Source organism: Stegodyphus dumicola, chromosome 8 (assembly GCF_044657685.1).
Source record: "Stegodyphus dumicola isolate Sdum_Otavi_A_Nest chromosome 8, ASM4465768v1".
NCBI lineage: Eukaryota > Metazoa > Arthropoda > Arachnida > Araneae > Eresidae > Stegodyphus > Stegodyphus dumicola.
Genome location: NC_140775.1, coordinates 161074013 through 161195908, shown reverse-complemented (window position 1 = coordinate 161195908; position 121896 = coordinate 161074013). Strand labels below are relative to the sequence as shown.

Here is a 121896-nt window from a genome sequence, read left to right as displayed (position 1 = left end):
TTCAGCCTCTTACTTAGTTAGGTTCTTACTTACCTCTTACTTAGTGCTTAGGAGACTTGTCTCAGTTTTCTGTGGAACTCGTTCAAAATTAATTTCCTATCCCTAATCAAATCAGGCATTTTTTTGCAATTGCTTCACAGATTTCGCAACCATTCACAATAATATGCTTAATGAACAGTTTTCCTACATGAAAATCTACCTTTCGCAATAATTCCTTGGTAATCCCAGGCACAGATCATAATTTATTTCACCAATGGTTGTGTATGCTGAAATATTTGGAATCGTGGGAAGAATCACTGGTTTGACAACAATTTAAATTTTAGTCAAAATGTTTAATTCCCATTTTATCAAATATTGTTATTCCAGCTAGAGATCTTTCACCTTAATAATCAAATCTTCATATCAATAACATTGCATCAAGCAATGTACATCAATCAATAGAACACAGACATCTCTCTTCTCCAAAGTTTCCTGTCAAAGTCGGCATATTCATATTGGTAAAATTTCTTTAGCTTGTAATATTTTTTCGTATTTTTCGATTTCTTGTTTGATGACCGTCTTTCTTTCTACCTAGCACTAGGTTAACATCGCAGTCGTGATTATGTCGCCGGTTACTATCGCAGTAGGTCAGAGGCATTTTGCTGCCCGGCATATCTAAAATTTCTCATCCCTTAGGACTGCCGCTCTGCAGCTGCACTGGCTCTGATGCCACCATTACACTTCTTTTAATCTGTTGATACATTTTTGTATTTTTAATTTTCGATCATCATGTACGTCTGACACGTCCTTCGTAAAAGCTTAGTAGACAAACGAAAAGTTGAACAATAATCCACTGCTGATGACTACAAATTTCAAGTAATAATGTGAATTTTTTTCCTGTAAACGTTCATTTTTAGTCTTTTAGAGAAATTAGAACTATTTGGAAGCAGAAGATATTAAAAATGTGCAATGCCCTCGAAGCTGGACCTTTCGAAAACGCGCCGAGTGTGCTACCGTTATACCAAGGAGGGAGAAAATACTTATATACTCCCCCTTTTAAAAAGCAACTAAAGATTAGGTGACCCAATCACCAAATCCTGGTGGTGAAGAATCATCATCCACCATCTTTTTAGTTCGGATCCTACTGTAGATACATTAGGATGTTTGATGCAGGAGGTGTGAAAAATGACCTCTCGAAAACGCGCTGAATGTGCTAACCATTACACCACGAAGGCATGCAGAAAGCAGGAAAAAATACCTCCTGGTTTCTGCATGCCTTCGTGGTCTTGCATAGTCTGATCTTTTATTTTCTAAAGTATCTTCTGCCTACTGACTCCATTTCAAACTCATTTTGAGATTTATTCTCTGTACACAGGTTAGGTCACCCAATGGAGAGTTGTACTATGTAACCGATGTGACAGAGAATAATTTATTTTAAAATTTCTCCTGAGTTATTTTATTTAAAAATTCAAGAGATTATAAGTCATTTGACCGCCTTTATGAGCCCAACAGTTAAAATACGGTTGACCTGTACACCTCTTTAGAGAGCAAGAGCTAGGAACTATTGTGCAGATGTCTCCCGTGTTCCAAAAGGCCTCTATCGAACATCTGTGCATGTCCATTGAAGTATGAAGGGTTATGCGTTCATGTACATCTGCATTTGTGAAATAAATTCATTAGTGACAGGTATGTTTTCATTCTGTAACATTAGATTTGATTTGCCATGTATTTGAAAAACAGCTCAAAATTAAACAGCTAAGTTGAAGAGTTTAGCTGGTAGGCAGATGGAATATATGCTCGATGTAGCATTTATATAGCCCAGCATGAACTACTAGATTTATCAACAACAGGTTATATATGTCCAGAATTATCATAATGATTCAAGAGATGGTGTCGAGAATTTTCAGTACTGCACACGAACTTCGCTATCTATGTCCAAAATTATTGGGATAATTCGAGAATTTTCAATGATGCTCAGTGTACTGATTACAAACAAAATTCTTGCAAATTTCATCGGATGCCAAGCTGAAGTACTGTATCAGTCAGGGTCGTCATGAGAGATACTGATTATTCAACCACCGAAATTTTTTTTGGGTGAATTCTTCGGTACTGGGCATCAGTAAAAGTAGTTATTCCAAAGTTTGGGGGAAAATTGTTTAACTATTTCTTAGGTTAAGATTCAAAGATTTGAATGATCTCAATATGTTTTTCTTAGGTTAATTGTTGGGGAAACAAAATTGCTTTTTAAGCAAATGCCTAAACAAGTTAACTCGTTTCTCGAGTAGCAGTTTCTGTAGGGCATATTGAAGTGTACCATTTAATTTAACCCTTCTTAAAGACAGAGTTAAAAAAAACCACTCAATTTTCTTTTAAATAATGATTTGTAATTTACTCAGATAATATTTTTTATGTAATTGTAGACCAATGAATATGCTTCCGATTCATACTTGTACTGAAATAAAACAGCAATAATTATAAACGGAGAGGTATAAAGGGAATCAGAAAATATTTGGTTTCTTTACTTGAAGAAAAAACGCTCAATATAAAAGTTACAAAGTTTCATTTCCTAGGGGACTTAACATGATAAACACAAAATAGTAGATATAAGATGGATTTATTCATATTTTTATGTAGTAGGTTTCTTTACTTGAAGAAAAATTACTCAGTATAAAAGTTACAAAGTTTCATTTCCTAGGGGACTTAACATGATAAACACAAAATAGTAGATATAAGATGGATTTATTCATATTTATATGTAATTGTGTTAATCAAATATTCATTAATTTAGTTCAGAAGTTTCTTTATATTCAAAAGCTGTCTATTATTTTTAAAATGATATAAATTTGGACTTGCGGTTCTTGAACGTTCATAAAATCTATCATGCGGCTCCCATTGTCTTGATGTTTGGCCATCCCTGGCATATAATGTAGTAGTAAGTATGTGCAACAGTTAGCTAATGTCCACCACACCACTGGCGAATCACTAAATACTGGTAGTTTGACTGGTTTCAAATCCTGATGAATGGGCTGGCTGCAAGGTAGTTTTCATGGATTTCTTCATGTATAGCATGAATACAAGCCAATTTCTTTTAAAAAGAACTTCATGAAGACAAACCCCTTTCCTTGGTAGATACCCTTGTATGCATTGGGGGGGGGAAACAATTACGAGTATTATGTATCTTTAGCAGTGTTATACTTTTAAACCATAAACTCCCTCTGTATCCCTGGTGAATTCTGAAGTCTTAAATGCATTTCTAATCAGTGAAATTTTATTCAGTGCGATACTTATTTTTAATATGACAGAAATTGAATGCAATCAATCATGATAAGTTAACCTAGACTCAAATTTCAGAGTTATTCATGATATAGTGTTTTCTTTTCATGCATTACTGTGTTTATAATTATAATTATGTCTATTGGTAGAGTCAAAAGTCGTTAATTCGGACACCCATAATCCGGACCTCAAAGCTAAAACTTTGCATGCGCATAAGACCTTTACGGCTGCGAATGTGCGTTTACATAATGCATGTGCATAATACATTTATGCATGTGCATTTAATGTATAATGGACGGTATAGGCTAAGCTAAAATTATCTAATTCAGTTAATGTTGCAGATTGCGCTGTTTCTTAATCTTCGAATTGGATCTGGCTTATTATTTTTTGCAGACTGTTAGAGCAATTTTATAAAAGTAAGCTTGAACTTTCGATTATGTCAAATAGAATTTCCGATATATATTTACTAATATGTAAAGGATCTACAAAGCAAAAGTATGTTTCGAAGTCCATCAAACAAAAAGTGGAATTGCTGCAAAAAATGGATAAAGGCATATCCTTCGTTTCTCTAACCATTCCGAAATCTGTTTATCAATTTCACTCTGCTCTGCACGGGGGGGGGGGGGGACGCCGCGGAGCGCAATTAATTGGAAGTTGATCTGTCAGAACTATCCTTATCTTCAGAGCAGATGTTTTTATTTTATTTGGCTTATAATTCCTTACTAAATGTAGTATTTCATCTCGATGTACTCCGTCTTTGATATGATTTAAATCAAATTCCTCGTCATTATAATTCGCTTCCGATAGTGAAGAAAGTGACACAGAGGTTATTGAAAACAAAAAAATTTTGATTGACAAATTAGTCGGTATTCTCGGCACAGCAATTATAGGACTTGAACAACGGAACTTTGTAACTGAAGAAGAAATTATATCTGTTTATAGAATTAAAGAGAAAGTATTATCACATAAACCGAAGCAAATTAAACAACTTACATTGAAAGAAATGTTTAATAAAGTAAACAAATAAATATTAAGCTTTTTTTTTTTTTGTAAATTTTGATACCCTTTAGATCATAATTGTTCTTTATTTCATAAATTACGGTTTCATATTTTTAATTTTGTAATTTCTGCATGCCATCTTACCAGATTTAAACTGATGATCTATAATCCGGAATCGCCAAAGTCCGAGTCCGGATTAACAACTTTTGACTGTATAATATTGTATTCCTTGTAGTATATGACATATTTAGGGCTTTTTACTTCTATATAATCTCAGATGCAAATTTTTAAATGATATGCACAACACTAGCATTTGTAGCCCATGCAAGTTTTTAAAATGATTCAATAACTGTTTGTCATCTCAAGCCCTGGCCATGATTTCGATGAAGATAAAATCATCCATAGAAAGGCACCAAACCTTCTTGGTTCATATTAAGTAGACATGGCTGGGAGTTTCTTCAGTGGGGAAAACGATATTACTTGATAAGTAATGTCATATAATACTATTTATTCAACAGGTTTGACAGTTCACAACGGTATTCAAAATATTGTTCTGTTCATTGCCATGTAATTCAAAATTCCCGTTTCTTATCTATATCACAGAAAGGAAACTTTAAATAATATGAAACACCAAAAAAATTCGAAATGACTCATTGATCAACTTGGTTTGGAAAAATTTTTCAGAGCTGAGGGAAAGGGCGTTTTTTCAGTGTTTTGTGTGTTATCTTTAATTATTAAATATCGTGTTCTTCACAGTTGCACTTTAGCCACATAAAATTCAATTCAACAGCAATATCGCAAAATAATTTTAAAATAAGCATATCTTTAGAATTTCAAATACACAGCCTCGCGTGCTGGAGATAAAAATGTTTTTTTTCCACATACAGTGTTGCCATTGATAGCTTTGAAATCATTGAGTTTGTTAATAAAAAATTCCTTAAGTGTTACAAAATATGAAACCGATAAAAAATCAAATTCCAAATTAGGGCTTCCAGATGCCCATATTCGGTGGAGGATTACGTTATTCAAAATTTGATGGCTTCAGGTACTGCTATTTTATCACAATGGAGGGGAAAAAAAAAAAAAAAAAAACACTTCTAAATTTTTTTAAATATAATACAGGGCTCTAATATTTGGTGGCAACAGTTTGAAAAGTGAATCAATGGAAAATGCCAAAACGAAACTAATAGCCCTTCTGGGCCCTTTGAGCTAATAACACATAACTGATAGTCAAGCAAAATAGTCAAAATGATAGTCAAACAAATAACAGTCCTACAAATAGCAAGTAAAAGATACGAAAGTGAAAGGCAGGTTTATTGTATAAATACAGAATAGTTGAATAAGAGGATTAGATTATTTTAATGGTGCATTTAGCATGCAAAAAATAAATTATTTTAGTCTGTGAGCTCTATAGTAGTTAAAGCTAAAACTGCAGACAAATTAAATAACTTCTGCAAATCCTCTTACATCAGTGGAACACTAATATGGGAGACAGAGTACAGAAAGTTAGAACAATTATTTGCTTGCTTTTCTTCTCTATTACATTATTGTCTATCTGAAGATGCAACCTGAATATTCAATAAAATTATTTTAAGGCACAAATATGCAAAATATTGCAATGGTTGTGATAAATCTCTGAAATAATTTTGTTATTAATTTTTTTTTTTTTGCAAAATATCTCTTATAAATGTAAGCAAAATAATTACATGAATACCTAGATTGCTGATGCATTATATGTAATGTAATATGATAAATAATTAACTGAAATGGATAAAAATTATATTTTCAATAACTTGTGCAATTTTGTGTTTTAAGAAGTAATTAAAATATTTAAAATTAGTCAGTTGCTTTTTGTGCTTTTGTTTCATATTTTCAGAAATAAATGCAAAGACTTGCACTGATGTGCAATACTGGAAACCAAAAATGTTTAAAAATTTTTTTTGCGACATGAATTTTACAGGAACAGTGAATATTTCATAGACTACTTTTAAAAATAAGATTCCTAAAAATAATGGAACTATACTTTTTTTGCAGAAATATTCTTTGTAGCTTTAAAAAAAAATCACCATCTTCAAATCATGCATATAGAGATTTTAGCCTCTAAATTAAAGAGAAATATAATCATGATTAAAATATAATTATTATAACTAAATTAAGGAATTTCTTTTTTTTCATTAATGTATATATTTTAGTTCAAAGATAAAAAAATATATCATAACAATCAATTACAGTATTATTAGAAAAATTATCGTAAAATTATTATATAATATTTATCACATTTTTTTCCCCCCAATGGCAGATTGTGAACAGTTACAGTGTAACCCAGCCCATTAATCTATACAAGGCCAGATGTGGTGGTCTCTTTATTATGGAGGCATCTAATAGATGGGCCACCATCGCCTCCTATGAAGGGACGGACAGTTACAACCATGCCTTCTCTGGGATTTGAACCCAGGCCCTTCGGTAGCGCAGTTAGCTTCCCTAACCACTATACCGACTGGGCGACTTATCACTTTAAAATTATGTAATGTAAAATACAAACTAAGAAAATGAATCTCTAATAAATTGATAACTTAATTAGCAATAGCTCTTTTAATTTCTGCTTTATGTGTTTATATGTCCCCTCCTAGCATCTGCAATGCATCAAAATTTCTCTTAACTGCACTCCTAGATCATTTCATAAGTGACTTAATAATGCTGATGACATAACTAATTCAGAATTTAAGCCAAAATTTTCTCTTGGGTGTGCTTCCATATTGTATAATTGTGCATTTTTCTTTCTACCTCTTCTGCCAATATGATGCTGGCATGCTGCTTTTCTTCATATCGCAAAAGAATAAAAAATATGTATGTTCTTGAATAGGCACGATCAGAATGCCGAATGAATTGTGGCCATAAATGTCAATTGAAATTAAGATGAATATTTAATCTTCCTTGACTGCCAAACTTGCTATTAAATTATGGATTAAACATTCTATGTTCCTATGCCATCAATATTGCCAAGTTTGCTTTATTTCATACATATACACACACCTTAATATAGCAAAATTAAACTTTGGAAACACTCATATTTTTACCAATATATAAATGTAGAAATTAAACATAATGTAATCAAATAGTTAATTATTTTTGCATCCTTAAATCTGTGCTCTTTGAATGCAGTGAAAATTAACATGGAAAAACTTCCTACTACAGGATTCATGCCCATCCACCCTATTTCATCAATGAATTGGTACAAATGGCGCATGCATGTTTGTGCTCGTGGTCGTGGCATTTTGCAGTTAAACTATATTAATGTTTACTTATATTCTTAAATTTACTAGTCATTTTTAGAGGTGGTTGGAATTAAACCTTTCTATTTTGCATCATTACACTTCGATTACAGAAAAGCTACGGCACAGAATTAAAAAAAAAAATAAATAAAATAAAAATAAAAATAAATAAAAATAACACATGTACAGTCAAATAAGAGCTTTATTTGGCAGTGAAAGGGGAAAAGCTATAAATTTTTAAAATTTGAGCAGCATTTTTAAACTTCAAAAGAGAATGGTAATTCTCAAAATGACTAAACAAATAATTTTCTAGTTAATTTCTCCAGTTAGCTTGGAGGTAGATACAATAATTTGAAACTTTTATTACATAAAATATATAATATTGCCACTTGCACCCCATAATTTTATAAATGTATACATATAGTGATAAATAAAAGAAATAAATTAAATACTGTTCAGCACACACATGCACAAATAACAATTATAAATAAATATCTGCACAAATTAGTGCTATAAAACACACAATGGAAAACATTTCATCAATTATAGATGGAATGTGTGTTATAAATCATTAAAATAAATCTATGAACTTTGTTGCAAGAACATGTACTAAAAACAGCTGCCTTAAAAACATTCTACAAGTGTTGATAGTCTCGCCAAAGGTGATGACTGGAATACAATGACAGAAGCATGACAGAATAAAAAAAGTAAGGCATGTTCTTTGGCTGATGACAAATATGATAGTTAATAAAATAAACTTCAATACTATAAAAATTAAAGAATGGCATTTTTCTCCACAAACTTAAAAGGAAACACATATCCAATTATACATTTATAGATAACATCAGTCAAACGATGCTACATACATTTCATCTGACACTTGAAGGCACCAAATATCTCACCGGACAATTCGACACAGCTTTTTTATAGAGCCATGGGCTAGCTCTGTTCACACAAGCACTTTTCCATAACTTAACGCAATTGCATCACCATTTGATAATTGGAAATGAATCTTAACTGAAGAGATATTGGTTATGTTTGACTTTTCACTAAACAAATATCACAAATAAAAATGGCTCGAGGCAACTATGAAATATTGGAAATGTATTGTGTATGCTCAAAATCAAGAGCTTTTAAATATTGGCAGTTAACACGTGCATGTTACATGCACTTTTAAATTCCATTCAATTCATGGCAATTGACTAATAGATGTAGCTGTGCTCTCCGACGGATTCAAAACTGTCAGATGGGTCAAATCTGAATGCAATGTAGTAAAGCTATCATCTGGTGGAGGACAAACTTTCTTCTGCAGACTCTGGACATAATTCTGAAATTAAATTATTTTACTTAATATTTAAACTTGCTACAAAACATTTAATGCTAATAATTATATTTATCATTATGCATATCAAACTCAATATTATTTTCACTATGAATGGCATCTTTATTTCATGACTGATAATACAAATGGTCAATCACAAATAGCATTTATAATGAAACTTAAATATCTAAAAACATACAGACTATTAATTTCAATAACAAATGATATTTTGGGTTGCATGATTAGAGCACAACTAGCTTCTTCAACCAAATTTTAATAACATTCAGACATTTAATTTTAGCTGAATTGTATCTCTCAGCTTTGAGAGATGCAGTGATTGCTTTTTGTTGTAGTACCTTCAATATATTTGTTTTGAAATACAGTGCAAAGTCTGTAATCGGGACGTCCATTATCCAGAATGATCTATAATCCGGACCTCAAAGCCACAAACCTTTTTCTTTTGTATGCATGCGCGTAATGCGTTTACGTATGCGCATTTAGCATAAGAAACGAAGCAAATTAAACAAGTAAATATTAAGCTTTTTTTTTTTTTTAAATAAATTTTGATACCTTTTAGATCATAATTGCTCTTTATTTCATAAATTACAGTTTCATATTTTTTATTGTATAATTTCTGCATGCCATCTTACCAGATTTAAATTGATGATCTTTAATCCGGAAAAACCCTTAATCTGGAATCGCCGAAGTCCTGACGAGTCCGGATTACAGACTTTGTACTGTACTAACTATTATTATATATTAGGGAGGAAGAGATGAAAAGATATAATTCTAGAGCATAAAAGCTAAGAAGTATAAGATAAAATAACAAGACTGCACTTAATTTCAACTTTCAATGCAGGGGTGGCAGTCAAATAATAGTTTAAAGCTCCTTTCAGGAATCTGGGTAAAAGGATACAAGTATTGTTAAATATTCCCAAAATAAAAAAGAAACAGCAATTAAACTCAGTTTCCAATAAATAAGTCTTATTTTTCATCTAATATTTAATATGAAGTGAGGCATGTAGGATCATTGCCTTTACATATCTATTAAAGTTCAAAAGAACAGGACATTTTTTCTAAAGATTTATTTTGAATTCTCGCAAAATATAAATTAGCTATATTTTTCCTATCACGAGCTTACGAAATTAGTTTCATTATACTTTTTTTGTTTCAAAAATATAAATTTAAATAATAATACAATTTTAGATAATCTGCACGAATTGCAAACATTATAATTGCACATAGCATTTTATAATATCTATTGAGAAACACACAAGCTGAATTAATAATAATATTTAGAGCTATATTTTTATATGTCAATATATATATATATGTATATAAGTCAGAAATCAAGGATTCCCAAATTTTAGGGGAAGGCAAGCATTTGAGATAGAGAGGGTGTTATTTATCACTTATGAGGTAACTGCTCAAAACTAAAATTTTAGTAACTAAAAATCAGAAAAACATACTAGTTTTCTGAGTTATTCTGAATATTAAATATTTACTAATTCATATGATTTTATTTTTTCTAAAAGATAATAATAAGCAAAGATGAGATAATGCCATAGCAAAAAAATTTAGTTTAAATATTTAAAAAATAATAATTACTCATAAATTGAAAAACTAATCTGCCTCCCCAAAGAACTGGCTGCTGAGAAAGGCTCAAGCTACTTTATATTTTTAACCGCATGGGGTAACAAATACTATATATGTTCATGTATTAACCAAGGATTTTTCTACTATTAACCCAGCGGAAGTCGCACCATGAAAAGTTACTAGAGTGGGCGTATGGGGTATCACATACCCCAGTATTTAAAATATGATAAAAATAGTCTTATTTTGTTTTAAAGCTATTTTTCTTGTTCTCGTGTATTATAAATACGTGAATAATAATTGGATTTCAAAAAGTTAATTTCCAAAATAATCTTAGAGTTAAAATTAAGATAAATGAAAATAATAAAAAAATAAACATCATGCCTATAAGTTTCATTGCATCTCTAATACACAATGCTTATTTTATTTCTTTACACTTTGAATGAAATACTTTGTGTTCTTGGCACAGAACGTTTTCACATTTTATTTTAAACATTGCATTCACGTTCTTCTGTCCTTGGTGCAAGGGCAATTTATCACTTTCATACTTAGTTGTTTCAAATTTCGTGTATTCGTTTTAATTCTTCATCGAAACTTTTGCTTTTGTTTTGCATGCAGTACGTCAGTTTCTTGGTAAAGTGTTAATCTCTGATCCTTGTTCAATACTTTTTTCATTAATTGTAATGCTAAGTCCTTCAAAAACAGACTTCTGTTTCGGGTTGGTGGATTAGCAGTGGAATGTAATATAATTCAAGCATTTATTGCAGCAATATTCAGTGCAGGAAAGAAAATTACCATTGGCCACCTCCTTGTTATATTGGCAATTGAATAATTGGCTGACATTTCATTCCACATATCCACTGCTCCTTTAGTCATATTATAAAAACATATAATTCCTGATGTTTTATTTTCTCCAATAGTACCATCTATAGTACGATCGTTATATAATATTGAAAGCATAAGAACAATTTTTCCTTTTTTAGGAACATTAGGAATTAATGTTTTATCTTTTGCGAAACCAAAAACAGTGTCAAAAATATTCCTAGTTTCATCTTCAGTTTCCAAAATGCAATCTTCATCACTTTTAAATATTTCTAGTAAATCTCACAGGCGTTGCATCTTCAACTCATAGGGAGTCATTCTTTTTACCATAATGCAGTTAGAAATTTTTAAGAATTTAATGTCAAGTACTTTAAAATCACTTACGAGTAGAAATATTTACTGTTACACTCTAGAAATAAATTTCTGAACTAAATATTCAGTCAGAAAAACACTTACGTGGACAGGCGCGTGGGTGTGTCATACCCCAGTTCCAACAAAATACTGATAAATCTTTTTCTGAAACACACAGGCAAAGAAAAAGCAGTTCTGAAAGTCAACCACAACTAGAAACTCAGCTACTGAATGCAGCACAGAATTTTAGTTTTACAAGTTAGGTATATTCCACTTTTATGTAGGGGTGGGATATGATACACACCACGTGCTTTCCCGCGGGTTAAAGATTGGGGATTTATTTAAATAAAAGTTGAAAATGATTTCCAAATAATTCAAACACAAAAATGATATTACAGATTAAGTTAAATGAAGAAATATTATTTTCATTTTATTTGATGCTAATACACATTAATCAAATTTCTTAATATTGGTACTGACACAAAATTTTCTAGCAATTTTTTAAGTCCCTTTGCTAGAGGCAGGTGCAAAAGAATGTTACTGTTTTCTATTTCATCATTAACATCTTTGTTATATAAAATAAATGTTAAAATTTATTAAAAAAAGATATTGTTAAAATTTTGTACATAGATAGACGATTTTAGCACAATTTTATGTGAAACTGTTGTATCTTTCCGTGTAATACAACATAAAAAAATCGAGAAAGAGAAGCTATACGGGAAAGTAAGAATACAGGGGCAAGTCTGTTTAACATTTAATAAATGGGTATCTCGATAATTTGGCGATATATCGGCAAGCCGGCCACGGTTTCGGCAACTAATTTTTGTCCAGTCCTAGTCTCACCGTAACAGGTACTGTAATTGAAAAATGTAATTGATCACTATATTAGCTGCAACCGTAGTTCGACCCTCGTATTGCCTTCCAGTAATTTCAAGAAGCAGAAAGCACTAGAAATTTCTCGGCCATCATTTGTTCTCAGTTGTTAGCTAAGCATGAGTTCTGAGTACTATCTCCAGTTTAGCTTTGCTCTTTGCTGCGCTTTGCATTGCATTGTGCTTAATGTTCATAGTAGTTTGAAGTGTAACTACTGACTGTACTCTGTGATATTGGTAAGTTGTACGAGTATTTTTGTGAAAATCTCCAGATCTCTGAAGTGTTTCTTTTGATATATGTTTGGAATGCAAGCAACTTTAATAAAATGTGGCTACTAGATAAACAATAAAGTTCTAGTAAATTTACTACATTGGGTGCATACTTTCTTAATTTAATAGGAAGTAAGTATATAGGTGTTATATCAATCATAGAAATTTTGAAGAATGGAAATTTGTGGAACAACACTTTGAGCAATCAAGAAAGGAATATAAGAAAAGTATTAGAATAATATTTATAACGATATCTTACCTGGGAAATAACATCACCATGTGCTGTGCGAACCTGATATAAGTAGCGATATTTCTTTTGACGTTGTTCGGCTCGAGATTCTTCTTGTCTAATTCTTTGTAAATTAAGCTGCCTTGTTCTTCGTCTGGGAGGAGCAACTATGGTGATAAAAACCTTTTTTAACTCAGAAATTAAAAAAGTACATTGATTTGATAATAATATCTTTATAGATATGTAACAAAATTATTCTGTATATCTAAAAATAGATATACTATAAAACACTCCTGGAAGGAATTCAGAAAGACCTCCTTTGTGAAAAAATTAATAAACTTTAAATATCACTCTCTTAAAGTGAATTTGTACCAATATACTTGAATTAGAAAAATGCTTTTTAATTGCTATTACTTTTCCAAATTTATTAATGTTCAAAATGTTGTCCTTATTTGATAATGTTAGATTGAAAATACTCAGTAAAGTGAATTTTCAGTCATTTTGGTTCTTAATTTACTATTTCATGTACAAGTCTTGGAGATTATATGAAAGTTTAAATCAATTAATTTTTGCTGTTAACTTCAACCTCCTTCCCCCCAAATTTTTTTTTCACAGAAACTTCATTGCTTCAAATTCCAATACCATAGTTGCCAATCTTAAAATACAACAAAGGGACCTTAAAAGTTTTTGCACTGAGTGGCAATGTCATTTCAAAAGAACTTAAACCGCTGACTTGAAATGAATTCAGTTTGAAGTCATCTGAATACAGTTATATCAGTATCATTATAAATAGTTTGATAACCAGAACTGTGAATGATTCAGATTATCAAACTATTTATAATGTGATTCTGATATAAAATATATTAATATTTAATCAGATATTCAAAACGCTGGCTCTCGGTTGATTTCATCTTGCAATATTTTTATATACAGAGAAAATCTTGAGTAGGAAAGAAATGCTTTTAAATAATAATATTAATAATTAATGAACATAACTCAGTAGTAGTAAGGATAACTTAGGAATGTAATATTTATTAATGTAAAATAACACTATACACAAATTACGATTAAACAGTTGAAGCTTTATTCAAAGTTCCATAAATGTGTACAGCACATTTAAATAATTCAGATTAAAAAAAAAATTAACAAGAAAAATAATGCTGAAAATCACGAGCACTGGGAGAATGGAATTTTCACAAATTAACTTTAATTTCAACAAAATCTATTTATTGCTGAAAAACACTTCCCTTAATAAAAAATAAAATTTAAAAATTGAAAGATTTGGTGATCTACCAGGTAATGAGACAAAAATGTGGAAGTCTTGGTAAAAATGGAGAGTTCTCAGCTATGAAATGCTCTCATGGATATGATTGCAACATCTATTTTTAGCCTTCCTATTGAAGAAGAAAACTTTCAAAAATGTAGAATCTTGCAGCACAAATTTTTTTAAAAACGTTACACTTTGGAGTAAAATAAAATTTTATACTTTTAACAAGTGAGTTAAATAAAAGCATTCATAAACTGAAATTTAGATATTTGGATGTGGAACTTTGTAAATATTAGTATTTAAATTAGTATAAAAATTTAAATTTTACCTTTAAAACTATATAGTTTCCTTAGAGTCATTAAAAAATTATATAAAAAATGTTACATTACGAAAAGGGCAAAATACCTTTTTCAGAGAGAAATGAGGAAAACTAAATAAACCAATTTTTAGAATTACTGAACTTTTATGTCCGAACATAGATACAATTTGGAAATTAAAATAAAATTTAGAATAAAAAGCTGTAATCAAAATTTTTAATTTATTTAAACTACAGAGCAAACTTTATAATTCATGAACTACAATTTTTGTTTACATTTTACTTCTTTTTACAGTTCTAAAAACTAAAAATTTATGAAGTATACTTATAATTATTGTCTTTTGGCTTTTTAATGATATTATTTTTAAATGTGGTTGCAACAAAAGGTTTCTGCCAAAAAAATTTCTTAATAAAGTCAGAACACCCCCACCCCAAAGCAGTACCTTTAGTCCAGGTACTAATCACCACCTAAATGTATGATTTTCTGCCAATGTTTTGGTAGTTTTTTAAAGCCTTCAGCCCAGAAAATTAGTGGCTGCGAGTTCAAAAACAGACAACCTCATTTCAGACAGCCTGTGCAGAATGGAAGATAGTATCAGCAAGATGTAGCTGCAGGTATAAAAAAAGATAGAAATCCGAAGGAGCTATGTCGGGGCTATGTGGTGGGTGTGGCAAAAGATTCCATTTAAGTCTGTACAGAATTCAGCCAGTGAATGCAAACGCATGTGGTCTTGGCATTATCTTGATGGAACATTACCGTTCTGCACCGGAACTCAGTTCAATGTTTTTCCTTGATAGCAGAGTTAACATGGTCTAGCATCTCACTAAACACCTTACTATCGAGGGTTTTGCCTCTTTCCAGACACTCTTTGTGGATAATACCACAGCAATTCCACCAGATACAAAACATGATTTTTCCGTTAGTGAAACTGCGTTTTGCGATGCTCATTGGGTGCAGACCAATCCCCTATTCAGCCTATGTTGTTGAAGTAAATCTACTTTTCATCAGAAAGGAGGATGCGGTCCAGAATTGGATTCTTGCATTGATATTCGAGCAGATTAGTGCAGGCCCGTACACGTCTGTTCTTCTCTGCATGAGTCAGCTAATGCGTCACCTAGTGATTGAATTTGTATGTCAAGTTTATGCAATGCATAGTGTGACTAATGGACATGGAACTAATGTCTAACTCCTTAGCAAGCTCTTGAGTGGTTGCATACTGATCGTCTTCCCCAAGTTCCTGTAAGTGGGCCTTATCAACATCAGTAGGCTCAGAGCTTTGTTTCTTGAATACAATAGTCCTTGTTTTTGAACTTTTGGTATCAAGCCTTCACAGTGTCATATAATACAGCATTAGTACCTGATATGTACTTTTTGGAATAGAACAAGAAGTAAATGATGTTTCTATTCTGATAGAGTGATAGTTTTGTTTCAGACACCTTGTACTTAATAATAATGACAATTTTTTACAAATTTCACAACATAGTGCTCTAAAGCAGGTATTTTTCTTTCAGATGCCAAAAAGCATTTGAAAAAATATTATTAAACATGTCAACATGAACTGTTTGCACAGACAATATTTGCGGTGGCGGGAAACGTTCGTTAAAACCCAATATTTATTTTGTATATTAACTATATAAACTCATTTCAAATAGAAAAAAAAAAAAAAAAAAAAAATGTTTTTCTTTATTTTGCCATAAATTTTGGATAAAAACAGTATAAATAAATTCTCATTTTATCTGATGGAGAATGAGCTAAAAAATTTGTTGGTTTAGCTCATATTTTTTATCCTGTTCCAATGCTTGGTGCAATATTTTGCTTTTATTTGTAATTTGTGACTTAACATTTAGTATTAAATTTTCAGCATTTGAATTTTTATAGCAATCTAGCAAATTCTATGCACGAGTGCAATTTGTAGCAAATAGTGTAGAAATTACTAAGTTTTCAGTAAACGATTCTGAAACAAGAAAAAGATAAATAAAAACCGCCGAAGCCAAACTTGTCTTTAAACAAACAAAAAACTACTTACGCTGTTGGTGATGAATTCCAATGCCAGTAATGCGCCACTGAGTAAGAGTCCCTACAAGAATCATGAATGGCCAAACTCCAAGAATCAGCCAAGAGAACCAGCAAACTGGTAAAGATATGGAAAGTCTTATTCTATCCCACACCCAATGAATCATTATGTATTTCTCTATAAAATAATCTGCACAAATTGCAATTATGGCACCACCATAAATACTAGTTCCTAATATAGTTAAACCTGCAAATAAAGAAGCAAACAAATTTAACAAAATTAATAAAGAAAGACTTAAAATAAATTTAATACAGAAATTTTTGACGTTTTATGCTTCAGAAGATTTCAATTCTGAAAAATATCAAAAATGCATGCAATTTAATTTTAAATTGGTTTTATACTGATCTTGGAAAAAAAAAAAAAAAGTAGGCTTTATTTCAATGCCGCTTGACACAATGTTAAAAGGTTCCAGTTTTAGGATATATGGCACTATCCATATTATAACAGAATTATAATAACATATTTTTATTAATGTAAAGTGCCTTTAAAATTACAATTTTAATTAAAAAAAATTTTTTTTAACATATAGGAATGCACACAAAGCATACCATACCCAAGGTTAGGCTCGTTGTCATATATTTCAAACCCATTCTCTGCAAATAGATGCAACTGATATTCTTTGTGTGTAAAACTGCCAAAGCAAATGGTAGAATACACCTCAAAAAATTACATCCCAGAATACAAAATAACTCTCCCTGAAAATTCAACGTTCATTCTCTTCCAGCCAAGTATAGCATATAAGAACAGTGATGCAATGTTTGTTTATTTCTTATTTATGCTCCCTTTTACAATTAGATGTCACTTCATTTCTGTTCCAGTCCATTCCTATTGGTGTTAAAGGGCAAAATATAATACTTACATTATGTATAATTTTGGTTATATTCTGTTGAACTATTCTTATAAAGGATGCAAAAGTCAAAATTAGATTTTATTGGCAATTGTTGAAGCTGTGTATGTGTAACTTTTGCAGGAATTTTATAATGTATATTTTTACTACACCAAATTTTATTCCACTTAAATAATTAAAAAATATTATAAGGAATTAAAAATGCTTTACCTTTTTGCCAGAATAATGTAAGGACAGCACCAGCAAGACCACATCCCATGAGTATGGCAACAATCAACCAGATGTTATTTGGTGTATACCAAAGATGAGAAATTAAGATGACAGCAACACCCAGGAATAATCCTGTATGAAAGCCAGTCATGAAGAGACCAACATATTGCACAAGCATTGTAATGAGGCCAAACAGTAAACCAGCACCCAAAGCTACACCAGCATTACCAGCAGCAGACAACAGATCTTCTTGCTGACAAATCAAATAGACAAGAACTGTGCCAAATGTGAAACCAGTGAGGAACATCACAGCTTTGAAACAACGATAGCCTAAAAAAGAGTAAAGTTGCTATATAATAAATATTTTTATCTAATAAGGTAGTATAGAATATTTTACTAACAGGCAAAATTAATAAATTAATTATTACACAATGCAGCTTTTGTATGAAGATAAAATTATTGTTTAATGTATCCGACACATTTCTGAATGTCACCATGTGGCTTGTTGTTGAATCTTCCAGATAAAGGAAGTGAAATGCTGTAGAATATGACACTGCGCATATACTGAGTATGCAAAAACAGTGATATGTACACAGGAATACTGAAGGAATTTTTCAGCTTCTCATATGACTTGAGTTTTGACTAAATTATTTCAACCAAAATGGGTGAAGTTATGAGGCATGACACACACACACACAAAAAGACTTTCAATAAATCAGTGTGCTTACAGAATTGGTTCTTTGTAATGTTATCACCTTCAAAGCAGTCTCCTTCAGCATTCACCCACTTCTGCAGTCAGTGTTGCCACGGCTGGTAATAGTTTTGGAATGAGGTTTCTGGAAGGCCCTTCAGGAGATTCTCCATTTTCGCTTGAACATCTTTAATTAAGGTAAAACGGGATCCCTTTATGCAAAATTTAACTTAAAACAGTCTGACCATTGGAAACCCACCTATTCAATAGAACTCCCTTAATATTGAAGAAGACAATCAACATTGCCTCAATTTTTGATTTTGACATGTGCTTTTTTTTTTTTTTTTTTGAATTGGGGATTCAGGACACTTCCACTGCATTGACTGGTCCCATGGTTCAACACAAGTTAACAACTGATTCCAACAAATTAAACTTGTTTCTGATGTCTTCTAGCACATCCACACATGTCTCAATGGCATTGTTTTTGGTTATTGGACAAAACTTTTAAAACAACATTTGCACGAATCTTCCACATGTATAATTCCTCAGTTAAAATGCATTGGACAGCTTGCTTTCCTATTCAAGTTAACCAACTCTGCTACTGTACAAACACTTAATCTTTGGTCACACCAGATAACCTCACAAACTTTGGTAATGCTTTGGTCCATAATCGCTGATCTTAGGTGTCCAGAATGTTCATCATTTTCTGCACTGTCCCTTCCCTCCAAAAACCATTTATACCATTCAAATTCACATGCTTGAGACAAATTTTCAACTCCATAAGCCTCGGCTAACATTTGAAATGCTTCTGTGGTTTATTTCTTAAGTTTAACATGAAATTTGATGTTCATTGACTCTTCAGTTTTTTTTATTAGATAGTTTTCCAGCAGAATGCAGTTCCACATGTTTACTTACTGATGCAATACTCCCAACTGTCATGATCCGAGTTGAAACTAACAGCACAGATAGAGGAGGGGTGTACATCACATAACAGTTGCTGCCAACTTCAACCCTTTTCAAGTTACGCACTTAGTCTCTCTCTCTCTTTTTTTTTTTTTTTCATTTTTTTTTGTGGTCTTTGTTTCACCTTGTATCGCATTTCTGATACTTTCAAGCACCTCTGTTTTTTCTCTAAAGCTGCCTTTTGTTTGGATTTGATAATCTAGTGAAGAAAAAGACCTAGAAAAATCCTTAGATAGTTAAAAAGAAGAACGTACAATAAAATTTTCCAAATGTTGGATGAAGTGAAATGAAGGTTCATGACTCAAACTGCTTACATCTAAGATTTCTGTAACCTCTAAATACACTGGTTATCATAAATTAAGGAAAAATCACAAAAATCACGATTACTCAAAATGTTACATGTAGAATTTTATGAAACTTACCCACAATATACAACACATAGTAAGGTATCAAATAACATAAATTACCAGACAATAATGGTAGTATAGAAATTAGCACATGTATAAAATGAACAACTCGAAGGTGTCAATTTACTATAAGAAAAGTACCTTCAATAGGGAATATGGTCGCCTCTAGAAGCAATACAGCACATACAGTGATGCTTGATGCTTTCAATTATGTGGTATATCAGTTCCATAGGAAGCGAGAGCCATTGCTCTTGCAAAGCTGTTGCAAGCCCGGTAAGGGTCTGAGAGGCAGCTAGACGTCTCTCTAAATCATCTCAAACATGCTCGATAGGATTCAAGTCCGGGGATCGAGCTGGCCAATCCATGCGCATAATTGTTTACTGTTGAAGATAATCATTTACGAGGCAGATAGCCCCCGAGGCTTTGCCGTAATTAAATTACCTAACCTAAAAAAAAAAAATTACATACCATTTACGATGCGAGCCCTGTGTGGTCTTGCGTTGTCGATCTGTAACAGGAAAGCATCACCTATTGCTGCGGCATATGGGCGCACATAAGCATCAAGGATGTCATCTCTATAAACACGAGCATTCATGGTTTCCCTTTATCTGTTTGACTTTATCTTGCCTCTAGTCTTCCAGTGGCTTTTTATTGTAGTTATGCAGGCAAATGATGCCTGGAGATCATTTTTATGAATTGGCTGTCTCAGATTTCTGATGTCACTATCACAGTGAAATATATGGGCTTGCTCTCAAACAGGGACTTTTATGCTCCTCGCAGATGATGTATTCCGAGTGTAGCGCAACTAATTTGCATATTGGAGTTTTACTCAACTACTCTTACTTGGCAACATATTCAAGTTTTACATGGTTTGACGTATTTTTGAGGGAGTTATCGCTATTTTTGTGATTTTTCCTTAATTTATTATAACCGGTGTATATGGAAAGATACATTACTATGGGTTTGAGAGAAACACTTAGCCATTTCAAGTACTCATTAATATACAGTTCAATCTTAGATTAATAAACAGCATTTCCATAATGAATTCAATTACTGACAGTGAAATGCCCAGTAGAATCATAACAGTAGAAAAACATGGAGGTCTGTGCGTCCACCCAAAGAGATGCCACTCCAAACACAGATACTGCCCCTTCCGTATGCATCTCTTTCACGGATGTTTGACAGATGATAACGGGTTCCAGGTTCTCTTCATATCAAATAATGCCTACTATCGCATTCTAGACTAAACCTGGACTCATCCGTCAAGAGAATAACCCTCCACTGCTTAGGCGTCCAGTGGACCTGTTGTCGTGACCACTGAAAACGGTCCCTCCTATGGCGTGATTTGAGCGGCATGCAAATGGTTGTTTGCCTCGCATACAGACCACCTTTATGAAGCCTTCTACACACAATTGACGTTGACACCAACCTTCCGGTGTCTGCAGCAGGGGAGGATCTAAGAAGAGTCGAAGTAGCGATTCTATTCCTGAGTGTACATAATGTCAAATATTGGTCATCGGCGCTCGTCATAGCAGTTGGCCGTCTTTGGCTGAACCTTCTAGGTGCCGAATCTGTGATTTGAAATTGCCTCCAAAGTCTATGAATCACAGAAGGACTCACATTTAGCCATCTGGCCACTTCTGTTTGACTTTATCTTGCCTCTAGTCTTCCAGTGGCTTTTTATTGTAGTTATGCAGGCAAATGATGCCTGGAGATCATTGTTATGAATTGGCTGTCTCAGATTTCTGATGTCACTATCACAGTGAAATATATGGGCTTGCTCTCAAACAGGGACTTTTATGCTCCTCGCAGATGATGTATTCCGAGTGTAGCGCAACTAATTTGCATATTGGAGTTTTACTCAACTACTCTTACTTGGCAACATATTCAAGTTTTACATGGTTTGACGTATTTTTGAGGGAGTTATCGCTATTTTTGTGATTTTTCCTTAATTTATTATAACTGTGTATATGGAAAGATACATTACTATGGGTTTGAGAGAAACACTTAGCCATTTCAAGTACTCATTAATATACAGTTCAATCTTAGATTAATAAACAGCATTTCCATAATGAATTCAATTACTGACAGTGAAATGCCCAGTAGAATCATAACATTTTGAGAAGGAATATAACTAATGACACAACAGAACAACTTATCTAAAGAAATGATTTAAAGTTATGATATTATATAATTAAAAAAATTCTTTAAGAGTATTTACACCCACAAAGCACAAAATTTTCTTATTTTAAAGTATATAATAATTTAGGCCTATAATGAAATTTTGATACTTTTATATAAAAGTATAATACTTTTTCAGCAAACACAAAATAAATCAATCACAGAATAAAATTAAACTATTACATAATTTGGATTTTTATGTAGTTTCATTGCCAATTATTTTATTAACCCAGACAGCTATTACGTCTCAAAACATCATTTTGTGGCATTTCAATTTTTCCTACGAAATATTATGGCCCTGTATTATATTTAAAGAAATTAAATAATGAAGAATCTGTATGAATAGATGTACAGTGGAACCTCAAGATACGAGCACCTCTATATTTGAGAAATTCGAGATACGAGAAAAGCATGAGTGGAAAATTCGTCTCTAAATATGAGCATAGACTCGAATAATGAACCAGGCTGTTGGTATGCATGGTGCTATTTCCCGATATGGCTCAACTCGGGGAATCCCCTAATCAGATCACTTGATGTTTTTTGATCTACGCGTTTGTGTACTTGTAAGTTAATTGTTTTTTACATTTAACATGAAAATAATTATTTCACGATGCCTATCAAGAAGATTTGCCTCAGATAGAGCTGCAAATAAAAAGAAGGAACCATGGGCATTGAAATTAAGTAAGAAGTCATAGATTTAAATAAGCGTAGTGTAAGAGTGACGGAATTAGCGAAGACTTGCCATTCGACATTGATGATCTGCACTATTCTGAAGAAGAAGGAAGAAATTAAGAAACTTGATGTAAGCAAGGAGTTACCGTTACTGCCAAGCACCACTCAAACTCCTAGAAGATGCTGAGTTGGTGTGGATTAACGAGAAGTAATTGAAAGGCGATTCGGTGTTGGAAGCTATCATAAAGGTAAACTACGGTTTATATTATTTAACTGTTTATTTATTAGAAAATTGATTTTTATGTTGATATTTTTGGGGGTGCAGAACAGATTAACTGGATTCCCATTATTTTCAAAGGGGAAGTTTGTTTCTAGATACGAGAATTTCGCTATATAGAAGCTCAATACTGGAACAAATTAAACTCGTATCTAGAGGTTCCACTGCATATTTCTTGAATTTTGAATAACGCAGTTCTCCGCTTGAATACGTGCACCTGGCAGCCCAAATTTTAAATTTTGAATTTGTTTTATTATCTATTTCCCATTTAGCAAAACTTAAAAAAATTTGAGTAATAAACTCAACAATTTAAAGTGAGCAATGGCAACACTGCATGAAAAAAAATTTAATCTCCAGCACATGAGGCTGTCTATCAGACATTCTAAAGATATGCTATTTTTATATATTTTGTGATATTTCTGTGGAATTGAATTTTATGTGGTTTAAGTGCAAAGAACTTGATATTTAATAAATAAAAGTAACACACAAAATGATAAAAAAAGTCCCTTTAGTCATAATATATAATTTAAAAGTTTTTAGATTTTTAAAAAATTTTTTATATAGTCATCTTGTTAACTTCTTATATGGTTCTTGCATTTCTTATTACAGAAATGAAGCCCTGACTATAAACTATCAAAGCTTTAAAAGGTATTCTGACCATGATGTCAAAATATATAACAGTTCACATCCACCCAATGACTTGAAATACAACGAAATGTGAAAAATATAATACTCAGTATTTTTATATTATCTGCCAAGGCATCATCCACCGAAGGCCATTTGAATAGCTTCAGTCATTTTTTTTAGACTTTACACCAGTTTACTTTTTGCAAAGAAAGTTTGCTTTTCTCTTGAATTTTTCTAAAAGGCTTAAAATTTGTGACCTGGTTTGGTAATACAGTCAAATACAGAAAATCCGCCGACCTGAAATTTGCCAACTCCTGAAATCCACGTTTCCTCTCAGAATATAAGCATTCAGTTTATAGGTTCCGGAAACCGCAACATTGAGTACGAAATATGGAAGAAAAAAATACTTGCCGAATAATAATGTCATAATTACCGAATAATAATGAGTCAAAACGGAAATACCAAATCATTGGCATAAAAATGTTTAAAAAAATAAGATTAGTTTTCCCCCCTCTAATCTGCATCAAGGTAAAAAAAGCAGACGATTCACTCAACTCTTTGTTCAAGTTCACAAATCGTTTATTTTCTGAGCTTTTTTATTTCATTTCACGAGATTGTTTAGTGCTGCCTTTTTTTTTTTATCCGGATATTTTGTGGATAAATTAAGAATATTTATTTTAAATTTCAGCCCTTTTTAATACAATGACAGATAAGAAATGCATTCATAATTTTACTGCTTGCGACGTTGAAAAACGTAAACACGTTGCATTGACTGTAACACAAAAAGTGCAAATTCTGCAAAAGATGGAAGCAGGTGCTACTCCTTGATTTATAGCAAAATGGTATGGAATTGTTGCGACACAATTGTGTATGATATGGAAAAATAAAGAAAAGCTGTTGAAATTTTACAGCAACAGTGATTCTAACACCGGAAATCTTTGCATGAGGCGAAATCGGCAAACCTCGACGCTGTGTACATATAATACAGTGAATAATATAATCAATTTATATATGTAATAATAATTTTATGCATATAATAAATTATTGCAATAATCTATATAATAATTTAATTCAATGTATCTAATACGTCTTATTCATTTTGCACTTTTAGTCCGAATATTATGCTTTATCTTTTCTGTTTTAAAATACGCACGACCTCTGGTTCCAAGCTTTACAGATTTCTGGAATTCTACTGTACTCAGAACATTGAAAGCTTCTAAGTGTTAAGCCCAATGGCATAATAGAAAACATCACAACTGTGCAACACCACTTAAATCACTTACCCACTAATTTATATAACATCAAATACACTACATCTAAAATTTGTATTTGATAACCATTTACCAAAATATAAAGCAACTTGTTCCTCAAACACTTGCTGGAATGAAAGACACATTTTTGATGGGATCTCTGCTAACTTTTATGGTCAATGGATAGCTGTTACTTGAGATTTATTCCTATTGTAATTAAAATCAGTAACAAATATTTACAAGCAAACACACTCAGTCAATTAGTATTGGATTTTATGCCACACAAAGAAGTTTATATTTGTTCTTGTGTTATGCAGAAGGAAATATGCTTAATCTTTATTGCATAATATTCTTCATAGAATACAAACAATAACAAAGCGCTTAAATCAATGAGATCTTGTAACATTTAGGATTTAACCTGAATAAGGGATATTTCAATTTGTAAAATAAGGACAATCCTTCAACACCAGCTTTTAAAATAAAATCTTGTGCACATTGCCTGAGCAATTAAATTTAGAATTCTCTGCAGATATAAGCCATAAAAAATGTTGATCATATAAATAATTTCTACAATCCCTCCCCATATTGCTGTTCATAAATATTAATATAAAACATATTTAAATTTTATACTTACCATACAATGTATACACAACACCAAATGATAAATACATGCCACAAATAACTGCTGTGCTAATGTCAAAATTATAATCATAGTAGAGACATCGATCAACATCTGTGGAGACTGAACTATTTTCGTAGAAGTACTCATCATCAGGATGCGGTCTGTATTCATCCCAAGTAGACATTCTGAATTTAAATCTACCAAATACTATAAAATCAGAAATGAAGCATTAAAAAGTGAAATAACTTTTAAAGCATCTTAAGACTTTCCCAGAACAATAAAAATTACTCCTATCCAATTCTAATACAAACTTATTTTATAAAAATAATGTATATATCTAAAATATAAAACTTGAAACAAAATTATTAAACTTAATTAGAACCAAAGCATACAAAGTTATTTTATAAAAAATAATATATACATGTAAAATTGAAACAAAATTATTTAACTTAATTAGAATCAGCTGGCAACAAATCTTTAAATTTACAATTTTTAATTAAATAGTTCCCCACTTCAAGGATACTCTTTGCACCATTTTGTGTCACTCTGCAGCATCTCTGTTATGTCACTCTTTTCCCTGTTTCCTGCAATTTCTCTGCACGGCAAAATATTTTGCTGCTATTGCTGCTCAGGTTTCAAACAGAGACTTTCTGAGCTTATAAATATGACTATGGTTAGTACGCATCACTTTTTTGTCTTCTTGCACTGCCTAGGAAAGTCATGTCTCTTTGTCAAGTTCCTTTTTCTATTATCTAAAATGTCAACTACATATATAGAAAATTGTAAGGCATGTTTAGCATTCCTAATGCTGTACGAGTTTAAGTAAAAATATGCCTTTGAAGAAATCTTTCTGTTAAAAATAAAAATTAAGTTTTAACAATCAAGCCAGTTGTGATTTTCCCTCAACTCTTATCTCTGCAATAGTTTTTCTTGACCATGTTGAAAAAGTAAATTGGTTTCATCTTCTTTAGTTAGCTCTCTGCTAAATTCTATCAATGTACGACTGCAAAACTCTAAAAATTTTGCATATACGGCATCCAGAAAGTAAGTTTCCCTATTTAAAAAAACAAAAAAAGAACTCGCACTTTCAGGAACATATTTATTGGCAACAAGTACAGCAATGTTTCAGCAATCTTTCATCATAGCCACCACCAGAATTGAAACACTTGTCATATCATGGGATCAACTTTTGTATCCCTCTGTAATACTTATTAATAATACTGTCTTTTGTATCGTAATTTATAAAATAAAGAACAATTATGATCTAAAGGATAACAAAATTTATAAAAAAAAGCTTAATCTTTATTTATTTACTTTATTACACATTTCTTTCAAGGTAAGTTGTTTAAGTTGCTTTTTTGTGCTAATATTTTCTCTTTAATTCTGTAGATAGACATAATTTCTTATTCAGTTACAAAGTTCATTGTTCAAGTCCTAATTGATGCATCGAGAATTCCAACTAAGTTGTCAATCGAAATTTTTTCGTTTTCAATAACTTCTCTATCACTTTCTTCACTATCGGTAGTGGTATTTTCTGGATCTAGAACCATACTACAGATTTCGCCATCCGTTAATTTATTGATAATTGGGGCATTGTCATTGCTATGAAAAAATTCTCTTAGATCATCTTCATTTATTACTGTTTCTCCATTTTTTAAATCACTTAATTAGAAAATTTAATCTTTTGTTTGTGATATCCGAAGACCTTCACATTCACAGCTATCATCTTCATCATCCTCACCATGAAATATGCTAGATGGTCATAAATTATGTCAAGCAATTTTTAAAGTATTTGGAGGCCCATCCTCCTGCAATCTTGCAATGCATCACGAAGCAGATTTTACGCTAGAATATTAAAAAATTTCTTGAATAGAATTGCCATTATTCAAGAAATTTAACATAGATTTTAAAAATTCTACTTCATATTTGCATTTTCAGCACTATTCTGATATCTATAGGCTGAATGATAGACATACAGTTTGGAGAAAAGAATAATATGGATACATTACCTTTTATTAAAATTTAATTGAAGTGTGAGCCAAACAGTTATTATACATTCAGGGTAATTTTTGCATCATCAGGTAAACCAAGCAAGGCCTACGTGTAAACCAACCAAATTCTGCCGAGCCTCAGGTATGAAACGATATTCAAACCAACCATTCATTAATGACTAACTGTTGATTTAATGAGTTCAATAAAAAGGCTATATTAACCTTTCTAAAGGCAAGTTTACACCTCTCCAAGTGACCTGCAGCGAGCCTCTTACTACGACTTCTTTGACAATGTAAATGCTCACTTTGTCCAAATAGAAACATACGGAAGATGAGTCAGCAATTCCGTTTATACTTCGAACCAGTTGAAATTCCATCCAGGCAGTAACTCCGAGCAGTATTCATGCTCTCTTTTTCCACCATGTCGAAAATGCCAAGATGAAGCGATAATTTAACTATGGTATTTTTTAATGGATATGCATCTTGTGAAGTATTATGGGATATTTCACTGCCTAAATATTATGACCATTGTTTACTAATACCTAAATATTACATAGATATTGTAAGATCTACTTGCTTATCTTCTAAGTGACAACTGTATGTGTAGTAAGTATGTAGAGGAACATAATTTAATGTTTTTATATAATTACTAAGATTTTCTATTTGGCTACATGATGTAATGTTTTTGCATAGTTATTAACCACTTACCAGTTTTGCCCGAACGCCGCTCGGGTGCAGCGAAAGGGGACTTTTCTGATTTGCCCGAGCGGTGCTCGGGCAGCATGTTTTTTTACGCCGATCCACTGATTTGCCCGGCTTTTTCTCATTTTTTTAGTTTCCATTGCTTCTAATAGATGGCTCTAGTTGTCCAGTAAAGACTGGCTTTCAAAATAAGTGTAAACCGGTTTCATCTGGTTTTACTGCTTTACGCGGGAAAAAGTGCAAATTTAGTTTACTGTATCACGCGTTGCGAATACTTTCTTTCCTCATTTTGTGTTACAATGAGTGATAGTGAGCGGCTTATTACAGAATATAATTCTGATATTGGATCAGACAGTGAATCGGAAATTTCGCTAAATGATTCAGGCAGTTGTGAAAGTTCGTTATCGGACTTCTCTAGTGACGAAGAAACGGAAAGTTCGGATAAACTAACTCAGGTTCGGAACTTTTGCGAAATTGATATCAATAATCCTCCTCCACCACCGCCAAGATTTCCTTTCACAGCGAATCCTGCTATCCATTTGGATATTGATGTAAATGACGGAACTTTACAGTTTCTTGATATTTTCTTCGATGATAACCTACTTGAAGTGATAGTTTCGGAAACCAACAAATATGCAGATCGAAGTATTCGAAACTGTAATCTTCGAAGAAATAGTAGAGCAAAAAAGTGGGAACCAACATCAAAAAACGAAATTCAAGTGTTTTTTGCATTGAATATTTTACAAGGGATTGTAAAAAAACCTGCTATTGAACTATATTGGAGTAAGCGACATTCAACTTCAACGCCATTTTTCTCAAAAATTATGTCTTACCGTCGTTTTCACCTAATTCATCGATATTTACATTTTTCCGATGATGCGAAATTTGATGCTAAAACACATGAGTGTCCGAAATTACAAAAACTGTGGCCTGTAATAAAACACTTGAATGCACGTTATCAAGAAATCATGACACCTGAAAGAGATGTAACAATAGATGAGAGCTTGATGCTCTTCAAAGGACGACTGCACTGGAAGCAATATATACCACTAAAGAGATCACGATTCGGTATAAAAAGTTTTATGTTATGCGAGTCAAAGTCTGGTTATGCATATCAGCTTATTATATACACTGGAAAAGACACACTTTTCGATAATAATTACCAATATTTGTGCAAGTCATCTCAAGTTGTGATGACACTTATGCAGCCACTATTGAATAAAGGATATTGCCTAACGACAGATAATTATTACACATCTCCAGAACTGGCAGATATCCTTCTTAGCAAACAAACAGATATGTATGGAACACTCAAACTCAACAGGAAAGACGTTCCAAAGGAACTGCAATCAAAAAAACTAAAAAAAGGTGAAGTCCGTGCTTTCCAAAGAGGAAAAGTGTGTATCATCAAATGGATGGATAAGAAGGTTGTAAGTCTTTTATCTACAATACATAATCCCGAAATGATCGAAGTGCCATCTCACAATGATGAGGTCAGAAAAAAACCACAAGTAGTAATGGAATATAACAATACAATGGGAGGTGTAGACAGACTAGATCAACATCTTACCAATTATCCCATCATAAAGAAGAGAGGAAAAAAATAACTACAAAAAAATATTCTTCCACCTTTTTGATATATCACTGTGGAATGCTTTTGTTTTGTACCAGAAGCACGGCGGAAAATACTCCCATTTGAATTTTAGACTAGATTTAGTTGATCGCTTGATTGAAAGGCATGGAACAGTAAATGAAAGAATAGGACGACCAGGAATTTTGCCCAATCCTTTACGATTGACGGAAAGACACTTTTTAGAAGTGATTCCTGCCACCGAAAAGAAATTGAGACCGACGAGGCAATGCTTTGTGTGTTGCTCAAAACGGAACGAGAGTGGAAAACGGATCAGAAGAGAAACAAGATATTTTTGTCCTGATTGTGATGTTGGACTTTGTTTATCTCCATGCTTTAAAATTTACCATACAAAAGCTGACTTTTGAAATAAAATGTAAGTATTAAAATATTGCATGCTCTTTCTCTCGCTTCCATTCCTGTAAAATGTTCTTTACAGTTCAGTTAGTTGTTCTTAAAAAACCCACTTTAAGTAAAAATGCCATTTTGGTACTTTTCTGTTTTGCCGGCGCAAGCGATAAAGTCATCAATAATGGTACAACCGATGCCAAACGGAATGTTCTCGCTGGTAACCTTTTACGCCTCATTTTCAAAACAAGTCGCAGCTTTTTCTTATCAGATTGATTGTTTCTTTCAATACTGGCATATCATTACATAGAATTTTTATCAGATAGTTCAGTTTTATGTCTAAGGCAATTTTCGGCAATTAAGTCAATTAGGATGCAATCACAGCGTTTACCCGAAGCCGAAAATATAGAAAAGTTAATGTCAAGGGTTAAATTCATCAATTCTAATGAGAATGCATTAGCGAAGTAAAGCACTGCAGTTTTACATAATTTCTGAGTAAGTTATTCGTACGAAATTGAAATATTTCTTGCATTTAGACTTGTGTTCCAAATTAAGATTTAACATGAAATTAATGTAGATAATTACTGAGAGCATTAGATTTTTGTAGAGTAGTTTACGTGACATGAGATCGCTTGGGGTCACGTGATATGAACCGGCGAATCAGGATGTTGAACCATGAAAGCATAGTAAATTCTTAAATTAATGTCTTTTTACAAATTTGTTGTCTTTATTTATTGGCTTTTTATAAAATTTTAAGCGATATTAAAATGTTCATGCCTTCTTTTTTAAAAAGAATTCTTAGAACTAACATATTTTTAAATATTTTTTATGTGTATACTTTTTGTTGTCGCCAATAAAGTCTGCTTGGCGAGATTTGCGCCGGCGAAACGGAAAAGTACCGCCATTTTTTCGCTTAATTAAAAATTTAAAATAAATTAATAAATGCAATACTTGTAACAATTTTGACTGTGGATTTGAGTTTATACAATCGATTTTAATACAAAATTGTTTATAAAAAATGTGCAACGAAACTGTTAAGTGGTTAAGATTCGCTGTGTGGCAGCAACAAGTTGAGTTAAAAAAAGTTGTTATTTGGAGTGTTCCATGATAAGCGTTACGTAAGCCTTATCTCTTAAAAAGCTTGTTATATCATTTTTATGTTAAAAAAAAAAAAAAAAAGTAATATGTTGCAAACAAGTATGGAAGTTATATAAAAATAAATATGCTGTTTTTTTAAGACCAAAATAAGCATTTATTTAAATTATGAAGTGCTCTGGCTGTTTAGTTTCGATTTCGTTTTTCCAACAATACCCACAAGTACACAGAAGAATGGTTAAACGTACCATTTATTAAACTCTTTAAAATTCACAATGCATTGACTTGATGCTAACACATTATGCCTCACTTGGGCAGTAACTCAAATAACAAGAATTAAACTAAAATTCAAAGACATTAAACAAGTAGTAGAAATTACTCTACAGGGCTCAGAAACTCCTGTTACTTAAAACCACGTTGAAATTTAGTGGCAGCAAAGTAATAGTTGTTATGCCACGTAACTGCAGAAAGAGAGGTGACGACGATTGCCTAAACTCTCTCTCTTCCCTTCTAGAACTCAGTATTTAAACTTTTTCTCCTCAAGGTAGAATTTCATTACTTCATGCGCACTACCAAATTTAAATATTCTGGAATTGACAATTAAGGGAATGAAGGCTTATAGGAAAGAACATAAATTGGTACTTTTCCATTTCGCCGGCGCAAATCTCGCCAAGCAGACTTTATTGGCGACGACATACAGTATGCACATAAAAAATTTTAACAAATGTTAGTTCTAAGAATTTTTATTTTGAAGGCATAAACATTTTAATATCGCTTATAAATTTTGTAAAAAGCAAATAAATGAAGACAATAAATTTGTAAAAAGACATTAATTTAAGAATTTACTATGCTATCATGGTTCAACATCCTGATTCGCCGGTTCATATCATGTGGCCTCAAGCGATCTCATCTCAGGTAAATTACGCTACAAAATTCTAATTGTCTTAGTAATTATCTACATTAATTTCAGGTTAAAGCTTAATTTGGAATACAGGTTTAAATGAAAGAATTATTTCAATTCGTACGAGCAGCTTACTCAGAAATTATGTAAAACCGCAGTGCTTTACTTCGCTAGTTCATTCTCATTAGAATGGATGAATTGAACCCTTGAATTTGCCTTATCTATATTTTTGCCTTCGAGTAAGCAGTGTGATTGCATCCTAATTGACTTAATTACCGCGAAAGGCCTTAGGGTATAAAATTGAACTATCTGGTAAAAATTCTATGTAATTGTATGCCAGTATTGAAAGAGACAATCAATCTGATAAGAAATGGCGGCGATTTGTTTTAAAAATGAGGCATAAAAGGTTACCAGCGAGGATATTGCGTTTGGTACCAGTTGTACCATTATTGGCGACTTTATCGCCTGCGCCGGCAAAACGGAAAAGTACCCATAAATTAAATTGGTTATTTAAAATAAATATCAATCCCTACAATATAACTACTAATCAGAATGAATTTAGGTTTTTTTTTTTTTATATATATTGCAGGAAAATATAGAAAATTAAATTAGGGTATCGGATTCAAAATATTTATTTTAAACATATTTATTTATTAATATTCTTCAGTCAAAAATACATATGTTATTCAACAACCCAATGAAATACAGTTTTCAATTAAAAAAATAAATGAAAGTGCAAACATTTGGTTTTGATATAAATTTCGAAAAACCAGTTTTTCCTCATAGTCAATTACACCTAATATATAATCTAAAATTTTGAAAATTTGTTGATAGATATTCCTTTTTATTTGAACAACAAATTAGATTTTATTTACAAATGATCAGTCATAAGTATTAAAATAAAAATCACCAACAGAAGGCGTATGAGGATATTACTAACATGCTAAAATTTGCGGGTGTTGGCGAGTTCAAGCAAAAGATTAATAATTTTCGCTCAACCTCATACCCAGAAAATTGCCTCAAACACTTCTGGAATAAATATGCTGATTGTGCATATTGCAGGAATCACCAGTCGCCAGAAACCGAAGTGGTATCTATGTTTTAGTTTTACTGCCAAAGCATCTTGAATGAATTTTTTTTTTTTTCTGAATAAGTGGAGTGACCATTTCCAATAAAGTTTCAAACTATTTTCACCCCTTCTTATGAAGTTTTTGTAACTTCGGATATCCTCGTCCCGAAGTTCATTTAAAAGTTAATTTAATGTTCTCAATCTATCATGGCGAGCTATCCAGTCACATATTGATTTCTTTTTTTTTTTCTTCTCGCCCCCCCCCCCAGAAAAGAAATTAATTCGTTGGAAACTGCTTCACAAACTTCAAGCACTACAACTGCCATGTCGATATCCCTTTTGCAAACAAACAGAGTCGAGCTGTCAGTTTGGCTCTAACTGGCGTAAACAATCTTATCAGATTACAGGTCTGTTCACTTGGTTCGAGACACCATTATGAGGGGATCGCCAAAAGTCACTTGGAGAAATGTAAACTCACCTTATTCCAGACTAAAGCAATAACATGGTCAGTCTAATAGGGTCTAAAGGACATTTTAAGCTTATATATAAGCAGTACCTTACTAAATTCCATTGAATTAATTAAAATATTTAAGTTCAACATTGTTACTAATATCTTGCAAGAAGCAGAAATTTAATTTTTAAGTATAAGTCATGCATTTGCTTAACCTTCTCAGGACTCTGTTGTTATTTTACAGATGAGATGACAACTCGTTTATTTATCTTAGTAGGATTGAAGAATAATTTCAGAGAGTAATAACTATGCTTAACAACCAGTCTCTAAAACCTCTAGTAGAAAAGTGTTCCTCCACCAGACTGAGTATAGGCAAAATGCCTCTGTACGCCATTTTATGTGTAAGGAAGTACAAAGTTCATTGCCATTTGGTAACATTATGCAACACCCAATCATGCTGTATTTCTAATCAGCTGCCCAGCCGATATAGTGTTTACTGACTAGAGAAGGCATGGATACTTGTAAGCATATAATGTCTGATAACCCCTTAACCTACGACTTAGATTCGAAGATGTTGGGCCGAAATTGTATACAAGCTCGCACAGCATTCAGGACATTTGCACGACTTTTGTAACACGCTATTCCGGGCAATCATAAACATGATGAATTATGTAATTTTTTAAGAAAGTATATGCGAATAATTATTGCTGATACATCTGATGACGATCAACTACCAGAGTTCTGGCTTTGAAAAGAAATAAGAAATAGTCCAAAAATCTGGGACTATATGATGACTCCTGGCATAAGAGAGGAAGCCTTATGTCAATTAAGAGGAAGTCAAGGAGAATTTGATATATTTAATCTAATATTTGATGACATATTTTGGAACAATATTGTAAGCGAAACGAATCAGTATGCAGATCAAGTACAAGAAAATCCACACAGAACAAGAGTGTAAAGTTCTGTTACATGTACCAGAATGCTTTGAAATATATCATACTGTTACAGATTACTAATTTTGTATTTTGGAGTTTTGTATAAATAAACATTTTGTAATACTTGCATCTACCACAATTATTGCATCAGACTGTAATTGCGTATCAAATATTCCACGTAATATTCACTTCTAACCCGATCACCGTACATGGGCTATGCCCGTGAAAGTTAGGTTTGGCCCGATCATCATATGCGGGCTATGCCGGTGAAAGTTAGTTTTGGCCCGACCATCGTACGTGGGCTATGCCTGTGAAAGTTAGGTTTGGCACGACCATCGCACGCGAGCTATGCCCGTCATTGTAGATTAAGGGGTTAAGTCTTCTTTAGAGGTTGATATTTGGGGAAGAAGGCTGAGAACCCTCAGACTGCCCTCCCTGGGGTGCTATTCCTAAAAATCATAGCAGAACTGTAAAATTAGTGTGGCAGGACTATACCTGTATGACTAATGGTGAATTTCTGGTGTACCGCCACTTCAACCTGCACCTGTATTTCTAATCATTTGCATATCTGCCCAAGATGCACATTCAAGCCAACTTTCGTTAATGATTCAACAATTACACAGTGTGAATTTTTATGACAATGACACACACAGTATTTTGATCAAAATACTGTGACCCCTCTTATGGCAACCATCTTTAACAGTAAGCAGTATCTCTGAGAATATAAACACAGGTCAGTTTTGATTATCATCTTTTTAAGATGACCACCTCGACAGAAAACTAAAATCATCTGGAACTGAGGGAGATCATCACCTCAGAAAGGTTTCACTGTATTATTAAAAGTTATATTACAACCTGAATAAAATTATAAATATTAGTTAAAAAATAGACTGTTTTAAAATGATTTATTTTCCTGCATTGAGCAGCTACACAATATTAGAATATGGAAGATTTAAAAAAAAAAAAAAAAAAAAAAAAAAAAAAACTGTTTTCTTTTAAAGAAAAAGTGACAGGACAGAAATTTTTACAAAACATTTGCTTATATAGAGCACATAACAATATATATATATATATATTTGTAACATTTGTTATATATATTTATATGCAATATTTAAAATAGAAATGACTTTATAAAATTTAATTAATAATTTATCTTAAATTATTAATTAAATTTTATTTTATCTTAAAATTCATACACCATAGCAATTTAAATTTACCTAAATTAAAATGGTGGAGGCAGTGAAATTACCTAAATTTTAATTTAGGTACATTAAAATTGCTATGGTGTATGAATTACACCTAAATTTTAATTTATCTTAAAATTCATACACCATAGCATATTAGAAAAATGTCTTAAAAATTGAAAACATTTTGCATTTTATACTTTCACTGTTAAACTGATGCAAAATTCTTTAATTCAAGGGGAAAGAAAATAAAATCTTACGTTTCTTTTATTCCACTTGATTCTATCTCTAAATTTAGTCGTGAAATATCTCCTTATTCATCATGTTTGGCCATTAGCTAGTAAATGGCCTACCAGTACCGTATGCAAATACAGTTCAAGCACCCATAAATGCTGAAAATAAAATTTATTTATTAGAATATCTTATGATTACAACTACTACTTTATTGGTAAATTTATGTATTTATAGTTTGTAGTAAGTTTTCTATTTTATTCATTCCTTTCCCTTTAAGGGGTAGGAGTTGCACTTTTAGGTACAGCAAAGATTTTTAAATTTGCAACTAGCTACATACTAAAGTTATCTAAGAGCCTTACATTATCTAATACAGTCTACAGATTTAATATACACTGCTCGACACTGAAAATGCAACACCAAGAAGGAGTGGTCAGAAAGTGATGAAATTTGGAAAAAAGACAGATACAGTAAGCAGCAATAAGTGATCTCTCAAAATGATAGTCAGAATACAAAGCGAAAACGGCATCGGCTCAGTAGGATATTCATGTTTGGGAGAAGTCAAATTTAAAAAAAAAATATTAGATTTCGGCAGATAATGAAATCGACTCTTAGTACGATCTCCTGGTTTCTATACTTGTATTTGGGAAAATTTTATACTTGTCATGAAAAAATAAAATTATAAGGAGCTTGACTTACGTATGACAAAACTTGGCTGGGATATTTAATTTCAACATTTGCAGTTTTTCAACCTATTTTGACGAATTGGTTAATCATGTTAGAATAAGTTGAGAAATAAGTTTAAATGAAATCCAAAAAATGTGTATAATTTAATAAGCCGTACAAGAAAGTCATATCAGATTTTTTAATGTATAATTTGCGATCGTCACTCTTATTAAAAAATCAAACTTTTTATAACTTGTCCTCATGTAATTGTTTATTGATGCAGAATTTGTCCTCATCACTTTTTTTTTTTTTTTAAATTTTACGTCATTATCAGTATTTATTAAAAAAAATTTCCTTGATTTGAAAAGGTGGGGGCAGTGAATAATTGGGAAATCTCAATATCGTTAAATAGTGCTAATTTAGAATATATCATTTAATTTTTTATTTTTATATCTTGTATGCTTATTGGATAAGATACATTTTATTTATTTATTTTTAATTCTTATTTTTACATATTTATTTTTTAGTCTAAAGGAGCTTTGTCCCTGAAGCCCTATTGTTTTCGTTTTGAGATTTTGTGTTGAATCACTATAAATATCCGTTTCACTTTTCAAACTGCCATCAAATGTTAGAGTCTTGCATTATATTTGAAGAAGTTAAATAATGAAAAATCTGCATTAAGTGTATGTATATGTCTCGCATTGTGCTAAAATAAGGGTATATAGAACCATCGAATTTTGAATGACGTAATCCTCCTACGAATACGGCATGTGGAAAAAAAAAACCTTTTTATCTCCAGTGGGCGCAATATTGGAAATTCTAAAGATATGCTTATTTTAAAATTATTTTGCGACATTGCTACTGAACTGAATTTTATGGTTTAAGTGCAGTGACGGCTCGTAATAAGCACTATGGAACTGCAGCACCTCCTATTTCCACTTATTATTATTTTTAATATTTAATATAGTGTGCCCTTTAGTCTTTAGTTCTTTCTTTATACTTTTACAATACGTAATACTTAAGCTTAATGTCAGTAGCCATCCCCTACTTTGTGAAAAAGGTACGAAATTCTTTGTTTGAAACTGCGCGCTTCACAGTTCCAGGGACGTGGTGTTTGGCTGTTCTGCGCATGCGCACACAGAAAAGCAGCACGCGAGCCGGGTAGAAAGAAGAGCACTGTCGCTCTTGCAGTGCCGAAATTCTGGCATGTTGTTGGAAACGTGATTTCTTTTTACTCCGCACGTGTGGTATTCCTCCACAAGGTGGAACTTCACCATACGAACCATAAACAGAGTTGATGAAAATTTTCTACCTTTAAAAAATTGCCTTACTGAAATTCAGTCAACGTCAAATGCAGATCAAACTATTGCAAAAGCAACAGGAGTTTTAAAATATCTAAATGATGATAATTTCAAGTTTTGCTTAGAGCTTTTTTATCAGATGCCTCATGTTGAAATAATACACAACTAAATGCAATCCAGAGAAATTAGTGTGTTTAAAGTTAAGGAATATGTAACATATTTCAAAACTGCTATTTTAGAATTAAGAAACTCAAAATACTGTAAGGATTTTTCAAAGATACTGATGGCAGAAGCTAAGAAAATATGTGATTTCATACTATGTATCGATATAATGCACAGATATTCTTCCACTAAACACTTAGCAGCTGCTAAATTGTTAAACAAGAAATGCTTTGCTAGTTTTAAGAATGAACATTCTACAGAAAAAATAGTACTGACCACTGAAGCATATCCAATGATTCACAAAAAAAAGCTTGAAACCGAACTAAAAGTATTCTATTGTGGGTCTGATATCCATGAATACTGCAAATTACTAATTGAGCTACTGAAATTTATCTTCGAAAATAATCTAGATATGTTCTTAGTGAAATTCCGAAACATAAAAATTCTCTTGAGAGTTCCCATGACTACATCAGAGGCAGAACGCTGCTTTTCAACATTGAAAAGAATGAAAAATTTTCTAAGAAGTACTAGGAATTCAGAAAGACAAAATGCGCTTGCATTGCTTTCAATAAAGAAAAATTTCCTCAGTTGTCATCCAGGGATCAAGGAGAAAATTATTGATCTTTTCGTGCAAATTAAAACAAGAAGAATGGATTCCATTTTTAAATGAATAGACAAAGATTAGACTGTAACAATTTTGGTTAAAGTAATTAGGAAATGTTTAAATTTTTTCTTGTAAGATTTCATGAAGTTTCAAAATAAATTTTCTTTTTATACATGTCTGTTTCCTTTTAGACAATTGTGCCCACCAGCGGCCGAGCGGTAAAGACGCTGAACACTGGTAGTTCGGTCCGAGGTTCGAATCCCGCGAACAGGTTGGCTGCATGGGCGTTTTCGTGGTTTTCCCCATGTGTAACGTGTATACGAACCAGTTTCCCTTAGAAAGTTCTGCACGAAGGCATCCCTCCCTTTAGGCAGATAGCCCTCGTATGCTTTGTCATTAATTAAATAATCCAGTCCTTTTAGACAATTTTTAAAGTGCAACTGTTTAAGTGCAAAGAACATGATATCTAATAAATAAAGGTAACACAAACGTTACCTTTATTTATTAGAAGGTAATAAAGGTAACAAATAAAGGTAACACACAAAACGTTAAAAAAGTCCCTTTGGACGTAATTTAAAATCTGAAACCTTTCAGATTTTATTTATTTACTATTTTTATTTTTACTTATTAGTCCAAAGGAGCTTTGTCCCTGAGGGACTATTGTTTTCGCTTTATGATTTTGCATCGAATCATTCTGAATGACCGTTTCACTTTTCAAACTGTTGCCACCAAACCACCACGGACAGCGATGCACGGAGAAACACGTCTAGGCATAGAGTCAATAAGAGTGTGGATGGTGTCCTGAGGGATGGCTCTCCATTCCCTTTCAACCATTTGCCACAGTTTGTCTTCTGAACGAGGCAAGGGCAGAGTCTGCAAACAGCGTCCAATCACATCCCATACATGTTCGATTGGTGACAGGTCAGGAGAGTACGGTGGCCAGGGAAGCATCTGTATACCTTGCAGAGCATGTTGGCAGATGCGAGCACTGTGTGGTCAGGCATTATCCTGCTGAAAGATTGCATTAGGCAGCCCCTGAAGGTAGGGGATTGACATCGGGCACAGTACATTATCCAAGTTTCGTTGAGCCGTCATAGTGCCCTGAATACCCGTCATAGTGCCGTTTTGCCATTCTGTCATCCACATCGCTCCAGTCCGGCACCATTCTAAACGTTGGCGTCTATGCTGTGGGGTCAATGGCAGTCTTCTTAACGGACGTCGTGAGTGCAGGCCACGTTTAACCAATGATGGGAAATGGTTCTGGTCAGATTATCCAGAGTATCTTGCACATGCTGCAGAATCGCGGTACAAGTGACTTGTGGGACCGCCACAGCTTGTCGGCAGGTGCGTTGATCCACGCGTGCTGACGTCACTCTGGCTGCACCTGCACCCCTCCTTCTTCCCATATTTCCTTGTTCCAACTATGTTCACCATAGCCGATGCGCCGTGCTCGCATCCATGTAGGTATCAGCTGCAATTTGACGTAAAAACCAACCCGCCCTTCTCAGTCCGATCACCATACCCCTCGTAAAATCGTCATCTGCTTTCATTGACGGCGGCATGGCATTCTCTCCTATTATATGTATCCTCAGGGACAAAACTTTCTTCAATAATTCGTCTGGCAGAAATAACGACGCGAACATTGCCCATTCTTCACGTTCCTTTCCTTATATTTTACTTCAGGTGTGTCGGAGAGCTGCGCATTTTACATCATTTGAATAACTGAGTGACGTGAGTCTACTCTAAAATTTGCATAAATTTCTGACCACTCCTTCTTGGTGTCACATTTTCAATGACAAGCAGTCTATACAAGAATAAAACTAGATTAACATAAAAACTTTTCTTCTTCTTCAGTGAGCAATATACCTATAATTCTTAGTCAAAAACAGCACCTGTATACTGCTAGACTGGGAAGTATCTTCAACAGTAAAACACATTATGGGGAAAAAATTGGCCAAAAGAAATAGGTTTCTTCTGTTAATTAAAGTGAAAGATGTCTTTTGGAAAGCAGATGACATATTACTTTACATTGAATTCTCAGCCATCGTGGCATTCTTTGTAATGACTTAATGGATGACTTGGCCAAGGCTCGATCTGATTTACCTTAGTTGTATTCTCTTGTCGATTTTTCTACTGTCAACAGACTTACTAAATCCAGTGTCAGCCTATAGCCACAAAACCTCTTTGAAGAATTAGTTGAAAAGAAGTGCTAGTATTTAAAGTTATTATGTTTTTTGAAAGGATTTTGAGTTTAAAAAATTCTTTTTACATGTGAATGCAGTTGTTCTAAAAGTTTTTCAGTTGGCAGCACACTTGCAAGTTTAGTATTATGTCACAGCACCCAATCATGTTCAACGAAGTGTTGTACAAGCTATTTAAACACTGAAAAAAACTAGAAACATCAAAAAAAATAATGCTGTAAATATATTTGAACAGAAAAACTTTAAATACATAATACGCCCACAAATGCTTTACAACCTGCTTACTACATAGCGTCATTAATCACAACACTTCATTAAATACGACTGCATATTGATACTAGTGACCAGGCACAGAAATGAAAACAACCATAATCTGAGGCTTATATAGATATATATTAAACCAAGACACAAGAATATTATATTATTATTATTAAAGAAAAATAGGAAAAAATCAATGGAATGGGTGAGCTTGCTGAGCTCCACAAAGGTTTTCAAAGCGAGAGATAAGACTTGACACTGCCACTTTCATTTTACACTTTCTTTTACATTGTGAGCTAGAGTAGAGAGAAGGGTACCCATTGTATTATTGCAAAGTTGTTGTTTCATTTATTGCCATGCTTTATAAATTTAACATAATAAATATGACCAGCATTAAAATTTGAGTTTGAACAGAAAAACTTTAAAGTCATAATACGCCCACAATTGTTTATATATTTCAAAGTAACAGCATTAAAACTGTAAAGGGCTCATTTATTTATAGAATTCTTAAATGCCATAAAATATATTTAAATTTTCTGACTTTAAGGTTACAGAGATCTCAGAAAAATATTATCTTCATCGGGCACGGGATTAAGAACTGCCTTGCATAAAAGAATTAAGGAAAAAAAAAAAAAAAAAAAAAAAAAAAAAACATTTAATGCAAAGTACAAAGAATAAATTTTTTAAACCCGTAAATGCTCTAATAAATTTCCATAATAATTAATAGGAAAATTTTAAAGCATTGTTCTTACCTTAGGTATGATATGCATAGCATATTTTACTTGGCACCATAAACACATTTATTCCAACTGATGCTATATTAAAGTTTTAGGAACACATATAATATCCTCGTTGTGTTATCGACGAACACATTTTTAGAATACGAGTTGCCTCAGTAATTTATATTACAGGAAAATCCATATGTACGTTTAACACATCTTAGTAAAATTTTATGCAATAGAAACTATATGCACAATATTCAACAACTTGTTCTCACAGATTTTTTAGAAACTTAATTAGGCTATTTTAGACCCTTTTTCATGAGTTTATAATTTCTCAAGTCGCAGATCCTTTGATTATAATGAGCGAATTCCCCATGATTCACCGTCATTCATTACCTTTCAATTATACACCATAACAACAAGCATTACATGATGTGTGATGTGCTACTGAAATGTGCCTTCGGCAATGCTGAACCAATACAGACTGAGAAAAATAGTTTTTTTTTCTCCGTAAATATTCAAGTCATGCAAAATTCATTATTTGAAAAAAATTAATGATTTAAAAGAATTGTTGATTATAAATTAAGTTTTGCCTAATATTAGAACTATGTAAAATCAGAATAATATCATCAACGACATCACCTGCGCTTTAACATCCCAGAAATTAGTACAGAAGGTTTGGCAACAGAAACTCTTGCTGTCGTGTAAAAAGTTAAGTTTTTCGGTATCGTTCATTTGAAGTATATTTATTAAAAGTAAAAATTATAATGCCATCTGGTAAAAAGTTGACTAAGGAGGAAGAACTCCTTTTGCAAGATTTTAGTAGAAATGTATCTACAAAATCATCTGCTTTATTTTATGGAAACGCATTTATTGTTTCGGCTATACCGCTATGTAAGTATTATTTTAGTGTATGCGTATCATTAAAAATGTGTGGAAAGTTAGAACTTAGTTGTTAATAGAAATAAATTGAAACATCGTTAAAAATAGCATCAGATTTATTCTACACAGGAGTTAACTAATATGTTAAAGTTAAATTTTTGTTGTATCTATAGGGCAATATAAATTCTTGTTATTTTACCTTTGGAATTAAATAGAGAGGACTGCTGAACTAGTGCATGAAAATATTGTCCGTTATCTGTACCTAAATTGAGTAGCTGCTGTATTTCTGTCCACAGCCCCATCGATAAAATGCTAGATCCCTATAGATATTAAGGAACTCTGTATAGGAATAAATACTACTTGAAATCTGCATGGGAAATTATGATTTGTGTCAGCAGACTGCTTTTACACACCACTCCACAGCATTCTGTACTACTTCAATGTTCTATTTGATTGTGTATTTTGCAGTAGTAAATCTGCTTATTTTGTCTCCTTTACCTATCTAAACATTTTTGTTATATATTTTTGAATCACCCTGTTTATTACACACATTTAAATTCTTTTTTACCATCACATTCTTAAAACAAACAGATATTTTTTTACTATTTGTGCTTCACTTTCAGGCATTTCAATATTTAGTAGTATTGCCATGTTTTCAATGCAACTTATATACAATAGCCAACTTATACATGCTTGCATACATTTAAATAGGCATGGATTAACAGGTTTATCATAAAATCCTTGTAAATGTATTGTTTCTTATGAAATGCTTTATCTAAACAATACATATGACCTGTAAAAATAGCCACACAAATGTTTTTCACCAATTCACTCTGTAGTGAGTTGATGACTTTTTAGAGTAGGGGGCAGATAATCAGAAAGTACTTAATTTATACTCTGTTTATATCATTCATATAAATTATTAATTTTCTAGTCTCTTTTTTTGGTTGCTTATTATTTTTTTAGTTTTTAATTAGCTTGACATATTTTAGGGCTGTTTTGGAGAATTCATCAAATGGATCCTTATCAATCAGCATTTCTGTTTGCTGTGGTGACACTCATTAGCACTTGGTTAGTTGCCTTCGCATATAAAAATGTGAAGTTTGTTTTGAAACATAAGTAAGTGTAAATTTTAATATCTGCATAATGGTTTATTTTGTTATTAAAGTGGCCACCACACTTAGTCACAAAAAATTGCATAATCATAAAATTTAATTATAAATCATAAATTTAATAATAAAATCTGTAATACAGAAATTTCAAATGATGCCAGAATCTTACATGATGGCCATTTTAAACTTTTGATGTATATGAATGTTATTTTGGCTGATCTTTAGAATATGGTAACTGGTAGTTTGGCAACATTTTGGAGGCGATAAAGGTTACTACCTGGGACTAATGTGAGCAGTACTCAGTTCCGATTACACATTATTTTGTGTGAGGGAAATGAGAGATCATGGGATATGTCATGTGATATTAATGGACGAATTACGGTTCTTTAATTGTAAAAGGGGGGAAATCGGGAAAAAATCTGGAAATTTTGTATTTGTCTTTATTTTGTGTTGTGTGAAACAGTGTTCGTTAATTTTTGGATCCCATGGCTCTAACTAAAGTGAATTCGAAATGGGTATTTAGTGGGATTGAAAGGGGTAGTAATAAGTGTTTCTTTAAGGTTGTGCGAGATAGAAGTAAAGATGTTTTATTAAGTTATTTATTTTACCTGGTACCTTGCTGTGAACTATAAGTATGATTTTAAAGATCCTGAAACAGGCGCACATACGCTTGCTTTTTATTTAGTGGAGGAAATAAGAAAAGTTTATCGGACACGTAATCAAGATTCTGAAGAAGATTAGGTAAGTTAGTATTTTTAATTATTTGAGGATATTATTTTTATGCATTTTTTTAAATGTAAGGTGGAAGTAAAGTAATTTGGTATTATTGGGAAAATTGTTATTAGCAATGATTTAGTTTAAAGTAATTAGGATTGTAAGCTAATTTTTATTAATTTAATGTGTGTGCTTATTTATATTTTAAGTAGTGTTTTTGAATTTAATTATATTTTAATTAAATGATAGTTATTTTGTGAATTTTATGTTTGTAGGAATTTGGTATATGTTTTAGTTGAAGTAAACGTGCATGGAAATAATTTAAATATTTGACGCTAAGTATTTGTAATGTTTGCGGTATGAATTCGTTGGTGACGTTTATAATATAATAGATAATTTAGAGGTAAAAGTTTTTGGATATTTTATTTATTTTATACGTGGAAATGTTCATATTTGGAAAGGGTATATACTTTTTCATTATATACCTTTATCGGCTCCAAAATGTCGCCAAACTACCAGTTACCATATTGTAAAGATCAACCGTATTTTACTGTCGACTAATTTTGACCCCTCGCTAAAAATCTGTCGGTAAATGGTGGGATTTAGCACCAGTAACTGGTAAGCATGATGTTGAAACATCTTTTATCATCCGAATGTATGGAATATCATGGGAATAAAAAGTAAAGTAAGTAATTAAACAAATCTACTTAATGAGATACTTAATCAATGACTAATGTAATTACACTTCTTCATGAGCAGATAAAAAAAAGGGGGCTAGTCTAACAGAGCATTAAAACAAAGTTAGGTAGTAAATTTGATAAAGCGGACATTTTTAAACAACTTATAGTTAAGCTTTAATTAAGAATATTTGGGTTTAGTTAAGAACCAAAAGTATTCCTGAATAAGTCTACAGTAGTTTTCTTCATAGACATGCAAAAATTTGATGGTTTTATCAATGAAAATGATGAAAATAGTGATGAATACAAAAAGGGCCAAGTTGAAATAGGGGATGCTAATTATAAAGAAATATTATATATAAATCTATATGTACTACACTCATAAATTATAGATTTGGAAAATGATATCTGCCTTTGCAGTTTCCTTGGCTGATGAATTTTAAACCAGTAGGAGTAATCTATGATGCATATACTTAGTTTCACATAAAACTTTGGAGATCCTTTGTAAGTCTAGTGATGGTTATTATTAGTGTTAAAATAAGCTGTTGCATTCTTTGAACAGAGCTTCAAGAAGCTGTTGCACTTCTTGATCAAATTCAGCTCTTTTTTTTGTAACCTAATATATTTTATGACAAAAAATTTCTTGGAGAATAAGTATTGAAGTATAATAATAATGACAGATGTCATCCTCTTCTTATCAAAACTGAGAAATAATAACTTAAAAATAAGAATAAATATGTATAATTTAGTTACTGAAAAATTTATTTGAAACTTAAATGCTGTTTTTTTTACCCTTTCCTTGTATAATGTGATGTATTCTAAAGAATAATGGCATTTCTCCTTTTGTGTGACCTTATACTTTTGTGGCAGCATATCCTGTTAGCAGTCATAATATCTGTGTTAAATTTTGGTTGATCTTTACAATATGGTAACTGGTAGTTTGGCGACATTTTGGAGGCGATAAAGGTTACTACCTGGGACTTTGGTAATAATGTGAGCAGTACTCAGTTCTGATTACGCATTATTTTGCGTGAAGGAAATGAGAGATCATGGGATATGTCATGGGATATTAATGGACGAATTACGGTTCTTTAATCGGAAAAGGGGGGGGGAAATCGGGGGAAAATGTGGAAATTTTGTATTTAGCTTTATTCTGTGTTGTGTGAAACAGTGTTGTTTAATTTTTGGATCCCATGGCCCTAACCAAAGTGAATTCAAAATGGGTATTTAGGCATTGTGATAAAGAGAAGTTTGCTTTTTATTTAGCGGAGGAAGTATGGAGGAAAAATTCGCAGAAAAAATCTTTCAATAATTTTATTGAATGAATTAGAAAAGTGTATCCGCCACGTAATCAAGATTCTGAAGAAGATTAGGTAAGTTAGTATTTTTAATTATTTGAGGATATTATTTTTATGCATTGTTCTAAATGTAAGGTGGAAAGGAATTTGGTATTATTGGGAAAATTGTTATTAGCAATGATTTAGTTTAAAGTAATTAGGATTGTAAGGTAATTTTTATTAATTTAATGTATGTGCTCATTTATATTTTAAGTAGTGTTTTTGAATTTAATTATATTTTAATGAAATGATAGTTATTTTGTGAATTTTATGTTTGTAGGAATTTGGTATACGTTTAAGTTGAAATAAACGTGCATGGAAATAATTTAAATATTTGGTACTAAGTATTTGTAATGCTTGCGGTATGAATTCGTTGGTGACGTGTATAATGTAATAGATGATTTAGAGGTAAAATTTTTTGGATATTTTATTTATTTTATATGTGGAAATGTTCGTATTTGTAAAGGGTAAATACTTTTTCGCGATCAGGTAATTTCGTATATGTTCTTTTTACCGGGTTTAAAGATTGAGAAAATTGTCATGTATTTTCGTGAAATTTTTCTAATTTATGAGAAAAAAGCAGTGTACATGGATATAGTGAAGAGTGTGCGCAATGCCATTTTTGTGCAATTCTGGGATGTTTTTTTAAGTAAAAATAAGTCGGCGTGTACATGGTTTATGTGTATGTGTTATTTTGAAAAATGCATAAGGAGAATGGTATTGTGCAGTTTTTCCTAATTTTGCAGTGAATATTTGTCATGATTAAGCAGTTTTGTTTGATAAAATTTCTAGCATAAGTGTAATTCGGCTAGTAGATTGTTGGAAGAAGTGTTCAGGAGATAAAAAGAAAAGAAACATGTCTTTACTTCATGAAGACAAAATGGCAGCGAGTAAAAAAAAATAGAGGGTTGCTGTAGGAGAGTTGGTTGCCAAATTTTCGCCAAAAAATCGCCAAGTTCCCATAATGTAAAGATCAACCTAAATTTTTAGTGAAAATGCGGTTAATTTTTCATGTTTTGAGCTCTATAGCTTAAGAGTCGGTATAATATGAGCTAATTTTCAGTACTTACACATTGATGCAATTGCCTTAGTAGAAGTTGTCTAAGAGTCTGTATAATATGAACTAATTTTCAGTACTTACATATTGGTGCAAACTGCCTTAGAAGAAGTCGCCAAATTTTCAGAATGTGCCAAATTTTGGCAACCATGTACATAATAATTATTTAGTCTTACAAGCAATGTTATCGTCTTTTATGCTTCTTGTATTCAAAGTTTCAATGTCTTTATAGTCATGTAATGAATATTTGTTGTCCTAAAGAAGTAGAAGAAACTGATATACTTTTCTGTTAGAAACCACATTTATAAATGTATGTATGTATATATGTACGTATGTATGTACACACAAAAACACATTCATACATGCATGCATACACACACACATGCATACATACATTTATGAATCCAGTCCAAATAACTACCTTAAAAAATTGCTAAAGATAATGATTTCTTTAAATATATTCTTAGAGTGCTCATAATAAAATTTTCATCAGAAGAAAAGCAACAAAATCCCATTTGTAATTAAGTTTATGTAGTGATTTTTGAGGTAAATATCGAACAGTTAGCTTATGATTAAGGGTGCTCCTTGGATTATTGTGAAGTTTTTAATTTATCGCTAAGTTGTTGTTTCATTTATGGTAACCCGAGTCGTTGAATGTGATGGAAAACCTATTATGATTGGTTGCGGTGAATTTGACTGATGGGAAAGTATTTGTTGGATGTCAGTTAGGAAGTAAGTCGTGTATTGTGTGCTTGTGCAATTTTCTGATTTTTTTTTAAAAATTAAAATAGGTTGATGTGTACATGGGCACTGAGTTTGTGCAATTCTTTGACTTGTTATTTTGGCTTTGTGTAGCAGCCAAAATAACAAGTCAAAGAATTGCACAAACTCGATGTCTATGTACTGTTAAAAGTTGCCAATTGTCGTCAAGGGGCACTTGTAAATATATTTTTACCTATCGAACTGAGTGCAAAATATATGTATAATAAATTGTATGTATGTAACACATATATATATTTCCGATTATAAGTCATAATTTTTATTACATATTGCCATATGTGCTAAAGTGGTTGCACTAATACATGAGAACTTGGTTTTCTGTATAAAGTTCTCCATGAAAGCATGCCATAAAATGTAGAGGGATATTAAATTCTTGGTGATAAATATTGCAAAGAAACCTAGTCGATTTATTCTTTGTGCTACCACAAGAACAAATGAGCTTATGTCAGCAGATTCTTGTAGTTAACATCTTGGACTGCTAATTATGTAGAGAAGAGAAAATAAGCTATCCTATGTACATTTTAAGCAAAATGCGTTTGCAAAAATTGCCACAAAAAAGAAAGTAAGATTCGATAGAAAAGGAATCAAAGAATGAGTAGAATATCAGGTACTATTCCGTTTTGAGGATCGTAAAAAAATTGCAGCAAAAGTGTATGCGCAAAAGCGCCAAATCTAGAAAACGCGCCCATTTAAACAGCGTGCCAAATCTAGCATACGGGCTGATTTCAGATTGCGTAAGTTTATATAGTTCTATTTCTTAAGACACCATTGAAATACTAGTTTAATTTTTAAATCCTTTTTTGATTTTAAATCCTTTTTTGATATCCTGTGGATTTAGCAATTTGGGAATTGCCCATGACAAAAAGTCTGCAATAGAATTTTGGGTAAAGTGCAGAATCACCCATTGCTTGATGCATTTTTAATTGCACATACTCGGTATCCATGTACACATCGACTTATTTTCACTTTAAAAACAAATCCAAGAATTGCACAAAAATGGCACTGCGCACACCTGGACTTTATCTATGTACGCATCGACCTATTTACACTTCAAAACTAAAAGATAATTGACAAAAGTCCAATTGTTTTTACCCTTGTAAAAACTGGCAATCCAATAAGTGGGCGATTCTGCACTTTACCGAGAATTTTTTCAAAGAAAAGGCATTATTCATTATCAAAAATTATGTTTGAACAACCAGCAAGATGAAATTATTCTTAAGCAATAACTCGGTAGCGAAATAGCGATGCAGACATTCATTCAGTTATGTTTAGCAATTTTTATATAAATTATAATAATGATCTGAAATAGTTATTCACTCTTAAGGCCCGTCTACACGTAGCGATTTTCTCGGTCGACTTAGCTGGCCGACAATATCTAAGATAGCTCGTCTGTCCACACGGAACGATTTTCTTGTTAGTACAGTAATTCACTCAGTCAATCACTGTGAAAGGAAGTCCCGCGCTCTACAGCGTCACACTGTCTACAATTTGTAAACAAAGTTTACGGTGTTGTCAAATAATCAAAATAATGGATGACTGTACTTTAAATTGCTACTATAGATACAGCTACAGTTTTGAACTTGGCTACTGCTACAGAAGGGAAAAAAAAAAAGAAAATGCCTTTGGAACAGAAATTGGGTCAAACAACGAGAAATTCATGGTGCCTTCGTAATACCTTGCTTCGGGAGTTGCGTATTGAAGACAGGTACAATTCAGAAAGTATTTATGGATGATGCCGCATGATTTTGATTTTTTGCTATTTAGTTTGCAGTAAAATTTTGAAAAAATATGCATTTCCTTTGTGTACTGAGTACATAGATTACTCCTTTTTTATTTTGTTTATTTAATTTATTTTTAAATTCATTTTCTGACACTCTTATTTGTGCACTTAAATCTTGAAATAATAAAATAACCATGTTTCAGAAAAAAGTAACTATTGTGCTTTAAATCAAAACCTTTATTAATGAATAAATAGACAATAATGTCATGAATATCAAACCAGTATAAGTAAAAAGTAGTAATAAAGATTAAAGATTACTACATTACAAAGCAACATTGTTATTTCAGTGAAAAATTTAAAATAAGAAATATCATAAAGGTAGAAAATATCATAGTCTTAAGTAGTATATTTATTGAACATTAAAAAACTAATATCAGCTTAACTAATACAGTCTGAAAATTATGATCATATAACTCTATCAGTTAATTAGCTAATAAAATTTAGCAATATTGTATAAATTGGGCTGTAATTTGTTTTTGCAAAAATCAATTAAGACAAAACTGAGTTTGTGACTTTCTTTTGAGCTGGTATGCAAGTACCAAAGTTTTCACCAGTAGATCTAAAACAAGTGCCAATGGCCATTCGAAAAATAAAAAGAAAGGCTTTAAAATTCAATAAACAGCACACCCATAGGCGAAAAAATAAAAAGTGTCTTTTAAGTCGTGCAGTTCGAATTTAGTGATGGAGAAACAAAATTAAAATGTCCTTGCAGGCGCAGAAAGTCCAAAATTAAGGTGGGGATCGAACCCATGATCTGGATGTATGGAGGAAACCTGCTCTGGTCTTTACTACTGGGAGTGATCGCTCGTGTAGGAGGTGTCGGAAAAGCTATGTACTTCGTCACCTGATTAACTCCCATTTTCGCCGAAGTCAACGAGTCTCTGCACTGCTTTAAATCGGCCCGTAATTTCTCAACTGGAGATTTTGTTTTCTGAATTTTTTCAATAAGTGTGACCACAGTTTCAAGTAGTTTCTGAATATTTTCATTTAGTACTCATGATGTGGCATCATTAATAGTTTTTGGAACTTTTCTTGGGGGAGTTAAAATAATTTTCACCCCGAATAGAAAATATTTGAATATCTTAAGTAATGAAGACAAAGCTTACAAAATAAGAGGTCCCTTAATTTTTTATCTTTAAAATTTACATTACTCGTGTCCCACAACACAACATTTTCTCTATAGAAATCTATTAGTTGAAAAATTTGAGTTTCACTCCAACGAAATGCAGCCATGTTTATTATTCCAAATGAGGAGAAAAGCACGTGATCACTCAAAGCAATCTTATTGGCTAGAGACTCCGATTTTATCGTACACTAGTGAGCAGTGAACACCAGTTCTGAAATCGCGGCAGAGAACATGACCAATTTCTGGCGCATGCGCACATCCTTAAAATTGTTGCTCTACGAGAAAGTCGGCCGCGAAAATCGCTTCGTGTAGATGGGCCTTTATGCTTCCATTCAGTCATGTTTAGCCTTTTTTACATAAATTATAATAATAAAAAAGTATTATATGAAATTAGCTTTTCATCTAAATTAAAACATCAATCTTAAGTAGTTATTTACTATTATACTTCCTTTCTTGCGTTAGGGTTGCCGCAATAATTTTTGGCAGCACTGGTATCAACAATAGTTTGGCGATTTTTTACGGCCCTCAAAACTGAATAGTACTGAATATCATTTAGATAAGGTGTGAGAAATGGACTGTTGAGTTTATCAGTTTTTAACTCTGTATTATTAGAGTCGTGTAATGGAAGAAGGTAATGTAATTTTTTTTAGATTTAAGTTCATGAATAAAAAATTGAATCTTGCTGAAGCAAAAGCAAATCTTTTGAAATATTTTTAGGAGTCATAATAGATTTTGGTTCATTATATAAATGAAAATATGAGTGGTGCATTCTATGAGTTTTCAAATAAATTATACGTGAAGAAAGTTTACAAACTTTTAAATGGATTATTATTTAAAAAGTACTGTTTGTAATCTTAAATTTTTGAATTTTTGTAATCTTATCTTAAATGTTTAATGATGAAATATTTGTAAATTTAAATTATGCTTTCTAGAATTGCTGTTAAAAGAGAAGAAGCTGTATCACGCGACATTATGAGAACTTTGGCAGATGATAAAAAAATGTCAAAGAAGGAAAAGGATGAGCGGTAAGATTAGTAATTTTTATCATTTTATAAAAAAAAAAAAAAAAAAAAAAAAAATATATATATATATATATATATATATATATATATATATATATATATATTTTTAAAGTATTATAACTGGTTAATAATTATTCAAGTTCTTTCTGGTTATCTGCACCTCTGGTGTGAAAATTCATCTGAATTCCCATGTTTTGCATATATATTTGAGCGTATATGCAACAGCAGCCAACCCATGCATGTGCATATCACACATGCATTTGAGTACATGGGTATTTACAAGCTTTATATGTAACTGAATGGGTTTTTGTGTGACAACGGTCAACCGATGTGTATGTGTATCACACATGTATTTATGTATATGTGCATTTACACATCTTACATTTAACCAAAGAGTATTCATGACAGTAAACTCGGCCATATAGATTTTGTTCACTTATAAATTTTCATGTTTTTTATTAAATGTTTATTGTTATTATTATTTAGGAGCAGAACAATATCTATGAGATGTAAAATAGCAAAAGAAATGTTTTTTCATCAGTTCACAAAAGTCATTAATGAATAACTGTACATGGGGGTGCAGATAATCAGAAAATACCATTCTTTAAACTGTATTTGACATCATTTAAAATTTTTTAAAACAATTCCTAACAAAAAGAAAAAAAGTGTTATTATGTAAATGTGTTTTCAATTAAATATTATTTTAAATTTAAGAAAATGGTATTTCTACAAATGAAAAATGTCTTATTAGCTATACCTGATTTTAATTATACTTATGTCAGATTCTTGAAGCTGTGCTCTTTCTCACAGGAAGGGATTTTTTGAATGTGCTTTAGCATTTTTGTGAAAAATGTCAAATCTTCCATCTTTATGTTGTATTCCTCTATCAGTTTGGGTACTTTTTGGAGTTTTGAAATTAAGTTGACATCAAGATATGGCATAATTAATGTGCTGTAGGAATTTGACTGTTGAGATAATGATGGAAATTTTGTACTGCCTTTAGAGTAGTTAGTAATTCTTTCCTGGTTACAATAATTTCTTTCCAGTGTTGAGGAACTTTTATTGAAGTAGGCAATAATGTATTTTTAACCATCTATTTATTGTGAAAGAATTGCTCCATTTCTTTTAGTGCTGCCATGTATACCTGAGATGAAAGTTTTCTACTGCCGTGATTGCTTGTATTTTCCCCCCCTCGTCATATAGTAATTTCTATCCAGTTTTTGCAAGCTTTTTATTTCATTGGTTAATAATGTTTTCTGAGCTATCTAATTTTTGTCAAAATTTTTTTTTTCACTTCCTTCACTGCTGGCACTGAGATTGAGAATAAGTTTCATTTGGATATCTTTGGATTTTATTTCACTGGTGTCAAAATTATAATATTCTGTAAAATTTTACCTCTCAAAACTAATACAGTCAAAAGTCGTTAATCCGGACTTGTCGGGACTTCGGCGATTCCGGATTATCGATTTTTTCCAGATTATAGATCATGAGTTTAAATCTGGTAAGATGGCATGCAGAAATTACAAAATTAAAAATATGAAACCGTAATTTATGAAATAAAGAACAATTATGATCTAAAGGGTATCAAAATTTACAAAAAGAAAAAGCTTAATATTTGTTTGTTTACTTTATAAAACATTTCTTTCAATGTAAGTTGTTTAAGTTGCTTCGTTTTTTATGTGATAATACATTCTCTTTAATTCTATAAACAGACATAATTTCTTGTTCAGTTACAAAGTTCCACTGTTCAAGTCCTATAATTGCTGTGTCTACCGACTAATTTGTCAATCGAAATTTTTTCGTTTTCAATAACCTCTGTTACTTTCTTTGCTATCGGAAGCGAATTATAATGACAAGGAATTTGATTTAAATTATATCAAAGACGGAGTACATCGAGATGAAATACTACATTTAGTAAAGAATTATAAGCCAAATAAAATAAAAACATCTGCCCTGAAGTTAAGGATAGTGCTGACAGATCAACTTCCAATTGATAGTGCGCCCGCCCGCCCATTGCCACGTTAAAGTTTAGATAAACAAAGGATATGCCTTTATCCAAATTTTGCAGCAATTCCACTTTTTGTTTAATGAACTTCGAAATATACTTTCGCTTTGTAAATCCTTTACATATTAGTAAATATATATCAGAAATTCTATTTGACATAATTGAAAGTTCAAGCTTACTTTTATAAAACTGCTCTAACACTTTGCAAAAAATAATAAGCCGGATCCAATTAAAAAATTAAGGAACAATGCAATCTGTAACATTAGCTGAAATAGATAATTAGATAATTTTAGCTTAGCTGAAACCGTCCGTTATACATTAAACGCGCACTTGTAAACGTATTTTGCGCACGCGCACAAACATATCCGCAGCCGTAAAGGTCTTGCGCGCATGTGTCAACGAGACGCATGCGCAGAAAGTTTGTAGCTTTGAGGTCCGGATTATAGATCATTCCGGATTATGGGTGTCCGAATTAATGACTTTTGACTGTATATGTTTTTCATTAAAATATATAAAATTATTTTATCTAATTGAATCTTATTAAATCTTTTGCACATAGGGTGTCATTCTTGGTTGGGTGCTCAGCACATTGTGGTAACAATCGACAAAATTAAAAATTCCATCAGTGATGTTTTTATTAAAATTTAACCACAGATTAGTAAACTTTCATGCAATTAACACTTACTTAGTGATAGTGCAAGATTTCTGCCTGTGTGTATAATTATTTGAATGGTGCAAGTTTTTGAAAAATGTAAAGGTGTTATATTATCATTATACAACCATGAATAATATCTTTTATAAGCAATATATTAATGCAAAATTTTGGATATGTAATTTAATGATTAATGTATTGTATCTTGAAATTTACAGTGGTTTTGAAATGTGCGTTTTTTCTCTCAGCTTGTAATATTTCAGGGTTAAAAAATTCAGATTAATGTTGACATTTTCCATATTTTTTCTTGGAAGTGCACTCTAATTTTGTTTTATATTTGCTGAAATTTAATTATCACCTATTGATGAACTTTAAAAGTCCAGTAATAAAGAATAAGTGAAACAATTCTTGATTTAATACTCTTTTCCCTTCTTGAATGACTGCAATAAGAAAGGACTACTGAGAGCTGCGTTTTAATTACAGTTAAAAAAATTACATAATTGGAATAATTTTTGCAAGCCTGGGGGTTTAATCTCTTTTATTGACATTATGTACCAATAATATATGGTTTTGTTTGACTTAAGCATTAAAAGTAATCTTTACATTTTTTAAATGATAACGGAATATCCTGCATATAGCTAGATGCTTGTTTCTAAAGGAGTTGTGAGGATTAGCTGAGCCCATCTAGCATTTACCCATGTTATCACCAAGGATGTTATTCAGAGTGCCTCTCAGCGGTGATCAATATTATAGCTATGAAGGTGGAAGAAAAGACTGTATATTATACTTTTTGCCACCTGTTGCAAATGCCACACTTCCTAAATTCTGCTGCTTGGTTCCTTTTTAAATTTTAAAAATGTTGCTGCCCCTGAATTCGGCCACTCCATGCAGTTGCACTGATTGCACATGTGCTGGCACCGGCCTTGCATACAGACACACCATATGTGGAAATTTGTTCCAATCTTTATTTCGGGTTAGAAGTCAGATTTTTGCTAATCTCAGTACTGTGCATAAATGGAATTGAAAATACTATGTCTTTATTTTTTTGTATGGTTTCCCATGTTCAGTTTCTTGACACATTCAACATCGGCTGGATTTTGTTTAAAAAGAGGGAGGAGTTTTCCCTGGCTGCATAGCTGTTGGTGGCTGTCATCAGTGTATATCATTATTTTTCATGAGCATCTCCTCAGTGGTTCCCTTTTTGAGGCATGCAGTTATATAAGTCAACCAGAATAATACACAGCCTTCTTTAATATTGACTCCTATATCTTGATGAATATTCTGCAATTTTATTTTTCACCTTTAGCAATAAAATTTGGGTAATTCCTTTTTTTGGCTGTGTGTCATCTAGGCTCTGATTACTGACATTATCGTATTGTAATGTTGATGATACCACAAGCAGGGGCATTAGTTATAGGCTGTTAAATATGTCAGTAGCCTTATTATTTTATTTTTGATTGTACTGTTCAAAGACTAATTTAGCTGTCCCTCATACATTTTGATTTTAGAATGGCTGTATAATTAAGAGCATGTATTATATATACAGTAGTGGCCAAAATTGTGGACACTTTTGGAAATTTTTATGTTTTTGAACTTTGTATGCTTATAGAAAATGTTACGTTTCGCAAAATGCAAACTTGTATATATCATTTTAAAGAGAATTTATTACTGAATTCAATACAAAACACAAAATTCAATTATTTGCAATACAAAAAAAAGTTATACGTACTTTAATATAAATAAAAAACACAGTTATGAAGTGGAATGTAATGTCTAGCTTTCCTGGCCAATCACTGTTCTTGTTCTGAGAACCAATCAAATGTTAGTAACTGCCAGTAGAAGCCAACATCATGCTTACACTTGAAACAATTCATTATTTTGCTTTGTTCTGTAGAAGGAGAACCTGTTTCTTATACACTGCAATTACAAGTAGGAATTTTTGTAAAAATTTTTAATATTTAGTCAAGAAGCAATGACATCAAATAAAAGAGTAGATTGGACACCTAGAAAGAGATGTAATATTATTGTGTTACGAGAAAGTGGTCTTTCCTATGCTGAAATTGCAAGAGAGGTGGGTGGTTCAGTGACTACATCTGGAGTCCGAAAGTTTTGTTTACAATAGGAGACAAATTCAATAAAAAACAAAGAAGGAAAAGGCCGAAAAAGGTGCACCAAATCTATTGATGACAGAAGAATAAAAAGACTATGTCTCCAAGATAGAAAAGTGTCATCAGCGGCCATCAGAAGTGATCTGAATGATGCTGGTGTTTCTGTCAGTTCAAGAACAATCAGGAGAAGATTAACAGATGTTGGACTGAGAGGTAGAATTCCACGAAAAAAGCCTTATCTTAATTTTCAGCAACGAAAAAAAAAAAGACTACAGTGGGCAAAAGAACACGTTAATTGGACAGATGATCAGTGGTCACAAGTTATATGGAGTGATGAAACTAAGATATCGTTATTCGGTACTGATGGGTGAAAATATGTAAGACGTAGAATAGAAGAAGAGCTACATCCTGACTGCATTCAAGCAACTGTGAAGAACCCAGTTAGTGTTATGATTTGGTCATGCATGTCAGCAGATGGTATTGGTCGCCTTCATGTCATCGATGGGACACTGAATGCCAGAAAATACATTGACACTATTCTAGAACCAAAACTTCTACCTTCCATCAGAGATCTCTTTCCCAATAATGCTTCATTTATTTTTCAACAGGATTCTGCTCCTTGCCACACGGCCAAAATATCGAAAGAGTGGTTTCATACAAAGAGCATTAAATTATTGTCATGGCCAGGAAACGGTCCTGACGTCAATCGTATCAAAAATTTGTGGCACCGTTTGAAAACTCTTGTCCGAATGAGGCGCCCATCAAATAAAAGGGAACTAATTGAGGCTATAATTCTTTCCTGGCATCATGTAATAACGAAAGAAGAGCTTAAAACTCTTGTCAGCTCAGTGAAACTTCGATGTGAAGCTGTAATAAAAAAAAAGGGTACCCTACTAAATACTGATAACTCACTGCAATCATCACTATCTAATGTATATCAATAACTATTATTGTTTAACTTTTTTTATATTGCAAATAATTGAATTTTGTGTTTTGTATTGAATTCAGTAATAAATTCTCTTTAAAATGATATATACAAGTTTGCATTTTGTGAAACGTAACGTTTTCTATAAGCATACAAAGTTCAAAAGCATAAAAATTTTCAAAAGTGTCCACAATTTTGGCCACCACTGTATATGTAGGATTTAGTTGTATTTATGAACTATAGGAACAATCCTATTGATGACAACGGTAGTTATATTTAGTAATGACGAAAATATGTTAACATAATTAACATGGAGTTAACATATAAAAAGAAATAAGAAGAAAAAAGATCTGTCCATAGCATTATAAAAACAAAATAGCATCATATTAAGTGAAATCACATCATAAAAGAAGTTCAGTTCTTTTGGTTTTTCAAACTTCATAATCATTCCCATATAGCTTCTGATCTGCCAAGTGGTCACATGATCTTGCTGGTGAGCGCTTTGCCATTTTTAGATGTAGAAGGAAACTTATAATCACACACACATATGAGAATGTATAAAGGAAAAATTATCTCCTATGAAAGGTGAAATGTTCATTAAAAGTGAAAATTCATTAAAGGTTTTCTGTATATGTATAGACATATATTTTTCCAGAATTTTAAGTTTTCATTACTTTTCCCAGAACTTTTGTTTTGAAGTTAAACATTAGGTGAAACTTGGATTTATTCACTATTGATTTATTTGCTATTATAGTTACAGATTGTATAGGAAAAAAATATTTTAATCTACCACTTTTGTAATCATTTGTTGTTATTTAATGCATGTTTATCTGTGTTTTAATGATAATTATATTATTGTGAGTAAGTTTACTTGATATTCATTAATATTTGCAATATCTTTGCATTGACTGTAAGAATTTGCAGCAAATATTTTCAGTAACTGTGTGCAAGAATTTAGATAATGAAATTTATTTTATTATTCTTATTTTTTTATTATATATTGTAAAAATTCTGATTTTTCTTAATTTAAGAAAATGTTTATAATTTCAGAATCCTGTGGAAAAAAAATGAGGTTGCAGATTATGAAGCAACAACTTTTTCTATATTCTACAATAATGCTCTATATTTGATGTTGATAATTTTGCTGTCATTTTACTTCTTGCGTTCATTTGCATCCAGCATGTATCCTTTCTAGAATATTTACACTTAATGTGTTTATTTTTATTATTTTTATATAATGTTTTGTTGGTACTTTGATTTTCCAACCATGGCATCTAATTTTTCATCAAGCCAAGATGCAAGAGACAACAGCCATTTTCAAAAATGGTGGCTTACTAAGAATTGCATAAAACAATAACCTATTAACAAAGTAAAAAATGCACGAAACTTTCATAGTAAGCCATTTACCCCACCTTTTTCTCTTTTGCACTATTCTCTGCATGTGTAGAGTGATCTGTTTTATCTGCAAAAAATATCAGAGACTTACAGACATTCGGTATCGAGCACAACTTGGCACTGCACACATTGTTATTCTCCCAGTGTATGTGAGGATCTCTTTTGGCATTGCTCACACTACTTTTTTTCCCATGTGACACTGATCTATTTTTACTTAAAAAAATTGAAGTATTGCACAAGTTTGCCATCGATGCACAAATTTTGATCCATTAAATTCGATTATGTACAGAGTACAACTTTGTGGAATGCAAATTTTTTCATTCGCTATTGCTAGGCAAAATGTAATATTTCTGGTGGGGATGCAATCCCACTATGATTCCTTACAAAGGGGAGAAAAAATTCACTTGGTGCAACAAAAACAAACTTTAATGATCGTCAAATTTGAAGATGGAAATTGACCCATTTGCTGTGCACATGCACATGGTTGTCATATAAATGCAATAAGTATATTTTGGCAATGCCATTTGTTTTCTGTTTTGGTGACACAGTTTGTTGCCTCATGAATACGTTTCAGGGGTCAATGGACAATCAGAAAGTACTTTTTTTGTCTGTAACACGTATAGTTTATGTAATATATAATGTTTTCTTTTTTATTATGAAATATTTTATACCTTTTAAAATGAATGTATACTATTTAGTAAGTGGATGCTATATTTTAAAATTTCGGTGTTTTGTTACTTTGCCATAACTATTTATGACCAATCAAAGAAGACATCTTAACATAGATAATTCACCCTGGATTCAATTCCTTGCCAAAGAGGTTAGGTGCATGGTATTTTTAGGGTTCTCTCTATGTGTAATGTGAATGCAGATTAGTTTATCTTAGTTTTTCTAAGGCAGATAGTCTATATATTGCGTTGCTGTAATTTATTAAAAGCCACTTTACCAGCTTATATTTTATTAAAGCACTATAAAATAATTAAAACTTTGCTTTTTTTTTTTTTTTTCATTTACATATGTTAATTGTGGTTTTCTTTACATATACACGTGGTTGGCAAAAGAGCATCAATGCAGATATTTACATTATAAAACTACTATTATAGTGTAAGTAATTCATACTAGTGGCAGATGCAGAGAGTGTCCTCTGTTATATAATCATATGGTTTAATATATGAAAATTAATACAGTTTTAAATGTATCGGTATTAACCTATTGTCAATTACAATAACCTTACAAATGAATTATAATAGAATTGCTTAAGCTTTGATGAAACAAATTTATAGCAATTAAAATAACAGACCTGTTCATTATTTAGTGAAGAATTTTAAAAATTCATAAAGAATAAAGTGTGCAACCAGTACTTTGAAACAGAGGTCAATTCATTAAATACTTATCTGTCATACTTCATAAAACATTTGTTCAATTTTGCCTGAACAAGAGACACCTGTGCCTCTCTAGGAAGATGCCTCTCATCTGCTCCTCTCTTAGATATATTGAAAAGTTGGCCACAGTTAAAAGAATGATTCAAATGGTGAAAAAAAATTCTTGTGACAAGATGCTTGTCCAGCTCATTATCTCAATGAATGACCATTTGTGAGAATACCTAAGCCTAAATTTGTACAAAAATAACATATTAATGTGCTAACCATTCCAATCTGAGGATTTAATCCCATGTGACATTTTCTTGTCTTTACAGCTGTATCATTGATGCTGATGATGGCTTTGGTTGATTGTAGTATACCGTCATGTGCAAGACAAAACAGATTATTGCATATTTTCCTGCCATTTCAATGTAATGAAATTTGGTATAAATTGTATAATTTGATATGAAGGTACTTGCGTATTATTTGCAACCATCTTAGTAGAAGTAGCCAAATTTTAAGAAAGTGCCAAACTCTGGTAACCATGCACATAACAATCGTTTCAGTCAAGCAATGCCGATATATTTGTATGCATTCTTTTATGTTGTATCCCCTTTAGTTTTAAAATATGAGCTTGTGGAATTTGCCAGCAATGGAAGGAACTATGTTAAAATGTAGGCAGTAATACAGAATTTTGTTGAAAATTATCTAAAGGGAATAATGAGGAAATGCATTTTCTAGATAGGTGCTATTACCGAAGATTGCACGAAGCTGAGTTTCTACAATTCTCTGATTTCTTTTTAAATGAAAACAGATCTCTGTATACTTTAGGAGAAGAATAATGGGGGGAGGGAGAGAAAGGTTCAAAGAAGAATGCAAGCGTTTTTTTTTTTTTAATGTAGAATATAACCCTTATTTAATAATTCAAATTTGCAATTTAAATTGCTAAAGTATGTTTTCTTCCCCCTATGTTGATATTATTTATCAAACTTGCTATACTATAAATATCGATAGTTTAGGAATCTTTCTAAAAAGACACGAAACCACCAACTTGCACATGCTAAGTAACTTTTAAATTTTCATCCATAAAATTCACCAAATTGCACCAAGATGGTTGCGATAGTTAGTACATAAGTACTGATATGAATTAAAAAAAATATTTCATGGAATTTTGAATAACCCTTAATGTTATGGGATATAATACTATTCAAATGATGCATATTAGTTTTACCTTAAATACATTTCAAACAATGTATATTGAGCTTATGAGAAAGGTAGCAACTGCAAGAAACTTTTCACTGCTTATTTTCAGATAAAATTCTTTTTGTATAAAGAACATTTTAAAATTTTGTCATTTGCAAAGTAATTCAGTTTTTGTTTCCTTTATTTATAAAAACTGTATGTTCAGCCATTAGTATTTTGCATTCCTACTTGAATTTGTCAAATGTTTATCAATAATATTATTACTTAACAGTTTCTTCAGAAATTATGTGGTCTCAGTTGGAGCTGCAGGAGGATTATTAGCTCTCTTCTCTACCAGTTCAAGTTAAAAGCATATTTATTTCATTGTTTTGTAATAAAATAAACGCTCAATTTCATCTTGTCTAAATTTTTTTAAAAAAGGAGAAACATCCATTCAAATAATCATATTGTTTTCTAAAGGCTATTTCAAGTATAGAGTTGAGCACACTTATTATGATGTCTGTTTTAGTGAATTTAACCTTTTCAACCAAAACACCCGAGACAGCATTTCATTCAAATGACCCCAACCATCTGAAACGGCCGCAATTGTGATGTTATTTTCCTTCCTACCCTTAAGGTATGCAGTAGCACGTGAAGTTTCCCCAAATCCATTGTATCAGTTTATTGCAGACGCTTGTCCTCAAAGGATTTATTTGTGGTTTCTTATCTTTATTTGTTAGGAAGTACTAAGGTGTCATTTGAAATCTTCATTCCTCGTTTAAATTTCCCACCTCGTTCTGAATCATGTTAATGCATGGGGAGAGCAGGAAACTGCTGTGAATCTCAAAAGACATTTCAGCAGCTTCGGTATTTTAAGCATACAGGCTAGCAAAGTCTTCGGTTTTCTAAGAGTTAATGTCCCATGAGTTTTATCATAAAATATAACACTTATTCTTCAATGTTATTATCTGTTTTATAAAACATTGGTTGGCATTCTTTTAAACACCATGAAAGAAACCTTTTTGAGATGTTTATTGTTTTCATTTTATGAATATCACATAGTACCAGAATAGTAGATACTTAAGAGAAATATTTGTTGCAGACCTCATGTGCAAGTAATGCAGTAAAATAAATGTACAGTTACATCTTGAATATATATATTTTTAACTAAGTGTACAAGTCTCCATATAACAGTAATTTATGATGAAAAAATATCACAGCAATTATTTCCTGCAATTTCAAACATTCATTTTCAATATAAAATTTCATATTTTGCATCTTTAATCTCTTTTATTAATTATTTAACTTGTAACTTCTTTGTGTAAAGTTATATCAAATGTTAAACCGATACCTGCATACTCAAACTGCAATTTCTTTTTATTTTTTTATTTAATTTTGAAAACATTTTTTATAACTTTTTTGTCACTTTAATTGTAAATTCTTTGAGGTGTTAAAAATAAAAACTGTGATTTTTCAGATGGCATTTTTTAAAAAAATATTCTCAAAATTTAACTGGCAGGTAGTGTGGCTCTATGTGTACGTGTTAAGCCCAAACACATGCACGATTTTCTTATTTCTGTTTTCTGCCCATAGTCTTATTGAATGAGAAATAAAATCATTTTGGCTATCTTACTACTATACTGTACTAAACATATATTTGTCTTATACACAATACTATACTAAACATATATTTATCTTGATGCCAAATGAGTTCCAATAAGCTTTTTCCTCAGAAATAGTGAGAGGGCAAAAAAGAGAAAAGTTAAACAGTACTTAACAGTTTTTTTTTTTTTTTTTTTACACTGTCACATTACTTTATTTATGTGTATTTTAATTCTTAGTTTGAAGTCGTGTTATTAACTAACTACACACATATTATATAAAAAGTGTTTGATTATAGAGTATCTCAAAATCATAAATATTTAACTTTGAGGTCATGTGCAGATTTGAATATAGTGTTAGAGAGAGTTTCTAAATTCAGAAGGATTTAATTCGAGAAAGAAATTCTATTCATATTTATTCCCTCACCATAAGGATACTTCATATCTTTTTTTATTTAAAGGAATTAAGGCTGAAAATTCCCCTTTTTACATTGTTTAATCCAATGGTTAAGATTTAAGACAGTATAGAATATGAAAATTTGGAACCTGTTATAAATTTGTTACAAGAAGTATTAAAACTCCTTTTGAAATAATTTACAAAATTATATTTGTTACACAGTAAGAGAAAAAGATATAGCTACCATAGATGAATATTTGCTAAATACACATGTTGTTATGAAAATATAAACTCTAATTTTATTTATAATGGTAATAAAATTGTTTTAATTAGTGCTTCATTTGAAAATCTTTGTCAAAATGAATAATGTAATCGAGGTAAATGTGCTAAACAATGGAAAACTATTTTATTTTGTGTAATATGTGAATGGCAGTGATCAATGAAAGCTTGCTATAGGAAGCAGTAAAATCAATGTTATAGGGTTTTTTAAATTAGGCAAGTTTTCTGTTTTATTTCATAAAACAGGAAGGAATATGTCAAACATTTTTCGAAGGTAGTTTGAACTTGGACTATAAAGTGGCTGCTAAGCACAGGAAATGCAGTTTTATTGCTTGAAAATTGCACTGACCACAAAAAGGGGCACTGCATGCCTTTATTATCAGCAATTAAAAGTGATTTTTTTAATTATCTTTATTATTATTTTTTCATTATTATCTGTGAATTTCAGTTTTTAGATCAACGTATCATTGTCAGAATTAAATGCCACTATTTGAAGCAAATAATTTAGTGGGCTCAAATACATTTTAAGAGCAGTTCAAAGTAGTATTTTAACAGTCTCAGAATTAGCTCATATTTTGTGGAAATTGTGCATCGTTATGGTAAAAAATCACTTCTATAAAAACGATTTTAGTATATCTGAGGTTTGTCACATTAATTGTTAGCATGCTGATTTAGAATGTGATCTAACATCATTAGAACAGACATTTTAAATGGAACATCTTTGAATTTTTTGAAATGCTGACTATGATTTTATTATAAGACATTTTCAGATGTTTAAATTGTATCCGAATTATTAGAAAATAGAAGCGTAAATGATTTGAAAAATGTTAGTAGAGGTTAGTCAAGTTCTTTCCAATTGCTCAGGTCTTTTGATAAGTTTAATAAAATTGACATTTTATGCCTGAAGTATAATCTTGCACAAAAAGTATTGGCAGTTTAGAGCAATTAATTTTAGTTTTAAAAGTATTGACAGTTGAGAGCAATTAATTTTAGTTCTATTTCCAAGCAGAAAAGAAGAGTCAATTTAGTTGGATAGTTAATGTATTTGGAACATGTGATTTTTTATTGACTTGTTTTAGGTATATTTTCAAAGCAAATTAAATGAAATTTCACTACTGTTTTTATGCTAGAGACAGAAGAATCAACTGAATATATTAAATTTTTGCAAAATATTGAACATTGGCTAAGATATTTTAACTGCAATGAAAAACATTAATCTAAATTTTCTGATAAAGATTAAAGAATAAAACAGCTTGAAAACCTTAAAATCACTATGATGAGATTAATCTTTATGGAAATATTATTTATGAGATAAAGTGTGTAACCTAAATTAGTCATCTTTGATGAGAAAGAAGGATTCAGAATTTTATCATTGCTGTTTCTGGTATTAAAACTTGCATGAAATGCTGAATTTTCATGTAACTCATTCAGAGGTTCTAGAAGTATGTATCAAGATTTGAAAGAAATTTCTGTATAGTCTAAGGAACTCAAGCTAAATATCTAAAATAATTACTAACATTTTTTTATATTGTTTAGAATAATAGGAATTAGATTTATATATGAGTATACTCATATATAAACCTACTCTATACTCATATATAAAGTATGACCTAACTCAGACTAATTGAAACAATTTGTGAAATAACAAAGATCAGTTATTCATTAACTGTATGTTTAGGGGTCTATCCATTTCCCTAGCGACCACTAAAAACAAAATATACATACATTTTGAAGGCTAATTAATAGTATGTTTTTTTAATCAACTGGTAAGTGCCAACTTCCTGGTGTACTCAATAGGTCAACTTAATTTAATGGGTACTCTAACATAGTAATGGGAGGTGCATACATTTGTTATGTGTAAAGCCGCCATAGTTCATTTAGCTAGAACTTTGTGCGGAATTTGCAAAGGTAGGTGGTTGTCTTCACTTGATAACTGGAATTAGATAACATACAAATTATTCTTGATCAGTATTCTGCAATCTGATAAACGGAAAGGGACCAATCAGAGCTGAATGGAACTTGCATTCTATCCTTTTGACGTGGTACAAAGAAGTCATCATAAAACAGCAGCTCCCCATGCAATATAATGTTTTGACTGTCAGATTTAGGTTACATTCCACGAGTGTATGAAATGCTGACCATGGTCCGAGTGATAAAATTGTTAAACACTGGGGCCCCGACACAGGTTGAAACCCCTATGCATGGCGGTGAGCGGGTGCATGGGCGTCTGAGCGGCTGCATGGGCGTTTTCATCCGCTGAGCGGCTGCATAGGCGTTTTCGTGGTTTTCCCCAACTGTAATGTGGATATGAGCCCGTTTCCATTAGAAAACCCTTTTGTAAGGTTTCCATTCCATCAGGTAGATGGTCCTCGCATGCTTCCCTGTAACCAATGAAACCAAACCCTTTCACATTACTGATCATATTGAAATCTTTTCAAGCAGTATGTATATTTATATCTTCAAGACTAGAGATCATGTTCATTGTTATTTGATACACATTTTTACCTGTTCAGAAATAATTATACAGAAGGTAAATTCTTTTCAATTTGTTTGTCTTAATATTTTATTACTGAATGTTAACATTTTTATTTTAAGCTTTTTATAACAAATAGGTAAGAATTATAAAATTCAGAAAAAAGCAAATGATAATAGATTGTGGTGAATAACAATCATCAATATTATGAGATGCAAGAGTATTTTCTTCAGTTTCCCCAACATATGAAGATTTGTTTTAGCATAAAAAAGTTGAAAAGTATAGTAAAGATTCTTGAATATTTGTCTTTACTTGTTAGGTAATGATGATCCAAATGTACTGTGTATTGAAGGTGAAAAATTAGTAGCTTAAACCCTATGTTAATAAAAAGAAGTAGAGTCTGATCATCTTTATTTAAGAGTGAAAAGTATTAAATAAAATATTGTTTCTGGAATCCAAGTGATTCAGGAATCAAGCGAAAAGTTCAAGAAACTTTTGCCCTGGAACTCGAATGTTTAGCATGTTTTTCACGCATTTCCCATGTTCTTTGTTGGAACAGGGGTACATGGGTCACTCATGTGCCTTGTGGTAGAGTTTGTTGTTGAAAGCTGCAGTGAAAGCATCTGCTGTGGTTTTTTATGCTAATTTTAGGTTTTTATATCTGTTTCATGATATTTTTAATATGACAATTTAGAGTATTCATCTTGGGTCCTAAAAAGTATACTAAGAAAAATTAGAATAACAGAAAAGCTGTTAGAGCTACAATAGCAGTAAAGGAAGAACTTATCACTAAGCATATAAGTGGTAACCACGTGACTGTTCTTGCTGCTATGTTCGTGATGCCTAAATTTATTGTTTGGACAATTTTGAAAAGTAAAGAAGTTATAAAAGCAGTTGGTGAGATGAAACTGTTTATGACACTGATCTCTAACAGACCAAAAATTATGGCAGATGTAGAAAAACTCCTCTTATTTTAGGATTAATGGAAAACAGCAGGCTGATAATGTAAGTTTGAAAATGTAATTTGTGAGAAAGCCAGGGTCTTTCATGATGATTTAATGAAAAGAATACCTGATACTACATTCAAAAGAAGGGAGGGTATTTCGAGAACTTCAAAAAACAATTAAGATCCACAACTTTGTTATGCATGAGATGCTGCCTGTTCGAATTGTAAATCACTAGGAAAGTTTGCCAAGGATTTTAAGAAATTTGCAAACAGTTAGGGCTATGTGTCGAACCAAGTGCTCAGTTGTGACGAAACAGGTTTCCTTTAAAAGAAGATGCTCTGTCGAACATATCTCAAAGGAAGAAAAGTCTGTATTCGGGCTATAAACCAGTAATAGATCGACTTATTCTCTTGTTATGTGGTAATGCTATTGAAAACTGCGAGATAAAACCTGTTTTTGTGTACCACTTAAAGAATCCATGATAATTTAAGAATAACAGTATCATTAAGAGCAAATCTAAAAACACCACTAGGCACGGCAGATTTACATCCGAGATTCTTAAGCATCAAAATAGTTCCAATGTCCGTAACACTTTCGTTAATTATCAATATTATTAATAATATCAATTTGATTTCTAAGTACATTTTCAGAGATTTTCTATCTTGTGTGTGTAATAGTAAAACACGAAATGTGTTTTAAATAATATTTAAACGAACGTAGTTGTGAATTGAAAAAATGAGACCATTTAGAAGGTCATTTATCATTTTAGGTCGTCATCTAAAATTGATTTAAAATACCTTATAAATAATCTGTAAAAGTCGCTTTACGGCAATAAGATAATCAATGCACAGAAGCAAACTATACGCGCTGTTTTGTTCAACTTAACCTGACTGATATTGTAATACTTGATGAGGATCAAATAGTGAAATAAGCTTAGTATTGAGAATGTTTATCATATAAATGTATAAAATATCGTTTAAATATGATTAACTTTCATTTTATGTTTGAATAAAATGTTTTATAACTAATCAAATGTTTCTCCTTGTAACAATTACAAGATTTCATATATTAAGAATATTCTTATTGCAATATTCAGAATAACTTTACATTGTAATCTTATTTGCAAAGTTAACATTTGACCAATGTCTATGATGCAAATTTAAAGATTAAAAAGTGTAAAAAAATAGAATACTAACATTGTAAACTTATTTGCAAAGTTAATATATAATCAATGTCGGTGATGCAAATTTAACGATTAAAAATATACGAAAATAGAATATTTTAACTCTGGTGAAGTTTTGTAAACGTAAACAATAATAGTTAGAACTATATCGAAGATACACTCAACACAGAAAGGTTGCTGTTCTAGAATAATTTTCATGGACGTTGATCCTGAATAATTTAAATTCTTGTTAGCATCTGTTCAAAAGTGAAGGATTATAGCCCATAATATCATACAGCTCTTATTTTTGCAACCTTTGGTCTTCTAGATGCAAAAATATTTTAAATGATGCAAATATTTAATTACGAAATTTAACTTTTTATGTAGCTTTTCTCTCCCTACGGTAACAAGACTTTATACTCATTCAGCTCCTTACTATGGCTATAGTAAGTAGTGCATATAATGTAAATAGTATATGACCATGATCCTTTTTGTCTCTAAATTTATACACTCATTTGTTGATTTAGTATTTGATCGGTTTTATGTTACTCATTGCAATTATTGTTTATGTTGTTTGTTATTGTATTGTAATGTTTATTGCATTGATGCTTTAGTTGTAAGTATGGCTTCCTGTCCAGGGATTGTACTGCCCGGGACATGCAGTCCTTGGAAAGGGGGCAGTGTTACGGAATTTGCATTTAGATAGCTAATGTTAGTAGAATTATAATTAAAATTGTTTTATTCCCCTCACAATGGAGCATGAGACTTATGTTAAGAGAAAGCTACGCCGGAAAAGTAAAATAGAGGAGGACAAACATTTAACACTTAATAGATATTTATACTTAAATTGAATAAATGTTATTGACTGCTTAAATAATGTAATTGAATTACGGTTACATCTGTAACCGTAATTCTACTCTTTTGCTTTCCAGAAAGAAGCAAAGAAATTCCTGTGACTTTCTCGCGACTGATTGAAAGCTTTAAGAAGCCGGAGAGAAACATTTTAGGAAGAAAAGTTCATTTATGCTGTGCGAAGGTTGTGCTTTTCGACGTTTGTACTGGTTTTAACCATGCTTTGATCAGCTAGGTCTTTTTCGTGCATTAATACGATGCAGCATTTTCCCATCAATGTACCTCATGCGAGGAGATTGCTTAAAAAGTTACGCATATCTGAAGAGCATGTGCTCTTTGATAGACTTTCTAACATTGCTCGACTTCAACGCAAAGTTCTAGAGGGAAAACGTGTTAGATATTAGTCTACATCCCCATGAAGAAGAGAACTTTATTTTTCACCTTAAGAATTCGAAAATTGACGTTAGACCATTTAAGAATCCTGAATGACTTCATAGCTCTGTTTTTGCTTCTGATAAGGCCTGTTTTTCCGACTCGGAAAAACAGAAAAGTTAAGCATTGCGAAGCTGTGAGTGATACGGATGCCTGTATTGCTACCCCTAACGCTGATGAAGCTGGTCGGGTTGCACCTTACAAACTCGCCAAGAAGTTTCCGGTACAGAATTCTCCGCCTGTGCTTGCTGAAATTCTTGTCAAGAATATTACTTCTCCAGAGGCAATTCATACAAAAAATTCTTTCGAAGTCTTAGAAACAGATAGTGTTTCTGAAACTATGATGGACTGTAAATAAGGATTCTCCTAGTAGTAAGAATTTAGTGAAGCCTGCGCTGCTAACTAATCCCAAGTTACCAACGCTGCAGTTAAAAAAATGTAAAGAGTGCCACCGATCGTATGTCCTCCAGCATGGTGTAAAAAGATTTATTGTTATCCTGACTAATAAAATAACCATCGTCTTCTATAATGTTGCTAGCCGCTAGCTTGCACAAACAATATTTCTTAAAAATGAAATCCAGTTTAGCACCTTCAGCTTTAAAAAAAAGACTCTCCTCTTAAGAAAGTCATTCGCGGCTTACCAGAAGACTCGAATGTTCAAGAAATTCAGAATGAACTTTGTAATGACAGTTTTCCGTTTATTAAAATGACTCAGTTTATTCGGAAAACAAATGGATTTGAAAAGAAACTGCCAGTACTTTTTGCGTCGCTGACGAGAAACGATATTGGTAGAAGCATTCAAAAGACAAAGATTCTGGATCTCTATTCGCCGATTCAGATCAAATAGAAGTAATAGAATGTGTTTTCGATGTCAACACTTCGGACACGGACAGGAGACAGGAGACCACTGGGTGAGCAGCTGTGCCGCCATGAAGACTTTCAGCTTTATTGCTCACTCAGTGGGACCACGTTTATTTAAAATTTTATTACAATAATATATTTTATATTACAATAATTCATAAATAGTTCACTGTTCATTATAGTGCACAGTTCATAAGTCTGTTAAAGTTTATTTATCTTTTGAAGTCAATAATTAGTCTGAAGTAAGTTCTGATAAAGCTCTGAGAAATTTTATAGTTAGTGTGAAGTAAGTTTCATATTTGTTGATTGAAGTTGGGCTGTCTTGAAGTGATGCTAATTATGCCGAAAAAATGCTGATGTGGAATTGTGATGCCTTAATTTATGCTGCCTTTAGATTATCACAATTTTCTATGAGATATTCCATTAAATTATGAAGTTTATTGCGGAGAGATTTACTTCTGAGTAGTTGTTTGAACCATCCTTAGGCATTTTCACCTGTGAAAGGACGAAAGTGGAGGTCTTTAGTGATTGTACATTCAAACAGGTAATGATCTATTGTTCCTGTTGATCCACATATACAGTTGTCTGTATGATACAAGCCGAAACGAAAAAGATATGAAATGAAGGGTCCATGTGCTGTTAGAAGATATGTTATTGCATTATTTGTTGTAACTAAATTTCGTGTTGGTTTTCGTAGAAACATAAAAGTTCGTCTGCCCGTATTATCTTGTGACCACATGAGTTTCCATTGTAAAATCAAGTCCTGTTCAAGTCTTGATTTTAAAAGTGATATTGGATTTGGTAAATACGTTATTGCTGCTATAGTACTATTTGCTGCTTCTTTTGCCAAGCTATCTGCCATTTCGTTGCCCAATGTTCCAACGTGGGCACGTGTCCAATGTAGTTTAGGTTTTTGTCCAGTTGGAAAATATGCGAGTAAATATTGTATATCTTGAACCAAAGGAGAGCGATTATGACCAGCTATTGCTTGAATACTTGATGCACTGTCAGAAATTATAACACTGGTTATTGAGAATTGCTTTGCATATGTTATTGCTTCTCTTATAGCCAATAGTTCTGCTTGAAATACTGAATTTGTATGATTAAATTTTGTTTTCCGGGTTTGTATAAGATTATTATTTCTGGAAACGCAATAAGCACTGCCTACGCCTAACTCTGTTTTTGATCCATCTGTAAAAATTTGAATTTGAAAATGATCTATATTTGAATTTACTATTAGATTTTCTGAATATAATTGATTTGGATGTAAGTTTACATTTTGTTTGAGTGCTTCATATTCTGTTGGATGATAAATATTAGAATTATATGTGCTTGTTTGTCGAAGGCGTGCAACTTTTGTTTTAACTGCTTCTTTCTGTAAAGTCAGAGTAATTGGTGGAATACCTGAAATTATTTGTAAAGAACTGGTAGGTGTTGTTCTATATGCTTTTGTTATTGATAGCAGAAAAAGCCGTTGTATTGAAGTTAGTTGTCTTTTTGCATGTTGATTTAGATCTGTGCCCCAAACAGAAGCGCCGTATAGAAGAATCTTTTCTATTACTGTTGTATACCAAATTTTCTGATATTGAGTCGGACACGGGCAGCTGTTTTGTAACAATGCTCCGAGATGTCTCAAGTGTGGATTAATAATCTCACCTGCACTTTTACTCTACCAAAAAAAAGGCTAGGCCTACCTGTGTGAGATGTAAAAAATCTCATAGTGCTTCATTTAGAGGTTGCGAATTTTACCTTAAAATTCGTAATAAAAAGAATGCCGACAAGACTACTCCTGAACTGCCTTCCGATACCAACAAGAAATTTTCAAGGCCTAGGAAAACATCCACCGATATTTATGATGCTGTGAATGCCTCTGCTCCTACTTCCAAGACTGCTGATTCCATTAAGATCATTTTGTTAACATCTTTGGCAAAATCTTTAAATATGCTAAGGCTTTTAAAGGCCTGAATACGCAGGAGGAAAAACTTAATTCAATTAACTCGTGACTGTTTTTTCCTAATGCATGATATTTTAATGTAATTTTGATGCCATGATTGTTTTACTTTCAGCTCTATTAAGGCACAGTTACTTAAACTGAGCCGGAACACAGCTTAGAAGGGAGCTAGCTTATCTCGGCATAATAAAGTAATGTCAAGTCTCAGCTCAGTTGTCCAGTTAGCTGGTGGTTGTTTAAATTTCAGCGAGATGTATTAGCTTTCTTTTTGCATTGCGTTATATTTTAACATTTATTTAGTAGTTTGAAACATAACTATTGATTATATTGAGTGATATTATTGTACAAATATCTCTGGGGGAAAATCCAGCGTTCTGTTACATTTCTTGCGATAAGAATAAATTTTAGTTACCGTTTATCGGACTTCTGCATTCAATCTATTACGAACCCGTACGCATGCAACATTGTTTCATTTGTTACATCGAAAACATTTTCATGTCTGTAGTTTATAAGTTTTTAAATGCTATAATACGTTAATAATATTCCTTGTAGCTTTATTACTTTAGAATTATAGTCTAACAGTCATATGAAAAAAAAAAAATCGACTAGAAATATTCTTTCTTTTTTATGTAAGCAATGTTATGACTTTACTATATGGCAATACTGAAACTTCCATTGTTTTCTAGAACATGAATTCTTGAAAGTTTTCTGAATAAGACTTTCTTTTGGAAAATGTGTGTATTGATTAAAACGTTTCACAACAGTCTGCATAGCAATGCTCGCTATTTAACCCATTAATACAAGGAATCTTTTTATAAACTCATTTCATACCTTTCTATAAATTGATATTTCATTTGTAGTTAAGTACAAATTTAAGTATTTAAGGTTTTAGTTTGTATGCGACTTATCAATGGGATCTCAAACTTTAAATATCTTAGCTAATTTTTGTTGGATAGGTATCAAATCTTTTATTTATTTTTTGGAATGAATATACATATTTATTGAGTTTAGGGATCGGGGAGCCGAATGGAAAGTTATATTCTTCAAGTTTAAAAATGTAATAACATGGATGTTTTCGTTATTTGAATCATTTTTAGAATTCTAAAAAGAGGAAATATAAGCTTGAATATAAGTTAATATTTATTTATATCAGATGAAGCTCAACTGAACATAGCCTCAGTGGGCAATTAATTTTGGAATGGCTTGAGAGGAAAAAATGCAAACTGAGTAAGGTTAGATTAGATTGATAAAGATAAAACTCGCGAGGGTTCTGCGTCTTAGAGATGGACCTTCTAAAATAAATTGGTTTGTATTCACGTTATCCGTGTGGGAAAATATGAAAACTTGCATACAGTCAGCATATTCGTGGGACCTGGCTGAACTATCAGTGTTTAGCCATCGTAATGCTTAGCCGCTGGTGGGCACAGCGGAGAAAAGGGAAGGGGCAAAGAGGAACAGATCAACTGTATTTTGTAAGAAGTACGGGTTTCATAGATGCTGTGAACTACAGATAACGGAGCTGGGAAAGCTGTAACTGGCTTCTGAGTGGAACTGTTGAATGTACTGCAAGTGCTATGTTTATCTCCAAGTGATGGTACATTTTCTTTAAAGTTTATTTTGAATAAACGCATCTACAGTCTTTCACAGAAAAAATTCAAAATCTTTTAAAAACCCTTCAGTCCCTTTCACTTTATTATATTTGCTTTATGAGAAAAATTGTCTTTACAGAATTATTAGAACTGTCTGATTTTACCGTGATAATTGCATTTTTAATTTCCATGACTCGTGTTGTTTCCTGCAGCATTTTCTTTGTCTTGTAACTAAATTCTTAAAAGTTTTCTTATTCAAGGAAATAATACATCTTATTAGCTTATAATATTGTAAACTTCTGCTCTGTGTAATTAATTTATAAAAAACTAGTAAAGTTCTGCATGTTGTTTTAAATTAGTTGTAGCTTTGAAATCAAATAATTCTTTACAGTTACATGCAAAGTAACAGGTTCCGATTATCGCGTCGTAGAGTCCCTCAAATCATGCTATAACGTTATATAATAATGCTATAACTTTGTTTTCTAGTTGACCAGAGGGAGGGCAATGTAGTCAACTAATGAGTTATATTCGAATTCTTAATTTAATCACTTGCTTGCTCTATCAGAATAGACCAATTTTATTCATCAATCAAAACATCAAATCAAATGTAGCACTTTAAATCAGAAGCATTTGTAATGGACACTTCCAATAGCGATCTTATTGAATTTAATGACAGACATGGGAGTTTTTATTAAAACTTATTTTCAGGTTAGATTAGGAATTTTCAGTTTTGTTTGCTATATATTTATTTCTATGACCGTATGTTAATGGGGATACTGTGGAACAATCTATTATTCAACTCGTAAAAAAATTTTTGATTCTGAGAGAATGAAACCATAGGTTAAAAACAACATCTTAGTTAAGACACAATAACACGCCGAATAAATACTAATTCAGAAGACAAACAACAAAAATCAGCGTTATATTTACAAAATTTCCACAGGACTGCTTTCGATGGTTTTACCGAACCACCATCCTCAGCTGCAAAACCACAAATGAACAAGATAGGAAAAAATGATTAGATAAGAATGCCTGGACAAGAATAAGCAAGTGGCGCCATCTGTGTTGTGGAAACCAGAACTAAAACATAATTTCTTTAAAGGCCGAAGGCAAATTTGGATTGGAATTTAACATCTTAGTACCAAGCAATGCAGCTTTATGCAAAATACCAAAAGAATACTTCGAACAGTTTCTAAAACCCTCAAATACAAAGAAACAATACTTTGAGAAATTTATTGCTGGGAAAAAGAAGTATCATCTGCTTTCATCTTAAGAAATCTTATTTAACTGTAAAAATGCGAGAGCTGTACCAACATGAGATCTCGTGCTGCCTGATGCAATAAAAGCGTCAGAAATATTTTTGGTGCAATAAAAGTGTTGGAAATATTTCAGGGGAAATATGGAAGTGAAATTCATAGGATTCTTTTTATCCAATAACACATATTTTAGCAAAATTTATGAAATCAGCAGTGATCAGTTTCAGCAGCTTATTGAAAGAAAAAAAAAAAAAAACTGATATTCCTAACTTCGCGCAATTATTAGTTTATGTAAGATACATATATGAAGGAATTATACGTGAGAAACATCTAGTCTTTTGGGAGCATGTACTAAAAAAGATGCTACTTCCCCTTCTTTTGCAAGTTTTTGATAAATGTTTCACTAATGAAAGTTTATAATGGAGTTGCGTGATTGTCCGTTTAAATGGTGCCAATACAGTTATGTTCGAGAATGCTGAATTTATATCAAAAGTTAGTGAACATATTTTCACTCACTGCACGGCTCAAAAGAAGAGAATAGTAACAAAAGACAGCAGCAGATTTAAATTATGTGCTTTGAGATGCTATCAGAATCATTTCAGAAAACGCAGAGACATTAACAGTCATCCGTTTTCAAAAATTTGCATTTTAGGAATTCCGAATATTTTATTACACAGAAGTATGATGGCTTTTATGAGGACATATTTTATACAGATTCTTATAGTTGAAAGATTGACAAAAATTAGTTTTTAGAACTTTATTACGATTCAAAAAATTTTTTAATGAAATGATTTAACTGTCATTTTCAGAAAAATAATTGTAGGATGTTTACGTTAAAAATGAACTTAAAGAAAAAATAAAATGGATATTTAGAAATTTTTACATCTAAAGATTCTTTTATAACTGAGCAAAATCCCCCCCCCCGAAGAGTTAATTATAAAAGGAGTTTATAACATAATTTCTAACATTTTCCGATATGATGCTTAAATAAACTAATATTTTAGGTGAAGCAAAACATTCAGCATAAGATTTATAGAATCAAAATAATCGGTCAATTCTTCAAAACACTGAAGGAATTATAAGTTTTTTCGACACAAAGTCTTGATGTAAAAGCAAACAAGCACAATTAGCTTCTTTATATGAAAATTTTATTTTGCCTTTAATGCGCGATAAAATTATATTCGTAGTTAAAACAAAGATTATTTTCGAATAAATTTTATGATATTTTGCTAGCAAATGTTTTAATTCATATACCTGCATGCTTGGATTTGTGAAAATATTTGCTCAGGTAAAAGGCTTTGCCAAGTGAAAATGTTCGAGAAGCCGAAAACTAAAATATATATATTCTATTGTACTTATGAAAGCAGAAGCAAAGGAACGATATTTAAATTTAATTAAAAAAAAGCGAATTAGAAATCAAGAAATATTGTTCTTGTATTAGCCACCACCACAAACTGTTTCAAAGGAATATGAAAGTGCAGTAAAGTTGTGATAATGCATTACTAACGAGAACAGAGCATGACCAAAAAGCAAGAATGGTTTTTAAATAATTTAATATAGAAATATTTCTTTACAAATTTTAACTTTGAGAACTACAAATATTTCTTTTCCCAAAGAGTTAAGATGATTACTAGATTATACACACCACAAGTTTTACAAAACAATGCAGAGCATGCACAAAACAAAGTATGTAGATTTAGTTTGAAAGTTAAAAAAAAAAATACATGAAAAAGAACATTTAGCAGAATTTAAAACTCAGAATAAATATAATACAAATAGCATATACTTTGCTGAGAACCTGGAAGCAAACCGTTTAACGCAAGACATTTAAAAGAAAAATTCCTTAAATAAAATTACATTTTTTTACATTTGTATTAAAGAAACTGTTATATAAACAAAATAGTCTCAAATATAAAATGTACATAAAGAGGAAGGCTGTTATTACAAAAATTTTAAATAGCTTTCCTTTTTAACTAAAATTCATGAATTCAGTTAACAAATGCAATATCTTTTATCCTTCTGTAATTTAATGGAATCTTCTTTAATATCTTCAATTTAATGGAAAACACACAAGGTTATCTGCCTAGAAAGGCAACGAGGGACATCTGTATGGAGGACTTTCTATGAATGTTAATTTTGATTTCTCATTTCAGAGTCCATTGGCTTATTTTGGAGCAGAAAATGCGAAAAACAGCAATGTTCTCACCTGGATTCGAAATCCAGATCTCCCGATTGCTAGGCGAACATACTTCCAATTACACCAGGAAGGCATGCGGTAAGGATGGAGGAAATTCCTTACAACTTTAGTTCAGAAAATAAGAATAAAAAATTGAAAAACTAATTTGAAATCAGAATTAATAACCGAAATAGTCATTATCGATTATTGTAAATTATCCATCAAGAAAAATATTAAAGTTATAATTTTTTTTTAAATTTTAGAACTAGACCAATTAAATTTGATTAATGTATTAACCCATTTACAGTCAACATTAATAGTGAAAACTTTTTTCTCAATTCCCTTTAGGTAAAACATTAATTTTTAATAATTTTGAATGGTAAGCGAGATCTTCTGAACCAAACATATCCATTCAAACCAAGATAATACACTGCTTATCGAAATAAAAGGATATTAATAGAAATAATGAATATAATTTGTAGAAAAGAGTTATTTAATCACCAGACAAACATGCTAATTTATGTTAATCTCAAAATATTGAATTATAAGTCGAATTTATGGAGATTTAAAAATGATAGTAATATATTCTCTTATTTTGCTGCATATATTTAATTCAGTCTTACGTTCACGTCTGACAAAAGTGCAAAGCTAACATCTCGTTAGGTTATTTTAAGACGGCAAAGAATACAAGAACTGTCTACCTAAGGGGACGGATGCCTCCTTGGAAGATTTCCTAAGGGAAACGGGCTCGTATTCATGTTAAATAAGGCGAAAATTACGAAAACTAACCATGCAGCACCCTATTTGCATAGGATCGAACCCAGGTAGAACTACTAGCATTCAGTTATATTACCCCTTTATAACCTCACTTGTAGATTTCATAGAATTTACTGAACTACTGATGACTTTTTGAACAATAGAGTAGCAGCTGACCTGAATCTTGTGCAACTTACGTGCTACTCAGTAGAAATCTATTATATGCCAGATTGCATAGGGGTGGATTGGCAACTCAGACGGACATCTGTTTAGAACATGAATATGTTGCAGCGTTAAATGGAAACATTAAAAAATAATGCGTTATACAATAATGGGTGGAACAAAAGGAGAGTTATATTAAAAATAACGAAGAGTGCAAATGTGCGATAGTATTCATAAAATAAAATAGAGGACAAGCAATAAATTCGAACGCTACAGACGGATAAAAATAGTAAATGATACAAAATTTTGTCTAATAGAATAGAACGCAGTATAACTGAATGACAGGCAAGGGCTGCAATACTGCTACTATAATATAAAAATAACGTATGTCACACAATGCAGCTTACAAAGATAAATAAAAAATGTGTTATTTAGTTGAAAATTAGTATAAAGTACCGACTGAACTATTGTAGACCTTATACTGTTGCATTATACTATTTACTATGCAATAACGTAGAATACACAGCACAACAATACGCTTAATACAGTTTAATACATATGCCACATAAGGTAATGCAGTAAGCTATATACTATAATAATAGACTAGTCTGCAATACTACTGCAATAGTTATTCGCAGTACAGAATGTACCGTACTGTAACAAGAGGATATTCTATTTATACAATTTGATTCATCGAAATAATTGCTCTAGGAGCAGTTACAAATGAAGCAAGGGGATTGCAATGAACAGAAGTTACAGTAAAGATGATTTAAAAGACAGTTGTTAGAATGCTGTTCCTATAATAAAAGTAACTATCAAATCACACAATATAGCCTATTATGATAAGGAACAAGATAAATTATTACATGGAAAGAGTACCGCGAGAATTATTTACAGACCTTTATATTAAAAAAATACAATAGAATAATACAAACAGTATACATAATATTCAATACCTATACTTCTTATACAAAGCACAATAATGAAGTACAATAACACAATTTAATACATATGCCACATAACATTCAAAGCATGCAATATAATCACACAATATAGCCTATTAAGATAAGAAATTATAACATGAAAATGTTTAAAATACCGCGAGACCTTTATATTATAAAAAATACAATAGAATAATACAACCAGTATACATAATACTCAATACATATTATGCAATATATTTAAAAGAGTAAATAAATGTATCGTAATATGTATTGTAAATAAATGTCTAATAATCCAGAAAAATCAACCTTAGTTCGTTTAGACAAAATATAACAAAAATAGATACTTTGCCTTTTACAAAAATCTAAATACAGAGAGAGAGAAATTCTGCATTTACTCTGGTCAAATGCATCAAAGAATAAAGTTCGTACCATTGCCGTCCGTAATTTATCTGGCATCGATCGAATCAGATTTGATGCCATATCTGTAATGTAATTTCAGACCTTCAGATTGCTGCATTTAGTGTATCTTTGCTTAATACTATACAATATGCTGGCTCGGCGATTCACTTCATCTCGTACATGTTCTCGTACGGGTTTAAATATAGTGATTGTAGTGGTGAATGCAGTAATTTATAGAGGAGCCATTCTCTAAAAGAATTTTAGCAGTATATGATGAGCATCTGAAGCAGAGGAGATTATGAATCTTTCCAAAGGATCTCGAGTTTTTTTTTTTTTTTTTTTTTTTTTTTTGGTACATCATGCAAACTTACCGTACAGCTTGCATCCAGTATTCATAGATATTAATGATTTAGGAAAAAATGAGATTACAGTACAATTTCAAATTCACAAATTAAATTGAGAGCATTTGTTTTGATGTAACAAAAAGAAGAGATAAACTAAAAATATAAATAATGTTATAATAAACTGCACTAATAATATTGAATAAATGTCCACGGCGTCAAACTGTTTGAAAATAGAGAGAAAAATAATACCGACAGCTCAGGGACTTTAAAAAATTTATTAGCTTTTCAAAAATTTACCCTTAGATATTATAAAGTGGAAAAACAATACGACCTCGTGGATTCAATTCATATACATCAGTTGTAAATATTTAGTGTATGTAAACCATAAGGTTGGATTATTAATTATAGAAGGATGACGACTAGTATACGATACAAAAAATTATAAAGATAGTTATTAAATTGAAAGTACAAAAAATAAGTTTGATAGGAATCCAATTTTAAAAATGTACTTAAAATGGAATATTAGAATAAATTACAGTTTATGAAGTACATAAGTGAAATTCGTTTGAGAATGAAAAAGTTCTTTAAATTTATGCAACATGTAGGAACTTCCGCTTGACAAAGAGCTACACGATAGGATGAGAGTCTTTGCATAATGGTTTGAAACTTAGGATACTGATGTTTAATTAAAAACCTTTGAAATGCTAGGAAATCAGTTTGTAAAAATTGTATGCGATTATGTTCAGTTAAGAGGCATTAGAAAGTGCTCCTTAACTGAAGACAATCGATCAGGAATTCCACATATACATATGTTGGATTTTGCCATATTTGCTGGTTAAAAATTTCCAATCCAGTAACAAATACTCAAACTGAGGATTTGGAAATAGCTCCTCCAAATGAAATTGTACCCTCAAACCAATCAGGATACATCAGTCGAATTATTGCACAAATCTTCAACTTGATTGCTTATCACGGACTATTGCCTATAAAAAGATTACTAAAGTTGCCATAAAATTAGATATGCCTTTACGCACCATAAGAAATCAAAGTTCGAAAAGTGACATAAGATCGATGGGGATAGGACACTCCAGTCCAGGCACCCGTTGCAACGAACGTCTCGTTCAAGGATGATTAAGCCGTCTAATCAGAATCCTCCGGTCTTCGATGCTCGAAAAACCGCCGCCGATTATCAAAGATGAAAGATTTCAATAAAATTCCACCAGGAAAATTCTTGATCGTCATTTCCCTAGTCAAGGCTACTTTGATCAACAAATAAGAGACTGAATAAAAATCCAAACCAAGCTACTCGCCATATATCACCGAATGACACCTCAAAAGCATGTCAGAGTTGTCAGAAATCTACCAGCATATATTTCAACAGAAGAAATTGACAAAATTAAATCTGTTGGTTATAAGAGTCAACCATATCCCACCTCACCGAAACGGTTGCAGTAAAGAAACTTAAATTTTCATGCGAAGACGAATTTAAGGTTAAGTCTAAAGATATAGAGGACATGCTGGGCCTCTACAATGCTATCGCTGTCAGGGGTTTCACCACACACAGACTCAAGGAAATAACATTTCTTTGATTATCGTCTCAGATTTTAATATCGATTGGGAAGATACTGAGTGCCGCCTGGGATAACTACTGACCTGTTATAAAAGTAAAAAAAGGTAAAGTTTGTTGTAAAAGTCTTACAGTGTTAATATTCATTCTGACATATAAAAAAATGAATATTACATGGGCATACAAGGCCTGTGTCTAAGCATAGATATGTTAATTACAGATTGTCTAGTACAAGTTACATGAGATAGATATAATCTTGACAATCATGTGCACATTTAAACATTATCTGGTTTCGTATTTAAATTCTTTTACTGAAATAAAGTAAACTTGTAATTCAGCTATAGATTGACTGGATTTTCTGTCATTTTTAACTGCTTTACAACATTTTTAAAAAGTACATGCAAAATGCATAGTAATAAGCTTACATTACAATAGATTTTGCTCTTACAGTCCAGTTACTATCCTACGAAGCGAATTATTTTTCTAATGCGGATTTTAAGTTGTAGCACTATCTGGTTTAAACTGGGTAGTGAGTTACGGGACTCAATTTTCTGGTACTTTAACTGATTCGCTTGGAATAGTTGCAACTGCTATTACAGATGTAATACCTATCAAGGGAATATTTTTGTTACTGTTCAGTTACTTGCATATTAAATGCAAGAGAACTACGCGAACCTGCGAGTTGCCAGTTCAATGTACTCAACTTTTGTAGGGCCTCTCCCCACCACTTTGATTTGCTAATGAAATTATGCTGCGAAGGTCCAATTCTCAAGGAGGAAGTTTCTGAATACCTTGCTGAGCATAGCCTAATCACCTAGTTTATCTTAATTTCTCGTCTGCTTGTTGCCGCAGGTATTCTACGCCCATTGCGCCCAATATTTACTGCTAGGTGTTTTTAAATACAATTTATCGGTGTGTAGGTAGTTGAAGAGGTGATCTGCATTACCTACAGCTTCAAATTCGCATAATTCCGAGTCTCGTTTGCCGAATCTCTTAAGATAATGTGGGAAGAGACCACGGCCAGTGTAGAAATGAGTTTATGAGCCACTGTATATTTTAACTGAGCATGGAAATTTCAGAAAGAACTTATAGGTTCTCCCTGTGCTTTCCCTCTCCCATCTATTCTGCCATTCTTGTACAAGGCTGTTGAGCGCATTTTTTAAGATAAGACTATGGCACACTTACTGGGTTTTCCAGTGTACTGGAGTCATTGGTTGCAGATTTCGCAAGAAAATCCGCCGCTTCGTTGCCAGTAATATCCGCATAAGCTGGAACCCAGATCAGCTGTCTTGTTGGGTCTGTCATCTGGTGGGATCCTCAAAAGAATTTTTTGTATATCTTGCACTAAAGGACTCCTTGCCTTATGCCCTCTAATGGCTTCCAAACTTATGGAGTCGCTATATATTTACTTTGTGCTAATTAATACATTTCCAAATTGATGACTGCTTTTAATGCTAGAAGTTCCGTCTGAAAGATTTTTGTCTTCCAGTCGTCTTTTTCAACTTCTTACAACTTCTCGGAGTACACAGTAGGCGCAGCCTGCACCTTTCTCAGCCTTTGAGCCATCTGTACACATAGCTAGTGCTTTCTCATCTGGCGGGGGTCTTGCAGATGTACTGTGTGTGATAAGTCCGTATGTGCAGGCTGTCCAAGCATGATCGTCTTGCGCTTCTCATAGTCTGTGTGGTAGACTGTCTTTTGCCGCAGACACGTTATTTTCCAGGTGCAGTGTCCTTACTAATAATGATTCGTCTCCACTAGAAGATTCAGTGGAGGGATACCCGCCATCACTTACAGTGCTACAGTTGGAGATGTTCTGTAACCTTTTCATATTATCAATAGTTGCATTCTTTGGATGGTGAGAAGCTGCCTCCTCATATAGGCGGTCGGCTTCCTACCCCATATGGCAGCTCCGTATAATATGATCTTTTCCGAGATTGTTCTGTACCAACTTTTGATCAGAGTGCCCCAACGAGGTCCTGTTGTTCTAACCATGGAATTGCTAAGCTGATCTATTTTCTGTCTAATTTCTGTCCTTAATCTGTAGTACTCAGCCTATTGTTAATTATAATGTTTAAGTATTTAAGGTCGGTGACTTCTTTTACAGAGACTCGATTTAGCTTGATGGTGGAATTTCTCTTTCGCGTTCCACGCTATGAATGGCCACGTGGAGTATCAGGAACAGAAATTCATAACCGCCTCGTGGAAGTCTATGGGCCAGGTGTGATGTCGAAGCAAATGGTGCGGAGATGGTGTCGCACATTCAGTGATGGACGTCAGCAAGTGGAGGACATACCAAGAGCTGGACGGACGCGCACGGCCACTACAGATGCAAATGTCAGGAAGGTGGATGACATGATTAGAGCGAACCGGCGTATCACCATCGATGAAGTAGCGGAAGAACTTGGAATCTCACTCGAGCGAACTCAAAACATCATACACGACATTCTTCGATACAGAAAGTGTCAGCACGATGGGTGCCCCGACAATTGACCTCGACACACAAGGAACAACGCACGGGGGTCAGCCTGGAACATCTCGTGCGTTACCATGAAGATGGCAATGACTTTCTGTTTCGGATTGTGACGGGGGATGAAACGTGGGTCCACCATTTCACGCCAGAAGCGAAGGCCGAATCTTAAGAGTGCAAACATCCGTCATCACCTGTCCGAAAGAAGTTCAAGACAACTCCCTCTGCAAGTAAAGTGCTCCTCACAGTTTTCTGGGACGCCCAAGGAGTTTTGTTGCTGGACTTTTTGGAGGTTGGAACCATCAATGCTACGCGCTACTGTGACACCCTGCCAAAATTGAAAGAGGCGATTCGGGAAAAGCGGCCTGGTTTTCTCACATCTGGCGTTCTGCTGTTGGATGACAATGCCAGACCACATTCGGCGACGGCAACGCAAAACCATATTGCAACTCTTGGTTGGGAGCGTTTACACCATCCGCCATACAGTCCTGATCTCGCACCAAGCGACTTCCATCTGTTTCCGGCTTTGAAGAAAAATCTCGTGGGAAGGCGCTTTGGAAGCAATACTGAAGTGAAACAAGCCGTTCAACGCTTCTTCCATATGCAAAGCCCTGATTTTTTCCTGGAGGGCTTTTTGAAGCTTATCAAGCGATATGACAAATGTCTCAATGTACTTGGTACCTATGTGGAAAAATAAAGGTATGTCATATCTTTAATGTCTCATTCTATTTGACTTTCATACACAACTCTGACCACAGTCAGACAGGGGAAACTTATTTTTTCAACTTACCCTCGTATATTACCCTTCATTGAAACGTCTCAAGCCATACTGAGTGAGGGAAAATTCATTTTGAGAGGCTGGCAGTACACTAATGATAATGGTCCTGCACCATTTACTTCTGTATTAGGACTTTTATGGAATAGAAACAAGGATACGCTGATAAATCTGGACTGGTTAGACAGCTATAAATTCGAAACTTTAATAACCCGACATAATATCTATTTGCAAATTGGCAGACAATCCTCCTTGACGAGTACCATTGTACCAACAGAAATATTGTCCTTCTCTATCATCCACTTGTTTCTCTGCTGCAGAGTTCCTAAATAGTCATTTGACCATTTCTTCCAAATAATCTGAACTACTTTCGTTGTTCTGATACCGGCTTAACCGATTTTCATTTACGTCTATTATCATTGGCTCCGAATCGTCTGTATTGATCTCCTTATTAAGAAATGACCTGGGGTCAAAACGTCATATCTATCAAAATCATTGGAAATAGGTGTAAGAGGTCTCGAATTTAGTATTCCCTCTACCTGCACAATTATAGTTTCAAACTCCTCATATGTAAAACACAAATTTCCTATCGTTCTCTTTAAATGATACTTTACGGATTTTACACCGGCTTCCCATAGCCCTCCGAAATGAAGGGACTTGGGAGGTATAAAGTTCCAGTCTATTCTTTCGGACGTGAAATATGCGGCCAAAGTTTTATCAGGAAAATAAATTACATTGTAAAATTTCTTCAACAGAGAATTTGCTCATACAAAGTTAGGGGCATTATCAGTGAATATTTTCGCATATTTGCCCCGTCTGGCCATGAAACGCTTAAGAGTGGCAATTAAAGCACTAGATGTTAAATCTGACAAAGGGTCAAGATGAATAGCTCGTGTCACAAAACATATACATACACAAATGTAAATTTTATTTAGCACGCCCTTTCTATGATGCTTGTAAGTCACATAAAATGGACCACATAGATCCAAACCTGAAACACTAAATGAGGGTGATCTATTAACTCTCTCGTATGGCAAATTGCCCATAATCTGTGAAGACAAAATCGGTTTGCATTTAAAGCATGTCACACAAAGATATGTTTTTCGCGCCGAATCTCTACCACCTAATGGCAAAATTTTAAACGTACTGCATTCAATAATCCTTGGGGGCCAACATGCCATAATCTTCTGTGCACACTAGAAAAATAAATCTTAGCTTAGAATTGTTTTGGTAGGATAGCGGGAATTTCTGAGAAAATGGTAAAGAAGCTTTTTCAAGACGGCCACCAACACGAATTATTCCTTTGCGATCAACAAAGAGATGTAAATTTTTTAAGTTACCTGTTATGTCCTTTTTACAAAATAGAACCCTCTGCTCATGCTTAATAAGCATTTCCTCAGCTATTCTTACCTCTCCTAGTTGAAGAGGGCCTACCTTTCTTGATCCACCTTTCCTGCAATTACAAATAAACCTAAAAATATAAGAAAGAACATTAATCATTCTATAATAATTGTTACTAATATTCAAGAGTTCGTCTAAAACGTTAGAGTTCATCTCAATCAACATACTTCTCTCAGAAATGTCATTAATGTCACTAGAACTTTTGCTTTCTTGCACAAAGGATTCCCTTTCACTTGGTGTTAGGTTCTCAACCTCTGGAACTATTGGTTCTAAGCACTTGTAGGGAAGATTCGGCTCTGTAAAAAATTCTGCACAAGTCCACCACTTAGAATTGTTCTCTAGAGAAGAGGCACTAACTCCACGCGTTAGAAGATCGGCTGGATTGTCCCTGGTTGAACAATAAAACCACGAATCTGGATTAGTTAACTTTTTGAATCTCGTCAACTCGATTTTGAACGAAAGACTTCCATCTTCTGCTTGATCCTTTAATCCAATACAGTGTAACTTTAGAATCACTCCAAAAAAGATATTAGATGAACCTTTACGATCTAAAACTTTTTTTAACTTCCGTTCCCAATCTTGCAGCAATAAGTGCACCCAGCAATTCAAGTCGAGGCAAGGAAACGCTTTTGACAGGTGAAACTCTCCTCTTGGAAGCCAGCAAATTCACAGAAATTTTTTGATTCTGTACCTTTACGTAAACGGCTGCACCATACAACTTTTGACTTGAATCAGAAAAAACATGGATCTCTATATTTTCATCATATGAATCCAAAACAAATCTTGAAACACTAATGTTACTAAGTTCTGAAAGATCGCTACACCACTGAGACCACTCGTCGTTCAAATCAGAAGGAAGCTCTTCATCCCATAGTAATTTCCGTAACCATAGCTTTTGTAGTAAAAGTTTTATTCTAACAGTGAATGGTGTGATGAGTCCAAGAGGACCATATATTTTTTCAGCTGTTTGGAGGATGAAGCGTTTGGTACTTTTCTTTCTCCTTGAAATTTCCGTCAAACAAGAAGTCTATACTCAAACTATCTTCCTGAATGTTCCATTGAATTCCTAATACCTTCAGTATTTCATTTGAGCTTAGGGGATGAATGTCGAAATTTTCTTCCCATTTTTTAGCTAAACGATAATCATTCGTCACCCATTTGCGTAAATTCATCCTAGCTCCACGCATAATTTCCTTTGCTTCCCTTGAAGTTTTTAAGGCTTCTGATACATCATCTGCTCCTGTAACAAGATCATCAACATACATACATGTATCAAGAATTTGAAAGGTATCGGGATACACATTTCTGTACTTTTGGATATGCAGCTTTATAGTTGCCGCTAACAAAAAAGGACTGGAATTAACACCAAAGAGCACACGCTTAAATATATACACTTCTAGCTGATCCTTGGTATTCTGCAAAGGTGTATCAATATTCTTAACAAATAAAAATCTAACTGCATCTCGATCTTCCTCAGCTAACACGATCTGTAAAAATGCTTTTTCGATATCTCCTAAGATTGCAACTCTATTAAGTCTAAAATATATCAGCAAGTGAAATATATTTTGATTCAGATTAATACCTGGCCACAAACACTCATTCAGGGACAGACTACCTATTTCATGTGAGCTCGCATCAAATACAATACGCATTTTTGTCGTAATGCTTTCTTCTCTATAAACTGCCTGATGCGGCATATAAAAAAACTGGCTTGTTTACTAGTTTCGTAGAATCCAACACTCTATTATCCCTTGATTTAGGTACTCTTCTAAAGTTTATAAGTATAATGCATTATCATGCTGCATTTTCCTCATCAGGATCTTTATTCTTTTTTCTGCGACACCAAAATTGTCGCCTAGATGTTCCCAACTTTTCTTCCAAGGCAGGCTAACAATATACCGACCATCTATGAAACTAACAGTTTTGTTGAATATCTACAATGCTTTATCTTCATCGTAAGAATTGGGATCATCTCTAATACCAATTGATTCCAAATCAAAAAACTTCAACTGTGCTTCGACATGGTCACAAAATAACCCACAATGCATTGTTTCGTGTGGTAAATCTTCAATGCTACCGCTTACCAAATACCAAAATGCTGAGTTTTGTAACACTGAATTTGTATTTGGTACATAAATTTGCCCGGATCTTATCAAATCGAAAAATATTTCAGACCCTAGAAGTAACTGAATTTTACCCGGTTTGTGAAAGTCTGGATCAGCTAACGTAACTCCTTGTGGAATATCAGTATTACAGACATCAATTTGTCTAGAAGGCATCAAATGAGTAATTTTCGGAATTGCGAAAAAAATCTAGTTTACAACTGTATGTGTTTCCTCTATTTAAAATAACCGCACTTATTTTTGATTTCACCGTTGTTGAAATCCCAGATAAACATCCTACTGATACGTTTACATTTTCTCTTTGCAAATGAAGCTTTTCAGCTAATTCCGATGAACAAAGATGAATCATACTTCCACTGTCAAGCAAAGTTCTGGCTGGAAATATTTCTCCTCCATTTCCCTTAATATAAACAATCGCTGTCGATAGTAGGACTATTAACTGCATTATAATTTTTATTTACATTAGCTGTCATAAAACACTCGCTATCCTTATTTATAAATGGCTTTGCGTGACAGTTCAGTTTCGCTACTTCCGTAGACGAACTGGCGTCTGACTTTTGATCAGACAGAGGCGCGATTTCGCAACTGTCTCTATTTTGGGAAATCGAAACTTTTTCTCGCTCATAACACAGTAATGAATTGTGCTTTTTTCTGCATAGCCTACAAGAGTAATTTGAAGGGCAATTTCCAACTCCATGATTTCTAAAACAGCAGAAACATAAGTTGTGCTTTTTAACATACTCGACTATCCTTTAAGCTGAATTTTTGAAATTTAGGGCATTTAAATAATTATGTTCCACATTACACAGTTTACAAATTAAAGCACGTTTCTCAGTCACACATGAAACCATTGAAGAAACCTTTGACTTACTGAAGCTTTTGATTTACACATTACTAAAATTCTAGAAGCGTTTAATGTCCTCGCGTGATCCTTTAGAAATTCTAATAACTCTGTAATGTTCGGTATTTTTTCTTTCTTTAAATTCCTTTCCCACCATAACTTAGTATTCTGATCAAGTTTCTGGCTAAGAATAAAGGCAAATATAGTGGATGAAACCCCATCTAACTTTTGTTCTAAACAATCTAACTTTTGTTCTAAACATTCTAACGATCTTACAACTTCACTCGTAACATCAATTAAATTTAGAATCGCAGAAGCTGACTCGTTTTGAATAACGGGAATACTCATAAATCTTTTAAGATGAGCATACACTTGTTCTCTAGGATTAGAGTATCTTTCTTTAAGGAGAAACCACCCTAACTTATAATTATTATCCGTTATAGCTATCGTTTGGATAATTCTAAAAGCATCTCCTTTCAGCTGATTTCAAATACTGCAATTTTACAGCATCTGATAAATTTGGGTTTTGATCAATACTCGCTTTAAAAATGTCCTTAAAGGAAAGCGAAGCATGCATTTCTCCTGAAAATGTCGGTAACGAAATCTTAGGTAAACGCACAACAGTATTTTCAAAAATTACTGCAATTTCTACTTTATTTTCTTTAACAACGTTCGACAATCCATTATTTCAAATTCTGTATCAATAATACTACTATTGATTTCATCTTGCTCATTGAAGATATTTTCGATATTTTCTTCACCACTTAAATTGATAATAGAATCAAAAATATTATCAAATTCATTTTGCAGATTATTAAACTTAGTTTTTAACAATTCTAAATCACTAACACTTAAATCTGGCTCACAAAGTTTCTTTTGCAACTTCGATAAGATAGTTTTTTTTTTTTTTGAGTTCTCTTTTTAGTGAGAACATCTTTCAGTTTCGTAGCCATTTTCGCTACACTTATCAATAGCAAATTATCACACAAACTTAATTCAGAATTTACTAAACAGTTAACAATGAATAGTTTCAAGGGTTTTTACTTACCCCTTTCTTTCAGCAACTGGCTATAATCCACAAGCACAATTTCCATAGAAACAAAATGGCAACTCACTGTTTTACACTAGATTATTTACTTAGCTGATATCCCTGCGGCTCTACTGGACCACTCAAATGGTCCGGCGATTTTTAAATGGACTGTAACTCTTAATTAAACTAATTAACAAACGACTCTAACATATCTTTATTAATTAAAACACAAGTTTTGCGGTTTTGCAGCTGAAGATGGTGGTTCGGTAAAACCATCGAAACTAGTCCTGTGAAAATTTTGTAAATATAACGCTCATTTTTATTTGACTTCTGAATATCTTTATTATACTAATTTTTGGAAGACTCTCAGGCTCACACAATCACGCTCTGCTTCGCCACTGAAGCCAACTCTAGAGTAATTAACATTCTTTTTGTAAACAGTAACGATGGCAGCACCATCTGGCTTCAGAGGGAGTTAACTATCACACTACAGATTTGAAATTTGTATCGGAAGCAAGCGGAAGGTACCAACTTACTGATGGCATGTGGATTGGAGTTGGATGGCTAAAAGGTGCCGAGATATCCTTCAATATAAAATCGCGTTTGAGCGGTATTTCGTCGAGATGATCATTCCCCAGCTCCGTTTACACTGTTAATCACAATAACAACGGAGATAACGTTTTAATAAACACATCTCTGGAACAGCGTAGGCACAGGGAGCTGATTGAAGGTCCGACGAGACCTTTTCATTGATATATGAATTATGCACGTTTGCACTTTGAAACAGCGCTTTAACCGCTTAAAACTTGGAGCTCACTTCTGCACGCACGCGCTCTCTCCCGCAACTTGATTCCCATTGGGAGGATACTAAAGAAAGTCTCAAAAGAAGCCGGTGCTGGCAAAATTGATTTGTAACATTCGTAAAAGTGTAGAATTGCCAATAGTTCTGCCTGGAAAATGGAATATGATTTGTTTACTTTTGGTTTCCAAGTTTTAATTTGCATTTCGTTGTAAAAAGCGCGAAAGGCACAACCTACACCGAACTCCATTGGGGATCCATCTGTGAATATTTGTAATTGAAGTAAGTTAGTCGATAAGTTTGTAAGTTTTATGGAAATAAATATACTGGATGACTATTTTGAATTTGTCGGAGTTCTTCATAATCAGAGAGATGATAGTAGAGCTGAAGGAACCTAGTTGTCGCAGACGTGTTACTTTGGTTTTAACCACTTCTTCCAGTAAAGCAAGAATTATTGAGGGAATGCGTGCTAAAATTTGTAAAGAACTTGGAGTTGTCCGATAAGATTTAGTGATCAGCAAGAAGAAATAAACTACGTAAAGAAAGTAATTTTGCTTTGAGCATGTTTATTTAGAATCATGCGCCAAGCAGAGGCATCATGCAGGAGAATTTTTCTAATCACCGTAGGAAAACAGATTTTTTGAAATTTTGAAGCATTTCCCCCAAGTCCTGTGTATAGTAAATTTCAACGAGCTAGAAACATTAAAACTTTACTTTTAATACAATTTATGTGGTAGGGGAGTTAAAAATGCTAAATAACAGTTCCAATTGAAGATGCTAAACAACAATTCCAACGTTTTCCAAACCACAGAAACATTTAATAAAGAAAATCAGAAGAAGGTACAGATTGAATTAAATAGAAGTGCTGTTTGATATAAACAGGATTTCGCATTATCACTTTTATCAATTGTATAATATAGTAGCTTAGTGCCTACTCGCACTTGCTGTCGTATTATGCAAGTCAACTTACCACCTTCGCGTGGAAAACTACAATTCCTTATTCTACACCTACACGTGCAGACGTATCACCACCTTCGCGTGGGGTAGCAAAGTCTGTCATACTCCTCTTTCACCTCGCTGGCGCATCGGTGAGGCGCTCTGGTGGCTGTGTCGTACTTACAGATACTACATTTATATGATGGTGCTGCTAGGAGAGCCTATTATCCAAAATTATACCTAAATAAGGCACATTTTCTATTGTTATTTTCTCTTGTACTACTTTTATGTTTGGATTTCGTAGGTTATTAATTTTCATTTCCTGCTTTGGAATGTAGATTGCTTTGCCCTTTGAAATAGAAAATTTGTAAAGAAAAATCAAAATTTCCTTTTATGTCCTGCGATGCTTCTTTGGCGAAATGAAGCAACTCCAATGATGGAACACAGCAATAACTTATTTAACAGTCAAAAAAATGGCGACATACAAACAAGAAGCGAAAACATATTCTAACATTTAAAAATAAATTACATTCTTCGTGCGAGAATCGCACGAGGCACTCGAGTCTGGTTTCAAATATTGCCGTTCACAAATACCTTAATGTTCATCTATTTAAATTATTTAAACTACAAGATTTTAATATTATTTAAAGCTGTTACAACCTCTCCCCCAACGGAGAGACTTTTGCCGAAGGGAAAAGTTCTGCAAGATTCGAAAGTTTATAAGCTCGGCTTGCTAAATTGCTTAAAGAGAAAAGATAACTTCTCTCATAAGTTTCCAAATTTTCAGGCCGAAAATTTTAAGTTTTAAACAAGTATTTTTACACCACATTTAAATAGGAAGAAAATGGACCAGTGTTCAAATTAGTCTTTTTTTTCTTGACGGCGCCTCTATGGTGGACCAGTTCCTCGGCTATAATTCACAGCAAAGCCTTTCCTCAGTTCATCTGTGCCTTTCGGATAATATTCATTTGTCATTTACTTTCGACAATTGTTTTCTTCGTCTATTAGTAGCGGCTTTGATATTAAATCAAAAGCCGAAAGACGATAACGCTGCATTGCAAAATGATTCTCAATATTAATTTCTTTATCGTTTTCTAAATATCCGTGAACATCTTCACTTTTAATTCTGGTGATTTAACTTCTTCAAATACATCTCTGGATGCTTTATTTTCTTCCTTCATCAGTTCCAAGATCTGCTCTTCAGCTATTTTTCTGTTCCTTTGAGCTCTAGTAGAAATGGCATTAAAATGGTATCACCAAGTTTACGTTCAAGTGATAAACTAATAAAATAAGGCAGTTCAGTGTTAACAGGAAGTAATAACCTGATAACAGGAAGTAATAACCTGATATCACTAATATTACGTTCAGTGATGAACTAATAAAATAAGGCAATTCAATATCAACAGGAAGTAATAACCTGGTATCACTAATATTACGTTCAGTGATGAACTAATAAAATAAGGCAACAACAATAAAATAAGGCAACAATATAAACATGAAGTTATAATCTGGTATCGCTAATATTGCGTTCAGTGATGAACTAATAACAAAGCAATTCAAAATTAACAGGAAGTAATAATCTGGTATCACTAATATTGCGAACAATAAAATAAGGCAACAATATCAACAGGAAGTTATAATCTGGTATCGCTAATATTGCGTTCAGTGATGAACTAATAACAAAGCAATTCAATATTAACAGGAGGTAATCTGGTATCACTAATATTATGTTCAATGATGAACTAATAAAAAAATACGCACGATTATTCGATCTCGGTCGGTGCCTCCAAAATAATTAAGACTGTGATACTTCTTTGGCGATATGAAGCAACTCCAATGATGGAACACAGCAATAACTTATTTAACACTCAAAAAAATGGCGACATACAAACAAGAAGAGAAAACATATTCTAACATTTAAAAATAAATTACATTCTTCGTGCGAGAGTCGCCCGAGGCACTCGAGTCTGGTTTCAAATATTGCCATTCACAAATACCTTAATGTTCATCTATTTAAATTATTTAAACTACAAGATTTTATTATTTAAAGCTGTTACAGTCCTTTCGTTCTTTCCCTTGAACTATTAGGAAGAAAAAATCGGCGTATACTTGGGGAAGTGTGTGCGTTTTTTCTTTTTTAAAAATTTTAAAGTGCCTCATTAGCTATTATTTTCCAAATTACTGGGCCCAAGTATGAGCCTTGAGGACGTCCTCTCGTAATCTTATAATGCTGAACGCCAGCATTTGAAGAGAGTTGGAGAAACCGGTTGCTAAAATAACCTTCAGGTAAAAGAAAAATTTTGTTTTGGGCAATGGATTAAGTGCAGGTTTTGTAAAACATCTTTCCAGCGTATTTAATCAAATGCTGCTTGAATATCTAACGAAATTACCAGATAACGTAGATTGATTTTTGTTTAATTCAAAGTAATTACTGCAGTTTGTGAAAAGTGCGATATACAGATTCATTTGCCATAAAGCCAAACTGGTGTGGATGAATGATTTTATTCTTGCGGAGATAATAACGCAGTCGCGATTAAAAACAATTTTTTTAAGCCGTTTCCAGAAGCTGGAAGTAAACATATTGGACAAGACTGAGGATTGTAAGGAGGATTATTTTCTTCATGAAAAGGAGAATTCCTGCTTCTTTTAGCATTGTAGGAAAAGTTTGCATATTTCCAACAAGCATTAACTGAAGACTGGATATTTTTGGTTTGAAAAATTTGTTTTAAAATTATGTTGTCTATGCAGTCAGATCCTGAAGCTTTCTTTAGATTCAAATGTTTAATTATGTTTTTGATTTCCACTTGGGGCTGGAAAATGGCAAGATGGTTATTCAGATTTCAGCGCGCTTGTTGTCAATTCAGAGTGTAAATTCAAGTTTTGTTAATTTTTCAACCTGCGAGTAAAGTTGTCTTAAGATACGAGTTACAACATCAGTGGAAGAAATGGCTCCTGAGAAACTTGACATTGAAAGTTGTGGTGGAATAAAAGTTTTGTTGTAGAAAATTTTCAAAGCTGATTCAAAAAGCTCTGAAGTATTTGTACAAAACTTTTCTAGCTATTCATCTTCGCCAATCTAATATGTCGTTTATATATTGTTCTAGCCTTACTAAACTGCTGTTTAAATTACAATCTTTCATCAGGCAGTCTACTATTTTTACGTCTTATTAAGGCTCGTACTTTACATCTCTAAATTGATAATGATTGGTTTCACCAATTTAGAGTTAATTTTTTAGTGGATGAACGTTGTTTATACGAAGAAATGCAAATATCTGTGATAGTGCGAATGAAGTCTTCCACTAAATTATTGATTTTCTCTTTTGTGTTTGATTCTTCAAAGGCGTTTATGATTTTTTGAGATTTTGCTATTAATTTTGCTTTGAATTCACCTTGGCCTCCATAAGAAGTTTTGAATATTTTCTTATAAATATAAAACAATTCTGTTTGTAATTGGAAAAATATATAGCGATGATCGCTGGAGGATTCCTGATCCAAGACTAAGAGCTAATTCAGTATTTTCTAGAATGAGATCAATCCAGCTCTGGGCTGAAAAGGTGAGGAAGGTTGCTTTACTGTCTGAAGAGTTTAAAATCGCAAGCTGTTTTCCTGAATAAATTCTGAAAGAGTGATACCTCGATTGTTTTCACAGCGAGCTTCCCAGACTGGACTGTGGGCATTAAAACTGTCTGCTATGAGGTGATCAGATGCTGGAGGTAGAATTAACGTTTTTAATTCTTGTAGGACATATGAGAATTCTAAAAATGGTAGAGCGTAGACTGACGTGCAATCAAGTGAAAGTTCTAGTGATTGCAATTTTATGGTCACTGTTATATGAACAGGAATTGGATTCAAGGGTCCAGAGTAAATGATCGCAGATTTTCTTGAATGAAAGAGTACAGAGAAGAGTCCTATTCGCAATTCCTGTTTTCTTAATGACATAAGAGCAGGATGCCGTCGTTGAGGAACTTGCTGTAATTATGGATTATTGTTCGAGTAGAAGGATCTTTGGCTGGATCAAGTTTCAGAAAGAGTCAAGAATTTCACTTATGGTTGGAAGGGTGGCATCCTGAATGCCAGAAGAACTCGTAGGCAAATTTGAGGGAAGTTAGATTTATGAAGGTTTAACTATTTTGCTACTGGCGGTCTTATATAAGGTGGCGTAAATTTCCTTACTATTTGAACAATAATTACCAACTTTTCAATTTAACTTCGAAAACCATCCTTCTGTGTTTTGTAGTTCCTTTTTTTGAATTAATCCAGGTTTCATGTCTTAGTTATTTGTCAGTAATAGATTTTATTTTCCTTTTAATGTTCTGGTAGTATGCTTCTGAATACGTAATTCTTTAGTTCACCAATTTTCGAGGGGTTTTTAAGGAAAAATAAAAATCATACGAAAGAAAATTTTCAAGAACCAAATTTATCTTTAGATTTCACATACGTTTCTCCATTTTTCGACATAGTTGTCAAATTTGTTTAAACACTTATCATACCTTAGAACTCTATTTTGAATATCCCCTTCGTAGAAACTAGCTGCCTGCTCCGATAACCAAGAGGTCACGACCGTTTTCATGTTCTAGACTAGACACTTCACGAAATTCGTTTGAAAGAGTTATGCTGAAACGTATGTTCAAGAATTTTCACTTCAACTGAAGCCACCATATCGTCTGTGATCACAGATGGGCGACTGGAGCGACTCATCAGGGATGTTGTTGCGGCCAGGTTTGAAGTCTCTGACCCACTTACGCACTTTGCCTTCACTCATGGCAGTAGCTCCGTAAACTTCACAAATCTGCCAGTGAATGCAGTAGACAAGTTTCTTGCCAACAAAAAAACTTATCACTGGCAGTAATTTGCACAAGAAAGGCGATCTATTTCAGTGTGTTTACTAGGGGTTCTGCTTGTGCTTGGAAAACTGAATTGTACGTATCCAGTTTATATTCTTTTTTGTGATACACTTCAAGGCCATAATATTACGAAGGCAAGTGTCCACACTTCCCTCGCACCAGACCCATCTGCATAAATATCAAGTTCAGCTTTAGCAATATTTCTTTAAACAATCTATTAAAACCTTTTGGCTGGGTTATATAAATGCTAAGTTTTTCAAAAGTACAACATTTCACTATCCTGTAGGTTTCAAAGTTTATTCTTCTGGTCCTTAATAAAAATTTGTCGTAGTAAAAAAAAGGTAATATTCAGAGATAGACGGCGCTCCAGGAAAAATGTTTGCGGCTTCGGCGGAAACTAAAACATTCGAGTTAAGCGTTAAGCTCTTTGGATATAATTTAATTTCATTCTCGTTTTTATCAACTCCGCCATCCGGCAATCCCCCGAACCTACGCCGCAAATGATAAGAATAAAAATCTTCGTAAATTGATCTCAGAGTGGCGGTTTTAGTGAAAAACACAAACGTTGAAAACGTTTTCTTGTATTACAAATTCTTTCATGCTTTCGGTGTAAAGAGTTAAAAGGAAAGATAAAATTAGATAATTGTCCACCAAAACACCTGGATATTTTATTTCGTCTTTGAACTAAATTTTTCGTTCGTGGTATTTAGGATATCTAGTGTGCTGCTAGTCACCCGAGAGAAGTGCATAAGTTTTCTCCATGTCAAAGTTCGTTAAAATGTTTTTCTATTTTTTCTAGAATTTTCCTTTTATTAGGATTAACATATCGTCTGCGTAGGCAGTGATCTGGTTTGGTGTGATTAAGTTCTTTTTCCCGAAGTTCGTTTCAGTACAGCGGAAGACAACCTTTGTAACTACTTTTCATTTTCGTACGAGTCAAATAATTTTTCACTCATTAAAATAGTCCGTAATGATCGAAAAAATATTCTTTGAGATACCCAAGTCAGTTTATCGGGGAGGATCGGCCATTTAAAAGAACCAGATGTATCCTTCATGTCAAATGACATTGCTACCACGTGCTTTTGCTTCTTGTTTCCTTTATGTAATTTATAGCATAAAAAAGGCACCTTCTGTGTTTCTTCCGATCATAAAAAAACTGTTGTTGAAATATGATTTTCAATAAAACTTAGTTTTATCACGATAATCTTGTCAAGAACCTTCGCAAAGGCCTTGAAGAAGTACATTTGCCTATAACTTTAATTGCTTCTTGGAATTAATACCATTTTGGAAGCTTTCCAGGTCCTTGAAAATTAACCATAAGAGACTTACATAGTATGGAATCTGGTCATTGTTCATGCAGATCTGGATCTGCATGATCTGGTCATTGTTCATCGATTTCCTTTATAAATATAGCTCGTTGAGCTCAGGAGAGCTTTTGCGGCCCATTCATAAGATAACCGAATGCACCTTCGTTTGACCAAAAGTCCTTTGTTTTCTGCACAATCATCTAATATTTTTAAAACGTGAGTTAATTCACAGTCTTGAGAGGAGCCGAAGTCTAATATATTTCCAATTTATAATTTCATTTTTAAGCTCTTCTATATCTTCCAGCCGATTACCTTTGGGCCTATTTAAAACTGGTCTTAGTCCAAACAGCCTTGAAAAATCCAACATAATGAATATTATTTGTAGTAAAATATTGAACTCTACTAGTTTTCTTGGCCTTCTCGATCATCTTCAAGAAGGAATATTCTCTGGATTGGTCGAACTAATTCTCCAGACATGGTTTTGACACGAACTACTCGAATGTTGCCGTCTTTTCCGGGATATTATTCAATTACTTTTGCTAGAGGCCACAGCACCTTGCGTTTGTCATCACATTCGATAAGAACTATGTCCCCGATTTTTATCTGTTGAGAAATAGGCATTGTAGATGGACGTTGCACTAGCAGGCCGAGATATTCATTTCTAAATTTTTCTCAAGAGCTCTCGTAAATTCTATAAATGTCTCAGTCTCTTGTTGAAATCAACTTTATCAAGATGATCCAAGTCAGGAACTCCAAAGACTGAAATTTCACCTAAAAACAAGGACGATGTCAAAGGGATGACATCAGAGTTCTCAGACACATAAGTGAGTGATCTGGCATTCACAGTTGCTTCGCAGTCGCACAGCACTCATCAATTCTTCATAATTCAGACATGACTGGCCTAGGACTCGACGCAAAAGCTTCTTAATCATTTGAACAAGTCGTTCCCAAAAGCCACCCCACCATGGTGCTGTGGGTGGATTGAACTTCCAATCGATCTTGTTTGTGGCCGCTTCTGTCTCGATGGTATTCCAATTAATCGATCTCAAGAAATTATTGGATCCGACAAAATTGCTTCCCTTGTCGCTTTAAATTATCGATGGCCTCCCTCTACGGGCTAGTAAATCTTCTAAGGCCAAGTAAAAAATCCTTGAGTTGAAAGGGACAAAATCAGTTCCAAATGGACTGCCCTGAAAACAGCACATGTGAAAAGTAAAATCCAAGCTTTTCTTTTATCCTTCAGGATTAATGGGCCAGCTAAATCAACGCCGACAATCTCGAAAACACGAGCCTCTCTAACACGTGTTTTCTGGTAAAGTAGCAGGCACAGTCTGTAGTCGTTTACCTCCACGGCTCCTGCACCGGACACATGCATACAAAGCTTTTCGAATCGTAGCTCTACTATTCAGGATCTAAAACGTCTCTCTAAGTGTTGACATCAATCAGTACGTGAATTCCTGCATGAGACAGATGCTTATCAATTATCAATTTCTCCACAATATTATGATTCTTCGGAAGTAACATCGGATAAATAAAATTTTCATGGTCTTTCCTTTCAGTCAACCTAGACCTGACACTTAAAATGCCTTCGTCATCTCTGCACACACTTATCGACTTCAACTTCTTAATATCATCAGATGAAAAAGATTCATGTTGAATAATCTTCACGATAGATTTCTCAGCCCTTATTAATTCATAAACGTAACTCTTCTGATTCTCTTCTTTCCTCTTTCGGGTATTTCCTATGAATCTCTGTATCCACCCAATCATTCTAAGTATTTTCTTATACTTTGAAAAATAGCCAAAGAATTGTGAAGACATATTGCTTAACGAAACTATAACTGCTTTACGTTTTTCAGTATTAACCTCTTCTTTATTATCGATTGGGGTAGAACGAGGCCATTCTTCTGGAAGTGCCAACCATGGTGAGCCCTCCCACAATCTTGATTCAGTGAGTTTCTTCACAGAACATCCTTTTGATGGCATATCGGCTGGGCTTTCCGCATCTGGTACATGTTGCCAATTATTACGCTCCGATAGGATTCTAATTTCTGAAACTCTGTTATTCACAAAAGTGCTCCAAACTTCTACCTTCTTTATCCAGAACAGTGCTGTTGACGAATCGGTCCAGTAATATTCCTTTGAAATTTCGACCTTAAGGTGGTTCTTGACAAATGATGCTAATCGCACCCGAATAAAACAAGGAAGCAATTCAAGTCGTGGTATACTTATTTTTTCAAGGGAGCCACTCGTGCTTTGGCTTGCACTAGGGTCACTTTGACTTCTTTATTTTGACTTCTCAAATATACTGCACTTGCATAAGATCCCTGTGAAGCATTGGTAAACGTATGCAAACTAAAAGATTGTCTTTCTGCCAATGAAAGTAGTCTGGGAATCTTCACAGAGGATAACAAGGGCAATTCTTTAACCCACTTCAAGAATTTTCTTTTAATATCTTCAGGTAGCTCTGCATCCCAGCTCTTTTGCAAGTATAACTTTGGAAGGAGTGTAAAAGGGCATGTGAAACCTATTGGGTCAAAAAACTCTGTACAATTGATAGTACGTTTTGTCTTGACACCGAGAGATCAATCAAGTTGATATTAGGGATGTCACAAAACAAAGAATCTACATATTTATACCACAGAAGACTAAGTACTTTCAATGGTTCGCTCATTGTAGATTTTCCACTGTTCAGTTCTGTTTGCTCTCACCCTCTTAAGTTAGCACTTGTCATTAACGGAGTTGATTTTGCAATAAAGTATTCTGCTTCTTCATTCGAATTCACTCAAATGACATAGTTGTCAACATAGAAGGAATTTTTCAATTTTGTAGCCACTTCCTTCAAAGAAGGTTCACATTGGTCTAAATGAGAGTTGATCACTGCTCCTAAAAGAAACTGACTGCATTTTAGTCCGAAGACTCTGCAATCGCGAAATTTTCTTATTTCCTTTTGTTCAGAGTTTTTCCACCATAGGAAATCACGATCAGATCTTTGAACATATATTTGAAAAAAAGCTTTTTTAATATCCTAGATAATCTCTATTTTTCCTTGTTTAAATTCAAGAAGCAATCTAGGTATTAATTCAATTAAATTTTGACCTTTTGCTAAACAGTCATTAAGTGACAGGAAATCCTTTTGCTTGCACGAAGCGTCAAATACAGGCCTTACTGCTGTTGTAGTTATCTTTGAAGACCGGTCTGTAGGGAAGATAAGGATTGTTAACTAGCTCCTCTTCTTCTGTTACTTCTATTACTCCAGATTAGAGACACTCTTCGAACACTGCATTGTATGTTTCAAATTTATCTTTCAACATGAGCTTCTTTGTCGTGGAAATCAATCATTTGTCAGCAACTTCTGTTACTTGGTAAAGCTTCTTTATCGTTGATCCAAGGTAAACTGACTTCATAGTGATCATTCACCCTCTTCAGAGTCTTGTGAAAGTGATCCCACACTGCTTCTTCTAACTCTGAATCAGTTTTATTTTCTTTTGCATCTGTAATTCCCAGTGCTTCTAGCTTCCACAAGTGTTCCATGTCACGGCTGTGAGTCAACATCGACATTATTGTTGAAGACATGGACAAAGAGTTTCTGAAACGTTACATTTTATCTTTCTCATGATTGTCCATCCAAGTAGTGATTCAACGGCAGTCAATCCATTTTCTAATTTCTGAATTCTTCCAGTTAACAGAGCATCTGCGACATCAGCTCCAATAAGAACTATTTTCAAATCCTTTTTTTTCATACATCAGATGCATGGATATTCTTCTGTCGTAGTTCTTCTAGCCATGGTCTAGGCTGTAAACCGATTACTGGTCTACAAATCTTCGACTGATCCAACAAGATTAGTCGTCTACAAAAATCACCTCTTAGGCTTCTAACGTTCACTTCATAGCATTTGCGAATTTTTCTCTTTGTTACTTCTCCAAAAAGTGCATGGATTAAAGATTCAGATCCAATTGCGTGGCACCCTATGTCTACAGCAGTCGACTTTAATATGTATGAACGTTGCGATCCTGTGTCGATAAGTGCCCTTACCGTCTTCTGCTTTTGTTCGCGTCGATATTAATAGTGCTTGAAGAAACACTTCATCTAGGAAATTAGTACTCGTAAGTGATACGTTTTGTGTTTCCTCTTCTTTATTCTTTTCAACATCATTGCTCTTTTGATTGGTGGGCAAATCCGGACACATGACACCCCAATGTCTTTTCGAGCATATCAAACATCGTACATTTGTCTTGCATTGCTTGGCCCTGTGTCCAATTTTGAGGCAGAAGAACCAACCCTTCTTTTTCTTAATTTTATCATTCTTTTGACTCGGAGGCATCTTCTGAGCAACAAAGCAATCTCGACTTTCATGAAATTTTTCACAAAATATGCAAGAATTCTTCACTATAATTGGTTGCTTTATTATAGCCTGAGAATAAATCATTTGCTGTAGTCACGAAATGTTCACTCTGGTACCTTTTATCTCTTCAACTTTGTCTTGGCACCCGAATCAATTTAAATCCAGGTTTTGCGAAAGAAATTCTCTGCTCTCCTTCCACTTCATTCTTTAAAAACAATAATAAATGTTTCAATTTCTCAGAGTGAGAATTTTCTGCTGTAATTATTGATGCATAATTTCTAATCCAAACTCGTAAAATTTCCTCGGGAACGCAAGATTCCACGAGCGGAAACAGCATTGCAGCGTATCTATCGCTTGTCATTCCTACCGACTCCAACGAACGTAAATACGACTCTAACTTGTCATACAATTCTGATATACTGCATTTTCCCTTTTGATCAGTAGTGACATTTTTAATAATCAAACCTAATAATTCCCGAATATAGAATTCTACCAACAATTCTTCCCTGCCAAATCTATTTTTTAAGCTTTCTATAACTTTTTCATAATTTTCGGCAGTTGCAGGGAAGCTGCTTACAATATCCCGTGGTCTCGTACCGGGTACGGTCGCTTGAACGAGATAAAACGCCATATCATCGTTTTGAATTTCTTTATCTTCATGTATTCGCCGAAATTGTCCCCAAAACAGTAACCAATCTTTAATTTCACCACCGAATTGTTTTAACTATTTTAGGTAATTTCAGTTTCCGTTTGTTCGAATTCGGCGGAATATTGCTAGTAGATTGTATCATTTGGCGATTGAAGAATAATTCCGTTTTTACTCGTATTAAATCTAATTTTTCTTTGTATTCTTCAATTTTTGTCCATTCATTTTCAAACTGATCATTTGAAGAAAATTCTAAATTTAATATTTAGGTATCAAATGCATTAAGTTCAACAGATAAACGTTCTAAAGTAACAAGTTTCGTTTTTATAAATTCTTGATCAGGAATTTCCTTTTCTAATTCCTTCAAAATTGCATTAATTGTTCTCGTAAAAGACGCTCTGATAGGTTTTCGTTTCTGAATTAACGATTCCATTTCAATAAAAATAAATTCAATAAAGTCAAATAGAATTAAATTCGATAAAACCAATAAAATTACCTTGATTTGCTTTACTTCCGTCGTCACCAAAATTGTTCGAGATTTACAAGAACTACCCGTTTTCCTTTCTCCTAATAAACTTAAAATAACTTTGCATATAAAATTCTAAAGCGTCATATTTATTTTCAAAATCCGTAGAACTACAGGAAACTACAACAAAAATCAGATGGTTGCCACTCTTACAGTGAAACTATGAAAAGAAAAATAACAACTGAGGCTGGGTTCTAACACTGTAACAGACCTATTTAAGTGTAACTGAACTATTTTTTATTCACGCCATGAACTCACGAACTGTAACCGAACTATTTTATTTAAACGCCATCTCGTGGCGATATGAAAAAACGTCAGTCGACCTCCAGCCGCCATGATGATAGCTTACTATGTTATGTTATTCTCAATGTTTGATGTTCCATTTCGTTTATGTTTCATTTTTATATATATTTCTTTTGTTTGTAACCGTTCCTGTGTGCTCTGTTAATAAATCCTTTTAAAGCTAGCCGGCATTAGTGTCTATTGAGGAACGGCTACATCACAACACTAGGTTTCCAAACTGTGCTGAGATATGCCCTTATAAGTTTTTATGTTTTTATGTTTTTAATCTTTTTGCCAAACTCTTGATTCGACAGTTCTTGTAAATATGTAAATCAATTGGCTCTATTTCAATTTTGTTAGCATTCAAAATCAAATATCGGTGGTCATTTAGTCTCTTCCTCAGATATTTCGAACATAAATTCATTGTATTTTTATAGTAGCACCCAGAGAGTCAGATCAGAAAAACTTTCTTACCGAAGACAAATGTTGATATTTATATAATGCTCCGGTAAGAAGTAGACATGTGCAATTCCTAAGGGAGCGTATTAAGTAATCTTTGTATTAACAGGAATCGACGTAATAATGTCAGATATAATCAGCAAGGAATTAGAGGGCAGGATTTGTTACTGTTATGGCCCTTCTCCCACTTTTTCGTGAAAAAACTCCAATTATTTTTTAAAGTAAGGTTGCTCTATATACAGTAACGCTTCTGAATAATATGCAATAAGGTTTTTTTTGACAAGGGTACATGGTAATCATTTTTTTTTTATTCCAGAGAGCTAGAACGTTGCTGTTTAGCAATGGTTTAAATATATATATATATATATATATAAGTAATATATTCAGGAGCAGGAATTTGGATGCCGTAGAAGTGTTGATACATAATGATTAGGAAATTGGAGGCGAAGGCGGATTAAATCTTCAGTTTTATTTTCAGCTACACGCAAGTCGGCACATTAAATGTGACAGTTCCAAAAAGGCTTACATTTTTTATAACTTTGTAGCGAGAAAGCAGCAGCGGATAGATTACTGTTCAGCTAAGGTAAAGCGTAGAAAGAAAGTGCGTAATGTTCAGGATGAAATCTCAAGTCAGACTGAGTTAGTTTTGCTGCTCAAAGCATTTTGATTGGATAGTCAATATTGCTGTGAAATTACTTTTGGCTGGTTGAGTTTTAGTTCCATTTACATCATAATTACATAAGAATCATACGTCATAGAATAGTCTCGAAATGACGCAGTGCAGAGAGGGGTTACTATTTTTAGAATTAAGAAGGGAAAAATTAATTTACGCTGCTAATTTAATCTTTTACATATTATTTTTCTTACATATTCCCCCTCCCCTTCAAGAAGAAAAAGGCGTAGCAACAGAAGCCTTTTTAAAGAGAAAGCGTTAAAGCACTAGCAAATGTAAAAACATAAATCATAAAATTTTGATCCTGTAAAGTCTAATTTATAAATATCAATTTTTTAAAATAAATTCTTAATTTTTAGAGTCCTATTGAATTTTTCAGCATTTCAGTCCAAAAGTCAGAGTTCACATAATCATAATTCTTCACGGAAGGTTCTTGTTATCACAGAATATCACAGAATAAAACTTTTACATAATCATTACTTATAATTAAATGTAACGTACATAAATATTTACGATACTAATTTCCATACTGATAAATTATATTTCAACATTATAAATATGATAGGAGTAACAGTTTCAGAAATTATGGTTTCACCGTTATTATCTTTCATTTACAATTCCGGAATTTGCCAAACTGAAAGGCCTCGCAATACTTCTAAACGAACATATCCATCAATTGGGCTGTCCTCTTGAGCTAACTAGCGTGTTCTCTGAACTGGTGGCCCAGGGTGCCTAGGCAGTTACTTGAAAAGGTCTCCGTTGCTTGCATAAGGTAACTGGCCTTTGAGAACTGCACCAATACATTCCACAATAAAAAGTATAATATAAAAAATTGCACACACTTATAAAATGAGAGCCTCCAACATTATCTTACATGAAGAGGGTAAAAGTAACAGCTGTACAAAAGTAATTACATGCTTCTGTTTAGGAACCAGTACACCTTCATCATACTTTACACTTAACACACAGTCATCCATAAATTTTAACATGCATTTATCATAATTTCATATTACTTATGTGTACTAATTTCACTTATTTTTTTACATCTACTTCATTTTTAGAATAATCATAAAATTCTTATTCAAAATTTCAAAAATATAAAAACTTATCTTAAGAGCCTTCCCTAAAATAATTAAAAATCTAAGAATTACTTTTCTAAATTATTAGAATTAAAATTTTTAATATCATTAAATTACATTTTCATATCAGTGTTACATTTTTTAATATCCAATTTATTAAGAAAAAAATATCGGTTCCCAATGTAGATTCAGATACGCAAAAGCAGAAGCATATGCAGTTCGATGACCTTGAAAGCACTGGAATAGTTTGAAACGTTGGCATTTAGTAAACATTCGCCATTCTAACAATAAACAAACTCAGAATTAATTTTAAAAGGCTGGCACCAGATTTCATTTTCAAGCACTCGCAGCAAATCTACGATTGGAATTTTTTTTTACATTTTCATGTCGCTGTTCAGTTACGACTTATTAAATCCCCGTATATGCTAGATTAAATTTCGAAGACTGGGTTTTGACTTAAAACATTTAAAACTTAACACGACCAGGTTGCGCACGTAGATTGACGGAGCCGAAGATTATAACACGAAGGCATTAATTAACTAATTCACTTTCGCAGTCATAGCCACAATTTGGATGATAACACTTCTGTGAAAAACAGGTACACTTTGATGATTTAAAACACTTTTTTCTTCTAAACATTTAAGAGATGGCTGTACACTTATTTTCACTGACGTTAGCACTTTTGGGACTTGCAGGTACACGATATCTATTATGAATTTCCTTTACACGCGGAAGTTCGAAGAGATGGTGGTTGGTTATTTCAGACACTGCGATATCACCGACATGCCAATCGTGTATATTAGAGACTAAGCTATAATATAAGAATGATATAATGCCAACTTTCGAATCTTTGCTTCCAGAAGGATGGGATATTGCTAAAGGAGATGCAGACGTATAAATTATGAATGGCTATATAAAATCATGCAAAACTGAAGCTCTTCTTTCATTTTTCTCGAACATTCATAGGAGAATTCTTTACTTAAAATAAACAGCTCGTATATGACCGGAGAAATTAAGTTCAAGCTCGTTAAGAATGTCCTGAAGGGAAACTTAAGGTGTTTAAATGGAAGTTATTGTAAAACTGCCAGTGCTGCTTTCTAAGAGTATAAAAATTATATGCAGTCAAGGAAAGATTGGAACAGACCACGAAAGAATGGTTCGGCCCATTGCATGCATACAATAGCTGCTAGATGCTGCAAAAAGAGTAGAATTATAGCAGTAAAGTTCTTGATGACATGCCCCATCGTATTATTCGAGTTGATGCATTGTGCTGCGGCAGCTGCAAGATAGCTTTAACCGCATTAATGTTCTCTTGAAGAAAGGGGAAACTGTTCTAAATATAATTTCAGGTTAGTTTATGTTCCCTTTGTGAACAGTATGACCAGTTGGAAGAGCTTGTGTTCAAAATCATAATAATTTTAACCAGAAGTGTTACGTTTTGTTCATAGAGAAATTATAGAAAAAGAATACAATATACTGTAAGCATTCAGTTAATACCGATCAACAAGGAGGATCAGTGAACCAGAGGAAGAGGCATAATTTTCTAAGTGGAAACTAAATTTCCTCATATTTCACAGAAAGCCTCTATATACTCTTTCGCTGCATTGCTTCTTTTTCGCAACTATTCCCAAACTTTATATCGAGCAAAGTTCTAATTACTAGGGGTCCATCTTCTGTAGAAAATACTATTCCCCTAACTCTTGGTGGGACATCTTGATTTTGCTACTGAATATAAACATCTTGATGTTATTTTAGATAGAAAATACAAAAACGTCATATTGAATATACGTTTCTACAAATGGCAAAGCTTCTTGGTCTGTTGTACTACCGAAAATAATTTAATTACCTATGTATTTTTAAGAATTATTTATTTAACATTGAACTGAGCTGTTTATTTCTTACGTATCTAATTCTCCATCCCAAGCTCTAAAAAAGTGTATCCACGTAGACTGAGCTAGATTCAAGGATGGAGGTACTCTAGCATGGTTTTAAAATTCTAACGGTAAGTAGTTTTTCTATTCTATGAGAGGTGGCGCTGGGGGCATTAGTATTCCGCTTAATCAAACTTCTTGAACACACTTTCTTGAAATCAAAATTGGACATAATGTAGATTTAGATTCGGTGCATTAAGTAACAGTAAAACATGCTCTTATTGTTATTACTCACATTGACTTACTGAAACGCATTGATGATTTACTGACACGCAGTAAAGTCGAGTTCTATGCAGGATAGGCATAAGCATATAGGAAACCAGGCCATTACCATATGGTGATACAGGTACTGTTCTGTGATGTTACTAATCCAGTGAAGCATCCTATAGAAGCTCTTTGGGAACATTTTTCTAAAACATTTTCATGAAGTTATTTAGAAGATTTTATACAGTATTATAAAGTCATTTTCCTATCAATGATTGCCCACAAATACCTTATTATTCTGTAAGGTATTTTACAATGGTGTTGATTTTGTGATGAAATTTGAATTATTTATATGAAACCTTCGAAACACGAGTTCGTTTATAGTTAGTCTAATGGGCATGAGAAGAGGTAGTGTTCTGAAGTTCCTTTTTGCCGAAAACACAGTTGTCTGAGGAAGAGATATTTCTGTCGTAGAAATAAGTGCGGAAGCGTCCATGTCCAGATAAGAATTGATTTAAAAGTGGGTTATTGAGACATCTTTAACAGTTTATTGAGTTAATTCATATCCTGGCTTTAGCCCACCAAGCGAAATTTTAATTTGGCTATTTTCTTGGAGGAGAGGAAAGATTTCTTGTACTACTGAAGTAGGAAGTTCGCTTATGCATGTAGTGAAGAAAGAATATATAGCAGCTCCATAATTAAAAATTTTCGCTATTACTGTAGCGAAGCTTGAAAAGTAGCTTCTTGATTTGGAAATTTAAGCCCCAATCATATCTCCTCATTCTTTTAGTGGAGACAGCCATTTGAGGTTTTTATTCCAATATCTTGAAAGTAATCTATCCAGCTGAGTTTACTATCTATTAGTAATTTCAGTTTGTTTGCATTATTTATTCTCTTTTCGTTAATTTCAAAGGCTGGCTCTCTTTGCTTGGCTTGTCCAAACTTGTGAAATGCCATCGTTTGTCTTATGCAATGATTTTGAATACAAAAGAGATTTGGTTAGCAAAACGTGCTGAAGTTCTGCGAGGTACTTTTCAAAAATAATCTGAAAGTGGAGAATTGGACCATGTTGATTCGAAAACAGTTGATTCATTCTAGATTCAGAAGGAAGGCACTTCTATGCACTGGATTAAAAATCGCATAACGTAGAAACTTTTAGGGGTCACGTTTAGGAGGTTTAATCTCACTGATGATAACTTAAGATTTAATCATATCAGCATTGAAGTGCACATATTGCATATATTCATCCACTTTCAATTAGAATTTATTTAAAGGACATATTTGTTTACATGCTGCGTCTTACTCTTTTCGTTGTTTCAGTTTTCCGCCTCTTATTCAATTATCCTACATCATCTTTGTACATTGGGCTGGTAAGCAAAATTTATAGTTGATACTTTAAATCATTATTTATCTTTATTTTGGTGATAAAGGATGCACTGCAATCGTTGTTTTAAAAAAGAGGAAATAGATTTGTTATAAATTGCGAAATGGATGAAAGAATGTTACTACTATTTCTATGGGAGACCACGAGTTCAGTTTTATATCGATATACTATTTCTCGCCCGCACACGATGTTGCTGTGAATCTCCATAAGCTGGAAGATGTTTTGACTAGATACAAAAGATTTTTAATCATGGGGGCGGGGATTTTAATTTAAAGTATGCTGGCTGGGGGCCAGTTTAGTTGATGCAAGGAAAACATTTGCATTTGATTTTTATTGCATCTAATGATTTAATTTTGTTTAACTATTTTAACCCTTTGTTGCTCAGTGTTCCACTACATGGAACACCCAAATTGAATCGCTTCTGAAACCGTTAAATTCAACCGTAAATGGATAAAAGTGTTTTTATAATATACTTCAAACGTCTCTTTTTAAATAGTAGATGGCAACATACCACAAGGAGACCCAGAATTGTCATTTATGATGTGTTATTAAAATCCACTTATTTTCTAGTAACTTTATATTTTTTGTAAAGCAAAAAAAATTTTTGAAAAAAATTTGCGTATAATTTTGATGACTGTACTCTATTATTTGTTATATATTTTTTTACATTTTCATACAAAAACCATGCGCAGAATCATTGAATAAAACGGGGTGTTCCATTAGCGGGAACACTGCGCCTTTAGCGATCTCATGCTATTACGCATCAGAACATCTGTCTTAGAAGAAAAACATCTGTTGTATATGTTTTCTATTTATGTTGTTTTTGGGGGAACGAATTCAAACAAAGCAGTCTTGAGAGGCGAGGTGTGGTTTGTGCTATGAAAGCCCTAATATGGGCATCTTGAAATTTTTGTAGGTAGTTTTCAGGCGGGAATTTTATCAGTAGCTTGATTCATCTTTACTTAGGGCAAAGAATCTCTAAGGAGAAGAATGAAAGCTTTCTCTAAGGAGAAGAATGAAATTATATATAGACGCAATGTAACCTGTTTCGCCTCTGCGCCGCTGTACCGAAGAGCCACAGCTATGCAGTGAAACACCAGCGCAGGGTGAAATTTAAACAGCGCAGTTCGAGGAGATAGTAAATTTTTTACTTTGAAATAACTCAAAATGTTTTATTTTCATACATTTCTGGAGTTTTATGAGCAAAATATGTTAGTTGGAATTTTGGGCCGAATTATAGAAATCCTGTCCAATTTTTACTTTTAATTTAAACAGCGAGCCGTACGAAGACAAAATTTAAATGAAATAAATTTCTTAATTCTTTTCTTCTGTAAACTTAAAAAGGGGGGAAAACACATGCCATACAAAACGTAATAAATTTTTATGGATCCATAGTTAAAAAATTTTAGTGAAATTTTAAAAGCAAAATTTGCAATAACTGAAACAGAAAAAATATTTAAAGACAATTAAAGGCACCCCTAAATAAATTGAAAACACTGAAATACATTATAATTATCCGACAACAACTTAACTTTATTAGAAGAGAGGGACATCACAGCATTTGAAAATATGTTAAAAACAGCAACCGAAACACTGCTAAATGACACTGATACAAATGCCTTTGGGCAATATTTCATTAGCCACTACGCAAAAAATGCCACTGCATGGGCATATTGCCATAGATTACAGTGTGGGATTAATACAACAAACATGCATCTAGAAAGGATGCATAAGACCATAAAGTATTTATCTTAATGGAAAAATAGTTAAACGACTCGACAAGTCTATTACAATATTAATGAATTTTATAAAAGAAATTGGTCGACAGACTAATTATTCTGAACAAGGGTAAACTGTGCAGCAAGTTACAAATTCTGCGAAACGCCACAAGGTAATTCTAACTGAATCGTATTCAGTCATTCAGAATGAAAGAGGTTGGGAAGTTTTATCAAGTGATTGTTCTGAAATCTATCTGGTCGAGCAAAAAGTCAATGATTGTACTTGCCAACTTACTTGTACCGAATGCAATGCATGTATTCACAAATATACTTGTAAAAACAAATTACCATGAAAACGTTTAGACAATTATTTGGAATGACCATTGTGAAAACCAAGAGCAAAGTTTTCACCCAATAGCCAAAACCATTTCACTTACAGCATTACATTTAAAAAGTCTTTAAAAGAATTTCACATAGCTAAAACCAAGTACCTCTGACTACAACAACAAAGAACGTTTTCGAACAACGTGGTAAAAGATTGCTAACATGGCCGACGGCATGATGCATTCTTTGAGTAGCGTCTAGCCCTAGCATTGAAGTTGCTTCACGCATGCGCAATGACAGTTTCGTTGGCGTTATTGGCTGGTGTCGGTTATACAGAATTGGCGATGTATCATCAGGTTGGCAACTAAAGACATGTTATTCCACTAAATATTGCTACGTTGCAGAAGTTAAGTCTGAATAAGAAATTTGAAGCATAGAAGTTGATGTGTTACTATCGCGGTCGTTATTATGGAAGGTAATTTTGTATGTTTAGAGTGTTCAAAGACTTATGCATTCCGACGAAATCTACGGGCGCATATTACTAAGTGCCAGTCATCGAAATTAGATGAATTAGCTCCTGCATTATTAACTGTTCCCAAATTTACATGTAATGATTGTGAGAGTTTTTTCAAAGCAAAACCTGCTTCGTACGCATGAACATACAGAGCATGGCAAGAGTTATACTCCTAAACTCACAAATGGTGGTAAATGTTACAGCTATAAGAAGTGCCCATTATGTGATTTTACATCTACAAAAGCAGACTTGAAGCATTTTGAAAACATCCACGATAAATGTATTGTAACTGAAGATTTGCAGTTCCCTTCTTTTCAAGAATTTAATGTATGGAAAAAAGGCATTGAAGCAGAGACAAAGTGCAGTTTTATAGTCGAACGTGGTGCCCAAAAAGGAATTCAGATACCCACTACTTTTTTGTGTGTCATCGTTCTGGTGTTTATACACCAGAAGGTAGTGGTATTAGACATTTAAAACTACAGGGGTCAAAAAAATAAATGGATTTTGTCCAGCAAGTATTAGTTATTGAAACTGATGGAAAATGCTGTGTTCAATACTTAAAGACTCATGTTGGCCATAAAAATGAAATTTGACATGTTTCTTTCAAAGGAAGATAGAATGCATTTAGCTACCAAGATTGCTGCTGGTATACCTTTCGAAAGGATTTTAGGCGAGATTCGCGATTCTATTGCAGGAGATCAGACACGAATGCATCTAGTTACTCGCCATGATTTACACAATATTGAATTTCTGTTCAATTTGTCATCTGTAAGACACGCAGATGATGCAGTAAGTGTGGACTCATGGGTTCGTGAAATGGAAGGCACAGAAAATTCTTGTGTGCTCTTTTATAAACCACAAGGACAGCTAAGCTACATGTACCCTGAGCTTAACCTTGAAGATTGTTATTATAATTATGAATGAAGCTCAGTGTTACATGTTAGAAAAATTTGGTAAGGACTGTGTGTTGATGGGACTCATGGTTTAAATAACTATGGGTTCGAACTTATCACACTGTTGGTCCTCGATAATCTTCGTCAGGGGTTTCCATGTGCTTTCTGCATATGTAGCAGAAACGATCAAACGGTAATGGCACTGTTTTTTTTCACACATTCAGAAAACACGTGGAAACATTCAGCCTGACATATTTATGTCAGACATGGCTAATAATTTTTTTAACAGGTGGTGCCAAATTATGCCAGCCCTCAAAAAACGGCTTTTCTGTAGCTGGCATGTAGATAGAGCATGGCGAACGCAGTTAAAAAAGTAAGTAGCAAAGAAAAACAACTAGAAGTGTACAAAATATTACGAACTTTATTAGAAGAGGGACATCACAGCATTTGAAAATATGTTAAAAGCAGCAACCGAAACACTGCTAAATGACACTGATACAAATGCCTTTGGGCAATATTTCATTAGCCACTACGCAAAAAATGCCACTGCATGGGCATATTGCCATAGATTACAGTGTGGAATTAATACAAACATGCATCTAGAAAGGATGCATAAGACCATAAAGTATCTAAATGGAAAAATAGTTAAACGACTCGACAAGTCTATTACAATATTAATGAATTTTATAAAAGATAAATTGGTCGACAGACTAATTATTCTGAACAAGGGTAAACTGTGCAGCAAGTTACAAATTCTGCGCAAACGCCACAAGGTAATTCTAACTGAATCGTATTCAGTCATTCAGAATGAAAGAGGTTGGGAAGTTTTATCAAGTGATTGTTCTGAAATCTATCTGGTCGAGCAAAAAGTCAATGATTGTACTTGCCAACTTACTTGTACCGAATGCAATGCATGTATTCACAAATATACTTGTACATGCGTAGATGCAAGTATAAAATGGAATATGTGCAAGCATATCCATTCTGTATGTCGGTACAGAAAAAATAAAAATTGTGATGACCATAATGATTCAGTAGGTGATTTATGTATCGATCATGATGATGACAAAGTTACCGAGCAGGATATAATTTCATCAGAATTAGAAAAAAAATTACCTAGCACTTCTAAAACTCGAACTTTGATGGAAAAAGTTCACAATATGAGTGAAAAGTTTTTATTCATTGTGCGCTCAATTAAAAATGATGCTGAGTATTATGCAGTAAATAGACTGTTAGATGCAGTACAACCAACACTGGATGTAGTGCGTGCCCATAATGTCAGCTTTTCTGAAATTCAAACTGCTGGCCCTTCTAATAAAAATATTACACCCCAAAGTACGACAAAGAAAAAATTGATGTGCCTCAGAGGCATTTATTTTCTGTAAAAAAGGGAGAAAGAAAAAAACACACAAAAAATTGTGTAAACCCACAAAGGAAGAACTCCAAATCACTGCCTTACACCTACTAAATGTTGGAGAATCGAACCATACCGCAGATACAAGGCCAGTATCACAGCAATACAATCCAGAAGACAGCCTCTTCATACTAGGCTAATAATAAATTATTTATGCTTACAGGTAATCTTTGTCTGAATACCCATTAGCTTCCACTATAAATTTATGGCCAAAAATTCCTTGCAATAATTTGTAATTTTAATTTTTGTAATAGCTCATGATAAATGTTACAAAAGAAATAAAAGTCTATATCAAGGCATCTCATTACTGTATGTTATTTAAAATTAACAATTTTAATACTTTGACTGCTGTGTGCATCGTACGTCATTTGACCATGGCACCAAAATGATTTTATTAATTCAAATATGTCCAACTATTATGCAATGTATATTGTGTTGAAATATTACTTACAGAAGATAAGGCGAGTTTTATTAATTATGTTTAATGCACTTTTTATGGTGGGTATTAACGGTGATCCCCCAAGGTGCTGTAGACCATTATTGCAATTTATTATTTAAATTTTTGCAATTATTCTTGAAATTATAATAACTATGGTATTATTAAAAATTTATCAGTATCAATATTTACTTTATGTATTTTTACTATTGGTTGCATCACTGGTGGCCCCCAAGGCACTGTAGCCAAGTTGAATGCCAGCCACTGGTTACCCCCCCCTCCACACACACAGCAATCAGTGTTAATCAATTCTTTAAATACAATATAATAATTATTTTTGTTGATAAAGGTCCTAAATGTTAAAAAGAAATTTAAAAATAAACATTGGATTTGCCGAGAAGCTTACTGCAGTGAAATTTTAGATGGATTTCTGAAGATAATATATTGCAAAGAATAAAATCATATCTACATTCCTGACATAACTAAGTCGAAGACAGAGGAACAGGGAATGGTACTATTCAACGTCAAGACATTTTCTTTACATGACTGTATTATATCTTCATGTATTTATTACATTAAGTTGATTTAGTTTAATAATCTAATAAACAATCTCCAGGCCCTTCTGAACAGCAGTCAGCAACGCTAGCTACTATACTGGTTGAGCGGCTTTTTATAACTTAAATATATGTATAATTCGTCAATATGTTTTAGTGCGAGTTTTAACAAAGCACAAAATGTTTGCATATTTAGACAAAAGATAGTTTTTTTTTCATGTGTGAGTCTTATATTATGTTAATAATGCTTCATTTTAAGTGTTAACCATAAACAATTTCCCTTTAACATCGTCACTTCATAAAGGCGCTCGCTAGACATTTGCATGATGGCACCGATTAGACTTAAAGCAAACCTGCATAAGAACATGCCTTTATGTTAGATTTCTGAATTGATGCCTTTATGTTCTAAGGTCTTCAAAAAAGAGTTAGCTTTTTTTTAGACCTTTATCTGACTTTGCAGTTACCTTTAGACATATCAATAATTTGCTTCATGTCTATCAGGGGTTTTGGACTATTTAACGTTTACCAGACCAAGTAAAACCTCTAAGTACTTTATCGAGAGTTTGCCAAGTTAGGAGATAAAACACGCAGAAATTAGTGGGAATATTGGTTCGCATATTGAAGCAAATTTCCTAGTTAGAAAAGACATTTAACGAAAAGGAAATTGATATAATAGCCAGAATGTCTGGAAAGGCTTCAAATTAAAAAGATGAACAAATATTTTGCCGAGTACTGTTGCTACGAAATGTAAATGTTTTGTAGCTTTTAATGTGTATATCTTAAAGTTATTTAAGAATCAATGTCATAAATAACATGCATTTTAAACTGACATGTTAATCGATTGTGATTTTAATAGTGCCTTTTTAACAAATATTTAAAAAAATAAATTTAATAGTAGCCACGTAAATCTAAAATGACTAAGTACCCTTATCTAACTATTTGTAACTAACTAGTCACCTTTAAAAGTTATCTGTGCATATTAAAGTAAGTTATTGCCTTTCATTAATCTTTACCGTTGAATCTTTACCCCATATGCCATTTTAAGCACTTAGCAAATAATTGCTCGCATAATTGGGCAGAAAGTGACCGAATTTCATACATTCCGCAACACTTCACTTACGAATCGCAGAAATCTGAAATCGTCGCCAAGCCAAACATACATAGATGTTCTTCGGCCAAGCGACGAAGGTTACCATGCTGAAATATGCCTACTGCGCATGCGTGAAGCAACCAATGCTAGGACTAGACGCTACTCGTTCTTTGATGCTGCTTTGTTGCCTCCTGATGTTATTTCGCACATGCGCAGTGAGGTACGGAGGGTGGATAGCTTTGGAATGGTTTGCCCCTTTAAAGTAAGCTTCAGGGATATACATAATGTATCTCTTCGGTCTGACGGAGCCACATTTGCCCCGGGGGAACCTTTACTTCTCCTTAGAGATTCTTTGCTTAGGGGAGCTGCGCGAATTTTGCTTTCGCTTTTTAGTCTCATTCCCGTTTATTTACAATAATTGTGTAGATATTTTGTATATGTATATCTTATAGCTTATTTTTCTTTGTTATTACAGTTATTTTCATTAATTTTCTATAAATGACAGGAAAACTCTTTCCGAAGAGAAAGTTTCTTTTTCTCTTTCTTTCTTTACTTGGAATTCTTAACTTATTGTTGCACGTAACAGAAACCGCACAAAGCAAGTTTTTTGTTCAAAACCTGCAAATTTGGTTTGTGCTTCTATCAAAAAGATGCGACATGCTTTGAAAATTTCACGAAGCTATGAAATCGAAAAATTTGTAAATATTTTTGTATATAGGACTTGTGTATATACATATATTTATCTCATTTATCCATATATATTCAAGAATATTGTGTATATCTAGAAAACCATGTATACAGCCATAATACACTGTTTTATCATTACTATACATAAGCTACTAATTTCCGTGCTTCACTGCAATGCTCGCTTAGTCGCACTTTCAAGAGCTCTGGTGGCGCAGTGTTCCACCTCATGGAACACCCACAAAATTGAAACGGTAAGTGCAATTTTTACAAAATTTTATCTGTATACTCCTTTAGGCCTAGATTGACTGCATACAACTTTTCTTGTTGAAATACCGACTTTAAAGTGCAGTGCACCACAAAGGGTTTAATTCTGCTGTTGGATAAAGCTGGAAAGATTTGGTTATGGGATCCAGCAACTTAGATTGCAGTAAATGCAGTTAGAACTGAAATTAGAACTGAAGAACCACTGAGCGATCATCGATATCCAATTTTCGAAATGACAGATTTTTGTCTTCAACATGGAAATTGAAGCTTTACCTCTAAGAGTGCTTTCGGAGTCCGTAGACTCAGTAATAAAATGTGTTATAACAAAGCTCAGCTGAATGCTTAGACTAATTGATAATAAAGAAAAGCTGTTTGAAGTAGTTGAAGAATTCGAGATTTTGCAATTGAGGATTGATAAAGATCTTTTGTCTAAGAGATTCTTTGGTCGACCCCAGATTTGGAAAAGTGTAAAAGGCAAGTGCGCGCTCTCCGGATGAATACACAATTCCCTGGAGTCCATAAATCCATTAGAATCCCGCATAAAATGAAATATAAAGAGGAATTGCCAAAATACAAGTTATTAATTAGGAAATTTCAGAGGGCAAGTATAGTTAATTATTTCCTAAAGAGCATTAAGTATTTTGATGGCTTCTATAAAACTGCAATTTGTAAATAGAAAGCTAGCTTTATTGTTAAAAGACGCCCACCAGCCGCCGAGCTGTAATGACGCTGAACATAGGTAGTTTGGTTCGAATCCAGCGAACGGGCTGGCTGCATGAGCATTTCCGTAGTTTTCCTAATGTATAAAGTATTAATACGAGCCAGTTTACCTTAGAAAGTTCTCCACAAAGGCAACCTTCCCTTCCGTGCAGTGCCTTGCATCAATATTATACCCATCAACAGTGAAATTCGAAATTAACACATTCTACACAAAATGCTGCTATGATTTAACCGATACAGCTTGAAATATCTGTGTAGACGACCCCTCTATTGATCGAGCATACAAGAGACTGAACAATCCACTGTAATACAAACTGGTAACTACAGATACCTCTGCATCATTTTTGTTTCCTGTACATATTTACTTATGTGCTTTCTGAATGATCTACCTGGTAAAGCTGGTTTTTGGTCCTTATTTTCACCTGATGAAGCAGGTGTACACTTGATTTATAGTTTACATCTTGTAATTTTTCTTACTTGGTTTTGTGCTGTTGCTTACCCGATTTGTTGCCTCTAGTTGCAGATATTGTTTTATACACATTTTACAGTGTAAAATTTTTCCAAAATTTTGTGCTTTACTTTTGGTTAGTTTAATTGTTTTTTCTTCATTATTCATGCCTTCGGCCATTAATCGGTTCACAAAATTAACGCCTGAAACGACAGAAATTCTTGAATCACCTTGATTTTTTACTAAAGCGTAAACATAAAAACTGATCCCCAATTTCATTCAGATTAAATGCAATAAAAAATCTTCCAACCGTGTTTCAAAAATTCTCTTAAACTGGAAACTAGCCTTGCTCCGGTCCATTATAAGAAGTACACGGTAACAGTTATCCAAAATTGAACTTTAGCTATACAAGCTTCGTTTTTAACATATATAAGCTTCATTTATGTTAAGTAGATATTTTTTACTGAAAGAATAGTATGAGGATTGAGAAAGAATAAAGTTTTCTAATGCTTTACATTAGAATAGATAGATTTTGTAACAAAATAAAGGGAGAACTAATAAAGTTGGAAAGAAAGCTGAAAAATGCCACCAGTGTGAAATATTTGAACAAAATTTTTAGAGACCGATTGCTGGAAAAACAGGTAAACATTTCGAGAAGGTCAATAGCTATCAAATTAAGTGAAACTACTTCAGTATTTAGTGAAAGAAGGTGTATGAACGGCAGTATCTTAATCAAGCCTTGACTCATCACGGAAATTTTCCATCTCGCTATGAAAGGTTCTCTATTAAAAATTGTACTTGTCCTCGTAGTACAAGAAATGCAAATTTAGAGCACCTGTTATTTAGTTGTTCCGCTACGAAAAGTATTGCATAAAGTTTTATTCCTAGTATTGTTAAATTTAATACCTTAAGCAATTTGTGTAAAAATGTAGTGTCTAAATTAAGATTGTCAAAATTCGTAAAATATGTGTGTTACGAGTTTGAAATATTTCTTTCTTTGAACTTGCAACGCTGCGCAAGCGCGAGTGGAGATCGTCTAGGCAACGAGGAAGAGAGTTTCACTCTCGACCTACGCAGTCATTAAAGCAGCGACACTTCTGTTCTCGGTACGAAACAATGTAACTGTAATTTCTGTAATTGTAAATAATTATGTTCATTAAAGTTTGTGTTGTAAAACTAACTTACAGTCTAATTCGACGGATACACGTAACATGGTCAACGTCGACCCGATGAAGTTCGAACTGTTTTAAAACGAAAATCTGAAAGGCGAAACGATTAACGAGAAAATGGCTCCTGTGGAACTCTCGCAATTAACGTCTTTAATCGAAAACGAGGATATATAAAATCGCAAATAACGAGAAAAAGTCGTTCTTACAAGATGAAGTGCCAGTGGATAATACGGATATTATTCAAAAGCTTCAAGCAGTGGATAAACTACGTTCTAAGTTAGAAGATTTACGCAACGAATGCTACAGCACGCTTTCGGACGTTGATTTGCCAGCCTTTGAAGCAAGCCTCGATGACCTGCAAATTGACCTCGATGCGAGGTAAGCTTTCAAAAAATTCTCAAATTCTATTGCAAATGTTAAAAGTAGTCCAACCTTTGGCAACTGTAAAGTAAAATTGCCGTCAATTAATCTTCCCGAGTTCTCAGGTTTATATGCCGAATGGCTGTCATTCAAATCACAGTTTATGGCATTAATTGATAATAATGATCAGTTGTCAAAACAACAAAAATTATATTATCTTCAATCAGCACTCAAGGATAATGCCAAACAACTAATAACGGTAAATGATACATATAATAGTTTATTCCAAACATTGGAAAAACGTTTTGAAAACGCACGGTTGCTTATTACGAGTCATATTAATGAACTATTTAACTGCTCTAAAGTTAAATGTGAATCCGCATCTAATTTAAGACAGATGCTTGATAAAATCGAAAGTAATTTGCGATCCTTAAAACAGTTGGAATTACAAGCAAACCCTCTTTGTGAAGCAATCTTAATAAATGTAATTCTTCAACGAGTAGATATCAATACTCGTAAGTTATACGAAATGGAATTAGGTTCTGAATTACCGAGCTGAGCAAAGTTTACAGAATTTATAAACAAAAGATGCCAAGCTTTGGAAAACGTAAACAAAGGTACGGGAGGGAATGAATTTAAACGGGAATTAACTCCGAAATTCAAAACGCTAATAGTAAAAAATGACAAAAATAATTGTATGTTAGGATGCACTGAATCACACCCCATTTTCAAATGTAAAAGGTTTATTGAATCAAACGCAGACGAGAGATTAAAATACGTTAGAAAGTTTAATCTGTTATAACTGTCTTGGATTTCATGCAATGTCTAAATGCACGAAAATTCATTTAAAGTGTAAAACATGTAACAAAAATCATAGTACAATGTTACACGGAGCAAATTTCGCGTTTGAAAGGCAAAAACAAAACAAAAATGAGCATGATTTATTATTGACAGTGGAGCCGATGAAGATGGAAAGGAATTTTGAAATCAAGTGATTGCGCAATCACCGGTGCATGATGGCTCAGTTAGCGAAACGCAAAACGCTTGTTTTTATTTACTTAATACAAACAAAAATGTTCTCTCCACGGTCAGAGTTAATTTAAAGCAATCTAATGGGGAATGGTTAAAGTTAAATGCGTTATGTGATTC

At 33.0% G+C, this 121896-nt stretch overlaps 2 protein-coding genes across 3 annotated transcripts; one reads left to right on the top strand and one right to left on the bottom strand.

Annotated features, from left to right (window-relative positions):
• Positions 1-7707: 7707 nt before the first annotated feature.
• LOC118184440 (transmembrane protein 198-like) lies at positions 7708-42302 on the bottom strand. 2 transcript variants are annotated; one of them, XM_035354109.2, is made up of 7 exons: positions 41868-42302; positions 35953-36084; positions 25399-25583; positions 17697-18026; positions 16592-16825; positions 13012-13148; positions 7708-8850 (listed from the first exon to the last, which is right to left on the bottom strand). In XM_035354109.2, exons 3-7 carry the CDS (start codon positions 25568-25570, stop codon positions 8713-8715), a joined length of 1011 nt encoding a protein of 336 aa, XP_035210000.1. In that variant the 5' UTR covers positions 25571-25583; positions 35953-36084; positions 41868-42302; the 3' UTR covers positions 7708-8712. The 2 variants fall into 2 exon arrangements, with proteins under 2 accessions (XP_035210000.1, XP_035209999.1); XM_035354108.2 differs by having other exon boundaries at positions 25399-25593; positions 41868-42301.
• Positions 42303-42518: 216 nt separating this feature from the next.
• LOC118184441 (translocon-associated protein subunit gamma) lies at positions 42519-62368 on the top strand. The gene is made up of 5 exons (XM_035354110.2): positions 42519-42731; positions 43712-43838; positions 52235-52327; positions 59065-59196; positions 62254-62368. The coding sequence occupies exons 1-5, from the start codon at positions 42605-42607 to the stop codon at positions 62318-62320; spliced, it is 546 nt and encodes a 181-aa protein (XP_035210001.1). The 5' UTR covers positions 42519-42604; the 3' UTR covers positions 62321-62368.
• Positions 62369-121896: the final 59528 nt, after the last annotated feature.

Excerpts from the sequence above, each read along its gene's own strand:
- LOC118184440 (XM_035354109.2), bottom strand. The coding sequence starts at position 25,570 with ATGTCTACTTGGGATGAATACAGACCGCATCCTGATGATGAGTACTTC. Across the intron at positions 18,027-25,398 it reads TGTTGTGTATACATTGTATG|GCTATCGTTGTTTCAAAGCT; the intron begins GTAAGTATAAAA and ends ACTCTTTTTTAG. Across the intron at positions 13,149-16,591 it reads TGGAATTCATCACCAACAGC|TTGCTCCTCCCAGACGAAGA; the intron begins GTAAGTAGTTTT and ends TTATCACCATAG.
- LOC118184441 (XM_035354110.2), top strand. The coding sequence starts at position 42,605 with ATGCCATCTGGTAAAAAGTTGACTAAGGAGGAAGAACTCCTTTTGCAA. Across the intron at positions 42,732-43,711 it reads TGTTTCGGCTATACCGCTAT|GGCTGTTTTGGAGAATTCAT; the intron begins GTAAGTATTATT and ends GACATATTTTAG. Across the intron at positions 59,197-62,253 it reads CGTTCATTTGCATCCAGCAT|AAATTATGTGGTCTCAGTTG; the intron begins GTATCCTTTCTA and ends CAGTTTCTTCAG.